The following is a 121,896-nucleotide window of genomic DNA, read 5'->3' on the forward strand; positions in this document are numbered from 1 at the left end:
GTAGCTTACAAGGGGTGACAGTGTGATTGTGAAAACCTTGTGGATTGCACTCCCTTTATCCAGTGTATGGATGGATGAGTAGAAAAATGAGGACAAAAACTAAATGAAAAATAGGGTGGGGGGGATGATTTGGATGTTCCTTTTTACATTTATTTTTTATTCTTATTTTCACTTTTTCTGATGCAAGGATGACGTTAAAAAAATAGACTGGAGTGATGAATCTATGATGGTACTGTGAACAATTGATTGTACACTTTGGATGATTGTATGGTATGTGAATATATCTCAAGAAAATTGAATTAAGAAAATGGGGGGACCCAGAACCCATGAATCTCGAAGACAGTTGTATAAAAATGTAGCTTATGAGGGGTGAGAGTGGGATTGGGAATGCCATAAGGACCAAACTCCACTTTGTCTAGTTTATGGATGGATGTGTAGAAAAGTAGGGGAAGCAAACAAACAGACAAAGGTACCTAGTGTTCTTTTTTACTTCAATTGCTCTTTTTCACTCTAATTATTATTCTTGTTATTTTTGTGTGTGTGCTAATGAAGGTGTCAGGGATTGATTTAGGTGATGAATGTACAACTATGTAATGGTACTGTAAACAATCGAAAGTACAATTTGTTTTGTATGACTGCGTGGTATGTGAATATATCTCAATAAAATGATGATTAAAAAAAAAAAAAAAAAAGAAAATGGGGGGAGGTGGTTTTTGTATTTTTTTTCAGTTGACTACAAAAAGGTCCCTTTATTTTTAAATCATATCTTTCTATGTAACACATTCAACACTTTAATAACTTGCTTTCGATACCCTTGATGAACTTTTGACAGTGATATAAAAAATTAGATCCTGTTTCTAAGAATAAATCTCCTGTGGAACATTTCCTTGTTGAAATTTGTTAATATTGTAGTCAATGGAGGAAGAATGAAATTCCTACAAGTGCCTGTGTTATTGTGAGCAAGAAGCATTTCTAGTAACTGTGAGATATAGCCACTTTCAATCTATTTCCTTCTGTTCATTGTGGATTGTATTTTCCTACATAAAAAGAATTTGAACCACAGAAATGTAAAAGATTTATTCAGTCTTGAAGAAATAACAAAATCCTTAGGTCATTGGCCAAATGTAGATTTGGCATTGGAGCCAAGAAAGGAGTTAAGTTTATTTCCTTATTGCCTGGTAAATGAATGGAGTCCTCAAGTTGGTCTTTGTAACACTGTATATGAAATTCTAGCAGGAATATAAAAATGAAAATAATCCAGAATTCTCTTTAATTTATAAAATAATTCCGTACCACATTGTATTTCATTAGTGGTTGTGATAAAGTTGATAAAATAAAGATAGTTGGGTGATTGTAAGAAATAACATTTGCCCAATATGAAGGAAGTCCAACTAAGATTTATAGTAACTACATTGGTCATCTCTGCACTGTATGTTAATATATCAATACTATGAAAAACTGGACTACAGTTCTCAACCCACCCAGATGTAATGTTTATGAAAAATTCAAATCCACTTTCACCTTTGACCCAACTTTTATGGACTGTGAAAACAAGAGCAGATATGGTGGCCTAAATTCTCCAGGGTTTCTAGGAAAGACAGCATTGACCTTTTTCATTGTCTTCGTTGGAAATCTAGTCCAGTGATGAATTTCCTATCAATCATTTAGTCTGCTCCTTTTGATGCATAATTTTCTTGCTGATTTTTCTAACATTCCATTTTCATAAGCTTTTGATAGCTCCACATTAGATGCTGCCTGTTGGTCCTTGGTGTTTTTGTTTTCATCTCACTGACTGTTTCAAACAGATTATCTGAGCATGATAATGCTCTACACACAGAAATGCATTTTAAACAGAGGAAAGCTGGCAAGGCTTTGCTATGGAAAGCAAAGCCCTGTAGAGTTGTAAAGCACCTTCCTTATTAATAGGCACTGAAATGTTGTTGGTTTAATAGGAAATATTTTGAGAAGTCATCAGAAGATCAATGTACCAATATGTATGATATTTACAACTCTGTGATATTTCTCCAGGAAACATTTTGTTCTCTTTTTAAAATCATATTTTTTGTTGTAGAATATAACATACACACATAGAAGTGTAACTTTCCAAGTGCAATTTAACAAGTAGTTAGAGAGCAAATTTTAAAGAATATTATAGGTTACCATTCCACAGTTTCAGTTATCCCCTTATTGTGAAATATAACATAAACGAAAAGGTAATATCTTTCAAAGGATGACTTAGCAAGTAGTTATATAGGAAATTTCCAAAATTGTTATGAGTTATAGTACCATTGTTTCAGTTATTTCCTTATTGTGAAATATAACATATATACAAAAAGGTGATAGCTTTCAAATTACAATTTAACAAGTAGCTACAGAACAAATTTCAAAGGATGCTAGGTGTTACTGTTCCACAATTTCAATATTTTCCTTCTAGCTATTCTAATACCCTAGGAACTAAGAAAAAGAAAACTATATAGAGATTCATTATTCATAATCCTTTGTTATATTCCATCTTGTCTGTTGCTACCCCTTCCTCTAGTTCAATCACTTTCCCGATCTTTAGGGATGTCTAGGCAGTGACCACCCTAATTTGTTCAGGTTGAAAAGGGGTGTCAACTTTATGAAAAAAGGAGACACCTCTAGTTGATGTTCTTGCAGAGGTTATTGCCTCTGGGTTTGGGGACCCAGTGCTTCATGTCCTTGCTTGGTTCCCTTCACCTTCCCCACACCTCTGTCAGCAGCTCCTTCTTCAGAGGTTCTTCAGGAAACCACTCTGTGTGTTCCTTCTGTTTCCAGACTGTTGCAACCATGATTCAAAATTTGAATACAGTCTCTGAGAAAACACTGGTCTTCTGTTCAGACATGGGTCATTTTACTCTTTCCTAGATCTTTCAGTTTAGTCACTGTGATGGTTTGAAGCTGTGTATACCCCAGAAAGATCATGTTCTTAAAGCTAATCCATTCCCATGGTGTAGACACATTATGAGTAGGATCTTAACTTAAGTTGGGATGCGACCCACCTCATTTAGGGTGGGTCTTAGTCCTCTTACTGGAGTCCTTTATAAGAGAGACAGAAGGCACAAGAAATAGATGAAGCTGAAAGAAAAAGAAACACACAGAAGCTCAGAAAGAAAGCCACAGATGGAGCAATCAGAAGCTGAAAGCAATGAAACCCTGGGGAGAAGGACCAGCAGACACATCACCATGTGACAGAGGAGTCCCAGATTGCCAGCAGCTGTTTTTCAGGAATAATGAACGATCCTGTTGAAACCTTGATTTGGACATTTTTGTGGCCAAAACTTGTAAGCTAATAAATCCCCATTGTTGAAAGCCAGTCCATTTCTGGTATATTGCATTTCATCAGCTTTAGCAAACTACAACAGTCATGTACTTTTATAGACAGGGAGAGGAAGGGTTTCGTTTAACTCAGTGGTAGAACAAAATAGATTGAGTACATATAATGATAAGGCACTAAGCCTTACTCTGAGGACATAAAGATAATATTAGCCAGGCTTTAACTTCAAAGATGCTATGGAGCCCAACTGGAAACTCTGTATCTATTAAGCAGTAACTCCCCATTCCCTCCTCCCCCCAACTCCTGGTAACCTCTAATAGACTTTCTGTCTCTATGAATTTACTTAGTCTAGATATTTCATAAGTGGAACCGTACAATATTTTTAATGCAGTTTTATTGAGATATATTCACATACCATATAATCCATCCAAAGTGTACAATCAGTGGCTCACAGTACCATCATATAGTTGTGCATTCATCACCACAATCAATTTTAGAACACTTTCATTACTACAAAACAAAGAAAAAATAAAAATAAAAAAGAACACCCCAAAACATCCCACACCCCCCATCCTCCCCTATATAAATGTATATTTATATATATTTTTTGGCTTTACTTTATGAATGGAATCTTACAATATTTGTCTTTTTGAGTGTGGCAGTCATCAATACTTTTAAAAGATGACATGGTTAAATGTTTAGACATACATCTACCGTACCTTTCTCTAAATTATACCACCACCCTCTCTCCCCCTCCCCGCTAACAACAATCATCTCACAAAGACTTGACACCTCAGCTTGTTTTTTCAATACTGTGGATTAAAATGAAAGGCATTTTGCATTTTCTTACCATTTGGCCAAGATGAAAAGCAAGACTAAAAGTCCGCTGAGGAAAGAAGTTGCTAACTGTGAAGTAAGAGAAAAACTAACCATCTCATGCTGATGATTTTGGACTACAGACTTATTGTAAAATACTGGAAGTTAAGAAAGAAGACACAAATAATTTTGACTTGAAAAGAGAATGAAGGAGATCTGAAATCAATAATGACTTTAGCATCTTATGCATCTTCAGGCTTGAGAATAATCAGTGAACCAAGCCACACCTTCTGAGGTGAGTGGGTACAAGCACGGGTGGTGAATTTCCTTTGTCTTTCTACCTGGGAATTGTCCTAGGCCACAAAAGGATGGTAAATGCTTCCCTTTGACTGGAGAAATATGTAAGCTTTCCTTCCCAGGTGGTTTATTCTGCCACTCTAAAGATGGAATTTTTATTATATTCCCCAATTCAATTATATTTATGATAATATTTTTTCTATTTCAAACCAATTTTATCTTTATCAATTAATAAAAATGCCCGAAGGATTGACTTTGAAATATTGATGCAATTTTATCCTGATTTTATGAGAAAATGGAATCAATATACTTTGAAACACCATCCAACATCAGCTTTAATTAAGTGCCTGAGGATCTTTCTTGGAGACAGCCCATGAAGCTCAGTTCATATCCATGTTGCAGAATTCTACGATATGTACAAACATACAAAGCTAATTAGACTGTTGAATACATCATGAGTCCATTTATTATCAATGCATTCAGATGATTCTGCACAATTCAGTTCTCTATCCTGTCTACCTCAAAAGAAATCTCAAGAAAGTCCAATTTTTTGACTCTAATTCTTTAAAGGAGTTTCTGAATAGTGTGGGCATCAGGCACCAGTGAATGCAGCTTCTGTCACTGATGACTTTGATATGTTACTGCAGAATTCATGGTCTGTTTGGGATCTGGTTCACTTCAAGAAAATGAAAAGAGATTATTTGGAGGAACATAGAGTACTCAGAAATAAAGGGGAGTGGTGCTGGAACACAGTGGTGCTCAATGGATGGCAATGCACTCTCAGCGAGGATTTTATCCCTGCCCACTACTGCATTTTCCAGCCCAATACGCAAATTCCAGCTCCCACTAGTGATTTCACTCATTCCTCTCTGCAGTTGCTAAAGGCAGCAGCTCTGCCTCACTTCTCAAGCCTGTGGGATCCATAGATCTCTGGTGTTTATCCTTCCAGGGGTCGCCATTCCTCAATTAGGTGTCAAAGACCTCTGGGGGCTCTAAAAAACATCAGGGAAGAGCCAGTGGGTAACTGGACAAAGGACGTGCCAGCGACTGGCTCCTGGCCAGATTTGCTGCCCTCTGTGTATTTACACAAAGGTTTCCAGATGTCAGTCCAAGGATGAACACAGGCTCAGGTCCACAGGGAAATGAGAATAAGGATGATGTGATAGGTTTCTCTCAAAACTAAATTTGTTCAATTACAAAGATGGTAGTCAACTTGGAGATTATGCCCTTCTTGCAGTTTGTATTAAAATTCATTTTCTTTTAAGAAATCAAAGTCATAATAGACAGTTTTTTGTTTGTTTTAGTTTAAATAGTTATTGTCTTTGTTTGGCTGAAAACAAAGTATGTCCCGCAGGCCTACAGATGCCTTTGGCTCTGGAAAAGTACCCCCCCCCCAGAAAAAAAGTAGCCCCCAGCCCGCCTGTGAGTAGTGACGGGCAGACTCCCATGACCTCCCAGATTCACCGCCTTCTTGGAGGCATCTGAATTTACGCAGGTTGGAATCGCCCCTCTTTCCCTGCCCCTTTACTGTGGGCACAAAGGCTTTTCTGCAAATCAAGACTGGGTTGCTGTCTAGAGTCCACCAAGCTTGCCCAAGGCGGTTACCAAAGCCAAATTCTGACATCCCTGTGGGCGCCATCTCCTGTGGCTCTCACCCCCTTTTTGCACTTTAACGCTCCAGGGGAGTCTGACTCACACCGTCAGAAACAGGAATTCTCGGTACTAGTGAGGCAGGGGGCTGAGAGAATGATGGATCACTTTTATTTACTAGCATTCAATTAACTGAAATCTGTGGCTCCTTTGAAAAAAGGTGTGTGGGGGGGAGGTGGGGGGGTGCCCAGCGCAAATGTTTCTCAAATGTTTCTCAGCATTTTACACCAATTAAGTAATTTATCACGTCACCATGATACAAATGCTGACACTGAGTCAGAGACTTCCGGTGACTCGCCCTGGGCTACAGCTGGGGAGTGGCAGGATTGAAACCCGGAGGTCTGGCCCGTGGGGCCCCGCAGAGTGACTTCTGATCTGGGGACGCACGTGTAGGGTGAAAAGTCCTGGCCGATCGTGCAAATATGCCCGCCAGCATCCCTCAACGAGTACAGTATGTCCCCAGCAGCTTTTCTAAATGCCAAGCACAATTAAGCCTGTTCAGTTCACATAAAATCGCCACAGCCACAACGTATCCAGAGGGGCGCCTGGGGAGCCCTTGCCCAGCACCCCTAACTCCCAGCTGGATGCAGTTGCTGCAGCGGCTGCCCAGGCGCCAGCTCGGGTGGACAGATCATTGGCCGTTCTCCATTGTCTGCATCGGGGCTCCCCATCCTTACCCAGATAATCGAGACTTCTCTGTCGAAGTCCCCGCACCGCCCCCTCATCCCCCGCCCTGCCTCTAGTTTCTCTGGGGCGCATTTAGGCTCCAAAGCCGAAAGATGCTCGATTTTCTATTTAAAACGACGGAAGAAATCTGTCAAATATATTAATTAAAAAGAGAAATAGGAGATTAAAATTTGAGATTGGAGAGGCGAGAGACTGAAGAGCATTTTCAGTGACAACAAGGATACTTTTTCATCAATATTTGTTAATGTCATTAATAAAACAAGGCCTATGTGCAAATGAGAACTGTGCATTGACTTACTGAGGCAGAACAGAGAACCTTGAGTATATTATTTACAGTAATGCCAAAGCTAGAAAATTGTTCTGAAGTGTGTCCAATGGCAGAAAGGAGACACTGAAGGTTTTATTGTGGGGGAAGTTGAAATGTCTCATCTTTGAAAGGAAAAATAAACCCTGCAATAAATGTGAAATCTGTGGTTCCATTAAAAAAAGGTAGTGGGTGGGGATTGCCCAGAGCAAATGTTTCTCAAATGTGTTTTCCAAAAATTGCAACCTGTCAAGACCAATTTCTTTGAGGGCATTCCAGTTGTTAAATTGCTGACTTTACAATGTTGTGGAATTGGGCTGATATCTCCCCCTTTTCTGGTTTACTTTTATTGACTTTTTAAACTATTTAAAAAAGGTGATCTCAGACCTTGATTCAATGACATTTCCCTCTCCTGTTCTTTCTCCCTGTCCCCTTTCTTACATTTACACCTGTGTATCATTCTCTAGGCTCAAAGTCAGAGTGAATTTTTAAATTTGCTAATAATAATATTTTATATTTTGTGCTCTTTTATGCAAGCAGGACAAGGAACTCTTTGGAAATTATACATGCAAAATGAAGAATTAAGGCAAAATTTATCCTTTGTTCATAAACCAGAAATATTTATATATATATCCTAGCCAAAAGAGTTGTCATTTTTCACACATGTGTGTCTGTGTTAATCATTTTATTATGCTAATGAAATAAAAGCTAAAGGCCAATTTTGGTCAATAGAGAAAAATTGAACAAATAAAATTGAACAAGCAAATCTCATTTTATTGTCATTTAATATACTAAGCATATAATCAGAGAAGTAGGAAATGATTCTGTAATTCAAAGGTTAGATTCTGTATGGTTATTGTGGGATATGAGGTCCATAGCGAATCATTAATGGGCTGTGTAATGGATTGTCAAATTTAATAATAGATTGGTTTCATCTTTGGCAAGCTAAACATTTAAAAATTTTATTACTCAAATGATCTTTATCATTAGCAAACTAGTCAATCTGAATATAATAACTCAATTTGCTAAAAGAACTTGAACATTCAATGGGTTTTTAAATCTGAATTTGTAGAAAATATCAATACCTTCTCCACTACATAAGTAAAAGTAGTAATGAATTAATGTTAATCTTTAAACGAATATTTTTGAAAAATGACAAGTAATTAAGAGCGAAGAGTTGAATTCCATTGACATTGATAGGTAGATATTAGAGTGGGAAATCAAAATACAGACTTTTAATTTTTCATATTTCCACTTTATTCATATATTTTTTAAAGGTTGACAAGAGAAAGACATCAGAATTTATGCTTTGCTCATATTCATCAGATCATAGCTCAATAAATTATAGAAATTTAACATTTGGATTAATGGTGATAACATCATTTAGGTTTGCTATCTTATTATCAGTCACCATATAGAAGACATTATGTTTCATAAAATATTTTTTGAAAGTTATTAAAGATGTCTTCAATTTGTTATGTTTCATTATTTCCATTCGAGTCAGTTCCTGACTGCCTAAACCTCATTATAATCATTAATAATTATACACATTGCATTTATTGTAATACTGTTAATAATTCCATGGAAAAGGATTTTACTGTTAGAAGAAATGACAATGAGGAGGAAATAAGATACTATACCTATACAGTATTGATTTCTGATATTAAATTTAAAGACATTATGTGTGCTCTTAGATGTTTACAACTATTAGTTGTAGATGTTAAATAAACTGTTCATATAGTCTTGGTGGCTAAAACTAAATATAACTGCAAATTAAAATTCCATTCACGTGACAGGTGTACACAATACCAGTTTGACTGACGTTTTCGGTATCTATCTAGACAATCTATGCTAAACACAGCTATTCTCAATTGCCTATTATCTTCTTTTGAAATGATTTCTTTGCCATGAAGGTCAGCATATGTTGCACTATGATTCAGATTCTTTCCTCAGAGATTTCTTCAAATGTGGAAGGGGAGAGGAAACACAGGTTTAATGGAGCACAAATTACTGATGGTGGTTATTTGATTTTGGTACTTGTGCTGATCTATTTGAGGTCACTGAACTATACCGCCCAGGCATGAATCCTTTGGTCAGATGCACCTGCTCTGGGATGGAACTCGCATCTCCTTCTTCCCGGGGGCCCCACTCAGCTTGGCAGTGATGCTGGACCCAGCAGAGCCGGCCAGCCAAATGGTCACACACTCAGAACACACAGGTGATGCATCACCGACTGTGGCCCAGGAGGCAAGGACAGGGACTGGAGAGAGAAAAAATAACCTGAATAGGCAGGCGCTTCTCTTGATGGAAAATGTGAGCAGCAGAGTCCTTGGGGATGAATCCTTGAAGGCACTGAATTTCTAGAACTATATAAAAAAAATTGAGTCCCAAAGTACAATGTGAAATGATAATAATGGATAGGATAAAGAAATACTTTATTAACTGGCATACATTGCAGGAGATGATCAAAGACCTCTGCAGACACTGGAATCTCTGCGAGGGTGAACTAGGAGAAAATAATTAAACAAACTCTCACCCGCAGTCTGAGAACGCGCCGCCTGTCAGCCTCGGTGCACGGTGAGAACGGCTGGACAGGCGCGCACCCGCTCCTGGGTCTGGAGACCGCAGTGTACCCTGTAGGGCCAGTTCCCCAGTTGAATAATTAACGTGGTTGTAGCGCCCGTGGAAGAGGACAGTGCGGCCAGAAACACAGCCACACACGCGTGCGTGGAGGCATCATGAGGACGGAGCTGGTTTTGCGGACCAGGGGAGAGAGCCTCCTGCTGGGACACGCGGATCTGCTGTCCCGTTGCCTGACCCCAGCTAAAGTCGTTCTGGACGCACAGGGCGAAGCTGGGACTTGGGTGAGTACCTGGCATGGCTCCAGCAGACCTCAGCCCATGGGCCACGGAGACCGTGGGCTCTTGGGGGAGCGACTAATGCTTCAGGACCAGGCTGAATCCACCCCACCTCCAGCCCTGCGGGTGGGCCTTGGTCCCACGTGCACCCGGGCGCTGCTGGGCCGGCCACCGCGGGGATCCGCGCTGCTGCGCAGGGACGGCCATTGGCGAGGCGCGTCCTAGTTGCGGAGGTTGGGGCCCGTGGCAGGCGCTGGGCTGTGCCTGGGGTCCTCTGGACACAGACAGGCAACGGATGGTCCCCTTGGCCGGATGTGCCAAACGGGCAATGAGGACAGAGGAGAGATGATGGGTGGTGATGATAAACCTGGCACACAATGACCAGGCCCCTCCGGCCTCCCCACCACCCTCACGGGCGTCATCCCCGGAGGAAGAGGGAGCAACACTAGAGCCCGGGAACCCAGGCACCCTTCCAGATCTGCTGCACTCAGACATGGGCAGGGTCCTGCTGTCTCCTCCCTCCAGAACCCAGCACCACCTGAGACTTGGAGATGATGGGTCTGGGGGCTCAGGGAAAATGACCCCTGTGAGTGATTCCACCTGCTTTCCGAAGACAAATCCATACCATCTCCAGCCCTAAGTTCCTGCTTCCTCTGAATCTGTTCCTTTGTTCATCATTATTTGTGGACACCTGCCAGGAGCCCGATTCTGTTCTGGGTGCTGGCACACAGCTTGTACTGACCTTTTACTGAAGGAGATTAATAAAATAATAAACACTGTCTGTTATGTTGCATCAGGCAGGAATAAGAGCTACGAAGTACAATGAGCAGGAACGACAACGAGATGCTCTCCTGGGTACCAGGGGCGGATGTTTTAGATGGGCACCAGGGACAACCCCATTGAGTGCGCAATGGAGCCATGTGCCATGAGTGGGAAGAATGTTCCAAGCACAGAGATCATCCAAGCATGGAGTTTCTGGGGAAGGAAATTGTCTGAAGTGTTTGAGGAAAAGCACAAAGACCTGCATCTCTGGAATGCAATGAGCAAGGGGAAGAATTAAAGGAGTGAGGCCAAAAGAGGGGCCACATCATGCAGGACTTTGCATTTCTTCTAATTAGGTGGAATGTCATTGGACAACTTTGAGTAACGGGTAGCACAGTTGAGCTTACACTTTATGGGAAGGGCTTGGGCAGGTCTGTGGACACGACAGTGGGGAGGTGGAATGGACAGAGCGCAATTGGCGAGGAGGTTGTTGCAGCAGTCCGAGAGAGAGAATCGGGGTTCTGGTTGGCCTCTCACACTTCTGGTCCTAATGTTCCAAATTGCCTGATTCCACATGTGGAAGATTGAGCGCTTTCCTTGAGCTTCCCAATGGAATAGGGCTTGCTCCAGATCTTGACCTGTAACACAGTTTATCGAGCTTTGGGAGAGGCAGGTTTACACCTAAGTGCAAAGGAAATGGGACAAGAGTTTCCTTTAACCCAGTGGTTATGGGCCTTAGTTGTGGGTACAATTTTTTGTCTGTAAGATTGTTTTGTGTCTGTTTTCAACCCTGGACTCTATGCTTTGTGGGGGTAGGAAAATTATTTCTCTTTTAAGTCACCACTGAATCCTTAGATTTAGCACAGTGCCTGGCATATAGCAGTTACTCAAATTGTGGTGTGTTCATGTGTGCGTATTATTGAGGGGAAGGAGGAAGAGGGACAGGAGAGAGAGAGAGAGAGAGAGAGAGAGAGAGGGAGAGAGAGAGAGAACTTCAAAGATGGAAAGAGACTGAACATTGTTCCTTTTATTGGAAAACTTTTTTCTGTGTTTGTCCCTACTTTCTCAATTTAGACTTATATCACTCCAACTTCTCTGCTTTATCTTCTCCGTATTGACCTACATTGTCTTTTCTTTATAACCATAAAGAACAAGAATTATTTTCTAGAAAAACATTAAATGTCCTAACATCAATTCTAGTGCTACATTAGTAAATGTTTCTTTTCTATTCTATATTTTGAAAATGTTCCAGCACTAATCACTTATGCAAAGTTGACACTAAATAACAAATTAGTTCTGTGACGCTTTGGGACTGTAAATTATAAGGGAAAGAAGCCACATTTCCTTGGTTCTGTTTCTCAAGCACCCAGGCCAATGGCTTTGTGGTAATGGAATAACCATGACCATGGGGACAGGTCACTGCTAACACACAGACTCAGCTTCCCTTCTAGCTGCTTGACTTACCTTGAGGAGATGAGAATTGCTCTAAAGGAATTTCCATACTTTGAAAATTTTGGAATTACACCAATAACTTGAGGCTGACACTTGGGTGTGCAGATGACTTTTTTTCCCTGAGTTTCTCCAAATAGAGATGGATCACTTACATCTTCTTACTGAGGAAAAAACATGTTATGTTTATTAAAATGTAAATTAAAATGTAATTAATGTCACCAAAAAGACATTGTATCTCCTTTAATTTAATTTTGATTAAAATCTCAATTTAGTGTGTATAATTAGTATTTGTTGTTGTCTTCCTTGAAAACTTCCTAATCTTTCTTAAAAAGTGGCCCTGAATTTCCTGGAGTTTTACACACACACACACACACACACACACACACACACACACACACACACAAAGAAAAATGTTGAATATCAGATAGGTTTGGGAAATACTATGATTCATGTCCTTTTATACCATAGTTAAAATCTCCGAGAATATCTACACACACCCATGCTCAATGGAGGAATGAAACCCAAATCTTTTGCTTTGTTTAACCCAAACCTCCACCTTCTTTGACCCCAGAATCTTTTCATAAAACAGTATATTGTCCATGTTGAGAAATATCCCTCCACAAAACCATGGTGCTGTGTCACTGGATTAGCGTGGACTGGCAACTACTAGAGGTCACAAAGCAGAAGATCCACAGTAGAACAAAGAGAATGAATGAAAATATAGGAATGTTTATTTTTTGAGTTATAGATTTCAAATTATGTTAGATTTGCATAAACATATCCAGCCCTCTTTCTGCTTTCATAAAATCATTCTACTTTTAAGTCATTTTCGGGTAAGACTTCTGTCACCCAAGAGGACATTCACGCTGTTAGTGCTACATCATCAACCCTTCCCTCTTAGGTGCCTGATCAGGGCAGGTTACTTTTCTTTCAAGGCTTCCTTCCACCTTAAGACAAGGGGATCCTACATTCTATGAGTCTAGGAGATGAGTCAAATCTCCAAAGAGCAACCTCTGTGCCTTGCCAAGCCTGCAGGGGCTTTGCTTCTTAATGAGAAAGAGAAGCCACCAGCTGTCACTGCTTTGTTCTTAGATTGCTGTGACCACTGGCCCAAGACGCTTTGACAGGTGAAGTTCACTATAAAACTAAGGTGGACCACATTTGGGGGGAGGGATATACATGTGCTTTGTTATGCAAGTGGGATGATTTTAAAACTGGTGATCTACTTCTAATGTGAGAGCAGTGGCAAACCTTACTGTAGAGTTTATGAATTCTGTCCTAGGAACAGAGCTAGTTAATGAAATACACACCCTCTCAGCTGTCAATGATGCCATGTGTCCATCTGAATAGTAAAGGGACAGACAAACAGACATTTCCTCCTCTCCTCACTTCCCCAGGTCCAGGGTACCCCCAAAAGACCAACCACTGGCTCACAATATAGAGGACCTCACCACTCAGGTAGATTGTGGCAGCTTGAATGTGATCTTACTACCTTCAGGTCCTGTGTCCTCCTGCTGGTTTCTCAGAAGCACGGAGAACCCATCCTCTCCACCCAGAAACTGTTCCCACTTCCTCTTGGCATAGAAGTGCTTCACAGCTTTGTCTGGATACTCCATTCCTGTCCTTGGTCTCCAATCTTCCAAGTGTATACCCCATACCGAGGTTGCAGGACCTTGAAACCCCCACATACCTAGCTTCTTGTGGGACCACCGTACTGTCCTCTGGATAGGCTACACCATTCTACTTCCCCACCAACAGTGAATACAGACATCTCTTTCTCCAAGTTCTCTCCAGCACTTGTGTCCCTCTGTTTATTTTTTCCCTGCAATTTTATAGGGATGTATTCAAATACCATACGGTCATCCACACTGTACAATCAATTGTTTAAAGTATCATCATATGGTTGTGCATTCATCACCACAATTAGCACTTACACATATTCATTACTCAAAAAAAGAGAACTGAAACAAAAGAATAATAAAAGGATAAAAGGAAAAGCAAAAATAAAATAAAATACAGCAATAAGGTCATTAATAAAAAGGATAAAAGGAAAAGTGAAAATAAGATAAAATACAGCCACAAAGAAAGAGAAAGATGTGAGAAAAGTACAAAGAAAAAAGAAAAAGGAAAAAAAGAAAAAGAAAAAAAAGTGGCAACTAAAAAGCCACAAAAGAAAAGGTTAAAATAAAATAAAATATCATTAAAAAGTCAGACAACAACACTAATGCCAAGAATCCCATCCCCCTCCCTTATGTCCTCTTCTTATAGGCATTTAGCTTTGGTGTATTGCCTTTGTTACAATTAAAGAAAGCATATTGCAATGTTACTGTTAACTATAGACTCTAGTTTGCATTGTGTTTTTCCCTCAATACCACCCTCTTTTTAACACCTTGCAAAGTTGACATTCATTTGCTCTCCCTCATGCAAAAACATTTAAACATTTTATCACAATCATTGACCACTCCAGGTTTCACTAAGCCACACAGTCCCTGTCTTTATCTTCTATCTTTCCTTCAGGTGCCCTACATGCCCCTAACCTTTCTCTTTCAACCACACTCACAGTCATCTTTGTTCAGTTTACTTACATTATTGTGCTCCAAACCTCTCTCTCCTGTCTTTTCCTCTGTCTGTAGTGCAATCTTTAGTGTTTTCTGTAGAGCAGTTATCTTGTTCACAAACTGTCTCATTGTCTCTTTGAGAATATTTTAAACTCTCCCTCATGTACAAGGACAGTTTTGCCAGATATAAAATTCTTTATTTGTAGTTTTTCTCTTTCAGTATCTTAAATATATCATACCACTGCCTTCTCACCTCCATGGTTTCTACTCAGAAATCTCCACATAGTCTTATTGATCTCCCTTTGTATGTGATGAATTGCTTCTCTCTTGCTGCTTCCAGAATTCTCTCTTTTTCTTTGATGTTTGATAATCTGATTATTAAGTGTCTTGGCATAAGTCTATTCTGATCTATTCTGTTTGGAGTTCATTGTGCTTCTTGGATCTGTAATTTTATGTCTTTCATAAGGGATGAGAAATTTTCAGTGACTATTTCATCCACTGTTGCCTCTGCCCCTTTTCCCTTCTCTTCCCCTTCCAGGGCACTCATGACATGTACATTCATATGCTTCATGTTGTCACTCAGTTCCCTGAGATATCGCTCATATCTCTTCATTCTTTTCCCCATCTGTTCTTTTGTCTGTAGGGTTTCAGATGTCCTGTTCTCAGTTCATGAATCTTTTCTTCTGCCTCTTGAAATCTGCTGCTGTGTGTCACCATGTATCTGTCATCTCTTGTGTTGTGCTTTTCATTCCCATAAGTTCTGCCAATTGTTTTTTCAATCTTTTGATTTCTTCCTTGTGTTCCCCCAATGTCTTTTTCATATCCTTCATCTCTTTTGCCATATACTCCCTCAACTCACTGAATTCATTTTTGGACTGATTTTTCAACTGATTTAGGATATTTGTTTAATAATTAGTTGTTTCAATTCCTGTATCTCATTTGAAGTGTAACTTTGTTCCTTTGACTGAACCAGATCTTCATTTTCCCTTGTGTGATTTTTCATTTTCTGTTGTCTAGGCATCTGGTTTCCTTGAATGTCCCAATCAGATTTTCCGAGACCAGAGGGGGAAGTTCTCAGGATGAGTCTGTATTCAGTATTAGGTTTCCCTGATGGTGGGTCCTAGAAGATTGACAGACCTTCCTGTGAGGTCCCTAGACTCTGTGATTTCCCTATGCAGCCCTGCAGGTGGTGCTTGTCAGCCCAAGGCTCCCCACTGGTGTAAAGAAGTGCAGTCCCTTTTAGTCACAGTGGATCCTGACCTGGGAGGGGCCGAGAATGTCAGAAGCCATGCTTGAGTTGTTTCTGGTTTGTTTGTTTGTTCTCCCCCAGGCCCTGGGGTCTGAATTCTCTGAGGGAGGGCAGCCACTTGAGCTGGTCCCACCCACCTTTTCTTAGGGAAGATACATCCCCAAGGGAGTTATCCTCTCCATTTGAATTCCTCCTTTGTCTTTTTGGCTCTGTTTTCTCCATACTTGCCTGGGTCAGCACAGAATTGAATATGTCTGAGGCTTTCTCTAATGGGCTGCTTAGAATGAGAGAAAAAAAGATGGAAAAATAGCAAAAGCCCCTTTTCAGAGCCAGTCCCTAGCCCCTGATTTCTTGGGACACAGCTGCCTTCCAGTATTCTGAAGACACTGAAGACTCCAAACGTCTCTTTTATTTATTTATGTATTTTTTCCCCCATCAGCCCTGCCTCCTCCCTGCTGGAAGGAATCTGCTTCCCTTCCTGCTCCATGCTTGAAGCTTATATTCAGTAGTCCAAATGTGTTAATTGAAATCTCAATTGGAGCTCAGTGGAGTTACTTTCCATGTAACCTGTTTATTTTTTTTTACATGGCAGTGTTTCAGTTTGGCCTGCCCTGTCCAAGGGGGGAAGGGCTTCAGTTCCAGGTTTGCAGAGCTTACTTATGATTCTATACTACAATCCGAGGCATTCCACCCATTCCAGCTGGTGTACAATGCGTGTTCATTCACAGATGTCTCCCAACAGTTGTTCCAGATTATTTAATTGTTTCTGGTTATTTAATAGTTGTTCTAGAGGGCTGATTAAATTGCACAACTCTCTATGCCACCTTCTTATTCCACCCCTCTCAATAAATGCTTTTTAAATGTGAACTGGATGAAAGTTTTCAACAAAGTTGATTGAAAATGAAAAGAAAAAGCTTATAAATTCAGACAATTTCACAGTAGTTCAAAGGCCTACCACAAACAATAGGAGGTGAGTGCTCCCCTATTGGAAAATGCTCACGTGGGGCCTGGAGAGGAGGGGCAAGGAGATTGTGCAGTTCTTAAGTGACTGCACACCTGCAGCATGTACATGAGATTGGGGAAGGCCAGGAGAGGTGGAATTTGGGTAGGATTTCTAGAGAGAGTTTCAGGGTTCTGAGAGGATGCCCCAACACCTTCCCTAGCAAGGGTTTCAAAACACCAAATTCAAGAACCTGTTGCATTTCCTCTGGCATTTTGGGAGCTCAGGGGACTTTTGTCTGACCCCTTCCTGAGACTTCTAGGAATTGAGGCTGGCTGAAGGGTCCATGGCAGCATAGAAGAGACAGCATTTGGGGGTAACTGCTCCTACCCATGGAGAGTTAAATGGGGGATGACCAAATGGGGGTGCAGAAAGAGAGCTGGCACAGAAGGGAGAGGAGGTATAGAAGCAAGAGTGCCCCAGAATGAGGGCTGAGGGAGGAATTGTAGGGACAAGGCAGAGAAGACACTTCCCATGTCAAAGAACTGCTGGTGAGAAGCCACTGGAAATGGCAGGAAAGGACCATGAGAGAGAAAGTCCACTCCGAAGCCCTATCAAGCCCAAATGACACCAATGTGGGCTAGAAACAATGCCCATCATGGGAGCTTCTCCTGCTCCTTCACTCTCTTCTCTCTCCCTCCTCCTGTTGGACCTGGAGGGGTCAGAATCCAAGGTCAGTATTGTGGTTTGCAGCTGTGTGTACCCAAGAGAAAACATGGTCTTAAACTTAACCCATTCCTGTGGGTGCAAACACATTGTAAGTAGGACCTTTTGATGAGGCTACTTCAGTAAGGAATGGCTCACCTCAATCAGAATGGGTCTTAATCCTATTACTGGGGTCCTTGACAAGTAGAATGAAATTCAGAGACAGAGAAAACCACAGAGGGTTAAGCCAGACACTGAACATCAATGGAACCCAGCAGAGAAGGGAGAGACCAGAATCAGCTGCCATTAGTGAGAAGCTAAGGACCAAGGATCACCAGCAGGCAGTCCCAGAACGCCACAGTCTTCGGGGAGAAAGCACTGCCCTGATGATGCCTTAATTTGGACTTCTATCTTAACCTCAAAACCATGAGCTAATAAATCCCCATTGTTTAAGCTGACCCATTTCATGGTATTTGCTTGAGCAGCCAAGGGAACTAAAACAGTCAGTAAGCCAGGTGGGTAGTGACGCCAGTGGGCAGGGCTGGTAAGAAGAGGTAGAAGCACCAAGTGCCAAATGCAGAAGTCCAAGAGCTCCTCAAATGCTTTGCATGGAAAGATTTCCCTGTAAGGCAGGGCTGTTTTGGGGGAAGGAGAGAGATTTATATTTAAATAAAATTTGGCATTTTGACTATTCTGATGCATTGAGCAATTTAATTACTGAAAGCAGACCTGTTCTTGTTACTGGTAAGAAATAGTCAGAGGAATTTTTCTTTATCTCAGGATATGCAGGTAAGCCATGGGGACCTCCAGATTTCACCCAAGGACTGGGGACAACCAGTACCAAGGAGTGGATGTAAGCAGGCAGCAGGAATAGAACAGAGCCGGTTTTGATGTATCCCTTAAGTCTAACTTATTCAACAAAAAAGAAGCTATAGCTATGGGATTGCAATAAAGAGTCTTTTCAAATAAAGTAAATTAATAGAAACCCACTAAGTACCATATAGCAAAAATGATCTGAAAATTACTTGAAAGCATGTTCAGCCTATTTTCTTAGAAAGGATTTGTAATCTTTAATAAATATAAAACACCACAGTACATTTTATTCTATAGTGTTGTATTGCTTACATCTGTAAAAGAAACAAAAAACAAAAAACAAAAAACCCACAATTATGTGTACTTTATTCAACCAGTGAAAATCAGGGTGATAAACTTACACGGTATTGTCAATGTACTTAATGTCAAAGAATAATCCACTTAAAATGGTTAAAATTATTTTTATGTTATATCTATTTTACCACAATTAAAAATAATTATAAAATAAGGTGGTAATAATGTGATGAAAAAATAAAAACAATGATAAAATCATTCAGTAATAACCATGCCAAGTATTTTAATCTTTTAACTCATTGGACCCTCACTGCCACAGTGTTAAACTTGATCACCATTTTCCACCTCAGGGAAACAGAGTTTGGAGACATTGAGTGATTTTTGCAAGTCACAGACCTGGTAGTTGGAAGGTCTGTCTCACGTCAAGGACCACACTTAACAAAATAAATTTATTGACATTGGATATGGGTATGTAATGGGTTAATGGCATAAAATAATGGCAGAAACAGGAAGAAAGGGGTGGAGTTGCTCCTGAGATTTGAGGGCGAGTCTGGGGCTGAGAGGTGACTGTTTGAGTTGCAGTGGTCATTGGAGACAAATGGTAGAAACTTATGAAAACCACAGGAGCAGGTGGTGGCAAGTCCAACACCTGGACTGAAAGGAGTAAGGAATTGCTGCAGATATCATTAGAGTGAACAAGGTGAGACATTCAAAAATCAGCTAAACTACAAGAACCCTTAGAATCAAGGAGCCAGGCCGCCATGTTTCTTATTGTCAGGATGAGATGCGGCACTCGTGTTTTCCTATGAAAAATGTTAGCATTTTCTAAATTCTTGTCTACTGTGCCTATCTCAGCATTATTTTATAGCTTTCTGGAATTTAGTGTCCTTGGTGTTATTTGCATAACTGTGGTGAGACGGGGCTGTGGAGAGCATGGAAGGCATGTCCATGGGAGAATGGGGCATTGTGGTTATTACAACATGGTGGATACTGAGGGACAGATGCCACAGCAAACTTCTGAGTAACCAGGAAAACGTGTGCCTGCTTGGGAGATGCAACCATCCAAATGTCACGGACCTAAGGATAAAGATTGGTCCCATTACAGGAATGCTTAGGAATGTGACTGGCCTCAAAGAGTCTATGAAAGAAGCCATTATGAAGCCCCTTGATCCTCTGGGTCTGATGTTCCATATTTTGCCAAGGGTGTGAGAACCACAGAATACATAGCTGTAAATACCTGGGAAAACTTCCAGAAACTTCTTCCTGTGGGAGTTCTTTATGAAGTAAAAATATATGAAACTGACAATAGTCTTTCTATAATGACAATCCCTAAGAGCAATTCCCCTTTGTAGATGGCAATATTAATATCTTTTGCTTATTTGAAAAAGATCTTTATCCTGTGGAGTATTAAGAAATTATCACATAATTGCCAGTCTCCTACCTTGTGTTCTGGAGTGTGTGATTTACTGAAATCGTGAGAACTGTTTGGAATATAAATCTATTTTAAAACCAAATTTGTAATATATCCTGTGTCATTTAGAGAGCCTTTTAGCTGGAGATTAAAAATTGTTTCATTTTCAGCAAAATGTTTCAATGTGAAATTTTTTGAAAACAGAAGCATCTGTTTTTTTGGTCATTGTTTTCTCCAGTATCTCATTTTTGATATCCATTTTTTCTTGGTATATCTGATGGTAAAAATATTTCTAGTATTTGTAGTAGGTGAATCTTAGGTGGCCATAAATAAAATATAGGTGGCCATAAAGTCTGGAAATATTGACAATATTTTTTTCTAATAGATTGAACTCTCTTGTTTATTTCTTCTGGGGTAAAGGTGCAAGTTTATTCAGTGAAAATTAGATGCACAAATCATCTGGGGCAACTGTGACAGGTGCCTGTGCAAGGATTGATGGAAATGTTGTTGTAATGCTTGTTGTTCATCGAAATTTAGAGTTTATTGAACTATGAATTGCTGTTGAGGGACAACACACTCAACATGTCATAGTAATAAACTATTTATTATGGATGTTTGTCTGTGTTTCCAGACTTTATGGCTATTGTGAACAACTTGAATTCAGATGACTAAAGAATAATCACTTATTTTAATCCTGTTAAAATAGTCAACTTGGAAAAGATATACTGTGCTTTGTAAAGGATTTCCTATATGAAATGTTTCATAATTGACTCTGTTGTGTTCTGATCATTATACTTCTGGATATATCATTATATATATATATCATTATACTGCATAAGTTACACCATAAAAAAGAGTTCAATCCAGTAAACTCTTAGAGGACATCCATGACCATATTACTTCATTCTGTGATTCAGGGGCAATGTAAGGGAGTAAAGAAGAAAAATGAATAGTTATAAATTTATAAATTATGGAGAGCAGAAAAAAGGGAATTTCCTGTTGAAACAAATGGTCAAAGGAATCCACATGTGCATTCACCTCCTCTTAGAAGAAATGACTGTGATGCTATCACCCTGATGGGTAATCTGACAGACTAATCCGGTGACACACATTTGATAGCTGCCATTGAAATAGGATTTTCCAAGGCAAAGACAACAGACTACTTAAGATCAGTAAGCAATGTGTATTTTCACGAAAGTGCACCTTTTGGAAAGTGCTGGATATACAATAAGTGGGACCTTTGATTATTGATTCTTATAAAACAATTGTTGCTTAAATGTACACTTCCTTCAACTCAAATGTTAAAATATCCCTTCCTCAGTCATTTTATTAGATCCTTTGTATAACTCAAGCATAGTATATCTGATGTATTTTGTAAGATTTCAAAACTGTTTTAAGCAGTGCGCCCTTTAGCCCAATTATGAATTGAAAATGGAGCTCAACTGCTTGAGTCTTGGAAAACGTGCATTTCTTAGGATTACTGAAGCAATGCAATCCTTCTAAACAGTCCATCAGTTTAAGCTATGTTAGACGAATACTAGGATTTTGTCATAGCCTGGAAACATGTAGCATCATTTGAAGGCATTATCACATTTTAAGGAACAGAACAAAATTATTAAGAAATAAGTATAATTTTGCCACAAGACACAATAGGAATATTGGTAGAAATCTGGCTCTTTTTGAAAAATCTTCATGTTTAATAATGTACTTTGTTTCATTTACATATAAACACACAAAGCTGGCAGGAGCTGTTATGTGCAAAATCTTGTGGAAGTATCACAGCCGTTTGGAGTAAACATGAGCTGGATGCATGTTTGTTGCTTTCTTTCTTTCCTGGAGTCCATCTGATGTAACACTTTCTTTATCGTGCTTCCAAATAAAGAGGTATGTGATCTCATGTTGAGGAAATTGTCCCCAGTGAATTAAAAAATGTGACATAGATACCATTTGACTTGACAATAACTAAAATTAGAGAATCATGGCATTTCCCCCCATTAGATATTGGCAGTATTTTACTCATATTTAAAATTTGTGATTCCCTAATTGGTGGGTCAGAGCTCAAGCTAAGGAAAACGCTTGGAGGAAAGGTTTCTGCAGGCTTATATGAGGGATCTGTAATTCACTTTTTCAGAAGTAATGACATAAAAGAACAAAAATACATGATCACTTTCTGTAGCAGTGCATGGCTGCTGATAGTCTTCCTGTGCTGTCAGTTTTCTAAGAGGCAGCATATCTACTCAGAAAGACCTGTCAGCAGGTGGCTGCTTAGGATCCTGTAGTATAGATGTGGGGTCTCTGTGGGAGGTCTTTGTGTGGGGTTTCTGTGTAGGATTCAGCGTGAGGTCTCTGTACGAGGTGTCTGTGGGAGATCGCCACATGGGGTCTCTGTGGGAGGTCTCTGTGCAAGGTCTCTGTGTGGGGTCTCTGTGGGAGGTCTCTGTGGGAGGACCGTGAAGCCTATGTATAGGTCTTGTTGGAACTCTCTTTGGGCATTGGAGGATCTCTATGAGATCTCTATTGGAGGTCTCTGTGTGAGATTTGTTTCTGTAGGACTCTGAAAATTCTCTGTGGGAGGATTCCATGGAGTGTCCCTAGAAGGGCAATGTGATGTCTCTGTGGGAGGTTCCTGTGTGAAGTCTCTGTGTGTGGGATCTCTGGGTGAGGTCTTTGTGCAGAGGTCTCTGTGTGAGGTCTCTGTGTGGGAGGTCTCTGTGGAAAGTTTCTATGGGACTCTGTGGAAATTATATGTGGGAAGGCTCTGTGGGATATCTCTGCTTGAGGTCTCTAAGGAAGGGTTCACTCTGGGGGTCTCTATGGAAGGTCTGTGTAAGGTCTCTGTGCAGAGGTCTCTGAGTGAGATTTCTCTATGTGAGTCTCAGTGGGAGTTCTCTGAGAGGTGTCCATGACAGGTCTCTGGGTGAGGTCTCTGTTCAAGTCTCTGTGTGGTCTCTATGAGGTCTGTGAGGTCCCCATGAGGTCCCTGAGGTCCCCGTGAGGTCCCTGAGGTCGCTGAGGTCCCCATGAGGTACCTGAGGTCCTTGCACTCCCCGTGAGGTCTGTGAGGTCCCTGTGAGGTCCCTTTGAGGTGTCTCTGTGGAGGCCCTGTGAGGTCACTGTGAGGACCCTGAGGTCCCTGTGAAGTTCGTGAGGTCCCCCTGAGGACTCTGAGGTCCCTGTGAGGTCCCTTTGAGGTGTCTCTGTGAGATCCCTGAGTTCCCCATGGGGTCCCTTTGAGGTGTCTCTGTGAGGTCCCCGTGAGGTCCCTGAGGTCCCCATGAAGTCCCTGTGAGGTCCCCATGAGGTCCCCGTGAGCTCCCTGAGGTCCCCGTGAGGTCCCTTTGAGGTGTCTCTGTGAGGTCCCTGTGTTCATTGCCAGCCAACTTCCCTTTATGGGAAGACCAGCTGGCAGGAGAACATACCTGGACCTGTTCCTTTATCTCTTGCTGTTCAGTCAGTGTCGCCTGGCTGAGGTCCTTCTCCAGGTAGGAGCAGCAGGTTCAGTGGGAGTTGGTTCCATGTTCAGCTCCTCTCATCTCCCAGGACTGTCCTCTCAGTGTCCCTGAGAGGACCCAGTAGTAGCGAGGCCTGGCCCCGACCTCCTCAGCCCCCGATGGCTGCCTTCTGCTCAGAGCCCTGGGCTTCTCCTGTGGCTCCTGGCCTTGCTCTCACTCATGCACCCACTCTGGGGGCTACCTCCAGAATTGGGGCCCTGAGACAGGACCCGGCCAAGCCAGGCTCTGGGGCTGTGCCCCCTGCTTCCCGCCATCCCAGGCGCCATCTGGGCCCCATATTTGGTGCCCTGACATGGGTGAGGGGACAACGCTTGGTGTTGTGCAACTGCAGGGACGGGTCCTCCTTGTCATCCAGATCTGCAGCAGCTCCTGGCGGGGAATCTCCACGGTGGGAATTACGCCCCCTGGGTTGTGCCGCCCTGAGGGTCCTGGGTGTGCACAAGGCGCGGGGAAACCATCTCTGGAGAACTCACTCATCGCCCTGCTTTGGGGCCCTCGTGCTCCCCCACATGGGCAGGGGACTGGGCAGGGGAAACCGGTGCTAGAAGCAGAGTGAGAACAGGGGCCCTCTCCTGGACTGTGCCCCTCCTTTGGCCACCTCTCGGCCCCCTTGGGCTTGCACCTCCTGTTGCTGCCTCAGCCCCTGGAGGAAGGGAGGACTGGGAGCCTGGTGGGACTTGCTGTTTGTGTGTGGGTATGTGTGGTGTGTGTTGCTGCAGGTGTGACCCCACGCAGGCCCCTCTGCCCTTTTCAGTCCCCATCTCTCCCCTGGGAGCAGACCTGGGGGAATGTGCGGTGTAAAGAGGAGCGAACTGGGGGTCACATGCCTGCCTCCCCCGCCCTGGCTCTAGTGGGTGGAGACTAATCCTTTCAATGGGTGAAAATCAGGTCAATGATGGTGCGCGATCTCACTATACATATTAAGAACTCCGTCTTCCCTGCTGGGGGCCTTCATCTCCTCCATCAGCTCTGCCCTCTCGTGGTGGGTAAAGTTGCTGACGTGGAGCTGGAGACGCCGCGTGGAGCCCCTGAGCGCCCCTCTACTCTAGGCTGCAGATGCCTGGGAGCCCCCCGTCCCTGCGCCTCCTTCATGGGCCCCGATCCTTTCAATTCTTCACGCGAGGTCCTCAGCGTCCACCGTCACCCGCCTCCACGGCCGGACCGCTCACCCCAGCCCCGCAGCCGTCAGCTCCTTCTGGGTTGAGGCGGAGGGGACGGCAGGGAGCCATGCACGAGGCCAGTGAGCGGATGCACTTCATTTGGGGCGCGGGGTGCGCGCGGTCCTCAGCAGCCTCCCCACACTCCCCACCTCCACACCCGCAGAGCCGGGAGCTTGGTAGCGGCTGCTGCTCCAGGGTGTGAGAAAGGAAGGGGCGGGGACAGGCGTGGCTGTGCCTTTCATGGAGGCTGAACTAAGAGGGGGATGCAGACCCGTTTCCCCAGCCTTCATAGGGCAGGCTCAGGGCTCCCTGGGGCAGGTGACATCTGTTTCCCACCAAGGGATCCTGGGACAAGATTTTTCTCACCTCTAAACTCAGGGCTCATTGCCCCCTCCCCTAAATGCCCCCTGTCTCCTTTAGGATATGTGTGAAGTTACTTGTCTCTGACATATCCTAAGTAGGGAATTTCTGGTCGTATCTGTGATGCCTCTAAAAACCCATCCTCTCTACAGTTGCAATAAGTTCAATGTAGAGAGAGCTGGAGAGAGACAGTCTGAGCTGGATCCTGGGGTCAGGTCCTCTTAAGTTTTTCTCATTTTGAAAAGCCCTGAATGCATTTGTGTGTGGTGTTTTTTTTTTGTGTGTGTGTGTGTGTGTGTGTGTGTGTGTGTGTGTGTGTGTGTGTGTGTGTGTGTGTGTGTGTGTGTGTGTGTGTGTGTGTGTGTGTGTGTGTGTGTGTGTGTGTGTGTGTGTGTGTGTGTGTGTGTGTGTGTTTTGCAATGACAAAACAAAGGAAACTGGGGTGAGGGTGAATGTGTAGTAACATTGTTAACCTCCCACCATGCCTCCTTCCCTTCTAGAAACCAAAGCAGTGACTCAGCATGCTGACCCCTACACCCCAGCGTGACAGACAGAAGCCACCACCTTCTTATGAGAGAAAAACATATGTATTTGGGGAATAATAAACATCTTGGTTTGGGAGAAGCCAAAACCATAGAACATGGGTTAGCATGAGGAAAAAAAAAAACAACACAGGTTTTCCTCTACTTGGACTGCATGCTTCCTTGGACAGAAGTTTTCCCACTGAGACGGCCTGGAGAAGCATTTTCCGGTTGACCAGAGAAGCCATTTCTCCACTGACAGTGCCGTGGGCAGTGGGGAGGGCGGCCCGAGTTCCCTGTCATCCATGGCAAATGGTGGTAGGAGCTGACTGGGGATGTGGGCTCCATGGGGTGGAATGCACAATTGCTCATCTTGATACCCACAATTTTCCAGATATTTCCGTCCTTGTCTCTGATCCAATTTTCTATGATAGGGCAACTCTCAGGGGTGTCATGGCGATGGTAGGTTGTATCACTCATCACTCTTCTTTGTTCCACATGGGAGGAAGCTCCGTGACAGGAGGGGCCCCTCCCAACCGGAACCTGGACCTTCTGCTTCTGCTTACTTAACTCTGAGGCCTGAAGTGCTATTTTCTCCTCTAGCATCTGGCCAACAGCTGACATGAGCTCCCAAGCTTCAGCATCAGCAGCCTCTTTGTTCATACAAATTGGTTTGATTTTGACTGGTTCCCGGCCAAGGGCAGAGGCTGCTGTGGGCTTGACCTTTTGCAGAGGTTCTTTCTGCCCTTTGTCTTTACTGGAGAAAACCCACTGAAGAAAGCGACTCGTCTTTTTTCCCTGGGGCCTCTCGGGTGGAGACTCTCCCTTCTCTGGCAGGAACTGGAGGTTCTTGCTTGGGGTGTTTGCTATTCCCCTCCCCTGGCCAAGTGGGCCCATCTTTCTGGTTGGGGAACTCCCCAATCTTGCAAACCCTTCATGTTCTTCTCATTTGGGCCTCCTGCAGTCCTCTCTCCTGGTAGCAGGGGTAAAAGTCTTGTTCTGGCTTTTCAATGGGGCCTGGGGCTTCAAGATTTTGGACTCCTGCTGCACCAGGCTGCTCTTTCCAACTGCCATGCAGCCATCTAGCACTTGGAGAACTGGCCTGTTCCCACTGGTTGTGCTCCGGGGACGGCGCTGGGGCACTTGAGAAGCCAAGATGCCTGCAGCAAGGGGCACATCAGTGCGGCCATCTCGAGGCTCAATCTCTGGCTCAGCTTTCATTTTGATCTCAGGTTTACTAATGACTTGCAATTTAGGGCTTGGTAGTTCTAGAACCTGGGCAGCAGACATTCTAGAGGGTGTGAAATTTTGACGGATCCCTGGAGACCCTAAACCGCTGAAATTCACATTTAAGACTGGGGAGTCTGCCTGCTCACTGGCTCTCAAGATGTCGCTATGCTGGGGTTGAAGAGCAGGGGACCCCTCGCTGCTCTCTATGACCTTTGGAGATTGGGATTCTACATCCATCTCCAATACTGATTCACCAGGGCTGGGGGCTCCTGGGGTATTATTACTCCCACTCTCCTCCCTTGGCCCATTCTCTCCCATGACTTGACTTGAGGTGGGCTCCAGGCTGCCTCTCTGGGTCTCCAGGACAGTCTCACTCTGTCTGGGTCTGCTCACGATGCTGGGGGTGAGGGGCTGAGGAGACTGCCTGCCCTCCTCTCCGGTCAGAGGGGCCTCTGAGAGCTTGTGGTCATCACCAGGAGGGGCCTGACTTGGGATGCTCTGGATTTCCTCAAATGCAGGGGATGGAGCAGGGAGACGACTCTTCAAGGTGGAGGCTAAATTTGTTGGTACCACCTTCTCTTCCTGACTCACCTGGGGGTTTTCTCCCAGAGGCTTGCCAACCTCGGCTATTTCATGGGTGACTGCTGTGGGAAAGGCACACTGTTGAGGAGGTGAGGCTTGGGCCTTTCTCGACTCAAACAGTTTTATGGTCTTGAGAACTTTAAGGAGTAGACTCCACCTGTGCTTCACCCAAAGCTTTTTCCTATGTGCTTCCAGCACCTTTTGTGTGACCAGATTGAGGAAGAGAAGCTCTTGGGAGGTGTTCACGCAATATTTCTGACCATCCAAGCATATCAGCTTTCTGGTTTCCATCTGAGTGTCCGACTTGGACAAGGCATGGCTGACAGAAACCCAAGAATGCTGCACTTTCATAGGGGTTGTACTCTTATTGATCTGCCACCACTTCTTGTCCATATGGACTTCTAGGTCACTTTCTACTTGTTTCTTCTCTGAGATCCTTGCTAAGACATTTCCTGATGGCATCTTCAATTCATTTTTCGACTCCTCGGTAGAGTCCTTCTCAAAGCTCTCTGATTCCTGAGATACAGTATATCGTGAGACCCTCCCTAAACTATACCCCAGATCTGCCTTTGGGTCCCTCCCTAGCTGGAAGTTTGCTGAGTTGCACAAATGGAAGCCTCCTGGGTGCCTGGCTTTCAGCTTCTTTATGTCCCTGCTACTTTGCTGTGTACATACAGAGGGCCGAGAGGGTTCTTGACAGATCCCTGGTGATTTTCTCTGAGGCTGCACCTGTTCCAGACCTACATGGATCCTACGGGGCAGGCTGCCCTGCTATTGGACAAACCTCTTTGGAAGGTGTTGCTCCAGGTGCCTGCAAAGCACGGGGCTGACAGGAAAATCCCCAGGAAGGCTGGAGACTGACTTGTGGGCCTGGGAGGCCTGGCTCTCCTGGGGAAGGTTAGAACTTAGAGAACTAAAGGCTTCCTGAGATCGTGTGACCACGAAGGGTAAAGCCCTCCAACTCTCTTTTTGCTTCTTCAAAATGTGACATTCCAGGTGTTGAATTGCAATTGGCATGAGGGATTGTGACTCATTCTGGGAGGTGGGCCACAATTCTCCACAGGAAACAATCTGAGGAGAAGAAGGTACTAGAATTGGGAGAGAGGATGAGAGATGGACCTGGGTCTGGATCTGAGCCAGAGGTTGGGGCTGGAAATGGACTTGAGATATAAGTGAGGGCTGGGGTTGTGGCATGGTTGGAATCAAGAGTTGGGATTGAACCACATAACGTGGCAAGGCCTGGGACTGTGAGAGGAGTGAAAATTCTTCAGCTGGCATTTGAATTGGTAAGGCACTAGAGATTCCATTGAAGAAAACAGAGGGAAACTCTACTGCAGAGCCAGAACCCCTGACAGTAGCCACCAGGGACTCACTGTGCAGAAAGGGGAGGCCCCAGAAGAACTGGCTACATTTATGCCCCAAATGATCCCCCAAGGTCTCAGGATTTGGGGACTTCTCAGGGCTGGGTTGCTGTTCTGGTTTGTCTTTGGTGCTCCAGAAGGGTTGAGGGACTGTGCTGTCCTGCTCATCAGGAAGGGACTTAAACACATTCCCTAAAGAATTCAGATGGTAGTCTGGTCCCTCCTTTTCTTTTTCCTTCCAACTCTTCAATTCCACTGTCTTTGTGATTTGCAGTTCCAGGAGCTTCTGGACATCCGAGTTGAGGAAAGAGGGGCCACCAAATTCCACCTGCCTGTTTACGGGGCCTCTCCAGAAAGAGGCTTCTCGTGAGTGATGGGAAAGATGCTCTTGCTGGAATTCAGAGTGTGTTGGGGTCGGGAAGAATAGGTCTTTTGTAGCCGCCCACCACCAGGAGGAGGCCAGAATGGGACGGCTTGACCGGTCAAAGCTTGAGATTGTTGGCGTAGAAGCAGACAACCAAGACTTGTTATATAAAGATGCACTCAGTGGGAGTGACATCAAGTCATGCTGAGAAAGAGTCAAAGAGGAGCCTATCAGTGGTGGAGCAGAGAAGGCTGTTGGAGGCTGAGGGCAGGCCAAGGAACCAGAGGCAGGTGGTGGGGGTGAGAAAGGTGTGAGTGGTTGGCGTGAGCGATGGTCTAGAGGTAGAAAAGGCTCTGATGGCTGAGAGGCACTCAGAGGTGAGTGCAAAAGACCAGGAACTGAGGGGGTGGTCAGGTATGGTGAAAGCTTGGAGGCCAGAGGTAGAGGGGGCTTGGTCAGAGGAACTGTGGAAGCCCAAGGGGACACAGCGGGAGCAGCGTTGTCTATGGGTTCCTCATGTGGCAGATGGGCTTCAGCAGGTGCCGTTTTGCACATCTCAGCAGAGGGGTCTTGACATAAGAGCTGATGAAAGTTGCCCTTTTCAGGGAGCTGACCCAGGTGGCTGCAGGAGATAGGAGGCAGAAGCTGCAGCCAGGAGCAGAATGGGGCCAGGAGAGCCTGGCAGAGGTGGGAGAATCCGAGGCACCTGGCCCCTCCACTCCCCACCTGTCTTCACCATGCTCCTGCCCTCCCTCACCCCAGAGTTTTCTGTTTCATTCTCTCCCCATGGATTTCCCATCCTTTGTCAGTCCCAGGCCACCCTGTGGCTCTCTGATTGCATTGGAGCTGGTAGGAACAGTGACACAGGAGAGAATGGGAAAGGTTACTCACCTTTGCAGAAGCAAGAACAGGTCTTGAGTCTCCTTCAGTTCTTGCAGGCTCTCTCTGCAAGCTGGAAATCAGGGGACTGGGTTATGGGTGGTGAAGGTAGGGGCCTAGGGATCTTACAGGAACCTGAGTGGAATGTCCTTTTAGGGGAGACCGTTGGGAGATGAGGCTCTGGAGCTCAAGCATCTGTGTACAAGATCACATGATCCCTGATTGTAAGAGGAAGGCTCACGTGTGGGTGGGCTGAACCATTTACACAGTGTTCCTACATACAATACTCACTGTGACTTCTCAAGGAGAGCCTTAGGGAGGTTAAGCAACTTGTCCACAGTTGGACCTGGATATTCTACCTTCAAATTCAGCCACTATATCTGTCTACTACATCCCACACTGCTCCCTAATGGGCACCACCCATTGCCCAGGCCCATCATTGCTTCATTCCCAGAGAAGGTCCCAGCAGGTAATCTGACAAGGATCCTAGGCTTGGATTTCCTTCCCAGGAGCCTCCCTCGAGGGTTCTGTTTCCCCAGAGGGATGTGCTCTAGTGCCTGACACCCTCCATGACCATGGACCTGGGCCCCCAGGGACAGGAGAGATTGAGGTTAACGCCTGGGGTAGGGGGAGTCAGGGTTGAATGGGGAGGACCTTACCTTTCAAAGCTCCATTTTTCTTCCTCCTCCTGTTCCTTCCCCTTGTCCCCATTTGACGCTGATAGACAAGAATGAAGAGCTGGGACCCAGTTCTTTTCTCTCTCAAGATACACAGCAGACATTCAGTATTCATGAATAACATGACTCTACATTTAATTAATGGGGCTCTGTTTTTCCATTTATTCATTTTTATGGCGGGTAAAACTATTTTTTTCCTTCTTTGAATAATTCAAAGAAGAATTCTGTGAGATCTGCAATGGATTTCAAGAAGGGGACAGACTTCAGACCTGTGCTCTGTCAGGTGGATTCTGCTTCCCAGGGCTAGAGCTCAGCTCCAGCCTCTGATCAGAGGCTCTCATGGCCTCAGCAGTGCTCTCTAGATCAGTGCCAACACAAAGGAAAGCCCCAGAGATGCCTGTCAAGGGGAGGTGACTGATGAGCCAGCACTGGGCTCTCTGGTCCTGCAGAGATCCAGAACTCTCTCTGAAATCCCATCATTGGCTGCTGAGTCCCTGTGTTTGGGGGGTCACCCTGGAGCCTTTACCACAGTGAGACAGATGGGCTGAAATCTTCAGGTAGAAACCTTGGTGTCCAGGCTATACCCTGCCCTGCTTGGCGGGGCCCTAGAAGAATGGTGTTGCATTCTTTCCCAAGATTTCCCATCTCAAGGATTGCTCTAGTTGATTTAGGAAAGTGGAAATAGGAAGAGAGAAAAAGAATGAATCCCTGTTGTGTTGGGCTGAGTGTCCCTTACCTTCTTGATGTATCTATGTGCCTTAGGCAGCGGTAGAGACGGATAACTTGGGAGATATGGAAGTAACAGAAAAAAGAGCCCCACTCCACATAAGAGGGCGAAGATGATATCAATCAGCCATGAAGTGGAAGTGGAGCTCAGCCATGTAGTAATAAAGCTTCTTAAGGAAAAGAGATAATTGTCCATTGTCTGAACATAGCACAGCTGCCCACGGGCAACTGGGCAGTAAAAATGAGCTCTGGACTGGAGTTCCAGGCCCACATCACAAAGCTATGACTTCATCAAAGAGTTCAGAAGGGTGGGGGAGGGGACAAAAAGAGGAGGCTGGCAGCCCCTCCCCCACCCTTCCTCCATCCTTGGCAGTCTAGATCCTTCCAACTATACCCTCTTCTCATCGATGGACCTTATTGCAATTTTCTGTTCATTCCACCTGTAACCCAGATGTTGCCTGGTTTCCCTTATCCCTTGGAAATCTTGGCTTGAGTCCCACCGATTTCATAGCCTTTGAAAATCTGAAGCCCTGACACTTTTTGCTGATTACCAGGGATTTTTACTCTCACAATCTCTTTGTCTTAAACTCTAACTATCCCACATTATGTTTTCACCTTGCACCAACCCAGACAGAGAATTTACATTTATTCACACTTATTTAGCTTTGTAAATTTTGAATAATTTTTTAAAATTTTTATTTCAGTCAATCTTTGCCATCTTCAAACAGAGGGACTTGTACAAAAACTAAATTAACAATTTATTATTCAAAGATCACAAAGCTAAATAAGTATAAAATAAATTGAAAAAAATTAAACCTTCAAAGGATATTTTTAAAAGTATCCAGAATTTTTGTTTCTGAAATTAACAAACATTAAACTGCTCAAAAACTTTGGAACATTTTGTACATGCACCTGCACACACCTACACACTCATACCCTCCGATGAAACAAACCAATATTTTCAGATCTACAAATAAAGCATTTCTTTCCATTCAAATGCCTTCCTTTAGTATTTCTTGTAAGTCAGGGCTGCCAGCAGTGAATTCCCTGTCTTTTTTATCTGGCAATACCTTTACTTTGCCTTCATTTTTGAAGGATAGATTTGCTGGATAGAATCATTGGTTGACATTTATTTTTCCATCTCTTTGTATAGGTCATACCACTGCTTTCTTCCCTCCATTGTTTCTTATGAAAAGTCGGTTGTTAATCTTATTGTGGGTCCCTTGTGCAGAAGAATTGTTTTTCTTTGGCTGCTTTCAAGATTATCTCTTTAAGCAGTTTGACTGATACATCTAGTAGTGGATCTGTTTTTATTTTACCAGGGGCAAATATTAGGTATGTAGGTTTTTTTCAACAATTTTGGTAAATTTTCAGCCATTAGCTTCAAATATTTTTTTCTTCTCATTTTCTCTCTTTTTTCCCTGAGACTTCCATTCCACATACATTAGTGTGTGTCATCATGCATCACAGGCCATTTTTCATCAATCTCTTTCGTCTCTGTTCTTCAGGTTAAATAATTTTTATTAATTCACCTTTAGGTTCAGCGATTCTTTCTTCTACCAACTCAAAGATGCTACTGAGGCCCTCTAATGAATTTTTCATTTCAGTTATTTTACTTTTCAATTTCAGAGTTTCCATTTGGTGCTTTTTAAAAATTTTTTTCTAGCTATTTATTGAATTTCTATAATATTTGAGTCATTGTCATTATACTTTCTCTTAATTCTTTCAATATTATTTCCTTTAGTTCTTTGAGCCTATTTACAATAGCTACTTTGAAATCTTTGCTGAATCGAACATATGTAGACACTTAGAGACAGTTTCTAATGCCTGTTTTTAATCCACCCAAGTATGGGTCACATCTCTTTCTTTTCATGTTTTGTAATTTTTTACTGAATACTGGACATTTTAGATAATGTAGCAAGTCTGCATTCTGATTTTTCCCTCCAGAGAAGGGAAGCTTGTTTGTTTAGTAGCTTGCCTGGACTAGATCTGTGGTTTCTGTTTGCAATATGTGGTCACAGATGTCCCTGCTCATCTCATTTTCTTACTTTTACTTATGTATGGCTTCCTGGAATTACTCTTTTGTCTGCTTGATTTGTATTCAGCCAACAGTTGTCAATACTTTTACTCAAATACCTCAGCAGTGAGACCCCTACTCTTGCTGATGGATCTGTGTGTTGGCTGGTAAGTGAATTCAAAATTCAGGCCATTTACAAGACTTCTCGACTCCTGCCAGGCTCTCTTGCATTTCCTCTTCACAAGCTATCAGGCTCCATCATTCTTCAGGCAAGTGTGGATAGTTTGGGCCTTCTCTTCTCTTACTGAATCTAGCAGAGCTGCTGATTCTTCCTCTTTGCTTACCACTGAGATTTCAACTTTGACTGAAAATGCTCCAAATCATGTGAGCCCCTTTGGCAGTGATAGTGTAGCTCCTGGTTTTCATCAGTTGCCCCAGCCAGGATGAACTACCAAAGCAACAGAGCTTGGGTTTGGGAGGATTGTGAGCAGCCCCCAGAAAGAATGCCACAGGCCTAAATTCTTCTTACCTTAGTTTGATAGCTTTAATGAATAATAACTTCTCAGTTTATTGTATATTTGGTCAATTTCCAGAGTGCTGAAATGCTTGTTTTTGGCAATTTTTTCCAGCTTTATAATTGCTCTTTGGGGAATGTCTGTTGTTCTCTTTACTCCAGCATGCAATACCAATGATCTGTGGGAGTACGCCATCCTGTTTTGTACATTATTTTAATCCTTCTTCACACATTGACTGTCCCCTCCCCTCCCCTTAACCGTGTCTGGCACATATTAAGGGGGTTGTGATAGATCATTACACTGATGATTCCCACCAACCAAACACCACTTCAGTATTCACACCCTTGTATGTTTCATTGTCACAATGACTTTGGACTTGGCTATGTGTCTTGATTTGTTCAACTAATCATCAACAAGCATAACGTAAGCAGAGGCTAGATAATAACCTGCACATTGGACTTGTGTCTTAGAACACAGCAGCTATATATGGAAGCTCAGTCTAGCCTAGTGGAGAAAGAGTGATCCCATAGAGACCAAAGTGTCAACATTCTAGCCACCCTGTTTCAAGACCCCAGGCATGTAAGGGAAGCCATTTTAGACATCCTAGCTCCAGCCAACACATCAACTGAATGAGCTCCATGAGTGATCCAGCAAGCCCAGTAGAATAAACCATAGCTAAAGCACATTATCATGAGGAGTAAAGGTGTTGCTATTTGCAGTCCCTAAATTTTTGGTTGGTCGGTTACACAGGAAGAGTAAATGGACCATGATGTTTGTTTTTGTAATGGTATGGCTTTGACATAGATAATTTGAATATGATCTAAAGTAAAGCCATTATGGCAAAGCTTCAGATTTTCCAAGCAACCCATGTGTGTCTTCATTGGTGAAGACTTTGCCAACTTCTTATCAAGGTCTATGTTGATTGTTCTCAATATAGTTCTGTAATAAATTCTCTGAGAGTTTGTTGTGTCATCTCGTTTGTCCCTAGAGAATTCCTGAGGTTGCCATTCCATAACTTATCTAGGTTGGAATGGGAGACAAGACAAAAGTGAGTGATAATTTTCAAGAAGGAGGAGGTTGCTATGTAAAATTCCCATCATGTATCTCCTGGGAGTTCCTGGGTGGGCTAAAGCCATTGAATGTAAAATATTGTTCTTAGGAGAAATCTCATGGGAAAAAAATAAAACTAAAGTGAAAAAGAAAATTGAAGCTCCTGGAGAAGAGTTATCTTGTAAAGGACTCTTTTTGTGTGCAGGAGTTAGGGTGGAAACTGGGTTTCTGCAGCCTGGGGTGGGATGATTTCCTTCTTAGGCACATTTGTGAATATAGAACAATGCCAGGGCACAGTGACTATGATGTCAGTAATTAGCTCTACTAATTGCAAGCTAGAAAAGCATAAGCCAAGCTAGGTTTTATGTACTATTTTAAAAAGACTTCTGTGGATTCTTATTCAGACCAAGATCATCACAGATTGCAGTTCAGAGTCAAGTCTGTGGAAAGAACAAACACAAGAAATGTAGAATGAAAATGTTCCAGAACTTAGGAAGGAATTTATCACAAAGAAAACAGTTTCATTATTTTTTCCAAAAGGCTCAGAAAATAGAATTTAACATCTGACCCCAATTCAAATGGCCGCTGTATACCATGAAGTCCACATTTTCACAACCTTCTTTCTAGATTTTTACATCTCACTCTTTGTATCAAGGAAAATTTCACCCAATTAAAAACAATTTTATGCTCTCAAGAGTATTGTTTTTTGGGTCCTGGAAGGAAAGAATAATTCAGGTCAACCTTAAAGGGTGCTATTGCTGGAAACCAGAGAAAAACAGTGCAGCTGTCTGGTGGGTGAGAGTAGCCCCAAGAAGAGGGTGGAATCAGCCAGGAACCTAAAATAAAGGAAAGGCATGGAAAGCATTCTGAATTCCTTATCTGGGTGGTATATCTCACTCACTCAATTTACTTTATTTCATTATTTGTTATTTTAACACACAGCAGAGCACAGGGCAAGTTTGTTTTGCTTTCGCTTCCTTGCTGAAAAACTCCACTAGTGTTTCAAGTTACAACAGGCTGTTCCTACCCCTGAGCACCTTCAAGATTTTCTTTGAGGGGGAAAATAAATATCTGCTGTAAGATTACATTCATTACATATAATTCCTTGCCCAGTGCCCATTTTCAGATTCTGGCCATGCACCTTACTGTTTGTTTTCCACTCTAAGGCAGGTCAGAAGGTTTTCTGTTTTCCATTTTCCACAAGTCAGTAAAAATGGCATCCTCTTATCGGAGAAAAAAATGCCCTAGTCCTAGAGTTAAATATAGGCTAGCTAACCAAGTTAACTCATCTAGGATGAATCCTGAGAGAGGCCTGAAAATGGAGACAAGAGACTTGGGGGGACAGGAGTCTGGAGGAAGGGCAGTGTGTTTGGAGGAGGAATGGGTGGGGACAAAGAAAATAAAGTAGGCAAATAAAGGCAATAGCTAGATTTAAAATGAACACCTGCGAGAAATGAATAAAAGCAGAAAAGATCATAGCTTTATTCTAATACAGTAGAAAAATCATAGTGGATGCATAAAAAAGAAAAATGGAATAATTTCCTTCTACTTGTGGTATGCAGATATTTTAGAAAAAATGACTTATTAGACTAAAGAATAACTACCTAGATTCCTACAAATGACAGGTTCGAATCCTAGCTAAAGGTTAACACATGACCTCTGCATACTAAATACCACCCAGTGATCACTCTGTATTTTGAAACATTCAGGCAGTCAGTGGACACACCTCAACTCCCAGCTGCAGGAAGTCTTCCGTGCCTTCCAGAATATCGTTCTAATGTCCTTTGTTGTGGATTTCACTTCCTTTAACCTCACCCTTGAAAATATTGCACGCTTAGCCTCAGCTTACTCCAACCTCTCTCTTATAGGTGTGGCAGAGGCAAACAGTGGTCCCAGGGGCCAAGAAGTGCTTCTTAAGGCCAGGAGACAGATTTAAGACACTGTAGTATCTGGTGATTAGTATTCACTGAGAGGACTCTGAAACTCCCCTTCTTCTTGTCCTCCCCGCTTCCACCCTCAAAGCAAGTCAGCATTAAACTTCATTCCTTGAAAGGAAGTTCTGAATAGTGGTTCTGACTACTTCATTTTCAGGCCCTCGTCAAGACTGCCGCCCAAACTTTAAAGGTTAAGTCAGCCATGCGTCTGCCCCATGAATTCTAACACAACAGCCTTTGTCAAGTAGAAGTGGTTCAGTGAAGAATTTCCATTCTCTTGAACATAAAATCCTCAGGGTCCCCTTCGCTGTTCTCATTCTCAGAAGACATGGTGGTCACATCATTCTCAGAAGCCACGGGTGCGAAGATACAGTTCCTTCTGGTTCAATGTAGTGGTGACACTGCCTAGTAATCTACAAAGATAATCGCTTCCCCTTCTTTTTTTGTGTGCATGCGACACTGAGTTTGGGAGATCTTATTTTTGGCTTAAAAAATAATAGGTAGAAGACATTTCTTTGAAATACTAAGCAAACCATAAATCTTTTTCCTTCTTTGGATATTTTATGATCTCATTGGTCACCTCACAAGCATTTCCAAAACACCTAAACCATGAGGGTTAAACAAACAAGAGAAGCTACTAGAGCAGGTGAGGTATGGTCAGAAAAATCAAGACTGTTCAAAATGAAAACTTTTTCCATTACTCTTTAACTGACGTACATACATCCCTTTTCTTTAAAAAAAGAAGGGCTGAGGGTCCATTTTTCACACCCCGAATGTCTAGCTACAAACTATTATACTCCCAGGTTGGTTCTTTTTCCCATTTTCTTCGCAGATGCCCTGTGCTATCCTCAAGCGCACTCTGAAACTTTGGTATCGTCTTCATTATGATGGGCTTTGTGCATATTCTCAGATGCTGCCACGCCCATTCTAATGCAACTCATCACAGAAGTTATCAGCAAGAATTTGGCTTCAGAATGCTATCAGCAAGAATTTGGCTTCAGAATGAGGAATGATTCATCATACATTCTAGCAGCAGAAAACAACACTGCTATTTTAAATCCATTGGTGCTATCAAAAATCGAACAAACAAAAAACCCCAGTAAAATATAATTAAGCAAAAACAACAACAAAAAAAGCATATCTGCTGTAACATTTGTAAAGACATTATTCACTTATTTTTAAGAGTTTTCAACAAAAGTCATTTAGGAAACAACAGATGACTTACCTGACTTCATAATATTTACTATAGTGACAAATCAAGTTTTCACTTAATACAGTTTCAGGGGAAAATAGGCAGTCCCAATTTCTGCGAAGCAACATACTGAAATTCCGAATTTAGGAAAACAAATTTCTCATTTGCTTTACAGTAAATAAAATCCCTCCTGTTGTTTCAAAACTAATACACTTATTTCATCTTCTGTCTCCATTTTGAGATGGCTCTGAAGTCGAGGTGAGTGAGTGTGCTACAGTTTGTGCTACAACCACATACAGAAACCTAAGATTGGGTGATTTATTCTGAACACAGTTTTTCTTTTTTCAGAGATCCTTTAACCCTGCAATAAGAAATAATAAATGAAATAAATATTTATTTTAATATAATAATGGAATCCACTTAAGTCCCATTGCTTTAACAAGCACAAAACAAATCTCCATCCCAGGTCACTCTTATTTCATGAAAACACAGTATGTTGATAATCATTAGGATTATCAACCAACATTCCTATAGCACTATCCATTTAATTAAATCTACGGTTTACTGCACATTTCCTGAAAACTGTACAGAAAGATGCTACTCTATTGTGGTCAAGTACTCAGAGGCAAAAGAGATCTGTCACCAACTCCATCCCGTGCTATTTTTCAGGACCCTACCTTTTCAAACACCTCTTCGTTCTCCCTTCGTTTCCGTTTTCTGGGTCTCCGGTTCACTCGAATCCATTTCGTGACCTGAAGTTCAAAAACCACAGCGCATTTTAAGCAGGACGGCGGGTCCCGAGGGCCGCCCCTCGGCGAGAGAAAGAAACGGTCAACCGCCTCGCGACGCAACCTTCCGCGGCTTCACCTGGAGAAGCCACAGGCACCTTTCGCGGCTCGCCCGGCCGCCTCCGCGCAACGGACTCCCGGGGCACCCGGAGTGCGCGCGGCCCCCAGACCCCCACGCTCCGGGCTGCGGCGCGCTGAGGCCGTGACCTTCGTCCCCGGGGTGCGCGCCGGAGCCCCCCAACAAGGGGCCATCTTCCCGAGCCTGTCGCGCGCCGGCGCCGGGGGCTGCGCAGCAGGGACGCGGCGCGGGACCCACCGCCCCGGGGAGGAAGGGGAGCGCAGGAACCGCGCCGCCCGACCGGCTGCCACTCACCTCGGCGCTCACTTGCCGCGCGAGCCCGCACTCCGCCCCGGCCTGGCGCTCCTTCTGCAGCGGCTGCGGGGGAAGGAGACAGAGTCAGGTAGCTGCTCTGGAGGTAATGAAGTTGATCCATCTTGAAGTCCAAGTTTTTGGCTTTGCTCTTGAAGAGCTTTTTCTCGCTGAAGTTGTTGGCGACTTTTCTTCATGAGGAGACGCCCTTGTGGTTCAAACGGATCTTTATTCTGCTTTAGTCTCCTCAGCTCCTCCTCAGAGAAGCCGGCCCAACCCCGCGCCATTCGCCCCCACCGCCAGCAACCCGAGTGCCAGTACTGTAATTTTTGATATAAATCTCAGAAGGTAAGCCATTCTAAAAGATACAAAAAATCACTTAAAAATAAAAAATAACATACAGTGCTAAACCATTTCTAACAGGGAACCTACATGTTACCACAATTAGTGCTACCAAAGTAATCTATTAAACATTAGAGGAAAGCAAGTTTGCAAAATATGTTCCAATAATTGCTGACATCATTTATTTTTACTCTCAGCATGCCTTATCCACAGAAAATTCTAGAAATGATAGTTAATATCCCAGACTAGCCTTCAAAAACATTTAACTTAAGGAAGAGCTGAATGCTGTTTATCAGCAGAAGAATATGCCACAGAGGATGTGGACAGCAAATCTTAATGGCTTCACCTGATCCAGCCATATGTGGGATTTAACCTTTTTCCCCACCCCGTACCCATAACTCCATTAAATGTTAATATCACTACAGCATAAATTATGTTGACAATAATAATAATTAACTGAACATTAATTATACAGAAGTAATATGCTTAACATTTTATATCTATTTTATTTTTTAAAATTAGATATAAATTTTTTATTAGAAGTCATAGGTTTACAGAAAAATCAAACAAAGTACTGTTTCCATATACTCCCCTCACTTTTCTCTATCACTAAAACTTCATTAGTGTGATACCTTTGTCACAACAAATATTGTTTTTGAAACAATATTAACAAAATGCAGATTTAAGGTATAAGAAAGCAGGTAATCAGAACCAGGAAAAAGAATGCAAAGAGAGGTGACATGTAGTGAATGCTTAATTTGTGACACTCTACCTAAAATGAAATTAAAAGCCATCTAAGTCTGGACCTAAACCCCCAAACTGCATCTTCACATGACCTCTTCCAAATAATATTTTTTGCAATTAGTAAATTATTAATGTGTACAATAATACTGTTTTGGTTTGGTAAAGCTGACAGAATGCAATATACCAGAAATGGGTTGGCTTTACAATGGGGATTTATTAACTTAGAATTTACAGTTCTTAGGCAGTGAAAATGCCCAATTCAAGGCATCAATAGGATGATATTTAGAGTCTGAAGACAGGCTGCCGGCATCCAGGACACCTCTATCACATGGGAAAGCACACAGCCGGCGTCTGCTGGTCCTTTGTTTCCAGGTTTCATTGCTTTCACCTTCTGGTTCCAGTGGCTTCCTCTCTCAGCTTCTGTGGGCCCTCTCTTAGCTTCTTCAGGGCTTTTCTCTATGAGCGTTTCTTAATTTCATCTCTTAGCTTCTGTATGTGTTTTATCCTCTTATAAGGACTCCAGTAAAAGAATTAAGACCCACCTTGGATGAAGTGAGTCACATCTCAATCGACACAACCTAATCAAAAGGTCCCACCTATAACAGGTTAAAGAACATGGCCTTAACTCAGCAGGTAGACTCGCTGCCCTCCCTGCTACAAGAAACATGACTCCCAGGGGTGTAAATCTCCTTGGAAACATGGGACATGTCTCCCAGGATGAGCAGGGACCTGACAATGGAGGGTTGAGAAAGCCTTCTGAACCAAAAGGGGGAAAAGAAATGAAATAAAATAAAGTTTCAGTGGCTAAGAGATTGCAAACAGAGTCGAAAGGTCATTCTGGAGGTTATTCTTATGTATTATATAGATATCCCTTTTAGTCTTTAGCATATTAGAATAGCTAGAAGGAATACCTGAAACTGTTGAACTACAATCCAGTATCCTTGATTCCTGAAGAAGATCGTGTAACTATACAGTTTATACAGTGTGACCATGTGATTGTGAAAACCTTGTGACTCACACTCCCTTTATCCAGTGTATGGGCAGAGGAGTAGAAAAATGGAGCAAAAAGTCAATGAATAACAGGGGGGGGAGAAGGGGTATAGGATGGTTTGGGTGTTTTTACTTTTATTTTTATTCTTATTTTTATTTTTTGGAGTAATGAAAATGTTCAAAAATTGTTTATGGTGATGAATGCACAACTATATGATGATACTGTGAATAACTGTACACTTTGGATGATTGTATGGTATGTGAATATATCTCAATAAAATTGCATAAAAGATAATAAAAAATTAAAAAAAAAACAAAAAACATGGCCTTTTCTGGAGTAATAACAGCTTCAAACTACAACTACTGTACTAATATACCACACCTCCATTATAAAATACACACAAAAATTTAAAAGTAAGGAAAAGGTAGAGTGACCATTTATTTCTAAAATGAATTATTACATACAAAAATTGTGCTACAACTCTGTTCACTAAAATATTAATTTTAAGAGTCAGTGTGATTGATATGCTTAATTTTTTAAAAAAAATCTTGATTTAAAAGCCTAGCTCTAAGAGCAGTTATTTCAATTCTTGATTTTAATGACTGCCATAATGTTTGCTTCATGATATGTAAACCAAATGCAGTAAATTTATTACTGGCTGAGCTTGCCAAATCATTTATACTCATGTTTTAATCCCATCCAGTAAAGACGTACATATGGCTAGTAAAATTTCAACTTCACAAATGCTAATGAGATGTTCTCAAACACTAATGAGAAGGAACAACCAGCAAGAACTGGCAGAAACATCTTTCAAAGCTCCGGGAAAACAGTTAAAGAGGGCTGCAGTAAGAGGGAAAGTCCCGAGTCAAGAAAAAGCTACAATACTTAAAAGCATTAGGATCTTGTGGTATCCTGGCCAGCCCTGCTCCCAGTGCAGATCCCTGGTCCCAGTTTGAGAGAGAGCAGAATAGCCCTCATGCACATACTGGGAGCATGTATGTCTGGCCCAATCTGTTTTGGTGGTAGCCTAAGGGACGTGCCATACCAGAAGTTGCCTTGTGTGTGTCGTAGAAGGCAGCTAACAGAACTCTCATAAAGAATGTTGTGGGAAAGTGGTCAAGTCATGCTGCCTGGGGCAACGCATTGCTGGCTGCAGGACATAACTGAGCAGTGCCCGAGAGAGTGAGGAAACTGTTTCCTAGAGAAGACATTTGTACCCATTGAAACAGGGCAATTCCTAGGGCCATACATACATGTCCAAGACAAGACACATGCACAGAAAAGGATCAGGGAGGCCCCCATGCTTTGGCCTGGATGTATTCTTTCAGATAATTGTATGAATAAGGTCTAAAAGAGAGTGCACTCACAGGTCAATGTGCAAAGACTGCAAAAAAGTATATTCTTTTTTTTTTTTTTTCCCTCCTTCTCTGTTTGGGGTTTGCATTATTTTTGCAACTGTTCCGTAAGTTTGAAATTATTTTGTTTTAGTTTGCTATGCTGCTAAAAGCAGATACCATAAAATATGCTGGTTTTTAACAACAGACTTAACAAAGCTTGCTTACAAGCTTACAGTTTTGAGGCCGTGAAAATGTCCAAATCAAAGCATCAAGGCAATGTTTTTTTCCTGAAGACCGGCTTTGCCAGCAATCCTAGACTCCTCTGCCACATGGCAAGGCACACAGTGGCAGTGCTGGTCTCTCCCTTCTCCTCTGAGTTTCCCTGCTTTCAGCTTCTTACTTCCCTGGCAACAAACACATGCAGACACTCACTGTCCCTCTTTTAAGACCCACCCCAGGCGACTTCTTAACTGATATAACCTTATCAAAAAGTCCTATTTACAATAGTTTTACACCCACAGGAATGGATTAACTTTAAGAATGTGATTTTCTGGAGAACATACAGTTCCAAACCACCAGATATTTCAAAACAAAAAGTTAAAAAAAAAAGAGGGAGACATTAAGATATTCCTAGATAAACACATCATAATGTCAAAATTAGCCAGGTTTCAACAAAAGATTACAAAACATATCAAGAAATAGAAAGCAAGGTCCCAGACAAAGGAGAAGATTAAAGCATTAGTAACTATCAATGAGAAGGGAGGACAAGATCTGGGACACCCCAGACAAAGAATTTTTAATAATGGTCCTACATCTGCTCAGAGAGCGAAAGAGAAACATGGACAAAGAACTAAAGGAAATCAAGAAAACAATAGATAAACACAAACACAGTATCAACAGAGATAGAAATTATGAAAAGGAACCAAACAGAACTGAAGGCCACAGTAATAGACACTAAAAATTCCTTAGAAGGGTTCAACAACAGATAGGAGCTGGCAGAAGACAGAACCAGTGAACCTGAAGATAAGACAGTTGAAATTATCCAGTCTGAACAGCAGAAAGAGAAAAGAATGAAAAAAATTGAACAGTCTGAGGAACCTGGGGGAGACCATCAAGCATACCAATATACATACTGTGGGAATGCCAGAAGGAAGAGAGAAAGAGGCAGAGAGAATATTCAAAGAAATAATGGCTGAGAAGTTCTGAAATTTAATGAAAGACATGAATATACCCATATAAAACACTCAATGAACTCAAAACAGGATAAACCCAAATAGACTGATGCCATGTGTTTTAGTTTATCAGCTGCTAAAACATACCATACAAATGAAGTGTATACGTTAATTATAGTGTATGTTCAAGGATGTGTGCAGTTAGCTATCATATGTTCAGAAGACAGAGCTATAGGTGATGGATGATAGGGAGGGAGGGAGGGAAAGAAATAGCTATGTGACAGCATGTTAAGGTTGGTGGATTGAGCTATCGGGGGCAGGGGGGTCAGGGTATGATGGAATTCTGTGTATAGGGTTAGTATTGTTTTTGCAACTGTTCCTATAACTTTGAATTTATTTCAAAATTAAAAAAAAAGGGAAATCCTTATGACATTTTCCCATTAAGTATCATATTTGTTACTGGCAAATAGCATATATCAAATTAAGCAAATTCCCTAAAATATTAAAGTTTACTTTTTAAAAAAATAACATAAAGATGACTTTTATCATATGCATTTTCTGCTTCTTTCAAATACCTATATACATTTTTTTTTCTTTATTAGAGAAGTTGTGGGTTTACATAATAATCATGCATAAAATAAAGGATTCTCATATACCACCCCAACCAAATACCTATATATATATTTTTCTTAACTTGTGATAATGTATTGAATTATATTAAGTTTTATTGCTAAATCAAATTTGCATTCTAGGGATAAACTTCATTTTTAGTGGAAAATTACATATTTTATAAATTGTTTGATTAGATTTGCCAATATTCAGTTTAGGGTTTTTGCATGGGTTCATGGTGTGAGAATGAGCACTATTCCTAAAAAGGAATAAATGCCCACCTGATTGTGCAGAAGAAAAGAATTTATTTATGATCTTGCAAGAACGGGGGCAGAACCAAAATGTGGGGGGTTGGCACCCAGAACAATAGACCCAGCACTATTTATTCCCTATTCCTACCTTGCAAGTCCCTCCCCTTTCTCCAGTGGCTGGATACTTCAGGGGTTACATTCTATTGGAAAGGCCTAACTAGCCTGTGCAAAATGGAAACATTTGAAAAAAGTCTCCCTGGCAAACTTGAAACATTTGAAACAAGGAACATTTGAAACAAGTCTCCACCCCTCTTTCCTTTGTTCTTTAACTGCAGGGCCAGGCTGAGCTAGTTTGGTAACAACTTAGGAAGCTATTTTAGGAACCTCTACCCCCCCAGTCTCCACCTTGCAAGGACAGTGGGTGGATAAACAGGAGGACCAGCCACTCATTACAGCTTGGCTTCTTGACCACCTGCCATGCCTCTGAGCTACCCCCACCCTGTGTGAAAGCTAAACTTAATCTAATTCTCACAATGGGAGAACCTGGCCTACAATTTTCCTTTCTGATACTATCCTAGTCAGATTTAAGTAACAAGGTGAAAATAGCCTCATTTTCTATTTCCAGAAAGTTTGTATAAGATTGGAAGTATCCATTCCTTGAGAATTTGATAGCAGTCATCTGTAAAACTCTCTTCATCTAATGTTTTCTTTATGGGAAGAATTACACCTGCTGGTTTCATTTTCTTAATGGTTCTGTATAGGGCCATATGGGTATTTTATTTCTTCTAAAGGCTGTTTTGAAAATTTACTCTTTAAATTAATATGTTCATTTTCACTGAGTTTCTGTATTGGCATATAGTTTTTCAGAATGTGCTCTTATCTGATCTTTTTAAACTCTGTTGGATGTAGCTATGTCTTCTTTTCATTTACAAATCTGTGCCTTCTCTCTTTTTTCCTTCATCAGTTTTTGCCACAGGTTTGTCTATCACCAAATTTTGTCTTATTGAATCTTCCTATTGTTTCTTTGTCTTCTATATATTAATTACCACTCTTATTTTTCTTACCTTCTTTCATTTCTTTAATATGGGTCTATTTTGCTGTATTTTGTAAACTTCTTAAGTTGAACACATAGTCCAATAATTGTCAGCCCTTTTTCTTTCTAACATCAGCATTTAAGGGTATAAATTTACATTAAAATATTATTTTTGAAGCAGTCCACTAGTATTCTTATTATTGTTCAGTTCTAATTCTTAACATTCATCACAATTCCTACTTTCTGCTATCAGTTTTAGTGTATTTTGCATTTCAAAATGTCTATGGAGGGTTTTTGTGTGTGGGTTTTTTTTCTTTTAATGTTATTGATTTCTAATGCAGTTGCATTGTTATGGCCACGGAACATAATCTGTATGAACCTGATTCTTTGAAATTCCTCTATCAATGAATTCACCATAAAATGTATGGTCCAAACCAGAACATTTGAGAAAGAAAATAAGCACAAAAATAATTAACATTCTATAGTTTCTTGAAATATTTATTGACTGACAATTTTTTCAGCATATTGAGGGACCAAATACAGAATGCTATAAAGGTATTAATCAGCAACTATTTTTAAAAATAAAATTCTTCCTAAATTAAAAAAAAAAGTTTTTATTTTGATTATCTGAACTTTAAAAACAAGCAGAATAAGTATGTTTATCACATATCTATGTACTTTAATCCAATTCTTTGCTTTACTAATGGTATGTCACTGCTATTTTTCTGAAGACAATTTTTTCCAATATTGTTTCATTTTTATTTTTAAGTAAAATATCTGGCAATATTCTTTGGCGTTGCATTTTATAGTTAAATACTTTGAATTTCTGACTCCTTTATTTGACTCTTCTCTGTACGTCATATTTTACATTGAGCATATTCCATGTCTATAAGTGCTAAGGTACCTGGTAGATTCTGAACAAATTTTGCTAAATGAAGGACATTTTTACCTCCAATATTTTCATGTGAAAAACATAAATATTTCATCCCAAATCTCCTTACATGCTGACTTTTATCTCCATTCAGAGCACCTTTCTTCAACACATATTTTTATTTAAAAACAAAACAAAACAAAAAATATGCCAAATAAATTATTTGTAAGTCTTTGGAATGTTTTTATTGAATATTCTTCTTTTTTTCCACTTCACTCCTTTCTGACAGAGAATTCACATTTGTCCAAATAAAAATATGTATTCCATTGAAAGATTCTTCCCCTAGTTGAGATATTATAAAGCAAGCAAAGTTACAGAATTTCAGAATTAAATTTTTTATTCTAGTTGAGCTCTCAATTATGTATTTTGTTTGGTTTCTTCTGTTTTTTTTAAGGTTCTTCTTAAAATGTCTTATTTGTAAGGTCTGTTGTCAGTTATGCAATTTGCTAAAAGCCTCAAAAGTTAAAAAAAAAAGTTTTTTGGCACACCATTCATTGAGCACATTCATCAAAGATTTCCAACTTATTTGAACAAAGAAACTAAAATACAGGACCTGCTTACCAAAAAAAATTGTTTATTACTTTTAAGGACAACACAAATTGGTTTACAAAGCAGTTCTCAATGCCTCAGATGTTTCTAATATCCAATCCATGATGGAAAACAAAGAAAGGGCTTTATAAAAAATTATCATTTAACATCAGCCACTCTAAGAAATTTTTTAGATTACTTTGTATATACATAGAAAAAGCGGTACTTTTGAGCAGCTACTGTCTCTATTTTGATAGACAGTTTAGACAGCAGCTATGAATGACATCTGTGCCACAACCAAATCCAAGTACATTTCTGCTACATGGGTTTCTTAATTTAGTAAGAACATTATTCTTACCAAAATATGTACTTGTCCAAACTTATATTCTTATCAACACTAAAACAAATAATTTTTCCTTCAATGTTGAATTTTTTAACTGACTTTAGAATACCATTCACAACGTCAGATAATTCATCTCTGAGAGAATGAACTTCCAAAGATTTAGCTTTGATTTTGTAAACCGATAAAAGAGGAACTGTTATTGGCATTAATTTATCTGATTTTCTATTTGAAGCATCTGATAACACTGACATAAAACTGGCATTCTGTCACTGTTTTCAGAGTCTTCTGCCAGCAGAACCTGTACATGAATAGTTGCCGCTTCACTTTCTATTATATGCACAAGAGAACTTGGAATTGAAAATGAGAGAAATTAATTTAAAAGAACAATTCTTTGATCTAAATGAAAAATTATTCATAGACTGATGTGTGTAAATGTACCTTCTGCAACTGTAGGTCTTAAATCCTCTTCCAGGACAGTCTTCTTGCAAAAAACTAATTTTTGAAGAAGGTGATGTTGCTTCTTCATAAAGTTTGTCTGCTGGTTTTCATGTGGTCCGTCTCAATCATTTTGGTTCCCATGGTGGGTGGCAACATGAGCAAATATTTTAGGCAAGTTACTGGTTCATCGTCAGTCTTCTGGAGAAACAAAAATACCTGATCGTTTAAATTAAACACACACTTTAATTTCCTTGGCCTATGGATGGATTTGACTGATTGTAGCCCATTCTTACACAAAGTCCCAGGTCTCAGGCACCAATTTCCTAGCTTTTTGCAAGGGTCTTAGTTTTAACTCTCTGCTGTGCAGAACCCTTGAATTTGCCAAGCAACTAACTGCCTTCTTTAGTTCCTGGAATGGGCCGAGCTGTCCCGGCCGCCCATGGCTTCAATGCAAAGTCATCAGCCTGGTTTCTGCTTTCCATTTTTCAACCTTTCTTGTAAGCTCAGCTTGAAAAATGATGTTGTTCCTTCTCTGTAAAATTTCAGAGTTAATGTGTATAAAGCACTTAGAGTAGTGCCTGGCAAATTATTAGCAACATAAAAGTGTTAGTTGTTATTCTACTTTTTTACAGTACTTCTATATATTTGCAGCGGGAAGGCTTTTCAGAATTTTTAGTCCAATATATTACTGGATGTGGCAGTATGGTTGCATATTTCACAACATATATTAAAAGTAATTTTTATTCTATTTACATTTGTTTGGTAGGCAGTTTACCCCTGCATATACTTATGTAACTCTACCTCCCTAAAGTCACATAAAGAACACTTATGTAACTTAGAAATGTGTGGTACACTTATAAATATATAAATTTTTGTGTAAGCTATGATCCAGCAGTTTTAAGTCTAATATCTGCAAAGGGATCTGGGTTACCAGTCTTCCTTTACCGTAAAAAGCACAAAATAGATTAATTATAAATTTTATGAGAAATTACACTTTTATTGATTAAAAGCATAATTGTCCGTGTACATATATGTGAAAACAACATTCATATATTTGGAGACATCACATATATATTTTCTGTATGACTGCATAGGCTGTATATAAAAGTATAAGTTCAAAGCAGTGCCATAAGTGTTAACAATTACCGATATTTTCATTTTGCTGTACTTTTCATCAGAATTGCTGGGACACATCCAACATTAAAACATATTAAGATTCTAGAAAGATAAATGATGACAATAATCCTCTAAAAAAACACAATTTGGAGGTGACATAGCAGCTGTCTAGCAAGGTACTTCCAAACCACAGTGTACATTCAAGTTAAAAAGGTTTTCTAGTTTAAACACATTTTTAAATTTCCTTTCAAAAAGTACACCGATCATATTTTAAATATATATCTTAAATACCTAAAGCAAATATTTTTTCCCTTTCACCAAAAAAAAAAAAAAAAAAAAAAAATTCTAGTGAAATCGATAGTGGGTGGGTGGTGACAAGAGAGATGCTTTCAACACGGGCTAGTTGAAAGGTATTCCATTTGCCACATTTTTTCCTCAAAAAGCAATCAGGATGAAAACATGTGGACAGTGGCCTATTTAATTTGCAACTTTGAGGAGCTTGTTATATAGGAATATGTTCTTCATATAATTTTAACAATCTTTTCCTGGCCTAAAAAATTAGTTATGCTTATTATAGAGCAACTGGAAAATACAGAAATGTATGGAGAAGAAAATAAAAACCTCATAATGCTACCATGTAGAGACACCTTACTGGCAATATTCTGGTATGTTTATTTCCTGTTTTTTTCCCTAAGCATAAAAAATATAAACATATACATATAAAATGGGATTATATTGTTTTTACAATTTGATATCCTGCTTTTTCACTGAATAAAATGGTCTTTAATATCACTTTCCCTTGCCCTTAAAAGTCTTTATAGAAATTTATGAATTTAACAGCAAAAAAATAACTTTTCTATTGAATGGATATATCGTAATGTAAACCAATGTTAAGAATGGTGTTTTGAATTTTATAGCTTTATATAGCTTTACAGCCTGTGCCTTCCCATGTGGCAGAGGAACCCCAGAGGCCAGCAGCCTTTTTTCTGAAAAGATATCGTCCTATTGATGCCTTAATTGGGACATTTTCATGGCCTCAGAACTGTAAATTTGTGAACCGATAAACCCCCATTGATAAAGCCAATCCATTTCTGGTATTTTGCATTCCCACAGCTTTAGCAAACCGGAACACAGCCTCTCAACATGCAATTCAATTGTCACATTATCTCCGTATGTTTTTATAACTCCTGGGAGACTGGAAGGGTCAGCAAGTGAGACTAGGATACCATATCCCAAATATTTAAGGTCCTCTTCTCCAGGATCCAACTGAAAGGCAGCAATTCTGTGCCGAGTCACACATGGATGACTGAAGGTCTGCTGGTAAAGTTCACATGCTGAACTCCAACAAGCTGCAGGACGGAGTTGATGGGTTTGTGATCCAATCTGTTCCTGTCGCGGTGTACGAAGTGAACGTTATTACCTGGAGGGAGAAAGAATAAAAGGCTGAGGTTGGCATAAAAAGTATTATTCATTAGATTTACTGCTTACAAGGAAGTTTTTCAACTTTCAATTAGTCCAAAGGGAAAAAATTCATTACCTGGAGTACATTATATTCTCTACTTAATGCATAATAATTTTTAATTATGGTAATGAAGCATGACAAGGATTATAGTTAAATAAGGGTGATACTTAATGTTTCATGAGATCCAAGGGGAAAAATTCTTAAATTATAACCTTCTGGTAGGCGTCATTAAACACAATTAAATAAAATGTCCTGTAAAATAGACAGGAATAATACAGAACTAACATAGATAGCAAGCAGGAAAAGCACATCTATTTCTTGAATATAATAATGGAATAAATCACTCACTTAAAATCTACTCCCAAATAATGATTTAATAGGCTATCTACATTATAGCCCAAAAGGCTGAAAAATAAATGCATTAAGACAACCAGTTACAGTACGCTTAGATGTCCACAATCCTTTTATCTGCTCAAATAAAAGAAGTCAATTTATAGTCTAGGTTCTATTTACTTTGATTCTTGGACTCAAGACCAGAATTTTAACTTAAAACATTAGATTAAGTATTATAAGAGGCATGTTTTCTGCATTGAATTATCTGTAATCTAAAATAATCACTAGGTTTAATATAAATTGGCTTATTATCAAATAAGGCAAAATGAAATACTGGATTAACTATGATATAGATTTGTGTAAATAATTACACCTAGCTCTTTTCCTTAGAAGGGCTACATTTTTTCCAGGGAGTAATAGCAAAATATTCTCCCTATTAAGTATGTTCACAACTTTGCACACAAATGAAACTCTCCTTGGGCTCTTCATTCTTACACAACTGAAGGTGTGGCCCAATGACCAGAGCTATGGAGATGAGGGAGCCAAAAAATACCTCCTTCCAGTTCTAAGGCTGGAAATAGGTCATTCAAAAATATGATGCAATTTCATTCTGGGTTAATTTATAGGACTCATTAGTCTCATAAAACAAGGCTTTTTATCCTGCTAATCTGACTGGTGTAAATTCATGAGAGGGAGGGAAAGGGAAATCAAATAAAGGGAAGGATTTTAGTTCTAGTGCTCCAGCTATAAAAAGCCACAGAGTCATAATACTTGGTCAAATACTTCTAAAGACTTCATTTCAGACATCTGGAATTTATCAAAGTAAAATTTAATTATTTAACTCTGAAAAGGAATGTTAACTAAAGTGGACGATTTTAAAAGGAAGAAGAACCAAGAAAAATCAGCTTATTGGCATGTCATGTACAGGTGCTTGTCCGTGACTGCAATATTGAACACTGTAGAGATTTTAACACTCAACACCTTTAGCAGAATGAAGCCAAGGGAATTTCAAGCAATGTAAACTGATCAATAAAACTGTTAAAAGCTTATAGTAATTCTTATTGAATGAGCTGCTGAGTCCCATTTCCTGTCCCTGATGTTGACTTGCTTTCTGACACCCAGCAAGTCTCCTAGTTTTAATTAGGTATAAAAAATCACGCCGGTCAAGAAGGCAGAGTGAGACACTTCGGGGCTCCATCCCCCTACAGAAGCTTTGAACCACCAGCAAGAACTGACAGAAACATCTATCCAAAATCTCTAGAAAACAGTTAAAGGATTGCAGTAACAGGGCAAGCCAGCCAGGAATCAAGAAAAAGGCCATTTAGAAGTGGTGGGATCTCACCGCACCCTGGCTGCCCCCGCCCTCTTCCCACAGCCGGCTTGGCGTGGAGCCACCCGGGCTCCCAGTGCAGATCCCTGTCCCAGTTCCAGGGGGAGCAGAGTAACCCCTGTGCACCTACTGGGAGCATGTATGTCTGGCCCAATCTGTCTGGTAGTGGCCCGAGGGACTCAGCATCCCAGAGCTTGCCCTGCATGTAGAACGCTGTGGGAGAGCAGTGGAGGGGCTGCTGGCGCAGGGAGTGCTGGCTGTGGGGCATACGGTGCAGTGTCTAGGACTATGAGGAAACGATTTCCTAGGGAAGACGGGACATTCATACCCATGTCAACAGGGGATTTCTTAGGACCAAACACACACGCCCGAGACAAGGCACATGTGCAGAAGGGATCAGGGAGGGCCCCACACTTTGGCCTGGAGCTATTCTCTAAACTCACTGTATGGATAAGCCCTGAAGGAGAGCACTTGCACAGGCCATCTGCAAAGACTGAGGAAAGTGTTTCCTTTTCTTCCCTCCTCTTTACTTATTTATTCTGTTAATTCCTGGCATTCAAGGAAAGCTCTGTCATAACCCTAGCTGGATACAAGTTTAAGGAATAGATGTCTCAGAGTCTAAATTCCCAGCGATAATATATTAAAATATCAAAATGTCCACGTTTAAACAAAATATTACAAATCATGAAGAAACGGAGTGATGGCCCACGTAAAGGAGAAGATTAAAACATTAGGAAGCATCGATGAGGACAATCAGACCCAGAACATTCCAGCAAAGACTTTTTAATAATGGTCCTAAATATGCTCAAATAGCTGAAGGAAAACATGCACAAAGAACTAAAGGAAATCAGGGAAACGAAAGATGAACACAAAGAGAATACCAATCGAGAGATGGAAATTACGAACAGGAACCAAAGTCAAGTAAGAACTTTGTATCTGGCAACACTGTCTTCCAAAAACAAGGGAGGAATTAAGACATTCCCAGATAAACAAAAGCTGAAAGATTTCTTCACCATTAAACCGATCCTATCAGTAATGCTAAAGAGAGTTCTGCAGGTTGAAAGGAAAGGACACTAGCCATTAAATCAAAGCCATGTCATTATCTTTACATGGGTAAATATAAACACCAGGACTATTGTATTTTTTATTTATAATTCCCCTTTTACATCCTATAGGATCTAAAAGGCAAATGCATAAATTATACTGATAAATCAGTGGTTTGGGACTCCTAAGGTATATATATGTAATCTGTGACAAGAACTATATGAAGTTGGGTGGATGGAGGCCTTTAGGAACATAATTTATGTATGCTTTTGAACCTGTTAAACTGGTAGCAAAGCAAATGAGATTATTAGAGATTTAGAGTGTCAAATTTAAGATCCATGGTAACCATGAAGAAAATATCAGAGAATATGCAAACTCATAGAGACAGAAATTAAAGTACAGGTTACCAGCGGTGTGGATTAGGGTCAATGGGGAGTTAATGCAAAAGGAGTATAGGGTTTTGTTTGGGGTGAAGGGAAAGTTCTACTAAGGGATGGTGGTGAGGGTTCTGCAACACTGTGTATGTGATTAATCCTACTGGATTGTACACTCTGGAGGGGGTAGGATGGGAAGGTTTATGTTGTATTTATGATTCCACAATTTAAAAAAAAAGAAAGAAAAACTGAAGAGATAATGAAAATTAAGTGCAATACAGGATATTGGATGAGATCTAAGAATGGAGGAAAAAAGGCTCAAAATGACATTATTAAGGCATAAGAAAAAACTGGAATATAGATTGTAAGCTTTATATCAACGTTAAGTTTTTGGAGCTTGATAAATACACTTACAGTGATTAGATCAGTGAATATCCTTGTTTATATGAAATGTATATGGAAGTATTATGTGCCGAGGAGTATGATGTGTGCAACCTGCTCTTAAATGTTCAGAAAATAGACAGAAAGATAGATAGATAGATGGATAAGTAGATGATTGATAGACAGACAGATAAATGGGTAGCAAAATGTTAAAATTGGTAGATCTGGGCGCCTGGGGGCAAGGGGTTGTTGGAGTTCTCTGTATGGGGTTTGTATTATTTTTGCAACTGTCCTGTAAGTATGAAATTATTTTCAAATAAAAAGTTAAAAGAAAAAATAACAGATTCTTCTATTGACCAAAAAAAAAAAAAAAAAGGTCCTGTTGATTGTCCCCTATTTTGAAATGTTCACCTCCACTGAACTTTTAAAAAACTGTTATAACCATATAGAAATCACAAGAACAGAATCACAAATTTCACTGTCCCTTTCTCAAATACCCCAAATCATGCAGGCATGGAATGATCGGCACATTACATTAAATAAACAGACATCAAAATACACAGACGTCTTTGACAACAAAAATGCCCTCCTATGAAATCACAACATCCAGATTGTTATAATGTCAAGTTGCCATTTTCCTAGGGTGGCTGTTTCATGAAGAAAGTGGGTGGCCTCTGGACATCTAAAAGGCACAGCCACGGAACTGGTGAATCTGTGCTTTGATGCTTACCTGGACCTAAGATGAGAGTTCCAACCTGCTGAGCTGGGTCTCCTTGAAAATCAAACAGAGGGCCAGTCACTGCCCGCCACAGGCTCCGAATGCTTCCTGAGAGTGTATTTGACTTTACATGGGGGCTCTGTCCTGGAAATTAATTTTAGATGTTAGCATTTAAATGTCTTTAGATGATATTATAATATTTATCTCTGTAAGATATTAACATGTTAGTATCTTTATAAAATATTCTTTTTTGTGAATCATCTTACTTTCTACTTGTATTTTTTTTTTCTGTTTGTAACCAATCCTTTATTAAAACTGGTAACTTGCATACTTTATAATAGAACAACAAAAATAATGTTCAATATATACAGCCTTTGTATGGACTATTTGGCTATACATGCATAGTGATAACACAATTCAATCTTCATAATAATTTGTGCACAAAAAAGACACCAAAGAGATGACATATGAATATTACAGTGAAATGACATCACAGGTTCAGTGAAAATTCAGTGTAATAGAAAGCATACCCATCGATTGCAAATGACATTCTTTCTAAAGATCATAGATCCAGGTCCTTTTCTGCCACAGAAAAACAGGCTGCAACAGATTTCTCAAATTGGTAGTGTTTCCTTCTTAATTCCCCATTTATACTCTTTAGCCTCTCAACCCACCAACCGGTGGCTATACTCCCTTTAAAGAGACACTGTTGCACAGACTGATAGATGTTGGTTTCCTCTTTCTAGACTCACAGCTAAACCCTTATTTCCCAGTCTTCCTTGCAGTTAGGTGTGGCCGTGTGAGTATGTTCTAACCAACAGAATGTGAATGAAATGATTCATGCTACTTACAGGTCAGCTCCTAAAAACCTCTCAGGCACAATTCTCCATGTTCTTTTTGCATTCTTGGAAGCCCTGGGTTGAAAATGGCAGAGCCACAAGACGGAAGGGGCCTGGGTGCCTGAATCACTTGGAGAAATACCCACTGAATAGAAACAACCATCTTGAACTTTAAATGAGCAAGAAATAAACTTCTATCATGCTATGCTACTGAGGCTTTGGGCTTTAGCTATCAGAACAGCTACTATGGCCCCCTTTCTTGTTTTCCTTATCTGTTGGTCTTTCTATTTCTGTTCTCGCAGTGACTGATACTTCACTTGACTTCCACTCCCTTTGCTTGGTCCAGAGCAAAGCTTCCCTTTCCTTTCAAATTCAACCTCTTCACTCTTCTTGCTCCTTATTTGTCTCCTATCTCAGCCCATTTATGCCTTGCTTTTAGCCTTTTATTTTGATGATCATGCAACCTTTTACCTGATTTCCTAATATTTCCAGATACCTATTATTTCCCTCCATCCTTTTTATTTCTTTTGTCTACATTATGATGGGCATTCACCAAACCAAGAAACAATACAGGCCCATTAGCTTAGAGACAAGGGTAAAAGACTAAACTGTATTGTTTTATAGGATTCTGTATCTGAATTAAAAATCCAGAAATCCACAAAGAAGAGATCATTTAATATTCTAAAATATAATAAAAGGTGATTCTACGACCCAGAATTTAACACTTTGTTTTTGAGCACAATCTGATTTTGCCAATTTGAATTTACTTATGTGTAAAACTCCTGTTTTTCAGTCTTCTTCTAACCCATTACTTGCTTGCAGTTAACTGCTTTATTTTCTTATTCTTTGTGTTTACAAAATTTGTATTAATTTTAAATAATTTTATAATATCTTTTTACTGTCTTAATTTTCAAGAACTATTCTGAGACTGATCCTGAGATTTATGCCTTTATATTTTTCATTGAGGAATTGCTAAACAATTATTTTATGAGAACCTAATATTTTCTGTCTGGAAATACAGTACTTTAATACAGGTCAAAGGAGTTTAAAAGATTTTAAAATTCCCTCTCTAATAATTATAAGCATATATTTTGTTTAGAATTCATCTGTTTTCTTTAGAAATCCATAACTTTATTCTGGCAATGACTGGTGAGGTGTAAAGCGAAAACTCACAGTTTATATCTAAAGTGCTAAATGATACACAGAACTTAAAAATGTTGAGTCTCCGTCATAACACCTGAAAATAGCGTCCTAAAAAGTAAGGCTGACAATCTGTACCGTTGCAATTTCCCAAACTACAAACAGAGAGAGCAAGCACGTGCGCACTGTATGCCAGCTCATCGTTAGTTTCGATAAAGTATAAGTTGCCTTCTTTAAAAACATCTGCAAAGGGATCATGTCATCTTTATCTCATAAAAGGGTCCCAGATCCATCTCCTCCTCTCCATCCCCACTTCAGGCCCTGATATTTCTTTCTAGCTTTATTACCACAAGCGTATCACAAATATCACTGGCTTGGGTTTGGCCTGCTCTGAATCCTCCTCCACAATGGGTATTTGATTCCATCACTTCTCTGCTTCAAACACTTGTCTGATTTCCCCACTGCCTTTGGAATAAATCCAAACTCTTTGGCACGTCACACCAGACTTCACATGAATCGGTCACAACCCTCCCGTGGCTCACACCAATTCTCCAACTGGCTCCTGGAACTCCAGCCAGAGACACGACCTGGAACAAGTTACGTGTTTCATGCCTCTGTGCTTTTTACACATGCAACTTTCTGTCACTCTTCCCCACCCTCATCTCCACCCGGCTAACTCCTTTAAGGGTGAGCTTAGACTCCACCATCTCTCCAAAGCCTTCCCAGACCTTCCCTCTCACCTTTCTGGCACAGGTATTCTTAAAAGATTCTCTCCTCTATTTCAGACCCTTAAACCACCCTGTACTCGTTTGTTTGCTTCTGTCTCCCAGAACAGATTAAAAGCTTCTGAATGGCAGGAGCTGTCTTTTGTCCCTGTCTGCTGGGGAGCATCCAAACAGTGGGTGTCCCAGACCAGAGCTGAGTAACATTTGTTGGGAATCAATGATTTGAGTTTGTGTTGAATTCTGTTATCTGGCATCTCAGAAACCAAGTTCTCTCTAAGTAAAACACATGTAACATGTTCAACTAAAATTTATTAAGATCTATAGATCACAAGAAATTGTGCTAATGGCAGGGAATGTGGACATTATAAAGATGAATAAATTGTCAAACTCTTCAACTATACCACTAGGCCATCTTAAGTGCTATAATAGAGCTTAAATATAAGATGCTATTAAAGTACAATGAAGGAAGCAATTGCTTCTGCTTGAAGAGCTATTAAGATCATGTTTGACTTGGACTTCAAATGATAACTAGAATTTCATCATTTAGAGAACAAGGAAAGCCATGATGCGAAGGTAAGAAAACATACGGACTTAATGTTTTTCTTTTAATTGGAAAGTAAAGGGTACTCATTGTAAAACATACAAATACAGATGTAACTTTTCTCACTTCCATCCCTCCCCTTGGGGTAACACTGCAATAACTCTTAAAACCATTATCATCACATGCACATATATACTATAGATCTTTTTATGTTTATGAAAATAATTTTTGTTTGCACAAAAACAGAACTGTACTGAAAACACTGCTCTGCAAACTGTTTTTCTCATTTATCAGTACTTCCCAACAGCCTTCTGCGTCATTACACCCAGGAAATGGAATCTTTTAGAGTCTGGTGTATCTGTCTGGACCACTTATTAGAATCATTAAAAAAATGAATTCAATAAAAAAAAGCTTGATTTATGAATTTGCTCCCCTATGTATATACATGCAAACATGAAAATACACCAACAGCTTTTCTACATAAGACATTGTTATGTCTTACCTGAGGAGGCAATTTCTTCACCTCTTTTCATTCCCAATCTTTTATAAATTTCTCTCTCAGGGTCAACATAGATTTCATGAGAATACCCAGTCAATTTGCAGAAAGGCTAAAGAAAGAGAATAGCTGGGATTTTTTACAAGAACAAGTGAGAGAAAAGTAACAGCAATCTAATGTAATTTGAGAAAATTTTACCTATGCTTAGTGGCTCAAATAATAAAATTTTTATGTCTGGAACAGATTTAATGTTAGGTTCTCAATCTGCTAGATATTTACCTCAATATGATGGTAGGACGACTGTCCAATCACTATAAGGGTGACATTTGCTTCCTTTAGGAAAAAAAAAAGGACATGTATATTTTACTGGAAATTATGTTATGTTTTATACAACTTCCTCTAATCCAACTTTTTTATTCCATTCTTAAGCCACCTATAGGCCTCTAAAAAGAATGGAACAAACAGCAAAATTGTATGAGCCAGAGCAAAGAAATATATGCTAAAACGTTCAATTCAGATGATTCTTTTGCCAAACAGTAATTTCAAAAAGATATAGTTAATAATTCCCTATACTTCCCCCCAAGGTATACATAGAGAAAAAAAATAAAAGCTATTAAAGTTGGGTTATTTCATCAGACAATTTTACTTTTTTTACATTCCAGTTGACATCATCTGCTGGACTCAGATTCACAAAGGCTGCCCAATATCTTCACTCAAAAGCTCACCTGGAGATAAACCTACATATGGGCCTGAAGGAAAACATATGTATGTGGTTGTCATAGGGACAAGGGACCTGCATCCTATCAACAAATGCAAATTTTCAACTTTAAAATATAATAGCATTTCCTACAATGAACAAATATTTGGAATATAATAAAAGAAATAAAAGGAAGACTATATCAATAACTTCCAGAATTTATGTTTTTTTGATAATCATTCAACACTTGAAAATAGGCAGATAAGTAACGTCAAAATGACTATCGTGGTTAGTACGAGTACAAGCAGACAACAACGAATAAACTAGGACAGAAATAGAACACATACTCTCCTCTTTTTTTGGAGGTGTTGGAGAGGTGAAAGGAGGTGAGGAAAGCGTGACGAGGTTAAGAATCTGGCTTTGTGGGTTTCTGCACACTCCACACGCACTCACTGCCCTTCTTACAAATGACAGGCAACTTTCGGAAGGTTGCCCTGGAACCGGTCCTGAAGCCGTTCACTCTCAGGAAACTCACTTGTAAAAAACTCTTGGGGATTTTGGCCAGATCTTCTACATATTCCTTGCAGATGTAACACAGGAAATGCTGAAATTCCAACAGGGCAAAAAGATTAAGTTAGCAACGTAACATGCTCCAGGACCTGAAGGGACCAAGTATTTTGTTATGCTAAAACCAAGATGGGTGGGGGGAAAAAAAAAGGTGTCAGAAGCGCCGAATTTGCATTAAAAATCCGGCTGCACCCAGTCCGTCGCTGTGCCGTACATCTTGCTGGGAAAAGGGCCTTGGCTAGGCAGGCTGTTTTCCATTCCCGTTAAAGGAAACGGGAGGAGCAGTTCCCATTCCCGAAGCCTCTAGTGGACGGGAAGGGCCAGGCCCGGCAGACCCTCCCTCTCGGGCTCTGGACGCTCCGAACGACCCGACGTGGCCCCCGCGCCGGGCTGTGGCAGCATCCCCGCCTGCCACCGTGCGGGCGTTGTCTGTGCGCCCGGCTGTCCGTGCTCACCCGCACGAAGACCACCACGGCCCGGCGCTCCAGGAACAGCGCGCCGAACGGCACCCGCTTCCCGGAGGCGTCCAGCACAGGCAGCTCGGCCAGCGCTGCAGCCAGGGGCTCCCCGTGCTCCGAGCCGGTCGGGGCTGGGGCTGCGCGGCCGCTGACCTGCCGTGTGACTGGGGCCGGGGCAGCCATCGCGCCCTGCGTCCGAGGGCCCGGGTCCGCGCCGGGCGTGACCAGGAGGGGCGCACTGGGAAGACCGGGATTCCGGTATGGCTGGCGGGCGGGGAGTTCGGGGTGGAGCGGCGGGAGGCGGGCACAGGGGAAGGCACGGGGTCCCGGGGGCGGGGCGCACGGGAGAGAGTCGTACAAGGCGGCTCATGGGATCCCAGCCCGTGCAAAGCGGGAACTGGACACCTCGTAACGGGGTACGGGGGAGCCACGCGGCGCGAGGGCCGGGCAGGGAGCCGGTGGGGCGGGTCTCGGCCGGACAGGGCGCACAGGGTGGAGCGGCCGGGGGCGACTCTTAGTGGTAGGAAGGGCGCAGGGGCGGAACGGGGTCCCAGCGGGCGGAGCACAGGGGACCGAGTGGCGGGGGAGCCGGGCGGGGCGCAAAAGTCTTGCTGCTCCGGGAAACTGCAGACCGCGCGCGGGTTAAACTCGGGGACTAAGGGTGGGAGGAGAGAGGGGTCTGGGGCGAGAAAAGAGAAAGCAGCCCTGTACTCCTAAGTCTCCTGGATCGATGTTAGTTCTTACCTATCTATTCAGGAGGCCCACAGTTACCGAGCAAATTAAAAGATATATTGTACCCAGGTCAATCACGTCTGTCATTCAGTAGGATTATTGTTTTCCTTTCATTCCGTTTTTAACCCACTCCCTCCTCAGCTCTGATACTTTTTATTTATTTATTTATTTATTTAGAGATATCATTTACATATATCGTAAGGTACAGGTCTAAAGCGTAGAGTTCAATTAATTTTTCAAACATACCGAAAAGCTGAAAAAAATATAACACTGAACAACCGTATATCCACCACCTGGAGTAAAACTAACCTTGTTAGTTGTTATACGGTTGTTCACTGTTATATTTAGAGTAAAACTAACGTTGTTAGTTAATCTACGGTTGTTCACTGTTATATTTTTTCAGTGTCAAGGGCAGAGCTTTGCTCAGCAGCAGCACTAACGTTTTACTCTACTTTATCACACATCTATCCACAGTTATCTGAGTTTTAGCTGATTGTCCATCCCTGCCATTCACACCCCTATCAAAATACGGAAAATTTTCATCACTGGAGAAAATGCCCTCAGTTCCACTATTTTTAACAATCGGAAATTATAAACCTATTTTAGAATTGTACTGGGGTGTTTCAAGAGTTCATGTCACTTCCAGATCCTTTCTAGCTAAGGCTGTTGACCAGACCCTTGATGTGAGGTTCCCATCCATGTGTCCTGTGTGTGCAAGTGTGCGCAAATGCACGCGCGAGGAGATTGGCAGAAAGGGGGTCTGTGGGGTTGGATGGCTGGACATCAGTTTTGTAGAGGAAGTCCCACTATGTATCAGGTATTTTGCCAAGTAGTCTATTTAAAAAAAAATACCTTATTTACCTTTTTTTAAAAAGAGTTCCCATATACCCCTCTATTATTAACACCTTAAATTAATGTGGCACACTTACGATTCATGAAAGACATTTTTATAATTGTACCATTAACTGTAGCCCATCATTTACAATAGGTTTCACTGTGTTGCAGTGTCCTGTTTTTTCTTTTAATTTTTATTGTAGTAACATATATATGACCTAAAATTTTCCCTTATAACCACATTCACAAATATAATTCAGTGCCATTAATTACATTCAGTGTTGTGCTACCATCACACCAGGTAGCCTTTTAAGCAGGACTCCTCTTCCACCTCAGTTTCGCTGAGGGCGGGCGGAGGAGAATTGAGGAATTTCTGCAGCCTCCATGAAACCCAACCAGCTTTAGTCTTGAAATGGGGTTTCTCACAAATGGTGGCCTTGTGTCCAAGACATCCAGGGCAGGACCAGATAACATTCAGGTTCTTTGTCTTCATAAGTGCACTCATCCTTCAATGTGGATTTGGAGTTCAGAAAATTCACTCCTGTCTATGGCATGTCTTGTTGAAGCCCCTCAGGGCAGCCAGTGTCAGGGGCCGAGCTTTGCTCCGGAGGATGAGACTGACGTGACTCAGCCACAAAGTGCAGGAGAGGCTGATTCTGAATCCTCTGACTTTCAATGGTGTACAACTGAAGACTTCTACTTTACTGAACACCTTTAAATGATTCCAGTTTGCGAGGTCCCGAAGTGGGTTTAGAAAAACTTTAAGTGTAGATCTATTTCTAAATCAAGAGACAGTGTGTTATTGTAAAGGTTCCTATACTGTAAGCTCTTAGAGCAGTCACATCCATTCCTGAGTTATAACTATTATTTCTAAATTCTGATGCTGTGCTCTTTGTGTATAACCTGGTAATTCCCTGGAAATTTGGATGTCTGTGTGACTCCTGAGACTTGGAGTTAGAATTCAGCAGCTCTGTAAGTCAGTATTACTCCATACAGCAACTCAAAGAAGCTGAAAAAGAGATCAGACTGTAATTAGAAATACGAATGAAATGGACTTGGGTAGGACTAAGGTAAATTAGAATGCAGGGTAAAGGGTGATATTGACTGTATTTTAAAACTCCAACTTCTGTGTGAGACCAAAGGAAAAGAAATTTATTTGGTACAAAATTTATATTTTCTTTATCACACTATCTAATTTAACCTGTCTGGTAAGTTAATGTAATTAAACAATGTAATTACATACAACCTAGCATAGGGAATGAGATCTTGTTATTCTGTACTGGCTAATGTAATACCCCAATTCATTCCAGAATATTTTGGGCAGAAAATAGAAATGTATTTGCCAAGTCCCCTTGAGAGACTGGGGGAAAATGTGGAACTATTAAACTTCCCCACCTGGGGAATTCCTATTATTTTCTTCAGCAATAGGGGCTCCCAGTTTAATGAGTGAAGCCCTTGATCTAGAGGCTTACCCTTAAGAACCTTAGCTCTGCAATGGTGAAGCTAGCCTACTTCTAACTTAGTCTAAGAGTCACCCCCACAGAACCTCATTTTTTGCTCAGTTGTGGCCTGTATCTCTAAGCCAACTCTACAAGTTAACTCACTACCCTCCCCTCTAGGTAGGCTCTGACTCCCAGGAATATAAGTCTCCATGGCAATGTGGGACATGACTCCCAGGGATGAGCCTGACCATGGCATCGAGGGATTGAGAAAGCCTTCTTGACCTAAAGGGGGAAAAAATGGAATAAAATTAAGTTTCAGTGGCTAAGAGATTTGAAATAGAGTCAAGAAGTCATTCTGGAGGTTATTCTTCTGCATTATATAGATATTCCTTTTTAGTTTCTATTGTATTAGAATAGATAGAAGAAAATACCTGAAACTGTTGAACTGTAATGTAATAGCCTTGATTCTTGATGATTATATAACTATAAAGCTTTTTCGTGTGATTGTGTGCTTGTGACAACCTTGTGAGTGACACTCCCTGGATCCAGTGTACAGACAGATGAGTAACTATTAAAAGACAAAAAAATATAAATGGGGGGGGGATAAGGGGTATGGGATGTTTTTTGGTGTTTTTATTTTAATTTTTTAAATTTTTATTATATTTTGTGTAAGTAATTGTGATTATTTAAGAATGAAATAAAAATATTTTCTTTTAATTTATAAGTATCAAAACTTCAGACAACTGTTTAGTTGTTAGGACATAAATACTCAAGTCCTTTGGACCTAACTGTTTAATAAAGGGAACTGATAGGCATTTCTTTTGGCTTGGGGCTGCTGTGAAAAAACTACTGAGATGCTAAGCATGCCGTAAACTTGTGAATCAGGTGGTGAGGCCCTTGCCTTTTGCAGGGCTGCAATCTCTTCACCGCCTGGCACAAGGCCTGGCACATAGCAGGCCTCCATAAATATCGTTTGATTAGTAAACACACGGAAAGTGCGGAGGAATGTGGTGGTGGGAGCACTCACCAGCCAGTGTGGACCAGGTATGAATGGCGGCAGGAAGGTCACGGTGCTCCCAGAGGACTGTTCCCTCTCACCAGCTACAACAGGAGGGGCAGAGCCCAGAGGACACGTCCAACTTGCCAACTGGCCAGTCCACCCAAGTCCACTGACCTCACACCAGCTGGCTCTATTTCCATTCAGATTGTTCCAGAAATGAGCCTTGCCAGCTGTCGGTGACCAGATTTCTTTGGTCCAGTTGTTAACCACTGACTCCAAACACTGAAATGCACAACAGTTTTGTTTTGTTTTAATTTTATTAAGATATATTCACATATCATATAATCCATCCAAAGTATACAATCAATGGCTCACAGTGTCATCACATAGTTGTACTTTCATCACCACAGTTTTAGAATATTTTCATTACTCCAAAAAAAAAAAAAAAGAAATAAAAAGACAAAAGAAAACCCCAAACAACCACTTCCCCTACCCCCCCCACTGTTATTTTTTTTAACAGTTTTATTCACACACCATACAATACAGCCTAAGTGTACAATCAGTGGCTCTTGGTATAATCACATAGTTATGCGTTCACAACTACAGTTAATATAAGAACATTCTCATTTCTTCTGAAGGAAAAAATTCTGTATGCGTTATATTCCCCTATTATTGATATTTAGCTTTGGTATAGTGCCTTTTTTCACAATTAATGAAAAATACTGCAATGTTAACTATAGACCTCAGTTTGCATTAATTGTATTTTTTCCCAGATACCATCCCATTATTAACACCTTGTAATAGTGACATACATTTGTTCTAGTTCATGTGAGAACTTTCTTGTATTTACACATCAGTTTTTTGATGCTGGCCGCCCCACAGCTGGTCAAAGCTTCCCAAAGCCCCTCAGTTGAATTTGGGAGCAACCAGACTGGTTCTCTTTACCTCTTATCCACTCCTGTCTGAGACCTGGAGGGATAGACTTGGGAGCAGGGCTGGTTCTTCTTACACCTTCCCCGAGTTCACCACCAGCAGCAGACGCTGTTCCGGGTCTGGGAGTCCTTGTCCCCAGACAGACCCAGGGCAAGCGAGTATGTTACTGGTTCATGGAATATTCCGGCCCTTAGTCTGAGAGTTCCAACCTCTTGACTTCTGGTAATTTGGTGTTCTGCACGAATTATTTATTTATTTTTTACAATTATGATTAAATAATTATTTGTTCCTTGCCTGTTTCTTTAAGGAGACTATAGCTTCCTGATAACAAGGTCCACATCCATCTCGTTGTTCATTTCTCTATGTGCCCCATAAATATTTGTAAATAAATGAATTTATTTTTGCCTGCCCTTATGTGTTCCTTTTGCACTTTTCCCTCTTCTTGTCCTCCTCCCTTTCATTTTTTCTTTCCTCTCCCCCACTGTGTCTCTGGCATGCCGATATTACCCACAAACCTGGCTGAGTTCTGTGGTGGTACCCCTGTCTGAAAATAGTGCATCACTGGTTTATTCATCTCTGGTGCTGTCACTAATGAATCTTTGTATTACTGAAAAAAGAAATGGAGCTCCCCAAGAGGTTATAATTTACCAAGAAGTAACAAGCTGAAGGGATAAATTGGTGTAAAATATACCTGATCAGCTTTTTAGATAGAGCTTTGCCCAGAGAAAGGCAGGGGTCAAGGGTTTTTGCTTTCCTTGTCTAACTATGTACTCCTGGGTAAGAGGAAAGTAAAGTAAAAATCTGTCTCTGAAAGGCAAAATTTGGGTTTTATCATTGGTGCGGGACACTGTTATCGAGTTCCGACTTGGCGGGCCTGGGCCAGGGGAACTGATCAGCCCCTAGGAAAGGTAGTGGGGCTCGGGTGGTAGCGCCCTCCACGGCCCCCCGGGCCTGAGAAAGTGGAGCCGAATGCAGGCCCCATTTCCTCACCCCAAAGTACAACCGTTGGGGAGGGCTTGCCGGAGAAAACCCCCCCCCGCCGTGCCTTACCCGCACCCTCCACCCTCTTCGTTACCGGAGCAACTCCCGCCCCTTTTCAAACAACCTCCGCACCCTCTCAGAACCAATCCAAGCCTTTAAACTCTACAGCTACCCCGCCCTCTAAACCGCCCAATATAAGCTTGTACTCTCCCCTAATAAACTCTCTTGGCTTCCTCACCCTCAAAGAAACGTGTCCCGCCTGTTTCTTCTCGCCGCCCTCCACACCTTGCACGCCACCGCCGGGGACCGGGCCCAGTCCCCCGCCTCGCCCTCGCCTCCGGGAAAGAGCCCCCGCCGCCGGTACCCTCCGAGCAATCCCGAGAGCCTAGGATTTAGCAACCGGCCGCCACCCCCCCCCAGACGAGTCAACTGCGACCGCAACTGGCGCCCAACGTGGGGCCGGTCCTCTCCACGCAGCGGTCCAGTAAAACCACCCACTCGCCCGGACGCCTCTCCAACTCCCCTTCTCCTCGCCTGCAAGGTAAGGGCCGCCTCTCCCTCGCCGCCCCGCAGAGCCGCCTCTCCCTCGCCGCTCCACGTCCGGAGCCGCCTCTCCCACGCCGCTCCGCGCCCGGGCCGCTCTTCCTTTCCCGCATTAACCTGGCTTTTGCCCCCGACTACCTTTCGTCTTCTCTTCCTATGTCCCCCCATTCCTCCTAACACTCTTCCTCCAGTAGCTTTCCCTCTTCCCCTCCATTACTTTGCTGTGGTCCTTTGTGTCTTTGTTTCTTTGTTTGGCGCCGTGTGCCTCTTTGCAACCGCCCCCCCCCCCCAAACTGCTCTCGCTACCAGAGGGTCCTGCTTTCTATTCTCGCCGTCTCCTTTGGCCTCGCGGCCACGGTTTACTTCATTTTCTTTACTCAATAATCAACCCCCCCTTTTTTTTCTCCCTCCGCTATGGGTAATCGTCTATCTGCACACCAAGCACCTCAAGTTCGCGCTCTAGCGGGTCTCCTAGACACACATCGCTGTAAGGTGTCTGTCCGGCAGCTACAAGTATACTGGGACCTCCTGCTGCCCTTTAACCCATGGCTCACCACTTGCCATCTTTGGGACCCTGTTACTTATAATCGCCTTATTGATCGGGTCACCAACGCCATGGAACATGAGAGCAAGCGCTTCCCTCTCGGCTTGCTCCCCACCTTAATAACCGTCCGCTCCTGCCTTCAAGGATCCCTCCCCCCTGATCGAGGCCCCATTAAATCCAAGGAGGCCCTATCAACCCAGTCAACAGACTCAGACAGTGATACTAATGTGGACCACGATTCGGACACAGAATCCTTAGTCGAGCAGATTAACAACGCGCTCGAAGTCGCCCCCCAAAAACAAAGCAATACTAAGCCTCTCCAAAATGGCGAACTTCCTCCTTCTTCTTCCACTGAGGGGAGGAAGTGCTCTAGTGATGACGTCAGCCCTAAGCCGGGTCGGAAACCGCATGCGCTTTACCCCGCCCTTTCACAGGGCGGAGTTAGTCCGCCATCTTATGCCTTAGGCCCCGCCCTTTCACAGGACGGGGCTAGTCCGCCATTTTATGCCTTAGCCACACCTACCACGCCGCCATCTTGCGACGCTTGGGGCCTCCCACTTCCGCCTCCCCCTTCGGCGAGCTCCCCCTCGGAGCCGCTGCCGGCGGCTGCCGCCGCCCCTCCCACCCCGCCGGCAAACAACCCCTGGCTGCCTTCTACACCTCAAGGCAACCCTTGGGGCAACGCTGCCCCTACCCCCACTCCCGTACCAGGCCCTCTGCAAGCACGTCCTCCTTTCTCTCGTGCTTTTCGCTGCTTTCCCCTTAACCTTACCCCCACACCGCAGAAACTGTACGACTGGTATCCCATTGACTCAGATACTATCAAGCAGCTTCGCAGGGCCGTCAAGGAAGATGGGTTAGGTAGCCCATACGCTTCCCAAATACTGCAGGATATCGTCATAGACTTTTGCCTCCCCCAAGACTGGGCCTCGCTTGCCCGTACCATCCTTAACCCCGGCCAGTTCGTTGATTGGCGTGCCCACTTCCAGGCAGAAGCAGCTAGGCAGAGCGAGCAAGATGCAGCCACTGGGGCCAATCATCACCCCGAAGCTTACTTGGGCACGGGAGCGTTTATAAATGCATCTGCTTATATTAATGCACCTGCCACCTTTTGGCCTATCCTTCGGGGAATCGCCTTGCGAGCGTTTGCCAACTGTTCCGCCTGTCGGCCTACCAAATTCACCAAGCTCCTCCAGGAGCCAAATGAGCCTTTTGCCACCTTTGTCTCCAGGGTTGAAGAAACCTGCGCTCGAAAGGTAAGTGATCCCCAGGCCCAATATTACATGTGCCCATCCTCAAATCCTGGAAAATCGTACTGCAATTCCCCCAACGAGTACTACTGTGCATACTGGGGGTGTGAAACATTAGCCACTAATTGGAAGCCTCCTGTTCCTAATCAATACCTTACCTTAAAGTGGGCCCCTACAGGGTGCAAACTCCCTACAGTTAACTGGCTCGGCCAAGAAAGCGAGGGATCCTGCACACATCTTAATCTTACAGTGCAGCTCCCCACTGATCCCTCCTGGTTACTCGGTCGAACTTGGGGCTTCAGAATCTATGAGAAAGGAGCCGACCAAGGATCACTTATTCTCATAAAAAAGGAGGCTGTAAGCCAACCATGCCAAAATACTGCATTAAAAACACCCTCTGGCATAGGTCCCAACCAAGTCCTTAACCCCCTTAATCCACAGCCCTCCAGCCGCACCTCAAGTACAAGCAGCGCATCCGGAAACCGCACCTCAGCTACAAACAGCGCATCGCCAACCCCACCACCCCAACCTTTTCTGCCCCCCTCTCGTTCTTGCAGGCGCTGGCACCGGAATCGCTGCATTAGCCAGTCAAGGCTCCGCCCTAACTCACCTCCGGGCGGCTGTTGACGAGGACATTCGTCACCTACAAGACGCTATTTCCCATCTTAAAAATTCTGTCAATTCCCTCTCTGAGGTCGTGCTCCAAAACCGCCGAGGTCTCGACCTTCTCCTCCTCAAAGGAGGAGGCCTTTGCGCCGCCCTAGGAGAAGAGTGCTGTGTATATGCCAATTCCACAGGTCTCGCCGAAGACAGCCTAAAAAAGGTCCGAGAGGGACTAGAACAACGCAAAAGAAACCGTGAAGCCACCAACTATTGGTCCCACATCTTTACCCCCCTCCTCCCATACCTCCTCCCTCTCATCGGCCCCCTACTAATGATTATTCTAGCTCTCACCCTAGGGCCCTGCATTATCTGCAGAATTGTCCAGCTTGCTAAGAACCAAGCCAATGCTGTCTTTTCATCATTTGTGCAAGTCCAGTATCAACAACTTGCCTCCACTGAAGAAGCTGACCCTCCGCAGCGTCGCCACCCTCGTCCATCCCGCAAGCAGCGAGGCCCCTCTCGAACGCCCGGGCGCCACACCAACGTCGAGCTCCAGCCTCTCTAACTACCATCTACCCCTATCCCTTCCCCCACCTCCCCTTTCCCTCATCCCTTGGCGGATCTCTCCGGTAAGCTTCTTCCTCTAATTAGAAAAGAAGGGGGAAATGCGGGACACTGTTATCGAGTTCCGACTTGGCGGGCCTGGGCCAGGGGAACTGATCAGCCCCTAGGAAAGGTAGTGGGGCACGGGTGGTAGCGCCCTCCACGGCCCCCCGGGCCTGAGAAAGTGGAGCCGAATGCAGGCCCCATTTCCTCACCCCAAAGTACAACCGTTGGGGAGGGCTTGCCGGAGAAAACCCCCCCCCCCCGTGCCTTACCCGCACCCTCCACCCTCTTCGTTACCGGAGCAACTCCCGCCCCTTTTCAAACAACCTCCGCGCCCTCTCAGAACCAATCCAAGCCTTTAACCTCTACAGCTACCCCGCCCTCTAAACCGCCCGATATAAGCTTGTACTCTCCCCTAATAAACTCTCTTGGCTTCCTCACCCTCAAAGAAACGTGTCCCGCCTGTTTCTTCTCACCGCCCTCCACACCTTGCACGCCACCGCCGGGGACCGGGCCCAGTCCCCCGCCTCGCCCTCGCCTCCGGGAAAGAGCCCCCGCCGCCGGTACCCTCCGAGCAATCCCGAGAGCCTAGGATTTAGCAACCAGCCGCCACCCCCCCCCCAGACGAGTCAACTGCGACCGCAGTTGGCTAGTAATGCTTAGTGTCAGTATAATGCAATATTAGCAGGGAAAATAAAATACACAGATAATTGAGGATTTTAGAACTAATAGGGACTTTCGAAATCAGTCTGAGTTCCAGAAGTAAAGGAATCTAACCCTGTGAGGTTAATTCACAAGTTCAAGGTCACACTGTAGTTACGCAGCAAAGATAAAACTAGAGGTCAGCTGCCCTCAGGTCGGTCCAGTTCTGGTCCTTTTGTCCTGGCTTCTTTCCAGCAGAGCTGTGGTGCCTCAGCTTACTCCTTACATCTTTCCACGAGTCATGGGGAGAAACACTCTCTGAGGCACTTCTCCAGGTGGTGGTGAGAATTGCCAAAGGAATGCATGCACAGTGCTCACTCTGTAAACCATAAAGTGCCCTACATTTACAAGACATTATCATTACTACAAAAGCATTTCTAGAACACTTTAGAGATCAAAAAGGAGAAGGGAGGAGGAGGAAAAGGAGGAGGAGAAAAAGGGATTATACAACTTTAGGCAAACAAAAATTGAGGGATGTTCTACAAAATATCTGACCCATTTCTTCAAAAGGGTCAAGATCATACAAGAAAGACTGAGAAACCATCACAGATCGGAGATTAGGAGTGATAACCATTAAGCAAGTTGGGATCCTGGATTGGATCCTGGAACAAGAAAAGGACATTTGTGGAGAAAGTGGGGGAGTTCAAACAAGGTCTGTAGTTTATTTAATTGTATGTACCATTGTTAATTTCTTAGTTTTGACCAATGGACCATGGTTATGTAAGATATTAACAATGGAGGAAGGTGGGTGAAGTTTATGTGGGAACTCGGTGCTATTTTGCAATTGATTGTTCTATAGATCTAAAATTATTTCAAAATGAAAAGTTTTAAAAGTGTTCTAGAATCCAGCTGACCAGGAAGCAAATATGGGTAGACCCACACCCGATCACTAGAGAATGGGTCTTGGTTTGGGGTTGCATGTTTCATTCTGGGTATTCCGAAATGTATTCATTTTCCAAGTATTAGTTGCAGTGTATTGTAGTTTCCTATAGCTTTATGTTTCCTAAAGATATGAACTGTGTTTCAAATAGGTTTGCTAATCCCTGTACTCAAGATGCAACAGGGAGAACCACTCACACAGTCAACAGTATTTACTGAGGACCTTCCTTGTGCATTGTGTTAGAAACTAGAAAGACTAAGATAACTAGGACAAACCCAAGGCAAGAAGCTTAAGCTTATAGTTTAGTTGGGGAGATAAGCTCAAAATAAATAATTATGATGAAGAGCAAATAATATAGCAGAACTATGAATAAGGTATAGGGAAAACTTGTATCATTTACAATACTTTGGGTATGAAGTAACAGGAAACCTTGCTTCAAACTGTCTTATGTCATAAGGATATTTATTATCTCACATAACAGGAAATCCAGAGACAGGGCAGGTTTCAGGTGTGGTATTATTAGGGCTTCCTTCCCGAGCTATTCTCTGGCCCCACCCTCTTTCTTGCTGACATTGCCTTTAAGGTGAGCTCCCACACAGTCCTAAGATGGCTCCCAGCAGCAACAGAGCAACATTTCCAAGTCGAGGTCCAGTGAATAGACCTAGAATCTCTTCTTCCCCAAATCCCCTAGGCAAAGGGATTAAATATCCATAATTAGTTTAAACTGATTATTTGAATGGAGTGGATACTGGGGACTAACCCAAAATGACCATCACAAAGGAAGCAGTAATCGATTTTCTAAAGATATCAATGACAAAAATATATAAAATAAAAAAATTAAGCAATTAGAGATGAACTCAATTGATCAAAAATCCTCAAACAGGACCATCAGTCTCTGTGTAGTCATGCTAGTTATCAATGAATGTCTCTCGGCTGCAAAACCAACCTTCATTACCTGCTTGGTGGTTAATGGAGCATTTCTCTTTTGCAGCGAGTACAATGTTAAACTTTGTATCTCCAAATACAAAGGGCCATATGATTTAGTCATTGTTACTTTAGCAGAGCAATGAACTCAAATGAAGCGGACCCTGGCCAAGTGAGTCCTCGCCCGGTGTGCTCTGAGCCAATAAAAGACACCAAGGCTTCAGGGAAAGAAGAGTTTTATAAAGCTGGAGGAAGTTAGGGGACAAAATCCGCCTCCCCGAACTAGAGAAGTGTGGGTTTTTGTTAAAATCAAACAAAGGAGGTGGAAACAGGAATGTTTGGGAAATTAACGTATAGTGATTGGCTAGTAAGTATCTAAATTAACTGCAGGTTAACCCTGCCATTGGCTCTTAAACATTCAAATTAGAGACTGAAAACTGGCTTCCTCTGCCAATTGATCCTTTGTTGGGATAGTTGGGGCCTGGGGCGCTGCCGGAACCAGTAATGGACAGACTTCTCACTTTTTTTTTGGATCCGGTGTTCCTTTCTCCTGTTGTTCCTGCTCACTTGGATTCCGTTTGCAGGGTATTTTATGTTCCAGGGTCACATTAAGTTCAGGGTCCTTCTTGCAGCGCCTGCACAGCAAACTGGTTTGGGCTGCTTTTTAGATTAGCTCTGTCATTTTTTCTGGGCATTCCCGGAGTGGGAGGAGCTATTCTAGTGGGCTAGTACGGGATGTTCTTTTAAGTACCTGAAGTACGGGGCGGTTTCAGTCTCTTTCACAAACATCATTTAAAAAGTAACTTTGTCAGAGGGGTAGCAGCCTCGAACCAGTGCAGAAATTCGAAGGAACTGTCCAGGGAGCAGCAGCACACGAATGACTACATTAGAGATTCTGAGAGAGAAAGTTCCCTGTGCCAATTTTCAATGTATTGCCTCTCAGCTCCAAATTAATCCTTTAATATATGCTCTGTGATAACGGGAAGAATTCCTTTCAAGCTTACAGTGAGCACCCTGTTAAGCATTTTCAGTAGAAGGTGCTGCGGGGACACTGCAGAAGGAAGGGGCTCTCCTGCTCTCTCTGGCCGATGCACGCAGGCTCAACAAGGTGTGAGGACACTGGGTGGAGCTGTTCCCCAGCCACGTGCGCAGGATGCACGGTCCCTTGGCAGCCTTGCATCCACGGCCTGGTCTAGCAATAACCTTCTCGGAGCCTGCCTGACATGGAGCACGAGCCTGGAAGGCCTCCGGTCTACCCGGTAGCCCAATTCCTCACGTGCAGCCCAGAGGTTCCCGTGGAGCTGCCACTCCCTCTGCAGGCCTTCTCACGCCTTGCCTGCACCCTCTGCTACTCCCTCTGCAAGCCCATTCAGCTGGATGCTGATCACCTGCACACTGGGGGCTGCTCCCTGTCCACTGCCTGCAGACCAGCCCCAGCCTCTGCTATCCAGCAGACTATGCCTTCTTCAATGAGGCCTGAACTCCAGATTTGGAGAGGAGTCCTCTTCCAAGTTTGTCTTCCTTGGATACTCTCCCTCAGCCCTAGCATACCATAACACGTTTCCTTCTATTTATTTTGTAATCACTCTTTTTTTTTCTTAAAATTAAAAACAGCAAATATTTTATTTTCAAGCACACAGTAAATACCAAACTTTTCCAATGACAACTGTACCCTTTATGGATTGTTCTCATATAGAATCGGGTATGGTGGAAGCAAGTTGTTTCTGGGGAGGTTTCTGATGATCAGGAACCAAGGCACAGTAGCCGAGAGGTAAGAGCTTTGAGGTCAACATACTCAAAACCAAAACATAGCATATTTTACTTTCAAAGTAAAGGGTAAATATTTTACCATATCCTTGGATCAATAACATATTTTACTCTGGAATGACCATGTTGACTGCCTAATTCTTTCCCCACCATAATTCACTTTGAGTGAAATGAGGTACTGTTTCAGTTTGCTTAAGCTGCTAGAATGCAATATACCAGAAATGGACTGACTTTTATAATGGAGATCTATTAGTTTATGAATTTACAGTTTTAAGGCCATGGAAATGCCCCAATTAAGGCATCAACAGGACGATACCTTCTCTGAAGAAAGGCCAATGGCATCCGGGTTCCCCTGTCACATGAGAAGGCACATGGCCAGTGTCTGCTGATCCTTCTCTCTTGGGTTTCATTGCTTTCAGGTTCTGGCTTCAGCGGCTCTTTTGGCTTCTGTGGATGTTTCTGTCTCTCTTATCCTCTCACAAAGGACTCCAGTAAAAGGATTAAGACCCACCTTGAATGAGGTGGGTCACATCTCAATTGAAAGAACCTAACCAAAAGGTCCCACCCACAGGGATGGATTGAAAAAACATGGTCTTTTCTGGGGTACATAACAGCTCCAAACGACCACAGGTACTAACTGTAAAACATGCAGTTTTAAATGGACTTTGTATTATTTGTAATCCTCGAGGATGAAGCAGTAAAACTCTACAACTTATCTTAAAAGAAAGAGCAAGTTCCAAGAGTTTTTTATTGTTTGAATAACACAACACACAAAACCAGGCAGAGAGGTCCCCAAGGAAGGGATAGTCACATCTCACAGTTATTGGCACTTTGGTTCTCCATCTTCTAAGCCCTTATTAGATTTTCTTTTTATGATATTAGACCTTTATTTTGATCCCAAGTAGAATCCAAGCGTGAATAAATAAATGTATTAGCTTTTACCCCCCTCCTCCATGTTCCTTTAAATAGGAAAAAAAGTGCTAATTGTCTCTTCATAGCCTATTTGGCCATAATTATCCCACCTATGTTTTTTTTTATTCAGTTTTATTAAGATAAATTCACATACCATGCACTCATCCGTGGGGTACAATCAACTGTTCACAGTACCATCTTATAGTTGTGCATTGATCACCCCAATCTATTTTTGAACATTTTCCTCATACCAGAAAGAATCAGAATAAGAATAAAAAAATAAATAAATAAAAAAGAACACCCAAATCATCCCTCTCCCCCATCCCACCCTATTTTTCATTTAATTTCTGTCCCCATTTATCTACTCATCCATCCATACACTGGATAAAGGGAGTGCGCTTCACAAGGTTTTCACAATCACAGTCACCCCTTGTAATCTACATTGTTGTACAATCGTCTTCAAGAGTCAAGACTACTGGGTTGGAGTTTGGTAGTTTCAGGTATTTACTTCTAGCTAATCCAATGCATTAAAACCTAAAAAGTGTGACCAGAGTGACCGCTTGACTCCATTTGAAATCTCTCAGTCACTGAAACTTTGTTTCGTTTCATTTGGCATCTCCCTTTTGGTCAAGAAGATATTCTCAATCCCACGATGCTGTGTCCAGATTCATTCCCAGGAGTCACATCCCGCACTGCAGAAGATTTACACCCCTGGGAATCAGGTCCCACGTAGCGGGGAGGGCAGTGAGATCACCTGCCAATCTCACCTATGGTTTTAAAAACAGACTATAACTTGTCTTCTGAAATCCTTGAACAAAGCTCTTTCTGTTAAAGAAACTCTGGGACACCAGTCCTATTGTTACTGTCCATTGTCTCCAAAAAGTGAGGACGGTAACTGAGTTGAGAGCAACTGGGAGGAGTCTTCAGCAAACCAAGGACCACTGGGAACCTACACAGAGGCCAATCTTGTCAACAAGATACCAGCTCCTTCAATTAAAGCTAGGAGAAACCCCACCGTCATGGCTGACCCAACCATGGCCACTGGTCCATTTCTTGCTGCCAGTACAGCTCCTTTTAAGGCATCACTTCTGATGGAGTTCCAGGCATCTTCTTTCCCTCTGACTTGAACCATATTGCTGTCCATAATGAAAAACAGACCTCCCCAAACCACAAAGCTACCTCCCAACTGTGGAGCCCTTGTTTTAATAGCTGTCAAACTCCCTTATAGTCTTTGGTTTACTCGCACTGAAGAATTGTGAAAACCTTTGATTGCTTGAAAGATACCACCACCTAGGGTACCCATTGTAAAGACTCCACCACAGTCCTCAACCATTCACCAGGGGTAAGAACCAGGCTCCTGTACATACTCCTCCATCTTGACTTGTAGTCACTTGTGCCGGTTTGGATGTATTATGTCCCCCAAAATGCCATTATCTTTGATGCAATCTTGTGTGGGCAGACATATTAGTGTTGATTAGATTGTAATTCTTTGGGTGTTTCCATGGAGGTGCACCCCACCCAACTGTGGGTGATTACTCCGGTTGGATAATTTCCATGGAAGAGTGGACCCGCCCATTCAGCATGGGCCTTCATTAGTTTACTGGAGCCCTATATAAGCTCAGACAGAAGGAGCAAGCTTGCTACAGCCAAGAGGGACACTCTGAAGAACTCACAGGAGCTGGGAGAGAAGCTGCAGCTTACAGAGACATTTTGGAGATGGCCCTTGAAAGCAGACTTTTGCTCCGGAGAAGCTAAGAGAGGACAAATGCCCCAAGAGCAACTAAGAGTGACATTTTTTAGGAGCTGCAGCCTAGAGAGGAACGTCCTGGGAGAAAGCCATTTTGAAACCAGAACTCCGGAGCAGATGCCAGGCACGTGCCTTCCCAGCTAACAGAGGTTTTCTGGATGCCGTTGGCCATCCTCCAGTGAAGGTACCTGACTGTTGATGCCTTACCTTGGACACTTCATGGCCTTAAGACTGTAACTTTGTAAACAAATAACCCCCTTTATAAAAAGGCCAATCTGTCTCTGGTGTTTTGCAAATGGCAGCATTAGCAAACTAGAACATCACTCTTTTTTTTTTTTTTTTTTTGTATAAAACTTTAATTTTTATTTGTGAAATTAAAAATATGGTATTTTATATATATAAACTTCTATTCCTCTATAAATATAGATGATTTTGTGATAGTGAACAGAATAAATGTATACCAAATTCAAAGACCATTGTCATTTTAGGGTGTGACAGACATAGATAAATTTAAGTCCTAAGTACCAGCATTTTGATAAACTCTTAAAGTTTATAACAATACAATCAGGAGGATTGTTTTTCTCCTCCTTTTCACAGAGAACAGAAGATATTTAAATGGCTTTGAAAGGTTTACATCTGACAAATTTCTGTAAATCTGTATAAAAGGAGGACACAAGATTTAACGCAGACCTGCACACATTTTCCCTTTAGCATGCATGCCAGTATTTTGTTTGAGGAGCTAACCCCATCCATTAAAACACTTTCTTTACCTTCTGAAATCTTATCAAGTTATTATTAATAGAGTGCATTGTTTCTCCCTCAGAATATGTGGCTGAATAATAATAAGTTGAAAATGTAGAAATTTACATTTTAAAGTTTTTGATATATATCTAATTATTGTTTGATTAAAAATAAGAAAACAGCACTCAATCTGGGGAAGTCCATTACACTGAAATCTCCTTCACGTTTTCATATTCTGATTATGTGCTGCTGTCCTTTTACTGACGGCAAATATCAACTCCTTAACAAAGCTTTCCAAGTGACCTCAACATTTTCATTTTACAGAATGGTAAAATCTAAATGCTCGTCTGTCTCAGTTCTAGGGGCAGGTTGCCAGGCATCAGTGTGCGATTAGAATTAACATTTTGTAACCCCATCTTCAGTCTCTCCCAACCCACACAAAGCTTCATGCCTCTTCCCAAATCTCAGTAACCACATCTTTCCATGACGCCGGCCAAACCCATCCCAGGTTTTAGACGCTTGGGAATGAAATGAGCTCATCCATCAAAAAAAAAAGTTTGGTATTGGTTATCCCACTCACCCTCCAACCAACTTAAGGATGGAGGAGGGAGTGTCTGGGCCCAGAAGGGGAGAGAGGAGGGAGACTGGGACTGCCCGTGGCCACACCAGTGAACGCCTGCGGGGCTGGGGGGAAGGTTCTCCACAGTGAAACTTTATCTTCTCGAAGTCTAAGGGACAGGCCTTCTCAATTTGCCCTCGGGCGAGGGGCTGAATTGGGATGGGTGAGGGTTGAATCGAATGGGCAGGGGCCCACCACAGGATTTGGAAGCTTTGTGGTGTTCGTTATCTAAAGAGGCCCCACCCCAAGCAAGGGAAGAGAAAGGAGGGAGCAGAAGAAGGAGAAGAGAAGTGACCCCAGCCGCACCCCGCCGCGCAGGACTTGACCCAGAGCCGGTGCCCAGACAGACCCCTGCAACACGCAGCAGGGAGGATGCGCTCGAGTTTTCCCCTCTGCAGTACTCCCAAAAGCGCGAAAAGGAAAAAGCCTCAAATGGTTGAACCGTCCTAAATAATCAAAATTAAAAAAGAAAAACGCGTGATCGGCCGTCATTTAAATACAAATATACTTACAAAAATCTTACAGTCTATTTACAATCATAAAAGTGTACAGTCCTGGTACCAGAGTGTTAGGGTAGAGTCGGCCCCCATGTCCGTCTGCCCCCGGGACTGACGCTTTTGCAGGAGTTGCGTCGTTAAAAGAAGCCTGCAGAAGTGTCTGTCTAGCGAGGAAGACTTGAGTAGCCAGGCTTGGGATGGATTCCTGGGGCTGGCTCTTGTGGAGTGGCTGGGACTGGGCCGAGGAGCTGGGAACGGGCTGGGTACCTCCGTCCTCAGACGGTGGTCTCCCCCTGTTTGCTGTTGGTGAGCCTGGTGAAGAACTTCCTCCAGGAGTTGAGGGTCTTGCCCGACCAGATCCAGAAGCCCGACGTGATGCCCACGATCAGCGTCATAAGGTACTTGATCATGAAGACTGTGAAGTCGGGGCTCATGGGCGGGAGGGGCGGGGCGCCCCCGCCCGCCTGGAGGTGGGGGCAGGGGATGGCGTAGCTCTTGCAGCTCTGGGCCACCCAGCTGCGCTCCCACTGGTCCCGGAAGGCCTGTTCATAGAAGTAGCAGGCGATGACTATGGTGGCCGGCACCGTGTAGAGCACGCTGAAGACGCCGATGCGCACCATGAGCTTCTCCAGCTTCTCGGTCTTGGTGCCATCGTGCTTCATGATGGTCCGGATGCGGAAGAGCGACACGAAGCCCGCCAGCAGGAAGGAGGTGCCAATGAACAAGTACACAAAAAGGGGCGCCAGCACGAAGCCGCGCAGCGCATCCACGTTGTTGAGCCCCACGAAACACACCCCACTCAGCACGTCGCCGTCCACCTGGCCCAGAGCTAAGATGGTGATGGTCTTGATGGCGGGCACGGCCCAGGCGGCCAGGTGGAAGTACTGTGAGTTGGCCTCTATAGCTTCGTGGCCCCATTTCATACCGGCCGCCAGGAACCAGGTGAGCGACAGGATCACCCACCAGATGGAGCTGACCATACTGAAGAAGTAGAGCATCATGAAGAGGATGGTGCAGCCCTCCTTCTTGGTGCCCTGCGCCACCGTGCGCGCCCCGTCCTCGGCGAACTTGTCGTTACACACCACCCGGTCCTCCAGCAGGAAGCCGGCGATATAGGCCACCGCCACCGCCGTGTAGCAGCCCGATAGGAAGATGATGGGTCGCTCCGGGTAGCTGAAGCGCCGCATGTCCACCAGGTACGTGAGCACCGTGAAGAGGGTGGAGGCGCAGCACAGCACCGACCAGATGCCGATCCAGGTGCGCGAGAAGCGCAGCTCCTCCGGCCCGAAATACATGAGCCCGTATACCTTGGTCGGCTCACAGGGCGCACCGCAGTCCTTCTCCCCAAGGAAGTGGTAGTTGAGGTAGGAAGGCACCTTGAGGGCGCGCGGGCACGAAAACTTGCCTCGCTCGGACGCGCCGGCGCCCCCCGGGTAGCCGCCGCCCCGGTGTCCGCCGCCGTGCTGGGGGTTGCTGGTCCAGAACTCTGGCAGCAACGAGGGGGTCGGGGTGCCCTGCTCGCTCGCACAGGGAGCGGCAGGGAGGCAGCGCCTGCTCCAGCACGGTGCACACGGGAGCGTACATGGAGCACAGGAAGAACTTAAGTTCGGCGGAGCACTGCACCTTTACCAGAGGGTAGAACTGGTGCACCTCGAGGCCCGCGTCCTCCTGGTTCGTGTGGCCCAGCAGGTTGGGCATGATAGTCTGGTTGTACGCGATGTCCGTGCACAGCGGGATGGAGATGGGCTGGCAGTAGCCATGGTCTGGGATGGAGATGCCCCGCTCGCCGTTGTACTGTTGCCCGCTCTGCTGCTGCTGAGGCGGTGGCGGGGGCTGCTGGCCCGGCCCGGGCCCCTGCCCTTGGCCCGCCGCCTGCGCCCGGACCCCCAGCAGCTGCGGAGCCTCCAGCAGCCAAAGTAGCAGCAGCAGCCTGCGCGCCAAGCGTCCGGGGTCAGCTGGGGGACGGGGATGGGGGCGGCGGCGGCTGCCGGTATCCCCGCTCCCCTCCGCCGGCGGCCCGGCCAGGAGAGACCGGACACAAAGTTCCCAGCTCCCGCTGCCGCCGGCGGCCCGGCACTTCTTATGCGCCTCCTCCTCAGCCATACTTTCTCGGCGCCGCTTGGCTGGGGCTAGCTGTGCCGCGGCCGGCGGCGGTCTCCCCTGTGTCCGGGGAGATCTCCTCTGCGCCGGTGCCCTCCGTCCAGCCCGAGGCCCGCTCGGCCGGCTCCCGCTCCGCGTCCCGCAGCCGCCGCTGCCGCAGAAACTTGCGATTCATGAAGCGCCGGCGGCGGGTAGAGCCGGGATGGCTCGGGCACGCTGGGGTCGCGTCTCGCCCTCCTGGCCCTCGGCTCGCTGGCTCCCGGCTGGCGGCGCCGCGCTAGTGGCCGCAGCCCCGTAGAGCGCTCAACTCACGGCAGCCCTGTGGCCTCGGCTCCCCCCTGCGCCTCCGCCTCCTTCGCCGCCTCCGCCGCCCGACCATTTGTGTCAATCCCTCAACTCTCTCCCTCTCCTCTCCCTTGCGCGCCCTCCAGAACATCACTCTTTAATCATGAGTTTAATAATTCTTTATGTTGAACTTTCCCTATTTAATTCACTATGTGGTTTCTATCTTCTTATCAGATCCAGACTAGTACAGTACAGTGACTTAGTAACTTAGATACTATGATCAAGGAAGTGTCATTTCCACACTGTTATTATTTAAGAATGACCTACTACTATTTGGTAGTATAATCAAGCAGAATGCTCTTCACGTGTCCATGGTTGAAATGAGTACCAAAGAACATACATCCAAAAACACATACACACACACACAGTCTTCCACGTGAGTTGAGTAGAGATGCCAATATGGAGCTGTTTGTGTTGCCCAAGAAAGGCCTCCTGCCACCAAATATCTTCTGACAAGTCCAACAGATTCAACTGCTGAGAATAAAGCCTTCCAGTATGGATACATAGGATGTGTAAGTTATTTCTCAAATTCTTTAATTTTTTGACTGTGTTGATTTTGTAATAGCTGTATTGAAATAGACTTCATACTATAAAGTTCACCTGTTTAAATTGCACACTTAAATGGTTTTTAGTATTTTTATGGAGTTGTACAACCGTCATCATAATCTAATCTTAGATCCTTTTCATCAACCCAAAAAAGAAACCTTGAACCCATTAGCATTCACTCTTCATTTCCTCCTCCTTCTCTCCAGCCCCAGGCAACCACTAATCTACTTCATGTCTCTATAGATTTGCTTACATTTCATATCACTGGGATCATAGAGTATGTGACCTTTTGTGACTGGCTTCTTTCACTTTGTGTATGGCTTGTGAGGTTCATCCATGTTGTAGTATGTAGCAGTACTTCATTCTTTCTATTGCTGAACAATATTCATTGTATGAATATATCATATTTTACTTATCTATTCATCAGTTGGACATTTGAATTGTTTACACTTTTTGGCTGTTGTGAATAATGCTGCTATGAACATTCTTGTACAAAGTTTTTGTCTGAACACCTGTTTTCAATTAGCCTCAGGGTGGAATTGCTGGATCATATAATAACTCTATGTTTAACTTTTTGAGCATTGCCAGACTGTTTTCCAAAGCAGCTGCACCATTTAATATTCCCACCAGCAATGGATAAGGGTTCCAATTTCTTCATGTTCTGCTAAAACTTATTATTGTCTGTCTTTTTTATTATGCCCATATGGATGTGAAGTAGTATCTCATTGGGTTCGTTCCTTTTTTTTTTTTTTTTGAGGTAAAATCCACATAAAATTCACCATTTTAACCATCCTAAAGTGTGCAATTCAGTGTCTTTTAGTACCTTTACAGTGCTGTGCAACCATTACTGCTGTCTAATTCCAGAATATTCTCATCACCCTCAAAAGAAACGCCCGTACCATCAAGTAACCTCTCTATTCCCCTCCCCCTAAAAACTGGCAACCACTAATCTGTTTTCTGTGTGTATGGATTTGCCTATTCTCAACATGAAATCAAGCAATATGTGGCCTTTTGTGTCTGGATTATTTCACTTAGCATGATGCTTTCAACATTTCACCCATGTTGCAGCATGAATCACAACTTCATCCATTGTATGGATATACCACATTTTGTTTATCCATGCATCAGTTGATGGACATTTGAGTTGTTTCCACGTTATGGCCATTGTGAATAATGTTTCCATGAACATTCATGTTCAAGTTTTTGTGTGAATATATATATGGGTATATATATATGCACACATTTAATAATTTGCATATACTATGTTTTTGTCTCGTATTTTTTCAATAGAGAAGTTGCAGTTTTACAGAAAAGTCATGCAGAAAATAGTTTCCATATACTCCCTTTCCCCCATACACACACACACACACACACACACACGGTACTTCCTATTATTAACAATTTTTATTAGTGTGGTAACTTTTTTACAACTGATGAAACAATATTATTATTATATTTATACTATTAACTATAGTCCATAGTTTACATTAGGGTTGACTCTTTGTGTTGTGCAGTCCTATGGTTTTTTTTTAAACTTTATTTTAGTAACATATATATAAGCTAAAATTTCCCTTTATATCCCTTTTCAAACATTTACAATGTTTTGTCTCCATCACCATCATCCATTACCAAACTTTTCCATCATCCCAAACAGAAATTCTGTACCAATTAAGCATAAACTCCCCATTCTCTAACCTTACCCTGGCCCCGGATAACTTGTATTCTAGTTTCTGGCTGTATGGATTTGCTTACTCTAATTCATTCATGTCAGTAAGATCATACAATATTTTCCCTTTTGTGTCTGGTTTATTTCACTTAACATGATGTCTTCATGAGCATTCTCTTGGGTATATATCTATAAGTAGGATTGCCAGATCATAGATGATAATTGTATGCTTAAATTTTTGAGGAACAATCAAAAATTTTTCAGGTTTTTTTTTTTTTTTTGGTGTTTTTTCACAGTTTCCCATAGTGACTGCACCATTGTTAAATAATTATGTTTTGGGTTAATTCATTCTTCAGTTCATTTTCATTTGTACTTCATATGTGTAATGGTTTTTTATAATTCTTTTGTGAGTCTGTTAGATCATTTCTGAATTTTTCTAATTCTTACTTTTGTTGCTCTATGTCCTGTTTTATGTCCTGTTATTTTATTAAATATTTAATCTTGTTTTGTAAGTAGGGGGTTACAATTTTTATCAGTTTCATAGGCATGTCTTTCCAGTGTGCTTTCATTGTCTACAGAGATGTTATTCTGTTCCTCAATCTGTTTTTAAAAATAACTCTATAGGATTGGCCTCAATAGTTTTCTTTTGTTTATTTTAATGTGAAATTAGTTTTTATGAACATTTGGAAAGGAGGTGTTTTTATTACTTTACAGAACTCTGTCTCCTGTTGTTTTTGTGCAGTGTTAAAATAATGATGTTTCCCACTGTGGGATTTCCTGACTCAGATCCCCTCCTCCACTTTGTTTTGGACCTTCTCTTTCCTTCATTTCTGTTGTCCCTATTCTGCTCAATTTGGATTCCACTTCCAGGAGTTTCCTCTCAGTGTGGTGCCCTGTCCTGGTAGGTTTGGGAATGCTTGAGGGATCGGTTCCTCCAACCTCTTCATACCTCCCCATGGCTCCCTTATACTATTGCACTGGACACCTTACCTCTGAGACTCAGTTTCACACTCAAATAGGCCTGTCAGTGAACACATTGTGACACTTCGGGGTTTTCTCTTTTTGCTCTCAGGTCCATCAGAAGCCATATTATACCACTCTGCTTCCTCCTGCACAGGAGCTAATAATTACAGCTGTTGGTCTGTCTCTCTGCACTCCCAACTAGTTATTTTGGACTGTGTGGGGATATCCTATCACTGTGTTTTATTATGAATGTTGCCTATTGGCTGTTGGTTTTGCTATCTAGTTGCTCTGTTCAGATTTATGGATATTTAAGGAGATTAAAAAACTATGCCACCACCACTGCCATCTTCCCCAAATTCCTAAGGCATAACTTTAAACTGTGTCACCTAAGGCAACAACTTGAGTGGGTTCTAAAAAGTGGTTGGTTAGTGCACTAAAGAGTATGGAGGTTGGGTAGCAGGATGTAAGGGGAGAATTAAAAAATAAAGAGTGATGGGGAGTCTTGAAAAAAAATCTTTACTTGGAAATTTTTTCTACAGTCAGCCCTTTAGCTTGTAATCTGGAAAAAAGGCAACTCCATATTCCTTAGACAGCAAGAATTATTGGATGCACATTTGCTGCTAAAGCACTGGGTGGCAGAAGAACCAGCGCTCAATTGTGTGTATTTATTGGCTTTGCTATTCATATAAAAATAGTCACATTTTATTTATTAAATGAATGCTTGCCACTTTCTCTATTTCAATTTCTTCGTCTCATTCATATGATCCTGTATAAAATAATTTTCATTTCCCTTTCTCCCATATCTGTTTGCTTACTCCCTGTTCTTTCCTCCCTCCTCCTGTATTTCATCTCCTGAAACGTCAGTGCAGTTGGAAGGATTTGGGCAAAGGGTATTCACACCAATTCATCCTTCCCTTAGGACAGATTGCAGGCTGATCACAGTGAGTGGAGGGGGGTAATCATGACAGTCTCTTCAAAATCACACCTCTCTGAAAAGAGGTTTTAGGTAAAATCATTTCCACAGACAATGTTATCAACAATTGTCAAAGGAAATCTACAAGGAAATATTGCCCTCATCAGTGTAAGTATAAAACAAATCAGAAGGACGTCTAATATCTTATTCTTTTTATTATTTTTGTTTTTTAATTTTTTTGTTCTTTTGCCTCTTATTCTTATCTTAAATTTTTGATTATCACAGGAAAATGTACTTATAGGGAAATTCAAATATTTTAGTAGAAGTTTGTCTTCTTTTGGTGTTTTCCCAAAACTCTTACCCAATTTGATTTTGCATAACTTTTATCATAACCTATCTGCTGTCCCCACAAATTTGCTGCTGTCCCCATCCCATCTGGACCTTTGCTCCTGTCACTCTCTGCCTAGATGCCTTTCCTGACCTTGCCCATTTGTTCAAATCTCATCCGTCAGGTTGAAGCTCTGAGCCCACCATCTCCCTGAGGCCACCTGTGATGACATCCTGCTCCCTTTCATGAGCTATGACCACTCCTGTAATCTCTCCCATCTCATAGCCTCTGATCATTCACAGATTTGTAGAGTCTGAATGTGTTTCATGATTTAGACTATACACACTTTGAGGGATGGACTGTATCATGAGATTCACAGATTTTCTAGCATCCCTGACCTCCAGGGGCTCAAAAAATGCTCTCCACAAACACACAGTTGACCAGCTGACTTCAGAGTGGTGCAAGGAAAACAATCACAAAGATGGAAAGTGACTTGCTGAATTGCAGCCAAGGTAAATACAAAATTAGCCGGCTTGGCAACTTTTGAATGGGGGAAGGAGAGAGGAGGAAAATGAATATTTATAGGACAGCTATTTCCCAAGCAATTTTTATAAATATAAGTTTTTTACTGTTTTCAAAACAAACTTAAGAAATAGATATTATCTCAAATTCCGAGAGAAAATAACTAAAGTTCTGAAAGTATAAGCAAAATGGCCAAGACTGCACAGTTGTAATGATGGAATCGGGACCCAGTATGTTAAGTTTTCAGAGGTCAGGCTCTTTGTCACTCCACCAAGTCCAGTGTGCACCTTCCTTTGGTGATGATGTTCAGCTTAGTGTTTCTCAAGCCACCACCATCTAGGAAGAGGGAGAGAGATTCCCAGAACCTATGTAGCAAAACTTTACCCCTATGGTTCTCTCAGGAAAGCACCTCTATGGAGGCAGAGGCTGAGGGATGGAGCCCATAGAGGTAGCCCTTTCCTTCCATACTTCCCAAGCCTTGGAGTTAGAACACCTAGGTTGGAGAACTCAGGCATAACTTACTACCTGGTAAACTGGGCAGGCCACTCTTTCCTCTGCTTTGACTTTTGTTTATCTGCTCTTTAACAGTTTATTTGGCAAGAATTTTAATCCTTTACTTACATGAAGTAATACATGTAAAGGTGCCTCCCTGGCACAGTACTTGGCACCACATACATAATAAATGTTAGACAAATCTGAGTCTGGTGACTTTCTTGAACCTTAAGTAATTTAAGAACTTACTTTAAAGGAAAATATTAGGCACTCCATAAGGTTGGAGTGATAGGGCATTGTAATTTAGTTTTATTATAAAACACCTTATATGTGTACAAGCATAAAACCAGACATTGTATCTGTTCCGGTTTGCTAATGCTGCCATTATGCAAAATAGCAGAAATGGATTGGCTTTTATAAACGGGAGTTATCTGGTTAAAGTTACCGTCCTAAGGCCATGAAGTGTCCAAGGTAACACATCAGCAATCGGGTACCTTCACTGGAGGATGGCCAATGGTGTCCAGAAAATCTCTGTTAGCTGGGAAGGCACGTGGCTGGTGTCTGCTCCAAAGTTCTGGTTTCAAAATGGCTTTCTCCCTGGATGTTTCTCTCTTGGCCTCTGGGAGTATACTCTTAGTTTCTCCCAGGCAATCTCTGGACTAGCAAAAGTCTATTTTCAATGGCTGTCTTCAAAATGTTTCTCTCAGTTGTTCTCCAAAATGTCACTCTCAGCTGCTCTGACATCCTTCTGTTTGTTAGCTCTTTTATAGGACTCCAGTGATTAAATTAAGACCCATCCTGAATGGGTGGGGTCCATATCGCCATGGAAATAATCCAATTAAAGGTCTTGCCCACAGTTGATTGAGTCACATCTCTATGGAAACACTCAATCAATAGGTTCCAACCTAATCATCACTAAATACATCTGCCCCCACAAGAATGCATTAAAGAGCATGGCTTTTTCTGGGGGACACAACATATACAAACTCGCACAATATCCTTATGTTTTCAGCTCTTATGCAACTATTCATTCAATCAACAAATAAGTACTGAATCATCTTTTGTGGACCAGGTATTATTCTAAGTCCTGGGATATAACAGTGAACAAAACAGGCAAAAATTTCTGCTCTCATGGATCTTACATTTGATTGGGTGGAAACAGAAATAAATAAGTAAAAAATATGGCAACTCAGATGGTGCTATGGGGAAAAATAAAACAGAGCAGGGGGATAGGATAGGGAGTACTGGTGCTGGTGGCGAGTTGGAATTTTAATTAGGATGATGAGGGAACATCTTACTGGTAAGTCTTTTGCCCATTTTTAAATTGGGTTGTTTGTCTTTTTATCGCTGAGTTGTAAGATTTCTTTGTATTTATTAAACCTTTATTGGGTATGTGGTTTCCAAATATTTTCTCCCATTGAGTAGGTTTCGTTTTCAATTTCTTGACAAAGTCCTTTGAAAAACAAAAGTTTTTAGTTTTGAGGAGGTCTCATTTATCTATTTCCTCTTTCATGCTTGTGCTTTGGGTGTAAAATCTAAGAAACCATTGCCTACCACAAGGTCCTGAAGATGCTTCCCTACATTTTCCTCTAGGAGTTTTATGGCCCTGGTTCTTGATTTAGGTCTTTGATCCATTTTGAGTTAATTTTTGTATAAAGTGTGAGATAGGGGCCCTCTTTCATTCTTACCAGTAAGAGAACATTTTTTTTTTTATAAAGGGGGTTTATTTGGTTACACAGTTACAGTCTTAAGGCCATAAGTGTCCAAGGTAACACATCAACAATCAGGTACCTTCACTGGAGGATGGACAATGGCATCCGGAAAACCTGTATCAGCTGGGAATGCACGTGGCTGGCGTCTGCTCCAAGTTCTGGTTTCAAAATGGCTTTCTCCCAGGACATTCCTCTCTAGGCTTCAGCTCCTCAAAAATTTCACTCTCAGTTGCTCTTGGGGCATTTGTCCTCTCTTAGCTTCTCTGGAGCAAAAATCTACTTTCAAAGGCCATCTTCAAACTGTCTCTCATCTGCAGCTACTCTCTCAGCTTCTGTGCATGCTTCAAAGTATCCCTCTTGACTGTGACAAGCTCACGCTGGTAAGAGGACATTTGATTAAAGATTGGAAGGAGATAAGAGGGGCATGCTACACGTGTGTTTCTGGGGAAAGTGCATTCCAGTGTGAAGACCCTGAAGCAGAAGTATTTTCAATAAACAATAAAACCAAACTATAAAACAACAATTCAACAAAATTTGACCAAAGCTATCAAACTAATAAAGTTCAAATTAGATAGATTCATTTACAGTGATGGATAATACTGTTTTTGCTGATACTTCTGCTTGCAATGTGAATCTGGTACTGACTGTCACTGTTCAAACTCCCTGGGTTCCACATGCCTATACCCTTATACTGGAACTATGGTGAAACCTTCTTTGGTTGTGCTTTTGTAAATCTGTACCTCAAGTGCACAAAACTGGAATTATCAAAGTCCTTAGTTCCAAAGATACCATCAGAATTGCTCCATCATGAACCTCTTATTTGTTTGTTTGTTTATGACAATAAGGTGCTCTGTGAAAACCATCCCCCAATCCAAGAAGGAAAAAAAAATAATTGTTTAAATATCTTGGGTTGGTGGGAAATTGGCAATATATCTGGGAAAAAAATAAGGTTACTTCACTCTTTATAACACATACAAAAATAAATTCAAGGTCAACCAAATATCCAAACTTGAAAACTAAACCATACAAGTATTGTAAAATGTATCATGGAATATTTTTATAATAATTTGGGTGGAAAGACATGGAACCATTGAGAAAAACTGACAGATTTGACTGAACAAAAATGGAAACTTTCACATGTCTCAGGATACCACAAAAAGGTCAAAGTTTTTGATTTGGAAGAAATATTTACACAGCTAAAGAAAGAACTGTTACCTGGATATATATAAAGAACTCCCACAGGTCAATAAGAAAATATAAATAATCCAAGGGAAAAACGGGCAAGTGATAGGAACAAGTTTATTATAGAACAAGTCTATTATAGAAGCAAATATAATTAGTGATAAATCTAGGATAAAATGCTCAACCTCACTAGTAATGAAGGAAATGCAAATAACTATAATAAAAAATAAAACATAATTTATCCTCCCCACCCTAATCAGATTGAGAAGAATGAAAACATTCAGCATTGGTGGGGATGTCAATTACCCTCTCTCTGCCTCAGTTTCCTCATATTAAGTAATAATATGTTAGTCAGGGTTAGTGTGAGGATTAAGTAACTTCATGTTTGTAAAGACCTTAGAACAATGCCTGGCACATAGTAAGTGCTTAATTAATGATATTGTTATTATTGGTGCACTAAGACACTGTTGATGAGAACTGAAATTGCCATAGCCTTTGGAGGTAAATTTGCCAGTGTCTTTCAAAACTGTACAAAGAATACCCTCAACCATAGTAATTCCACTTTAGGGATTATATCCTAAAGAAATACTTTAAAATGCACACAGAGATGGTCACGACTGCATGTTTGTTTGTAATATCAAAATAGAACCAACTTAATTATCTGTCAACACAAAAGTGGTTATGTAAATTAGGAAATATCCATTATAATTTATAGAAAGAATATGGTAGATTTATGTGTACTAACATGGAAAGCTCTCTAAGACATATTTTTAACTAAAAAAGCAAGTATCAGAACAATGCATATATTACAATCCAATTTAAGTAAAACAAAAATGAAACTGATATATTCATATACATATAGATTGGTAATGGTTGCTGCCCCTGGTGAAGAAGGAAGTGGGAATGATGGGAGGCGGACCCTGGTGCTTTCCCCCGTACACTTATGGACTGCATGAATAACTGACCACCAGAGTGTAAGTGTGAGAGAGAGACGGACTAGATTAGATGATCCCTAAAAGGCCAAGTGTAGGGAACTTGCTGGGCTGGCTCCCAGTCCCCCCAACCCCTCTTTCCAACCTCAGCCTGATTAGTCTCCTAGGACAGATGCGAAGGCACAAACCGAGAGAAGCCATATTCTGCCATGTTGCCTGGGGAGCACAGAAATGCAGCCTGCTGAGACAGAGAGAGAACCAAGCAGACAAGAAGGGGGAAAGAGTTCCTGATGCAGTTGAGTCCGGTTCCAGTTCATTCCCGAGGTCCAACTGCATCTCTGCTCTTGACTTTGAATCCTAGTAATACATTTCCCTCTTTGCCTTCAGCTGACCGTATGCTGTTCTCCAGCTCGTAATGAAAGATGTTGTAACTTATGCTGACTCCAATAGATGGTGATGATTTTGGTCACCCAGAGCTAATTCTCAAGATGAAGGAGCTTGTTCTCTGTAACCCCAGCCCCTAGAACAGAGTTCTTCCCAGTTATAACTCACATATGTTAAGACAAAAAAAAGGCAGAACTCATCATCTCTTTTTCTTGCTGTTGAAAACGTAGAACAGAAATAGCTCAAAAGTATGATCAAACCTAACAGTGCACGAATTTGTCTGATTTACTCTGGTATGTTGGAAAAAAATGAATTAGAATTCACATCATGTTTCATGTTATCAGTTTGGTTCATTAAACTTACAGGTAAGAATCAACTTCTATCTAGAAGAACTGACAAACAGCTTACAAATAAAGAATTTTGTGAAGTCACACGAGGAACACACTAGATGGTGCTGTTTACTTGTGTACATTATGAAGATCTGGAGAATCACTTGCATTTTTGTTTTCAGTGTGGGGGAAGGAAATCCCAAAATGGGTCTAAATTATTCCCATTTTGGAAAACATATAACATTATCAAACATCTTCACTCAGACCTGATAGCAACTGAATAATGGTCAGTTGTCATTCAGCCATTAAAAAGAGTGACATTCTGATTAATGCCACAACAAGGATGTACCTCAAAAATATCATGCTAAGTGAAATAAGCCAGACACATAAGGACACATGTTATGTGATTCCACTTATATGACATATCTAGAATAAGCAACTTCACAGAGACAGGCAGATTAGCAATTACAGGATGGGGGGAGGGGAAATGGAGACTTATTTTTGATGGGTACAGAGTTTTTGTTTTGGGTGATGAAAGAGTTTTAGTAATGGATGGTGGTGATGGTAGCACAACATCATAAATATAATACCATTGAACTGTACACTTAAAATTGGTTAAAATGGCAAATTGTATGTTATATGATTATGTTACCACAATAAAAAAAATAAACTTAAAAACTGATCAGTTATCACCCAGGGGAGTGAATCTCCGTGGCAACATGGAATATGATTCCTGGGGAGGAATCTAGACTTGGCATTGTGGGATGGAGAACATCTTCTTGACCAAAAGGGGGATGTGAAAGGAAATGAAATAAGCTTCAGCGGCAGAGAGATTCCAAAAGGAGCTGAGAGGTCACTCTGGTGGACACTCCTACACACAATATAGACAACCCTTTTTAGGTTCTAATGAATTGGAATAGCTAGCAGTAAATACCTGAAACTATCAAACTACAACCCAGAACCCTTGAATCTTGGAGACAATTGTATAAAAATGTAGCTTATGAGGGGTGACAATGGGATTGGGAAAGGCATATGGACCACACTCCCCTTTGTCCAGCATATGGATGGATAAAGAGAAAAATGGGGCCAAAAAAAAAAGGCACCCAGTGTTCTTTTTTACTTTAATTGTTCTTTTCCAGTTGAATTTTTATTCTTATTATTTTTGTGTGTGTGGTAATGAAAACATTCAAAAATTAATTTTGGTGATGAAGCACAACTATATAGTGGTACTGTGAACAACTGAATGTATGCTTTGTATGAATGCATAGTATGTGAATATATACCAATAAAATTGAATTAAGAAAAATAGATTGGAAGTTCCAGCAATGCACCAGCCAAACAAGGTCTGCTAAATTTACAGGGACCGTGCATTTGGTGAAACTGGGAGTCTGCGTTCTGAAACGAGTGAGTGAGCCGGTTGAAAGTCCAGTGGCCGCGCTACGGTGTCAGGAAACCATGGGTTGGTGTTTGGAGATGGGCTAGTTCTTTTTAAAAACAAAACAAAACAAAACCTGGGAGCAGCTGCGGATGCAGTGGCTAGAACAGCGCAGTGAAGTGTGACAGGAGCGGATCTTGGGAATGCCTCGGTATCTGGTGTGGAAGACAACCCCTGCTTCACCCGCTGCTAATTGTCTCAGAGCCAGGAGGGCAGAGGGGAGCCACAAGGAGAAAGAAACCACGCCCCTTGCAGCCATCTTCCCAGCGGGCTGGGGATGCTCCTGCCTGGGGCCAGAGCCACAGAGCCACAGCCCAGAGCCACGCCAAGGGTCCCAGTGTGACAGGGAGTGTTTCCCGCATCACCACACACACGCCACAATATCGGCCGTGGACAGCGGCCTTTAGTGCACCCAAAGATAATTGTCCCAGAGCTAGGAAGGCAGAGCTGAGTGAAAAGGGGGAAATTAACATGCCCCATTCAGCCATCTTTACAGCAGGCTGGGAATGCCCCTGCATGGCCCAGCAGCCCAGGGCTTCCCTGGTGGGCTGGTGCACACTAGTGACATGGCACAACCTTCCCTCAGCGGAGGTCCTGGAAGAGCACAGCTGGGAAGGGGACCCGCTCGGAAATTCCAGGGAACCTACGCCAATACAAAGGACTTGTCGGTCAGTGGCAGAGACAATCTGTGGCGAGACTGAAATGAAGGTTTCGACTCTAGCAACAGCTTTAAATCTCCGGGAACTCCTGGGAGGTTTGATTATTAAAGCTGCCCTCCCTCCCTAACCACTCAGACACACGCCCCACATTCACGGCAGACAGCACCAACAACACACCCAAACTTGGTGCACCAATTGAACCCCACAAGAATCAGATACCCACACACCACAAAAACAAACTTGGGGAGAACTGACTTGAGGGTAATAGGTGACTAGTGGATGCCATCTGCTGGTTAGTTAGAGAAAGTGTACGCCACCAATCTGTAGATCTGACAAATTAGAGACTGGGGTTTTTTATATCCTGAAAGAATCCTATCAAGTAAAGCAAATGCCAAGAGGTCAAAAACAACAGAAAGTTTTAAAGCATATGAAAAAAACAGATAATATGGAGAACCCAAACACAAACACCCAAATCAAAAGATCAGAGGAGACACAGTACTTGAAGTAAAGAACTAAAGACAAACAGTGAGACCATAGCATAGATATAAACGACATGAAGAAGAGCATCGCATAGGATATAAAGGACATGAAGAAGACCCTAGAAGAGCATAAAGAAGAACTTGCAAGGGTAAATTAAAAAAAAAGATACTCTTATGGAAATAAATCGCTGACCAAATTAAAAAGACTATGGAAACTCATAGTACAAGACTAGAGGAAGGTGAACAAAGATGCAGTGTCCTCGTGGACCACAGAACTGAAAATGAAAGAACAAAAGAAAGAACGGAGAAAAAAATTGAACGAATCAAAATAGATCTCAGAGATACGACAGACAAAATAAAACGTCCATATTTAAGACTCATTGGAGTCTTAAAGGGGAAGAGAAGGGTAAAGGCCTAGAAAGAGTATTCAAAGAAATTGTTGGGGAAAACTTCCCAAACCTTCTACAGAATATAAATACACAAAGCATAAATGCCCAGCAAACTCCAAATAGAATAAATCCAAATAAACCCACTCCAAGACATATTCTGATCAGACTGTCAAATACTGAAGAGAAGGAGCAAGTTCTGAAAGCAGCAAGAGAAAAGCAATTCACCACATACAAAGGAAACAACATAAGACTAAGTAGTGACTACTCAGCAGCCACCATGGAGATGAGAAGGCAGTGGCATGACATATTGAAAATTCTGAGAGAGAAAAATTTCCAACCAAGAATACTTTATCCAGCAAAACTCTCCTTCAAATTGAGGGAGAGCTTAAATTTTTCACAAACAAATGCTGAGAGATTTTGCTAATAAAAGACCTGCCTTACTTCAGATACTAAAGGGAGCCCTACAGACAGAGAAACACAGAAAGCAGAGAGAGACATAGAGAAATTTAACAGACATATATAGAACATTACATCCCAAATCACCAAGACACACATTCTTCTCTAGTGATCACAGATCCTTCTCCAGAATAGACCATACGTTGTGACATACAACAAGCCTCAATAAATTAAAAAAAAAAACAACTGAATTTATTCAAAGCACATTCTCTGACCACAATGGAATACAATTAGAAGTCAATAACCATCAGAGACTTAGAAAATTCACAAACACCTGGAGCTTAAAAATGAGGGGGAGATGAAAACATTGCCGGATAATCAAAAGCTGAGGGACTTCATCACTAGTAGATCAGTTCTACAAGAAATGCTAAAGGGAACTGTGCAGGCTGAAAGGAAGGGACACTAAACAATTGACTGAAACCACATGAAGAAATAAAGATTTCCAGTAAAGATCACATTGTAAATATAAAAACCAATACTACTGTATTTTTGATTTGTAACTCCATTATTTACTTCCTACAGGATCTAAAATACATAAACTGTAATGATAAATCAGTGGTTTTGCACTCAATGCAAAATGTGTAATTTCTGACAAGAACTACATAAAGGTGGGGGAATGGAGGAGTATAGGAGCATAGTTTAGGTGTCCTATTGAAGTTAAGTTGGTGTCAAAGAAAAACAAGATTGTTATAGATTTAAGATGTTAAATTTAAGCCCATGGTAAACACAAAGAAAGTATCAGAGAATATGACCATAGAGATGAAAAGTAGAGTATAGGTTATGAGAAGCAGGGGAAGGGGCAATGGGGAGTTAAGAAATGAGTGTAGGGTGTTTGGGGTGAAGGGAGATTTCTAGTAATGGATGGTGGGAAGGTGATGGCATTGCAACATTCTGAAGGTGATTAATCCCACTAATGGAATGCTAGGGAGGGGTTAGAATGGGAAGATTTAGGCTGTATATATGTTTCCACAAGTGAAAAAAAAAAAAAAAAGACAGTCTAAATAGACAATTACAATTCAATGCCAAGGATGATCCTGGATGGGATCTGAGGATGGAAGAGAGGAGGCCCAAAGGGACACAGTTGGGACATAAGAAAAATAAATATATAATGTAAGCTTTGTATCAACGCTGAATTTCTTGAACTTCTTAGCTGCACTTAATGTGACTGCATAAAAGAATGTTCTTGTTCATGGGAAATGTATACATGAATTATATTGTTTGTTCAAGGATGTGTGCAGCTTGCTCTCATATGTTGAGAAGACAGAGCAATAGATGATGAATGATAGGGAGGGAGGGAGGGAGGGAGGTAAAGAAAGAAATGGTGGTGTGACAGGATGTTAAAGTTGGTGGATTGGGGTATCGGGGAAGGGGGGTTGGGATATGCTGGAGTTCTGTGTACGGGGTTTGTATTGTTTTTGCAACTGTTCCCGTAAGTTTGAATTTATTTCAAAATAAAATTAAAAAAAAAAAAAAACAAAACTGATGGGATGCAGTGAAGGTGGTATTGAGGGGGAAATTTATAGCTCTAAATACATACATTAAAAAGAAAGAGCTAAAAATCAAAGAACTAATGGATCAACTGAAGAAACTAGAAAATGAATAGCAAACTAATACTAAACCAAGTAGAATAAAAGAAATAACAAGGATTAAAGCAGAAATAAATGAACTGCAGAACAACAACAACAACAAATAGAATAAATAAAACTAAAAGGTGGTTCTTTGAGACGATCAACAGGATTGACAAGCCCTTAGCTAGACTGACGAAATAGAAAAAAAAAAAAAAAAAAAAAAAAGAAGACCCAAATAAAATAATAAATGAGAGAAAGGACATTACTGCAGATGCCAAAGAAATAGAAAAAATCGTAAGAGGACACTATGAACAATAGTATACCAACAAACTAGATAATTTAGAGGAAATGGATAACATCCTGGAAACATATGAACAACCTAGACTGAGCAGAGAAGAAATAGAAGACCTCACCAAACCAGTCACAAGAAAAGAGAACCAATCAGTCAACAAAAAGCTTCCCATAAATAAGAGCCCAGGGTCAGATGGCTTCACAGGGGAATTCTACCACTTTCCAAAAAAGAACTGACACCAATCTTACTTAAACTCTTTCAAAAAATTGAATAAAATGGAACATTACCTAACTCATTTTATGAAGCTAACATCATTCTAATACCAAAACCAGGTAAAGATGCTGCAAGAAAGGAAAACTACAGGCCAATCTCCCTAATGGATACTTGCAAATCAAATCCAAAGACATTAAAAAAATCATACACCATGACCAAGTGGGGTTCATCCCAGGCAGGCAAGGATGGTTCAACATAAGAAAATCAATCAGTATAATGCTACACAGTAACAAATCAGAAGGGAAAAATCAAATGATCATCTCAATAGATGGTGAAAAAGCATTCAACGAAACCCAGCATCCTTTCTTGATAAAACCACTTCAAAAGTTAGGAAGTGGGGGCGGGGCAAGATGGCAGACTGGTGAGCTGTATGTTTTAGTTACTCCTCCAGGAAAGTAGGTAAAAAGCCAGGAACTGCGTGGACTGGACACCACAGAGCAATCTGTCTTTGGGCATACTTCATACAACACTCATGAAAACGTGGAACTGCTGAGATCAGCGAAATCTGTAAGTTTTTGCGGCCAGGGGACCCGCGCCCCTCCCTGCCAGGCTCAGTCCCGGGGGAGGAGGGGCTGTCAGCTCCAGGAAGGAGAAGGGAGAATTGCAGTGGCTGCTCTTAACGGAAACTCATTCTACTGATTCAAACTCCAACCATAGATAGACTGAGGCCAGACACCAGAGACTCCGAGAGCAGCCAGCCCAGCAGAGAGGAGACAGGCATAGAAAAAAAACAACACGAAAAACTCCAAAATAAAAGCAGAGGATTTTTGGAGTTCTGGTGAACACAGAAAGGGGAAGGGCGGAGATCAGGCCTTGAGGCGCATATGCAAATCCCGAAGCAAGGCTGATCTCTCTGCCCTGGGCACTTTCCCTTAATGGCCCTGGTTGCTTTGTCTATTAGCATTTCAATAACCCATTAGATCTCTGAGGAGGGCCGTTTTTTTTTTTTTTTTTTTTTTTTAAATCCTTTTTGCTTTTTCTAAAACAATTACTCTAAGAAGCTCAATACAGAAAGCTTCAAAGAATTGAAATTTGGGCACGTCAAGTCAAGAGCAGAACTAAGAGAGCTCTGAGACAAAAGGCAATAATCCAGTGGCTGAGAAAATTCACTAAACAACACAACTTCCCAAGAAAAGGGGGGTGTCCGCTCACAGCCACCATCCTGGTGGACAGGAAACACTCCTGCCCATCTCCAGCCCCATAGCCCAGAGCTGCCCCAGACAACCCAGTGTGACGGAAGTGCTTCAAATAACAGGCACACACCACAAAACTGGGCGTGGACATTAGCCTTCCCTGCAACCTCAGCTGAATGTCCCAGAGCTGGGAAGGGGGAGCAGTGTGAATTAACAGAGCCCCATTCAGCCATCATTTGAGCAGACTGGGAGCCTCCCAACACAGCCCAGCAGCCCAGAACTGCCCTGGGGGGACGGCACTCACCTGCGACATAGCACAGTCATCCCTCAACAGAGGACCCGGGGTGCACAGCCTGAAAGAGGGGCCCACTTGCAAGTCTCAGGAGCCATACGCCAATACCAAAGACTTGTGGGTCAGTGGCAGAGACAAACTGTGGCAGGACTGAACTGAAGGATTAGACTATTGCAGTAGCTTTAAAACTCTAGGATCATCAGGGAGATTTGATTGTTAGGGCCACCCCCCCTCCCCGACTGCCCAGAAACACGCCCCACATACAGGGCAGGCAACACCAACTACACACGCAAGCTTGGGACACCAATTGGGCCCCACAAGACTCACTCCCCCACTCACCAAAAAGGCTAAGCAGGGGAGATCTGGCTTGTGGAGAACAGGTGGCTCGTGGACGCCACCTGCTGGTTAGTTAGAGAAAGTGTACTCCACGAAGCTGTAGATCTGATAAATTAGAGATAAGGACTTCAACTGGTCTACAAACCCTAAAAGAACCCTATCAAGGTCAGCAAATGCCACGAGGCCAAAAACAACAGAAAATTATAAAGCATATGAAAAAACCAGACGATATGGATAACCCAAGCCCAAGCACCCAAATCAAAAGACCAGAAGAGACACACCTAGAGCAGCTACTCAAAGAACTAAAGATGAACAATGAGACCCTAGTACGGGATATGAAGGAAATCAAGAAGACCCTAGAAGAGCATAAAGAAGACATTGCAAGACTAAATAAAAAAATGGATGATCTTATGGAAATTAAAGTAACTGTTGACCAAATTAAAAAGATTCTGGACACTCATAGTACAAGACTAGAGGAAGTTGAACAACGAATCAGTGACCTGGAAGATGACAGAATGGAAAATGAAAACATAAAAGAAAGAATGGGGAAAAAAATTGAAAAACTCGAAATGGACCTCAGGGATATGATAGATAATATGAAACGTCCGAATATAAGACTCATTGGTGTCCCAGAAGGGGAAGAAAAGGGTAAAGGTCTAGGAAGAGTATTCAAAGAAATTGTTGGGGAAAACTTCCCAAATCTTCTAAACAACATAAATACACAAATCATAAATGCTCAGCGAACTCCAAATAGAATAAATCCAAAAAAACCCACTCCGAGACATATACTGATCACACTGTCAAACATAGAAGAGAAGGAGCAAGTTCTGAAAGCAGCAAGAGAAAAGCAATTCACCACATACAAAGGAAACAGCATAAGACTAAGTAGTGACTACTCAGCAGCCACCATGGAGGCGAGAAGGCAGTGGCACGATATATTTAAAATTCTGAGTGAGAGGAATTTCCAGCCAAGAATACTTTATCCAGCAAAGCTCTCCTTCAAATTTGAGGGAGAGCTTAAATTTTTCACAGACAAAGAAATGCTGAGAGAATTTGCTAACAAGAGACCTGCCCTACTGGAGATACTAAAGGGAGCCCTACAGACAGAGAAACAAAGACAGGACAGAGAGACTTGGAGAAAGGTTCAGTACTAAAGAGATTCGGTATGGGTACAATAAAGGATATTAATAGAGAGAGGGAAAAATATGGCAAACATAATCCAAAGGATAAGATGGCCGATTCAAGAAATGCCTTCACGGTTTTAACGTTGAATGTAAATGGATTAAACTCCCCAATTAAAAGATATAGATTCGCAGAATGGATCAAAAAAATGAACCATCAATATGTTGCATACAAGAGACTCATCTTAGACACAGGGACACAAAGAAACTGAAAGTGAAAGGATGGAAAAAAATATTTCATGCAAGCTACAGCCAAAAGAAAGCAGGTGTAGCAATATTAATCTCAGATAAAATAGACTTCAAATGCAGGGATGTTTTGAGAGACAAAGAAGGCCACTACATACTAATAAAAGGGGCAATTCAGCAAGAAGAAATAACAATTGTAAATGTCTATGCACCCAATCAAGGTGCCACAAAATACATGAGAGAAACACTGGCAAAACTAAAGGAAGCAATTGATGTTTCCACAATAATTGTGGGAGACTTCAACACATCACTCTCTCCTATAGATAGATCAACCAGACAGAAGACCAATAAGGAAATTGAAAACCTAAACAATCTGATAAATGAATTAGATTTAACAGACATCTACAGGACATTACATCCCAAATCAACAGGATACACATACTTTTCTAGTGCTCACGGAACTTTCTCCAGAATAGATCATATGCTGGGACATAAAACAAGCCTCAATAAATTTAAAAAGATTGAAATTATTCAAAGCACATTCTCTGACCACAATGGAATACAATTAGAAGTCAATAACCATCAGAGACTTAGAAAATTCACAAATACCTGGAGGTTAAACAACACACTCCTAAACAATCAGTGGGTTAAAGAAGAAATAGCAAGAGAAATTGCTAAATATATACAGACGAATGAAAATGAGAACACAACATACCAAAACCTATGGGATGCAGCAAAAGCAGTGCTAAGGGGGAAATTTATAGCACTAAACGCATATATTAAAAAGGAAGAAAGAGCCAAAATCAAAGAACTAATGGATCAACTGAAGAAGCTAGAAAATGAACAGCAAACCAATCCTAAACCAAGTACAAGAAAAGAAATAACAAGGATTAAAGCAGAAATAAATGACATAGAGAACAAAAAACAATAGAAAGGATAAATATCACCAAAAGTTGGTTCTTTGAGAAGATCAACAAGATTGACAAGCCCCTAGCTAGACTGACAAAATCAAAAAGAGAGAAGACCCATATAAACAAAATAATGAATGAAAAAGGTGACATAACTGCAGATCCTGAAGAAATTAAAAAAATTATAAGAGGATATTATGAACAACTGTATGGCAACAAACTGGATAATGTAGAAGAAATGGACAATTTCCTGGAAACATATGAACAACCTAGACTGACCAGAGAAGAAATAGAAGACCTCAACCAACCCATCACAAGCAAAGAGATCCAATCAGTCATCAAAAATCTTCCCACAAATAAATGCCCAGGGCCAGATGGCTTCACAGGGGAATTCTACCAAACTTTCCAGAAAGAACTGACACCAATCTTACTCAAACTCTTTCAAAACATTGAAAAAAATGGAACACTACCTAATTCATTTTATGAAGCTAACATCAATCTAATACCAAAACCAGGCAAAGATGCTACAAAAAAGGAAAACTACCGGCCAATCTCCCTAATGAATATAGATGCAAAAATCCTCAACAAAATACTTGCAAATCGAATCCAAAGACACATTAAAAAAATCATACACCATGACCAAGTGGGGTTCATTCCAGGCATGCAAGGATGGTTCAACATAAGAAAAACAATCAATGTATTACAACACATTAAAAACTCGAAAGGGAAAAATCAATTGATCATCTCAATAGATGCTGAAAAAGCATTTGACAAAATCCAACATCCCTTTTTGATAAAAACACTTCAAAAGGTAGGAATTGAAGGAAACTTCCTCAACATGATAAAGAGCATATATGAAAAACCCACAGCCAGCATAGTACTCAATGGTGAGAGACTGAAAGCCTTCCCTCTAAGATCAGGAACAAGACAAGGATGCCCGCTGTCACCACTGTTATTCAACATTGTGCTGGAAGTGCTAGCCAGGGCAATCCGGCAAGACAAAGAAATAAAAGGCATCCAAATTGGAAAAGAAGAAGTAAAACTGTCATTGTTTGCAGATGATATGATCTTATATCTAGAAAACCCTGAGAAATCAACGATACACCTACTAGAGCTAATAAACAAATTTAGCAAAGTAGCGGGATACAAGATTAATGCACATAAGTCAGTAATGTTTCTATATGCTAGAAATGAACAAACTGAAGAGACACTCAAGAAAAAGATACCATTTTCAATAGCAACTAAAAAAATCAAGTACCTAGGAATAAACTTAACCAAAGATGTAAAAGACCTATACAAAGAAAACTACATAACTCTACTAAAAGAAATAGAAGGGGACCTTAAAAGATGGAAAAATATTCCATGTTCATGGATAGGAAGGCTAAATGTCATTAAGATGTCAATTCTACCCAAACTCATCTACAGATTCAATGCAATCCCAACCAAAATTCCAACAACCTACTTTGCAGACTTGGAAAAGCTAGTTATCAAATTTATTTGGAAAGGGAAGATGCCTCGAATTGCTAAAGACACTTTAAAAAAGAAAAACGAAGTGGGAGGACTTACACTCCCTGACTTTGAAGCTTATTATAAAGCCACAGTTGCCAAAACAGCATGGTACTGGCACAAAGATAGACATATAGATCAATGGAATCGAATTGAGAATTCAGAGATAGACCCTCAGATCTATGGCCGACTGATCTTTGATAAGGCCCCCAAAGTCACCGAACTGAGCCATAATGGTCTTTTCAACAAATGGGGCTGGGAGAGTTGGATATCCATATCCAAAAGAATGAAAGAGGACCCCTACCTCACCCCCTACACAAAAATTAACTCAAAATGGACCAAAGATCTCAATATAAAAGAAAGTACCATTAAACTCCTAGAAGATAATGTAGGAAAACATCTTCAAGACCTTGTATTAGGAGGCCACTTCCTAGACTTTACACCCAAAGCACAAGCAACAAAAGAGAAAATAGATAAATGGGAACTCCTCAAGCTTAGAAGTTTCTGCAGCTCAAAGGAATTTCTCAAAAGGTAAAGAGGCAGCCAACTCAATGGGAAAAAATTTTTGGAAACCATGTATCTGACAAAAGACTGATATCTTGCATATACAAAGAAATCCTACAACTCAATGACAATAGTACAGACAGCCCAATTATAAAATGGGCAAAAGATATGAAAAGACAGTTCTCTGAAGAGGAAATACAAATGGCCAAGAAACACATGAAAAAATGTTCAGCTTCACTAGCTATTAGAGAGATGCAAATTAAGACCACAATGAGATACCATCTAACACCGGTTAGAATGGCTGCCATTAAACAAACAGGAAACTACAAATGCTGGAGGGGATGTGGAGAAATTGGAACTCTTATTCATTGTTGGTGGGACTGTATAATGGTTCAGCCACTCTGGAAGTCAGTCTGGCAGTTCCTTAAAAAACTAGAGATAGAGCTACCATTCGATCCAGCGATTGCACTTCTCGGGATATACCCGGAAGATCGGAAAGCAGTGACACGAACAGATATCTGCACGCCAATGTTCATAGCAGCATTATTCACAATTGCCAAGAGATGGAAACAACCCAAATGTCCATCAACAGATGAGTGGATAAATAAAATGTGGTATATACACACGATGGAATACTACGCGGCAGTAAGAAGGAACGATCTGGTGAAACATATGACAACATGGATGAACCTTGAAGACATAATGCTGAGCAAAATAAGCCAGGCACAAAAAGAGAAATATTATATGCTACCACTAATGTGAACTTTGAAAAATGTAAAACAAATGGTTTATAATGTAGAATGTAGGGGATCTAGCAGTAGAGAGCAATTAAGGAAGGGGGAACAATAATCCAAGAAGAACAGATAAGCTATTTAACGTTCTGGGGATGCCCAGAAATGACTATGGTCTGTTAATTTCTGATGGATGTAGTAGGAACAAGTTCACTGAAATGTTGCTATAGTATGTAACTTTCTTGGGGTAAAGTAGGAACATGTTGGAAGTTAAGCAGTTATCTTAGGTTAGTTGTCTTTTTCTTACTCCCTTGCTATGGTCTCTTTGAAATGTTCTTTTATTGTATGTTTGTTTTCTTTTTAACTTTTTTTTTCATACAGTTGATTTGAAAAAAGAAGGGAAAGTTAAAAAAAAAAAAAAGAAAAAAGACAAACAAGGAAAAAAACAAAAACAAAAAAAAAAAAATGATGTAGTGCCCCCTTGAGGAGCCTGTGGAGAATGCAGGGGTATTCGCCTATCCCACCTCCATGGTTGCTAACATGACCACAGACATAGGGGACTGGTGGTTTGATGGGTTGAGCCCTCTACCATAAGTTTCACCCTTGGGAAGACGGTTGCTGCAAAGGAGAGGCTAGGCCTCCCTGTATTTGTGCCTAAGAGTCTCCTCCTGAATGCCTCTTTGTTGCTCAGATGTGGCCCTCTCTCTCTGGCTAAGCCAACTTGAAAGGTGAAATCACTGCCCTCCCCCCTACGTGGGATCAGACACCCAGGGAAGTGAATCTCCCTGGCAACGTGGAATATGACTCCCGGGGAGGAATGTAGACCCGGCATCGTGGGATGGAGAACATCTTCTTGACCAAAAGGGGGATGTGAAAGGAAATGAAATAAGCTTCAGTGGCAGAGAGATTCCAAAACGAGCCGAGAGATCACTCTGGTGGGCACTCTTACGCACACTTTAGACAACCTTTTTTAGGTTCTAAAGAATTGGGGTAGCTGGTGGTGGATACCTGAAACTATTAAACTACAACCCAGAACCCATGAATCTCGAAGACAGTTGTATAAAAATGTAGCTTATGAGGGGTGACAGTGGGATTGGGAATGCCATAAGGACCAAACTCCACTTTGTCTAGTTTATGGATCGATGTGTAGAAAAGTAGGGGAAGCAAACAAACAGACAAAGGTACCTAGTGTTCTTTTTTACTTCAATTGCTCTTTTTCACTCTAATTATTATTCTTGTTATTTTTGTGTGTGTGCTAATGAAGGTGTCAGGGATTGATTTAGGTGATGAATGTACAACTATGTAATGGTACTGTAAACAATCAAAAGTACAATTTGTTTTGTATGACTGCGTGGTATGTGAATATATCTCAATAAAATGATGATTAAAAAAAAAAAAAAAAAAAAAAAAAAGTTAGGAAGTGAATGAAACTTCCTCAATATGAAAAAGGGCATATATGAAAAACACACAGCCAGCATAGTACTCAATTGAGAGAATGAAAGCCTTCCCTATAAGATCAGGAATGAGACAAGGATGCCTGCTGTCACCACTGTTATTCAACATTGTGCTAGAAGTGGTAGCCAGAGCAATCTGGCAAGACAAAAAAATAAAAGGCATCCAAATTGGAAAGGAAGAAGTAAAACTGTCATTATTTGCAGATGATATGATCTTATATTTGGAAAACCTAGAGAAATCAACGACATAGCTAGTTGAGCTAATAAATAAATTAAGCAAATAGCGAGATACAAGATTAATGCACATAAGTCAGTAATGTTTCTATATATTAGAAATGACCTAACTGAAAAGACACTCAAGAAAAAGATTCCATTCTCAATAGCAACTGAAAAACCAAGTACCTTGGAACAAACTTATCCAAGAATGTAAAAGACCTATACATAGAAAATTACATAACTTTACTAAAAGAAATAGAAGGGGACTTAAAAGATGGAAAAATATTCTATGTTCATGGATAGGAAGGCTAAATGATGTTAAGATGTCAATTCTACCCAAACTCATCTACAGATTCAATGCAATTTCAATCAAAGTTCCAACAACCTACTTCGCAGACTTGGAAAAGCTATTTATCAAATTTATTTGGAATGGAAAGGTGCTTCGAATTGCTAAAAACATTCTAAAAAAGAAATGTGAAGTGGGAGATCTTAAACTTCCTGACTTTGAAGCTTACTATAAAGCCACAGCAGTCAAAACAGTATGGTATTGGCACAAAGACAGACATATTGATCAATGGAATTGAATCAAGAGTTTGGAAATAGACCTGCAGATCTATGGTCAGCTGATTTTTGGTAATGCCCCCAAACCCACTGAACTGGGATAGAACTGTCTCTTCAACAAATGGGGCTGGGAGAACTGGATATCCATATCCAAAAGAATGAAAGAGGGCCTCTACCCCACATCCTATACAAAAATTAACTCAAAGGGGATCAAAGACTTCAATTTAAGGGACAGTACCATAAAACTACTATAAGATAACATGGAGAAACATCTTCAAGTCCTTGTATTAGGAGATAACTTCTTAGACCTTATACCCAAAGCACAAGCAACGAAAGAAAAAAATAGATAAATGGGAACTCCTCAAAACCAAAAGCTTCTGCACCTCAAAGGAATTTCTCAAAAAGGTGAAGATGCAGCCAACTCAATGGGAAAAATATTTGGAAGCCATGTATCTGATAAAAGACTGATATCTTGCATATGTAAAGAAATTCTACGACTCCATGACAATAGTACAAACAACCCAATTATAAAATGGGTAAATGACATGAAAAGACATTTCTCTGAAGAAGAAATACAAATGGCTAAAAAACACATGAAAAGATATCCATCTTCACTAGCTATTAGGGAGATGCAAATTAAGATTACAATGAGATATCATCTCACACCAATTAGAATGGTTGCCATTAAACAAACAGGAAACTACAAATGCTGGAGAGGATGTGGAGAAAGTGGAACTGTTAATTAATTGCTGGTGGGACTGTATAATGGTACAACCACTCTGGAAAACAGTCTGGCGGTTCCTTAGAAAATTAGATATCGAGTTACCCTACCGATTCAGCAATTTTACTTCTCCGTATATACCCAGAAGATCTGAAAGCAGTGACGAGATATTTGCACACCAATGTGCACAGCGGCATTATTCACAACTGCCAAGAGACGGAAACAATCCAAATGTCCTTCAACAGATGAGTGGATAAACAAAATGTGGTATATACACACAATGGAATACTACACCGCAGTAAGAAGGAACAATGTCCTGAAACATATGACAACATGGATGAAACCTGAAGACAATGCTGAGTGAAATAAGTCAGGCACAAAAAGAGAGCTATTGTATGTTACACTAATGTGAACTCTTTGAAAAATGTAAAATAAACGTTTTATATTGTAGACTGCAGGGGACCTAAAGACAGACAACAACTAGTGAAGGAGGAATGATACTCTGATAAGAACAGATAAGGTATTGAGAGTAATCTTAATGATATGGGAATGCTCAGGAATGACTCTGGTTTGTTAATTTTCTTGGGGTATGGTAGAAACACGTTGGAAGCAATGTAGTTATTTTAGGTTATTTGTTTCTCTTATTCCTTTGTTTTGTTTTTGTTTGAATTGTTTTGTTTTTGTCTTTTTTAAATTTTTTGATAAATAAAATATATATAACAAACTAGAAGAACTCTAATGTTCTGATTTCAAAACTTATTGCAGAACTACAGTAATCAAGACACTAAATGTGGTACTGGCATAAGAACAGATATACAGACCAGTGGAACAGAATTGAAAGTCCAGTAACAAACTCAACGTCCATTGATTTTTGGCGAGGGTGCCACAGCCATTCAATGGGGAGAGAATATTCTTTTCAACAAATGGTGCTGAGACTATTGGATATCCTAATGTAAAAGAAGGAAGTAGGACTGTTTTCTCAAAACATATTAAAATATCGCAAAATGAAACAAAGACCTGAATATAAGAGCTAGAACTATTAAACTCTTAGAGAAAACATGGGAAGCATCTTCAAGACCATGTGTTAGGCAATAGTTTCTTAGACTTTACACCCAAAGCAGAAGCAACAAAAGAAAAAAATAGATAAATCTGACCTCTTCAAAATTAAAAACTTTTGGGCCTCAAAGGACTTTATCATTAAATTAAATTGAAATCTACAGAATGGGGGGCAGGGCAAGATGGCAGCACAGAGAGGTATGATTTTAGTTAGTCCTGTAGAACAACTAGTAAATAGCCAGGAACAACTAATAAATACTCTGGAACCACTGCTGGGGGACAACAGTGACTGTCCATACATCGAACACCAGCCTGGAATGGGTGAAAAATGGCTGAGATCGCAGCATAAAAGCTGTAAGTAAAAACTGCAGACCTGTGCTGGGAGTCCCTTTCTCCTATGGCAGCAAAACCTCCCCGTGGGAGAAAGCAAACGTCCCTGTCATGAGCAAGCAAATATAACTCAACCTAGCTCCAACTGGGGTTTTAAATAACAAATGTGGACTGCTGAATACAAGCTATAAACACAGACAAACCCCTAATAAGCAGCAAAGTACCCGGAGCTCACTCCCAGTGGAGAGGAGGTGGGGCTGACGGGGAAAAAATACACAGAGGCTTCTGGATATAACTGTGCTTAGAATACTCAAAAAAGTCTGTGTCCTAAGAAAAGGAGCACAGAAGACAGAGCACTACCTGGCTGACAAGTGAAACTAGGGGGCCAGAGACTGGCTCTGAAAAGGGGCTTTCGTTCCCCTTTTTTTTACTCTGTCAATCTGAGTCCCTCAGTGGAGAAAGCCTCAGGCATTTTCAGCTCTCAGGGCTGTGATCCAGGCAAGGGTGGGAGTTAATACAGTCAGAGAGACAAAGGAGTAATTCAAGTGCAGAAGATAACTCCCTAGCTGTATCTTCCCTAAGAGGAGGGAAAAGGCTGGTGCTTTTTTTTCTTTTACTCCTTCTATTTTTACACTTCAATAGGCCCCTGGAAAGGCTGGAATTAAAACTGTTGGGGAGTAACTATCCAGACAATAGCCTAAAGCACTAGGCAAGGCTTGGGGGCTGGGAAAGGGCCTTAAAAGGGGATTTCTTTTTTTTTTTTTCCTTCTCCTTTTTCTTCCTGTTTTTTTTTTTTTTTTTAAATAACTATTCCAAGTAGCTCTTTACAGAAAGCTGGGCTCCGGGAAGAGGGGGCACATAGAAGCGGGCACCCATTCCTTCGCTCCAAAAAGGCTTGTTTTTTTTTTCCTTAATTTTGATCCTTTTCTATTCTCCCTCTCTGACTCTTTATCTTTTTACATTTCAATAGTCCTCTGGCAAGGGCAGAATTAAAGCTGTTGGAGAGTAACTATCCAGACAATAGCCTAATGCACTAGGCAAGGCTTGAGGGCTGGGGAAGGGCCATAAAAAGGGAATTTTTTTCTTTTTCTTTCACTCTATCTCTTTTTAAAGTAGTTATTCTAAGTAGCTCTTTACAAAAAAACGTGGTCCAGCTCAACTGGCAGCCCTCCTTCAAAGAACTCAGTCCCCAGGGGCAGGAAATCAGAAAGTAGCTTCAGCCAGCCATGCTCCTGACAGGGTCAGAGTTACTGGGAGAACTAAAGGCGCTGCACTTCCTTACACTGGTGGGGGAACTGCAGGCTGGCAAGTGTCACCTGCCGGACAGGACAGGAAAAGCACAGAGTCTAAAGGCCTCATGGGAGGGTCTCATTCTCAAGGAAACTCCATACTCTCCTCCTGAAACCTGGGCCTCTCTAGACTGGGAAAACCTGACTGGGGTTGACCATACCTCAGGAGACCCTCTCAAAAAAGGCTACATAGAGGCAGGGCAAGAAACAGAAAAACCAGAGGTGAAAAATTCTGATCAACTACATAGAAGCTAACTCAGAGGTCTAGAAAAAGTTGAAGTGAATGCCAAAGGTAGAGAACAAAGCCAACCAACAAGAAAACCCTAGGTAAAAGAGTGAACATGAGCTCCAGAATGAACTAATCCAGAAAATCAGATGCCTGGACAGCTTAAGATAACAAGCCATACTAGGAAACATGAAAATTTGGATGCGCCAAAGGGACAAACTAATAATTCAACTGAGATACAGGAATTGAGATGACTAATCCTAAATCAGTTCAGTGAACTGAAGGAAGAACTAAAGATGTTCAAACAAATCTCCTAAATCAATTCAAAAATCAATTCATTGAACCGAGGGATGATATGGTAAAAGAGATGAAGGACATAAAGAAGACACTGGATGACCATAAAGAAGAATTCGTAAACTTGAAAAACCAAATGGCAGAACTTATGGAAATGAAAAGCACAACAGCAGAGATGAAAAAACAGAATAGAGGGATACAACAGGAGATTTGAACAGGCAGAAGAAAGGATCAGTGAACTGGAAGACAAGAAATTTGAATTCATAACACAAAAGAAGAGATAGTAAAAAGAATGGAAAAATATGAGCAGAGTATTAGCCCTGCCTCTATGTAGCCTTTTTATGAGAGGGTCTCCTGAGGTATGGTCATTCCTGAATGACAACATGAAGTGCACAAATATATGTGTTATGGGTATCCCAGAAGGAGAAGAGAAAGGAAAAGGGGCAGAAAGAATAATGAAGAAATATTCACTGAAAATGTCCTAACTCTCAAGAAAGACAGAAAATTTCAAGAAGCACCATGTACCCCAAACAGAAGAGATCTCAATAGACCTGTTCCAAGACACTTAGTGATCAGATTGTCCAATATCAAAGACAAAGAGAGAATTCTGAAAGCAGCAAGAGAAAAGCAATCCATCACATACAAGGGAAGCTTGATAAGACTGTGTACAGTTTTCTCTATAGAAATCATTGAGGCAAGAGGACAGTGGTATGATATATTTACGATACTGAAAGACAAAAACTGTCAACCAAGAATTCTATATCCAGCAAAACTGTCCTTCAAAAATGAGGGATAGATTAAAATATTTTCAAACAAACATAAGGCATCAACAAGAGGATACCTTCACTGAAGAAAGGCCAATGGCATCTGGGACACCTCTGTCAGCTGGGAAGGCATGTGACCGGTGTCTGCTTATCCTTTGCTCCAAAATGTTTTTCTCCAAAATGTCTCTGAGAGTCTATCTTAGCTCCTCTCTCTCAGCTCCTATGCATCCTTGCTTCTTTCTCCCAGGGTGTTTCTCTCTAAGTGTCTGCAGGTCCTCTCTTAGCTTCTCTGGGGCAAACTCTGGGCTTTATCTCTTAGTGTAACATCACCAAACGTCCTTCTGTCTGCATTTCCAAGCTTCTCCAAGCATCAGCAAGCATCTAGGTCTGGGTTTGCTCTTCTGCTCTCTTAAATACTCCAGTGAATTAATCAAGATCCACCCTGAATGGCAGGGTCCACACCTCCCTGGAAATAAGTTAATCAAAGGTCTCGCCCAAAATTGATTGAGTCATGTCTCCATGGAAACACTCAATCAAAAATTCCACCTAACAAGACTAGGTTAAAAGATCATGGCTTTTTGTGGGGGATATAATATATCCAAACCAGCACAAAGACTTAATATAAAGCCACACTAATTATAACACTGAAGTTCAAGCCAAAAGATAGATAACTAGGACACAGAATATGAAGTTTAGATTAGACCCACATGGTCAGTTGATAGACAACAGAAGCTCCACTGCAATTCAGTGGACCAAGGACAGGTTTTTCAACTTCAATGTTGTTACTGAAAAGATCTGCACTGTCACCAACATGAAAAATATCAAGATGTTTTTCCAGACTTCAGTGTGTTTCGTTTCCATGAGGAATCAGTTTGGTTTATTCTTCCCATCAATTCAAATCTTTAAACAAATCTTTAACTTTCCTTTGTGGCTATAAGGTCAGAAATAAATATGCAGCTCCACTTTGGAAAATCTGCAACATCAGAGGACCTGCATCTTCCTATATGCCACCTTTGTCCTGCTATTCTGCTTTTCTATAATCTTCCCTAAATAATTCTGATCTATGTCAAATTCTACTTTTCCATTTTAATGTGTGGACCCCTAAACACCTATAAAATCCATCATAAAAAAATTTTTAAGAAATAACTCACCAGAGATATGTCCATTTTCTGCTCCTCATGGAAGAGTGTAGAGAACTGTGATCGATAAGCTGGGGGTACAAAAAGAGGAATGAAGTCACGACAGATCTGGTTAGCTCCTTTTCTGCCTGCCTAAAAATCTTACATCAGCTTTCAGCACCTGAGCTTCTGTATCTCTAATATGATCACATGGGCTTAACCCCAGTTTTTCATTGGGTGAATTCAACTATTTTCCTATTGATTTATTAACAATTTATGTCTCCTCTGATCCATTCACAAAAAATTAAAAGAGGATTAATATTAATACTACATTAACATCACTTATATCAAGTTAGAAAATCAGAAAATTCTGAACGAAAAAAATGGGATGCTTAATGATAGACAATTTCTTAACCTTTTTCTTCTAACTGGTTGCAGTTCTTCAAAAGGACTTTTTGATAAGACACTTCTGGTGACTTACTGAGACAGAGTGAACACCACTGTGCTCTGCTCCCAGCCCCATCCTAGAGGATCCTGGAAAAGTCACTCATCTGTGGCCCAATATTTTATTAAGCTTTCAAGAGTCAGAAATAAAAACCTCTACCTGCACTATCACTTTGTGATTTTCTATATTCCAGATAGAGGGAGCCTCAGCCAATCTCTAGATGCTGTATGTGGTGACTGACATCATATGAGAGCAACTCAGAATCTGGAAGGAGTGAGGGAAGACTGAAGGAAACGGGAAGTCTTTTAAAGAGGAATGGAGACAGAATTTCCTCAGCTCTGGCTGAGTCTGTCTTCCCTGGTAATCATACCCTCATAAGTCCTCCAGTGATGTGGCTATTCCTGTGTAGCCACTTACCCTTTCAACCCAGCTCCCCACCTTCTGCCTCTTGGTCCATGAAATCCACTGTCACATGGACTGTGATGACTTCTGAATGTGGCAATAACACCAACTGGTTCACCCAGGGCACAGGGATAAAGAATGGCTTCTGGTGGAGCAACTCAGGACCTGTTCCTTTCTGGGCTCTTTTGCCCCTGCTCTGCAGCTGTGCTGAGTGGTCTCTAACCAGAGAGGCTGTTCTTCCAGGTGGGACTCCTGTCCATGGGGCTCCATCCTTCCTGCCCCACAAGAGCTGCTTTATTCCGGACAGGCTGAGACATAGACCTGGGAAAAGATTCATTTTAGTTGAAACCTTCATCTAGAGTAGGGTTTCTAAAAAATTAGTACCACCGACATTTTGGGCTGGGTACTTCTGTGGTGTGGGGAGCTATCTTGGGCACTGTGGAATGTTTAGTAACATCTCTGCCCTCTTTCCACTAGATGCCAGTAGCACCTCCCTTTCTAGTTGTAACAACCAAAAACGTCTCCAGACAGTCCCAAAAGGCCCTTGGGGAGCAAAATTGCCCACCCTGGCTGAGAACCACTGATGTGGGGCCTTAAACCTGACTCTTAGAGTTCAGAAGTACTGTACTATCCATGTCTGTAGCCACTTGCCACACATGACTAAAGCACTTGAAATGTGACTTGTGTAACACGTTGAAATAATATTCTGGATATTTTGGGTTAAACATGGATTCTTAAAATTAATTTCACTTATTTCTTTTTACTTTTTTAATGTCACTGGGAGAAAATTTAAAATTCCACATGTGGTCCTCTTACCTATCTATCAGACAAGCACTGTACTAGAGTATCAGGCTGTGCCAACTGAAAACAGAGAGCCTGGACAGAAAGCAGTGATGTCCACATTCACGTCACCATCATAGTCTTGGAGATCTGGGAACAAGTAACTCTGCTAAGAGCTGTGAAGGCTGCAATGCTGGGTTTTAGGCAGGTGGGATATTAGGAATAGCCTGAATTTGGGAAGCAATATCTGTATTTACATCCTAGCTGCCTCACCGTTTGTAACCCTTGAAACTGTTTTCTTTTTTGAAAATGATATGGTTATAAATAGGGCATTTGTAAGGATTAAATTAAATACTAAACTAAAAGACAAAGTGCCTTCCAAATACAATGAGAGCCAACATTTACGTGTTACTTATTAAGTGGCCTTTGGCTAGACTGATAACTTGTTTCTGCGACTAACACCCCGAAGAAGTTTTTACTGATACCCTCCTTTTCAGAGGATAAACCTGCCTGTCACTTATGTGAAAGCGCTGGAATTTACCGGGGACTTTTTGGCTTTAGAACTCACTCTCCCGCCCGCCCTTTCCGCAGGTTTGCGAACCCGCATTTCTTACCGCCGCCGGCATGGGCTGTTTTCCCTGTTCCTGCTGCAGCCTGGGCGGTGCACAAGGTCTCACACACCAGGACCAACAATGCGCACTGAATCCTGACGAGGACGTACTTCAATGATTTCAGTTTCCATGAGGAATCAGGTTTCGGGACTTCCCTCTTCGCCTCCTGGTCACAAGCCCTCTCCTCTATACTAATCCCGCAGCAGCGCGGGCTTCGATATCCAGCGCTCTCACCTGAGCAAGCAGATCCTCGGTCCCGACTCGGGAGAGAGCGGAAGCAAGATGTGGACTGCGCGTGCGCAGAAGGAGCCCCGCTACCCGTACCCAGAATACTGCGCGGCAAATACCGTACCACTCGGAACTATATTTCCCAAAAATCACCACGCATGAAGCCACTAATTTTTTGTTTTTGTTTTCGAAGTATTAGGAAATTACAAGATGTCATTGACAGTCTGATACCTGGAGTCCGGGTGGTCCTAAAACCCCCAGGTTTACGGGTTAGACTTTATGACATAACAGCAAATAAATGTGTGATCCTCAATGTGGTCCTGGGTGGAGAAAAGAAGAGCTGTGGAAGAAATTTGGAAACAACTGGTGAAAGTTATAGATGTACTGATATCAGAAATGTAAAGGAAAATAACAGTTGCTCTCGTTAATTGTGATCATGAAAGTAACTTTACTTTTTTTTTAGCGATGCATATGAAAGTGTTTAGGCTTGTGTTATATGTGTAATTTCCTTTAAATATTTCAGCAAAAAAAATTAGAAAAGAAAAATATGGCAAAATGTTAAGAAGACCTACGTTAAGAAAATGACTGTGCTTGTCTTCACAATTTTCTACTTTTCTGCATTTGAAAATTCTGTAATATAAAGTTTATAGAGGGAAAAATATGTGCTGTCCCCTACAAGTGTACACTTTTTAAAACGCAGAGCTACAAAGAGAAATAAAGATATATGTAAATAGCTCTTGTTAATAGAGCTATGAAATATAACAGATACTAGAAAATGAAGTCCAGAATGAAGAGAAAAGAGTAACAAATGTGATTCTGAGTTTATCTCAAGAAAAGAAAAAGCAAGCAAGTTGTTCAGTTACTTCAAAGTATATAAGAAAATGATTATCCTGTAAATTATCCTTCTCCTAGAGATGAAGTTGCTGAAAATCTGTGTGTGCACACTTCTGACCCTACCAAATTAGGAACCACTTAGCACACTATTTTATGACCTTTTATTACTAAATTATATACACACATACATATTTTTCTTGCTTATCATTAGTTTTATATTCCATTGATAAAAACATAGAAAATAAGTTTCTATTAGCATGAAAAATGTATCACTGTTGCCAGTAGGTTGTTGCAACTCATGTGAATAAAGGAATAAAACTCTACTGTTGATACTGAAAAACATTAATATCAAGTTTCTATATGAAAATACTAAAATTTCTTCAATAAAATCAGAATTCTCAAATAGTTTTCTATGTGTGTTTTTTCTCTGACATTTTTATATTTTGTTTGCCAAGTTAAAGGAACTATTCAAATAAAAACTTACAATGATGATAAAAAGTTGACCATGCCTAGCAATGCCTCTGTATTAACATACTGTCACTGCTAAAATATTTTTAAAAATTGGTCCTGGTACAACAGAAGTTCAAGTCCAGGAAAAAGAAAAAGTGAGAAGGCAGTATATGTCATAGCTAAGGTTTAAAGCAACGGTAAAGAGAACATGCAATAACTACTGGAACAAAGCAAGGGCATAGCTATGGTGTGTAGTGAGTTGCTGAATGGCGTGTCATGGGAACAAAAACTCAGGCACAATGGAAACTTTCAGCAAATGACTATTTTATTACTCACACAGCACAAAGTGTCCAAAGGAGCAAGGGAAGAAACTACATCATGGCTTGGGTGGCCAAAACTGCTTGGGTTGGGGTCAGTAGATGGCAGCTCTGCATGTCCCACTTTGCACTGGAGAAGAGGGACAAATCTATGCTGAGTATGGTATTTATCCATCCTGGGCGGAGGGGGCCTGCCACTGAGAATCCCTGCCTTGATTAGCATTGGGGCCATTTGTTCCTGGTTTCCAGGCTTAAGGTCTTAGATATAACATTTCTCCCAGGTTATGGAATGGAAGCAGACTGAAACATCGTGGCACAAAAGAAGAGAAGGTGGTGGTGGAGGTGATGGTAGGCAAGTTCTAGGAGATGGCTGCTGAGCATGTGACCAGGACTTCTCTGGCATTACAATAAGCAACTTTCAGAGGGATTCAAGCTGCAAACATTTAAAAGAAATTTCTAAATTCTTAAAGAAAACAAACTTAAAAAAAAAAAAAATCCCTTGGTTTCTTTCCTAGGAAATACTTGACCTTCTTCACCCTATCATACACCTGAGACCTGGGCCCTGAGTCATTTCCTGTGCTCTAGGAGTCTGGTCCAGGGGTACTGAGGGGTGCCAAAACCTGCACGGTGCTTTGCCTCTTCCAAGTGGTGTGCTACTCCTTTAGACAGAGAGGGCCACGTGGGAGAAGTCTGGGAGGCCCTGCAGAAGGGCCAGCAGACAAGGTGGAGGGAAAGGTGGGGAGAAGATGGGGAGAGGAGTGGGGGAAAGGGAGGGGCTGGTGCCACGACCAGCTCTCTCCCTATGGCTCAGCTGACCCTGGGCTGTGTTGGGATAACAGGCAGGGCTGGGGGAGCTGAAGGCAAGAACTGAGTCTTCTAAGTCGTTGGATTTTCAAGGTTTTGTGGGATTTGTCCTCTTTATAGATGTGAATTTCAGTCTTTGCAAAAATGGGCCCTACTAAGTATCACGTGAGTTTCCTTGGAGAAGGAAAAAAACAAACTACTTTTCCTTAAACAGGTAGTTACTAATAAAAAGTCTTCTCTGAATACAATTTTCTACATAAAAACACTTGAAGTTCTAAAGCTAAAGCTAAACTATCTTCCCTTCACATTCAATTGTTTTATCTAACAGGATAGTCTTTTCTTGCTGTGCATACTTAGTTGCTCTAGTGAAAGGAATTCTTTCTCATTTCCATTTTGGTTTGTTCTTTTTTGGTGTATAGAATCACAACTGATTTTTTTTTTTTTTTTCATGTTTATCTTGTAGCCTCCAACTTTGCTGACTTCATTTTTTAGATGTTAGTTTTCATGTGGATTCTTTGGGATTTTCTATAAGAAGGATCATGTCATCTAGGAATATGGTTTTACTTCTTCCTTTCCAATATGTTTGCCATATATTTATTTTACTAGCCTAATTCCTCAGCCCAGAACTTCCAATATAATGTTCAATAGAATTTATAGGAGCAGGAATCTATGTCTTTTTCCTGACTTTAGGAAGAAAGTTTTTAGTTTTTCACCATTTAGGTGATAGCTGTGGGGTTTTTACTAAGGCCATTTTTCATATTAAGAGATTCCTCTTATAGTCCCAGTTCATTGAATGATTTTTATATTGAGAGAGTATTGTTTTATCAAATGCTTTTTCTGTCTCAATTGAGATGATCATGGGTTTGTTCCTTCATTCTATTAATATGGCACTTTACATTGACTTAATTTTCTAAGTTGAATCACCCTTGTATTCTGGAATAAATTCTGCTTGTCATGGTGTAAAATCCTTCAAAAATACTGCTTGATTCAATTTTCTACTTGTTAAACATTTTGTATCACTATTTGTAAGAGATATTGGTCTGTATTTTCTTTTCTTGTAATATTTAGGCTAGCATTGGTATCTGGGAAAAGCCGGCTTCATGGAATGAGTCAGGAAGTGTTCCCTCATCTTCCACATTTTGGAAGAGACTGAAAAGGACTGGTGTTAATTATTTAAATGTTTGGTAAAAACACAAGTGAAGTCATGCAATCATGGGCTTTTCTCTTTTGGAAGGTTTTTAGATTACTGATTCAATCTCCTTACTTGATGTGGAACTGTTAAGTATTTCTATTTCTTCAGAGTCAGTTTTGGTAGTCTGTGTCTTTCTGAAAATGTGTGCATTTCATCTACGTTATCTAATTTATAGATGTTATACTTGATAGCAGTGTTCCCTCTTTCATTTTTGATTTTAGTAATTTGAGTCTTCTCATTTTTTTATGGTTACTGTAGCAAAAAGTTTGTCAATATTGTTGATGTTTCAAAGAACCAACTTTTAGTATTTGTCTTAGTTTGCTGGGGCTGCTGCACAAAGTACCACAGACAGGATGGCTTAAAACAAATTTACTGTCTCACAGTTCTGGAGGCCAGAACTCCAAAATCAAGTTGTTGACAGGCATCATCTCCTTTTAAAGGGGAGAGTGCTTTCCATGCCTCTTTCTTGGCTTCTTATGGGTAGCTGGGATTCCATGGTTTCCTTGGTGTGTGGAAGTATAATTCACCCCTAGTTGTATGACATGGACATCTCTCTCTCTGTCTCTCTCTTACTGGCTGTGCCCAAGTTTTCTCTGCTGATAAGGACATCGGTCATATTGGGTTAAGGGCCCAACATAATCCAGCATAGCCTCATATAAACTAATAAAATCTTCAAAGATCCTATTTCCAAATTGGATCTCAGTTATGGGATTAGGGGTTGGGACTTTAACATATCTTTTTGAAGAACTCAATTCAATCTGTAACAGTGTCATTTACTTTACCTTTAAAATATTCTCTACTTTGTTTTTCCTCCTCTAACTTTATTTCCTTCATTCCATTGGCAACTGTATTTTTCTTCCTTTTTTTGACTTGAAATATTCCTAAAGCATATGACTCCCGGGGAGGAATGTAGACCCAGCATCGTGGGACGGAGAACATCTTCTTGACCAAAAGGGGGATATGAAAGGAAATGAAATAAATTTCACATAGCATATGTTCCGTCCAAGATAATCACTAATCCATGTGTTCGATAAACTCCTCAGGAAATAAACTGGCAACTTTGACAAACTCCTCACAAAATGCTTCTCTGGTCAGCCAAAGAAGTGAAGGCCCTCTATCTGTCTCACTTAAAATTCTTCAACCGATTGGATTAAATCCGGCTGATGGCATTCTCTCATTGTGGAAGACATGCCCTTTGTTGACGTCAGCAGTCACAGCTGCAGCCAACTGACTGATGATTTAATAAATCAGCCTGTTGGTTTATCAAGCAGCCACAAACATACTCACAGCAATGGTTAGGCCAGTGCTTGCTTGACCAGACAGCTGGGTACCATCACCTGGCCAAGTTGACATATGAACCTAACCATCACACCATATATATGGTAAGAGACTGATATCCTGCATATATAAAGAGATCCTACAAGTCAAAGACTATAGTACAAACAGCCCAATTATAAAATGGGGGAAAGATATGAAAAGACATTTTTTTTTCTGAAGAGGAACTGCAAATGGCTAAAAACACATCTTCATTAGCTATAAGGGAAATGCAAATCAAGACCACAATGAGATACCATCTCTCAGCAATAAGAATGGCTGCCATCAAACAAACAGAAAACTACAAATGCTGGAGAAGATGTGGAGAAATTGGAACTCTTATTCATTGCTGGTGGGAATGTATAATGGTACACCTGATGTGGAAGACAGTTTGGTGGTTTCCAAGAAAACTAGATATAGAGCTACCCTATGATGTGGCAATTCCACTTCTCAGTATATACCTAGAAGATCTGAAAGCAGTGACATGAAGTGAAATTTGCATACTAATGTTCATAGAGGCATTGTTCACAATTGCCATGAGATGGAAACAATCCAAATGTCCTTCAACAGATGAATGGATAAACAAAATGTGGTATATATATATATGATAGAATACTATGCAGCAGTAAGAAGGAACAAGGTCCTGAAACATATGGTAATATTGATGAAACTTGAATATATAATGCTGCATGAAATAAGTCAGACACAAAATGAGAGGTATTGTATGTTACCACTACTGTGAACTCCCTGAACAGTGTAAAATCAGTGTCCTATAATGCAGAATATAGGGGATCTAGAGATAGAGGCTAGTGAATGGGGAATGATAACCTAATATAGTCATATATGTTAATGAGGATGAATTTATAGGTATGGGAATGGATAGGGGTGATGAGTGTTCATTAATGGGATTATAAATATCAGAGCTGCAATGAAGGTGAAAATCATTGAAAGAAGTTGCTTAAAGGCATGCATCTCACATATTAGCACTACAAATATAAATAAGTGCTTGCGTGACATACTTCTAAGGCGTAACACTGGTACAAAGAGTTATAACAGAGTGGTATATGGGAAAATCTTCCTATTGCATACTAGGAACTATAATTGATAGGAATACATTACTAGTATCATACAAATACCAGGGATAAACAAATAAGGGCTGAAAAGAGCTTTGGGGTATTTGGGGTCATGAGAATAGTTTAAATAGTGATGATGATTATGCAACAGAAGTGAAGATAACGTGAGACAGTGATTATCTTGGACGGAACATATGCTATGTGAAATTAGGAACCCCCTACTTAATAAGTCAAGCTCTCTATCTTGAGGCTTGTTCTTATGAAATTTATGGCTGTAAAGGGGAGGCTAAGCCCACCTATAATTATGCCTAGGAGTTAACTCCACAGAACCTCTTTTTTCCTCAGATGTGGCCTTTCTCTGTAAGCCCAACTCTGAAAATAAATTCACCACCCTACCCCCAAGGTAGGACATGACTCCCAGGTGAGTAAGTCTCCCTGGCAATGTGGGACACAGATCCCAGGAATGAGCCTGACCCTGGTATTGAGGGATTGAGTATGCCTTTTTGATCAAAAGGGGGAAAAGAAAGGCAATAAAATAAGGTTTCAGTGACTAAGAGATTTTCAAATAGACTCAAGAGGCTGTCATGGAGATTAATCATATGCAAACTTCAGCTAGATATGCCAAGTAGCCACAGTATGACAAGCCCAAATCAACAGTAGTCTAAAAAACCCTAAAGAATACTGTTGTCCCTATCTGAGACTCTATAAAAGTTTCATTAAGTTTATTTTTCAGAAACTTAAATCCTCTAGAATGTTCCTGTTCCAGCTAAGTCCCAAAACCCAGACACAACAGCCTCTTCAAGAATATCAACCAGATGTGTCCCCCTTTCCCATAATGTCAACACCATTTTTCAACATGAACAAGTTAGGGTGGTCACTGCCTAGACATCCCTGAAGATTGGGAAAGTGATTAAACTAGAGGAAGGGGTGGCAACACACAAGACAGAATTTAACAAAGGCTTACAAATACTCAATCTTTAGAATATCTAGAAGGAAAGAACTGAAATGGTGGAACTGTAACCTATAACAGTCTATGAAATTTGCTCTATAAGTATTTGTTAAATTTTACTTGGAAAGTTATGTTTCTGTATATATATTTTATAAAAAGGAAATAACTGAAACTATGGTATTGTAACTCATAACATTCTTTGCAATTTCCTATAGAACTAATTGTTAAATTGTCCTTTGAAAATTATCACCTTTCTGCATATATGTTATACCTGACAATAAGGAAATAACTGAAATTGTGGAACTGTAATCCATAACATTCTTTGAAAATTGCTCTATAGCTACTCATTAAATTGTACATTGAAAGTTATCACCTTTCTGTATGTTATATTTCATGATAAGGAAATAACTGAAAATGTGGAACTGTAACCCATAAAATTCTTTGAAATTTACTCTCTACTTACTTGTTAAATCACACATTGAAAGTTATCACTTTAATGTATGTTACATTCTGCAATAAAAAAATGAAAAGATCGTGTCTAATTAATAATACTTAATTTTATAGTTGTAGGTGGTTAAAATGGGAAATTTCATGCTCTATATTTGTCTGCAATAAGAATTTTTTTTAAAAAAACATAGAACTTTCTAACAGAAAAGGTGAACCTTAATGTAAACTATTGACTTCAGTAATATAAAAATAACAATACTGGTTCATCAATAACAAATGTACCACACTAATTCAAAATGTTCTAAAATTGATCATGGGGATATATGCACAACTGTGTCATGGTACTGTGAGCCAGTGACTGCATACTTCAGATGGTTTGTATGGTGCATGAATACATCTCAATTAAAACTGCACTAAAGAAAGGAAAAAAATAATAGGGAAAACTGTGTGTGTGAGGGGAGGGGTATATTGGGAACTCTGAACTTTCTGCATCAGTTTCTACAAACCTGCATTTACTCTAGAAAATAACAAAAAGATTTTAAGATCATTGTGCTTGTTGTGCAGAGTGCCTAAAGGTGCTAAGATTACAATAATTAAAAGGTTGTTGAGAGAACCTGGTGGCCAGACATGAAGAGAAGGGAGGAGATATTTTGGAGATCTAGAAGACAAAGTAGAAAATAATTAGTGATTGTTTGGGGGTAGTTAAGGAAATAATGTTGAATTCTACAGTTTTCATTTGAACATCTTGAGGGA

The 121,896-nt window shown here is 41.5% G+C and overlaps 3 protein-coding genes and 1 pseudogene across 4 annotated transcripts; all 4 read right to left on the reverse strand.

Moving 5' to 3' along the window:
* Nucleotides 1–28,203: 28,203 nt before the first annotated feature.
* On the reverse strand, nt 28,204–31,056 carry LOC119504881 (spermatogenesis-associated protein 31A6-like). Its single transcript, XM_037797483.1, has 3 exons — nt 30,720–31,056; nt 30,073–30,133; nt 28,204–29,803 (listed from the first exon to the last, which is right to left on the reverse strand). Exons 1-3 carry the CDS (start codon nt 30,904–30,906, stop codon nt 28,228–28,230), a joined length of 1,824 nt encoding a protein of 607 aa, XP_037653411.1. The 5' UTR covers nt 30,907–31,056; the 3' UTR covers nt 28,204–28,227.
* A 17,964-nt stretch (nt 31,057–49,020) lies between these two features.
* On the reverse strand, nt 49,021–113,532 carry LOC119545559 (peroxiredoxin-like 2C). Of its 2 annotated transcripts, XM_037851168.1 has the most exons (7): nt 112,181–113,532; nt 111,331–111,389; nt 59,780–59,848; nt 58,827–58,880; nt 58,554–58,659; nt 54,819–54,950; nt 49,021–50,584 (listed from the first exon to the last, which is right to left on the reverse strand). In XM_037851168.1, the coding sequence occupies exons 1-7, from the start codon at nt 112,497–112,499 to the stop codon at nt 50,457–50,459; spliced, it is 867 nt and encodes a 288-aa protein (XP_037707096.1). In that variant the 5' UTR covers nt 112,500–113,532; the 3' UTR covers nt 49,021–50,456. The 2 variants fall into 2 exon arrangements, with proteins under 2 accessions (XP_037707096.1, XP_037707097.1); XM_037851169.1 differs by lacking the exons at nt 111,331–111,389; nt 112,181–113,532 and adding an exon at nt 60,267–60,540.
* Nucleotides 75,562–76,297, reverse strand: LOC119545561 (annotated as a pseudogene).
* LOC119545558 (frizzled-1-like) lies at nt 77,058–81,044 on the reverse strand. Its single transcript, XM_037851167.1, is given in 2 exon segments — nt 77,058–80,041; nt 80,043–81,044. Coding segments are annotated over 2 exon segments (1,827 nt in total). The 5' UTR covers nt 80,630–81,044; the 3' UTR covers nt 77,058–78,801.
* Nucleotides 113,533–121,896: the final 8,364 nt, after the last annotated feature.

The sequence above is a fragment of the Choloepus didactylus genome, chromosome 10, assembly GCF_015220235.1.
Source record: "Choloepus didactylus isolate mChoDid1 chromosome 10, mChoDid1.pri, whole genome shotgun sequence".
NCBI lineage: Eukaryota > Metazoa > Chordata > Mammalia > Pilosa > Megalonychidae > Choloepus > Choloepus didactylus.

What these genes read in the sequence shown, in the direction of transcription:
- LOC119545559 (XM_037851168.1), bottom strand. Translation starts at nt 112,499, where the DNA reads ATGAAGGTTTCAACTAAAATGAATCTTTTCCCAGGTCTATGTCTCAGC. An exon ending in CGTCCTACCATCATATTGAG is followed by an intron (nt 58,660 to 58,826) that starts GTAAATATCTAG and finishes CTCTTTCTTTAG; the next exon opens with CCTTTCTGCAAATTGACTGG. An exon ending in AACTCTCATCTTAGGTCCAG is followed by an intron (nt 50,585 to 54,818) that starts GTAAGCATCAAA and finishes TTCTCCCTCCAG; the next exon opens with GTAATAACGTTCACTTCGTA.
- LOC119504881 (XM_037797483.1), bottom strand. Translation starts at nt 30,906, where the DNA reads ATGAATAAATGGAAAAACAGAGCCCCATTAATTAAATGTAGAGTCATG. An exon ending in GAAAAATGGAGCTTTGAAAG is followed by an intron (nt 30,134 to 30,719) that starts GTAAGGTCCTCC and finishes CCTGATTTCCAG; the next exon opens with CTTGCAGAGAGAGCCTGCAA. An exon ending in CTGTTCTTGCTTCTGCAAAG is followed by an intron (nt 29,804 to 30,072) that starts GTGAGTAACCTT and finishes TATCTCCTGCAG; the next exon opens with CCACCTGGGTCAGCTCCCTG.